The sequence below is a fragment of the Astatotilapia calliptera genome, chromosome 2 (assembly GCF_964374335.1).
Source record: "Astatotilapia calliptera chromosome 2, fAstCal68.1, whole genome shotgun sequence".
NCBI classification, from domain to species: Eukaryota; Metazoa; Chordata; class Actinopteri; order Cichliformes; family Cichlidae; genus Astatotilapia; species Astatotilapia calliptera.
In genome coordinates, this window is record NC_137423.1 from 24,970,302 (window position 1) to 25,113,264 (window position 142,963).

The 142,963-nt window shown below is 40.2% G+C and overlaps 10 protein-coding genes across 19 annotated transcripts in view; 6 read left to right on the plus strand and 4 right to left on the minus strand.

The window, feature by feature from the left end:
- The first annotated feature begins 30,510 nt into the window (after positions 1–30,510).
- Positions 30,511–34,870, plus strand: stc2a (stanniocalcin 2a). Its single transcript, XM_026189303.2, has 4 exons — positions 30,511–30,818; positions 32,823–32,965; positions 33,575–33,786; positions 33,997–34,870. Exons 1-4 carry the CDS (start codon positions 30,677–30,679, stop codon positions 34,358–34,360), a joined length of 861 nt encoding a protein of 286 aa, XP_026045088.1. The 5' UTR covers positions 30,511–30,676; the 3' UTR covers positions 34,361–34,870.
- A 6,221-nt stretch (positions 34,871–41,091) lies between these two features.
- LOC113034606 (cytoplasmic polyadenylation element-binding protein 4-like) lies at positions 41,092–49,354 on the plus strand. 3 transcript variants are annotated; one of them, XM_026189315.2, is made up of 11 exons: positions 41,092–41,252; positions 42,132–43,251; positions 43,360–43,458; positions 44,322–44,415; positions 46,531–46,554; positions 46,946–47,122; positions 47,409–47,498; positions 47,595–47,713; positions 48,229–48,343; positions 48,429–48,610; positions 48,744–49,354. In XM_026189315.2, exons 2-11 carry the CDS (start codon positions 42,187–42,189, stop codon positions 48,969–48,971), a joined length of 2,193 nt encoding a protein of 730 aa, XP_026045100.2. In that variant the 5' UTR covers positions 41,092–41,252; positions 42,132–42,186; the 3' UTR covers positions 48,972–49,354. The 3 variants fall into 3 exon arrangements, with proteins under 3 accessions (XP_026045100.2, XP_026045117.2, XP_026045108.2); XM_026189332.2 differs by having other exon boundaries at positions 44,325–44,415; XM_026189323.2 differs by lacking the exon at positions 41,092–41,252 and adding an exon at positions 41,334–41,700.
- A 5,347-nt stretch (positions 49,355–54,701) lies between these two features.
- Positions 54,702–58,518, plus strand: LOC113034619 (uncharacterized). Its single transcript, XM_026189356.2, has 3 exons — positions 54,702–55,097; positions 57,393–57,469; positions 58,174–58,518. The coding sequence occupies exons 1-3, from the start codon at positions 54,785–54,787 to the stop codon at positions 58,264–58,266; spliced, it is 483 nt and encodes a 160-aa protein (XP_026045141.2). The 5' UTR covers positions 54,702–54,784; the 3' UTR covers positions 58,267–58,518.
- An 8,142-nt stretch (positions 58,519–66,660) lies between these two features.
- On the plus strand, positions 66,661–69,057 carry LOC145419218 (homeobox protein MSX-2-like). The gene is made up of 2 exons (XM_080287857.1): positions 66,661–67,621; positions 68,173–69,057. The coding sequence occupies exons 1-2, from the start codon at positions 67,318–67,320 to the stop codon at positions 68,607–68,609; spliced, it is 741 nt and encodes a 246-aa protein (XP_080143983.1). The 5' UTR covers positions 66,661–67,317; the 3' UTR covers positions 68,610–69,057.
- Positions 69,058–91,738: 22,681 nt separating this feature from the next.
- On the minus strand, positions 91,739–93,128 carry drd1a (dopamine receptor D1a). Its single transcript, XM_080287861.1, has one exon. It carries the CDS (start codon positions 92,987–92,989, stop codon positions 91,877–91,879), a length of 1,113 nt encoding a protein of 370 aa, XP_080143987.1. The 5' UTR covers positions 92,990–93,128; the 3' UTR covers positions 91,739–91,876.
- Positions 93,129–98,598: 5,470 nt separating this feature from the next.
- On the minus strand, positions 98,599–99,905 carry LOC145419639 (uncharacterized). Its single transcript, XM_080287865.1, has 4 exons — positions 99,725–99,905; positions 99,527–99,577; positions 99,298–99,435; positions 98,599–99,187 (listed from the first exon to the last, which is right to left on the minus strand). Exons 1-4 carry the CDS (start codon positions 99,845–99,847, stop codon positions 99,053–99,055), a joined length of 447 nt encoding a protein of 148 aa, XP_080143991.1. The 5' UTR covers positions 99,848–99,905; the 3' UTR covers positions 98,599–99,052.
- Positions 99,906–114,194: 14,289 nt separating this feature from the next.
- nek12 (NIMA-related kinase 12) lies at positions 114,195–119,801 on the minus strand. The gene is made up of 2 exons (XM_026180004.2): positions 118,407–119,801; positions 114,195–114,861 (listed from the first exon to the last, which is right to left on the minus strand). Exons 1-2 carry the CDS (start codon positions 119,503–119,505, stop codon positions 114,665–114,667), a joined length of 1,296 nt encoding a protein of 431 aa, XP_026035789.1. The 5' UTR covers positions 119,506–119,801; the 3' UTR covers positions 114,195–114,664.
- A 191-nt stretch (positions 119,802–119,992) lies between these two features.
- Positions 119,993–122,468, plus strand: pin4 (protein (peptidylprolyl cis/trans isomerase) NIMA-interacting, 4 (parvulin)). The gene is made up of 4 exons (XM_026189394.2): positions 119,993–120,181; positions 120,355–120,422; positions 121,456–121,575; positions 121,930–122,468. Exons 1-4 carry the CDS (start codon positions 120,145–120,147, stop codon positions 122,086–122,088), a joined length of 384 nt encoding a protein of 127 aa, XP_026045179.1. The 5' UTR covers positions 119,993–120,144; the 3' UTR covers positions 122,089–122,468.
- Positions 122,469–123,580: 1,112 nt separating this feature from the next.
- faf2 (Fas associated factor family member 2) lies at positions 123,581–130,260 on the plus strand. The gene is made up of 11 exons (XM_026189410.2): positions 123,581–123,715; positions 124,556–124,624; positions 124,722–124,856; positions 125,133–125,209; positions 125,302–125,440; positions 125,544–125,629; positions 125,860–125,951; positions 126,431–126,608; positions 128,370–128,541; positions 128,629–128,772; positions 129,020–130,260. The coding sequence occupies exons 1-11, from the start codon at positions 123,653–123,655 to the stop codon at positions 129,200–129,202; spliced, it is 1,338 nt and encodes a 445-aa protein (XP_026045195.1). The 5' UTR covers positions 123,581–123,652; the 3' UTR covers positions 129,203–130,260.
- A 3,958-nt stretch (positions 130,261–134,218) lies between these two features.
- The window catches only part of rnf44 (ring finger protein 44), a 9,743-nt gene continuing 998 nt past the window's right edge, over positions 134,219–142,963 (minus strand). Inside the window, exons 1-12 of one of the 8 annotated variants that reach the window (XM_026189431.2) lie at positions 142,487–142,614; positions 142,112–142,218; positions 139,608–139,800; positions 139,199–139,421; positions 138,834–139,001; positions 138,245–138,418; positions 137,963–138,124; positions 135,904–136,019; positions 135,096–135,183; positions 134,725–134,846; positions 134,541–134,640; positions 134,219–134,446 (exon numbers count right to left, since the gene is read on the minus strand). In XM_026189431.2, the coding sequence (XP_026045216.1) occupies positions 134,384–134,446; positions 134,541–134,640; positions 134,725–134,846; positions 135,096–135,183; positions 135,904–136,019; positions 137,963–138,124; positions 138,245–138,418; positions 138,834–139,001; positions 139,199–139,421; positions 139,608–139,714 (1,323 nt within the window). In that variant the 5' untranslated portion in view covers positions 139,715–139,800; positions 142,112–142,218; positions 142,487–142,614 and the 3' untranslated portion in view covers positions 134,219–134,383. Of the gene's footprint in view, positions 134,447–134,540; positions 134,641–134,724; positions 134,847–135,095; positions 135,184–135,903; positions 136,020–137,962; positions 138,125–138,244; positions 138,419–138,833; positions 139,002–139,198; positions 139,422–139,607; positions 139,801–139,950; positions 140,050–141,813; positions 141,895–142,111; positions 142,619–142,963 lie in introns of those variants that run through there. The other 7 variants (XM_080287883.1, XM_026189467.2, XM_026189475.2 and 4 more) reach the window with 7 other exon arrangements.

Here is a 142,963-nt window from a genome sequence, read left to right on the forward strand (position 1 = left end):
CAAAACCTTCGCTAAAGGCCCATGGGCTCAAAGCCCTATCCAGGTGTTAGAAGGTTTAAATGGTACAAATTCCATGCTCAGTTTCCAGGAGCTGGTTACTCGTTATAGAGTCCCAAAGCAGTCGCTATTTCATTATTTTAGATTACACTCGGCCCTCAAATCGCATAATATTCAGTGGGGAGACAATTTAAAACTCTCAGTTGTAGAGCTAGTACAAAACTCACCTAAGAGAATAGTTTCATTTATCTACGTGAATCTATTAAAGCGGTTAAAATCCCAAGATTTTTCTATTAAAGAATGGCAAAAAGACCTGGTCGACCAACAGGAGAAGATAGCCAGGACCACAATCTGGGCCAATGTCACCAGTTCATCAAAGAATCCCGGCCACCAATTTATCCATTATAAGATATGTCCTCGAACGTACTTAACTCCTCAGAAGAGATTCCAGTTGAAAATAACCTCTCATCCTTACTGCACATTCTGGTCGACTGCTACTGTTGGAACCTTAATGCATTCTCTATGGGACTGTCCTGATATGTTCTTATTCTGGGGCAAGGTAATAAAGTTACTGTCATCACTGAGAAATATCAGTCTTCCTGTTGACCCATTACTACACCTTCTGCTTGATGACTCTAGGCTTCCAATGACAATGAAAGCTGGCAGGCATAACTGCGGTCAAAAAGCGAGTGGTTCAGAGGTGGGTACCACCACATGATCTCTCGGTGAAACACTGGTTACATGCCTTCTTAGATATCTTGTACTTAGAACTATCCTCAGCTAGGGTTAATCATGCAAACCCCTCAACAGTCCAAAACTGGCTAAAGGGAATTAGAGAGACCAAAAGGTTACTCAGGAATGTGCAATAGGGAGTTAATACATGTAATTCTCTTTTTGTCTTAAATCACTGACCTACTGTACATTTCTCCTTGTTCATTATGTTAACCTGTAGTGTCATTGGAATGTTATGGTTATACTGCAAAGGTGATATGTGTTGGTAGGAAGGGCGGGGGTGGGGAGGGGGAGGAAAGGGACTTGTAGGGTTTGGGTTTGGGGTTATGTTCTCAGGAAACCCAATAAGTTGTATGTTTGTTGTGGGCTGTATAAGACAGTTTCCCTTTGTTCTAAAAGCAAATAAATATTGCATTATATAAAAAAATAAGGCAATATTCTCTCAGCCACAAACTTCAGGCTCTTTCTCTATCACTGCAATTGCCATAAATTGCAAGTGCACACTCATAATATGGACATAAATGCATGTGAACTTGCTTATCTACAGGTAATGTTAGACAAGTCGTCTGGTGAAGCTGATTAAAGAAAAAGAATGCTGGAGGAAAGGGAGAGAGAAGGCATGCAACGATGGTGAAAATAAGTGCCAGTCAGGAATCTGGTCTTTCTAAAACACTGCCTGTTTTATATTGTTGATGATCAGTTTCAGTCAACGTGGGTGAAATGTTTTTCGTACTCTTGCTTGATGCTTGAATGCAAAGTTGTTTTAAAGCGCTCTCTGACTGGCTTATACACTGGCCTTCTACATTACATGCTGTGACTGGTGTACTCCTAGATAATTTCAGACCTTGCACCCACCGACATGACAGACCTTGAAACCTTCTTCTTTCTAACATGCATGTGTCTATTAATCCCGATGTTTTGCATTTGTAATGTGGTTCACGTTCCCCTTACCACAATAATAGTGGACAAATTTGAATGTTTGATGTGTCTCTATACCAGAATTGATAATAGCCATATCTCTTCTTATCAAAACACACAACATCCTAATAGCAATTGTACCTTTTCTATAGTTCTTGTACAACTATGGTTACAGACTGCCTCCTCCTCCTCCCCCCCCCCCCCCTTTTTAATCTGTAATTCACTTTCTAATAAAAATAAATTTGACTAATAACACCTTTACTTACCACAAATTCTCTATAGATATCGCAATAACATCATTAAAGACCATTGTTTTGGTTATGACAATTGTGCAGCAAAAACCTGGTATTGTGACAGCCCTAAACAGCAAAATTATCCCAGCTGCCAGGGATAATGTCAGATTCCCAGCTTGAATGACTGTCTTAGTCCTTCTCTGGATAGTAACCAAACAATGTGAGCAACCCAAACAAATAACAATTAATTTAAGTACTTTGACAAGTATTGAAACTAATAAAAATCTATATAATCACAGTAAGTAAGTTAGCAGCAGAAGCTTTGTTGATTGCACCAGAATTCTCCATTTGCTGTGCTAAACTCTGTATTACAGCTGCATTGGTTCTATAAAATGGTTTGGAAGTTGGTTTTTTTGGGGGGGTTTTGTGTCCCGTTTGGATCTTTAACCATCAGAATTGTTGTCTTAAGGCCAAGAAAGATGCCAAGCGGATTTATTTTACCAAGTGGATCATCATGGCCTTGCCATATTGGTCCATTTGATTGACCTTTATTATAATTATGAATTTATTTTATTTTCGGTTGCTACAAATGGGACAGACATGACTGGGGGATAGGACAGGGAGAAAGAATGAAAGAAAGAGAGGGAGAGAAAGAAAACCAAAGGGGAGAAGAGACGGTGAGAAAGGGGGGAAGAAAGAAAAACAAACAAACAAACAAACAAACAAACAAACAAACAAAACACCTGGATCACCTGTATGGAGAAAAAAAAAACAGAAGAGAAAGCAAACAACAAAGAGCAACATAATAAAAAAAACAGCACCATCACATTAAACTAGCTAGCAGTAGATAACAGTAGATACTAAATAATAAACGATATTGTGCAGCACGCAAGATAGACAGCGCACAATGTGCTTTGAGGCAGCAGCCAAGAAAGATGTAGTCCGCGTCTGTGAATACCCGTGTGTACACCTGTGTGCATACCTGTGTGGATCAGCATGCTTGTATTCCAAAGGTTTCTCCATGTAACGATCTGCTAGGGAGTGTGGGGAGCCATAGCCCCGTCCACCAGGGTATGAAGCAGGTATGGAGGAGATCCAGGCCCCAGATATCCAGAGGCCCCAGAGTACAAGGACCCGAGGAGGACCACCAAAGGGGGGGAACCGTGCCACCCTCCTGGGAAGAGCTGAGTAGAGCCCCAAACGAGAGGTCACCCCGCAGCTACGGAGCAGAGGCCAGAGGGGGTTGCAGTGGCGTGCCTGCGGGCTCTGCCGGCAGCCAGCTGTGCCAGAGAGGACCGAGCTTCAGGCCCAGAGGCCAGAGGCCTGAGGGGAGGTGAGGGGAGATAGGCCTCCGTACTTTAGAGGGCCTGAGATGTACCCAGAGAGGTTGAGTCTAAGACCCAACCTGACATATAGACACAGACGAACAGGCACACGCGGACACAAACGTGCATTCCCACCCCATATGCACAACCAAATACTCAGCACTCACCCAACGTGTAGACAGACACAAATAGACACTGCACAGACAGTCACACTCCCCAAACATACTCTATATCCCAGGTCCATGTACCCCCGCCCTCAGAGGGGCAAGCCGCACCTAGACCCAGGAGATGTAACCCTTCTCTCTGGGGTGGAGGCAAGTGGACCACTTCCTTATCTGCAGTAGCAGGGAGGCCCCGCATCCCAGACCCCAGTCTGACGCCCAGCACCTCCTCCCAGCCCCCCAGCCCTGACGGCTAACAGAACCGGGGTTAGTGAAGACCTCAAACCTCCCTACGCCCGCTCATATGTAGTGTTGCTGTGTGCTGTTCTAAAGTGCATTTAAAACTCAGGAGAGCATGGTTTCTGCTTCCTCTCAGAGAGCAGCACGGCTCCTCCCAAAAACCCTTAGTGTCTAAATGCATTTAAAATTGAGGGTAGGGCACCAGCGCCAGAGGTGGGTTGGAGTACACCGACCATCCTCTGGATTGGATGCTGTAAAACGTGCCCACCCCCAAGGCCCTATATGTATGTGTTATGTGAGAGTGTGAGTAATGTGGATGTCTAGGTTGCAGAATAAAATTGAGGCACAGGCGGCCAGAAGGGGACAGAGGGGGAGTGCCTCCCCTGCACCCTGGTGACATACCTGCACCCCAAGCCCTGCGTGTGTGGGTGGGTGTGGTAGAGCGGAAATAGGGAGGCAGCTGAGAATGGGGAGGGAAGAAAGGGAGGGGCAAGCGGCCCCTCCCTGGGGCCAGCTCCCCCGCTGACCCCAGTAGGCACCCCCACACTCTGGAACCCACCAGGGCAAGGGGGCCCAGGCCCATCCGGACCGGGGCCCGCAGCAGCAGCACCGCCCAGCCCCACAACGTCCGGGGCAGCCCACCCGACTCCACCACAGAGAAAACTGCACCCACCCCATCATCCAATCATCTCCCAAACTACACAAGACAATAGACACCCAGGTTGAGTTCATTCTCCACCTCTCCTATATCTCTCCCCCCACCTGCAGAGTGAGCTCCTGTAGTGAGGAGACCACCTGCAAAGATATAACAACCTCCCCACCAGTTAGAGAGCCCCCTAGTTGGGCCGATGCACCAGAGGTCCCCAGCACTGCATGGGGCTGAGCCCCCCTGCACCCACCCGCCCACTGCTCTGGCGACACAATAGCCAGGACCCAAGGCCCCAAGGCCCGGCCAGCACCCCAGACCGGTGGGCGGAGCACCCCCAGACCCCCTAGCCTCCACGCCCGTCCCGGACCCTCCCAGGGGCAGCCAGGCTACCAGGCCAGTAACCAACGTCCGCCAGCACAGACCCTCCCCCATCTCCGCTGTACGCAGCCACAAGGAAAACACCATCTAAGAGCCCCCAGAGCTCCTAACCAGGTCATGGCCACATCCGCCAGGTTAGGCCCTCTAGGGAAACGTCCCTAGGGACTCCCCAGATGCCCCAAGGCCGTCCCTACCCCCATATCAACCACAATAGCGAAGGCAGGATCAAACCATGACCCCCCACCCCCACTAGGTGATGAAGCCGATCAAAGGGGCCCAAAGGGATTGATCAAATGGCAGAGGTTGTATCAAGACTAATGTGATCTATTAGATGGTCTTTATATTGGTTAGAATTAAGATTATTTTTATTTTTCCAGTTAATGAGGACCATTTTCTTGGCAATGCATAGGGCTGTAAAAACAATGTGGGCTGTGTTTATTTCTGCAGTGACCTCATCCAAGTTGCCCAGCAAGCACACTAAAGGGGAGGCTGGAATGTTACATTTCAGACACTTTGATAAGTCTTCACATATCTCACGCCAAAATTTCTGAACTGGTGGACAGAACCAAAGAGCGTGGATGTAATTGTCCGGTGTATTTGCTGTGCAGTGTGAGCAGTTGTTGGAAGGCGTATAGCCCATCTTGAACATCCTATGACCAGTATAGTGCACTCTGTGTAATATTTTGTATTGTATTAATTGCAAACTGGGATTTCTGATCCATTGAAAGGTTTTTAAGCATATCTGAGACCAAAGGTTTGGGTCTAAGTTGATTGATAAATCTGCTTCCCATTTTGCAATAGGAAGGGATATTGATTCATCTATTTTAGAAAGTGTTCTGTATATTTTAGACAATAATTTGGGGGGTTTTAGACTAAAAATTTTACCACACTTGGTGGTGTTTGTAATTCAGCTTCACTGGGATTAAATTTCTGTTTTACTATGGATTTAATTTGTTGATATTCCAAAAATCGTTTCTTGTTGATCCCATATTGTGTAACTAGTCTGTCAAACGAAATAAAGTCTGTTCCTTCCAACATATGTTCCATTTAATTCCTTTGCAACTCCAATCTGGAAAGTTTATCATATTATTGTTTTGTAATATGTCTGGATTGTTCCAGATAGGTGTACGTTTGCATGGGATTAATGAAGACTCTGTCATTTTTAGAAACTCCCACCATGCTGTCAGAGAAGAGCTAATATTGATGCTTTTAAAGCATTCATGTCATTTGATGTTTGAGCTGATAAATGGTAGGTCTGAAATTTCTAGGTTATTACATAGTGCCTGTTCTACATCTATCCAAGGTTCATCTAAGAGGGTGTGTTTAAACCATCTAGAGATGAACTGAAGCCTGTTGGCTAAAAAATAGTGATTAAAGTTAGGCAGATCTAATCCTCCTTTATCCTTGGTCCTTTGTAGTGTTTTTAAGCTGATACGTGGGGGTTTATCTTTCCAAAGGAATTTAGAAATATACGAGTCTAGAGATCTGAACCAATCTTGTGATGGCTTATTTGGGATCATCGAAAATAAATAGTTTATTTTTGGCAAGACCATCATTTTTATAGCAGCGACCCTTCCCATGAGTGATATGGGTAAAGATTTCCATCTAGCCAGGTCGCCTTCTACTGTCTTTAAAAGTGGGATGTGGTTTAATTTAGTTAATTCTGAAAGTTTAGGAGAGACATTAATACCTAAATATTTTATATTTCCACATTGCAGTGGGGAAGGAGAAGAACTATGGAAGGAGCAATTAATCGGAAGAACTGTTGATTTCGACCAGTTAATTGAATAATCTGAGACACTTGAGAAAGAATTTATCAATGCAATTACCCCAGAGATATTGGTTTGTGAGTTTTGGAGAAAGTTTAAAGAAGCTAAGAAGGAGTCTAACAACTCAGAATTACAAGACAAAGCTAACAACAGGCTTCTCTTCAGTCCCAGTATAATTTTAACAGGCAAAATGAAAACTGTGGCTTTGTGTTCATGGCCTTTATAATTATTTTGCCATCTCTTTATGTCAAAGTAGTTTTGAGGCTGGGAAGTCTTCATTATGCTCTGGTTGCCCTTGAGGAAAAAACACATACATGAGCGAAAGCACACACATTAAGAGAAGAAGACTGAAAATGAAGGAATTTTGCAAGTAGACAAACACACACAAATACCCTCACATACCCATAACACAGAACCATCTGCAAAGTCATCCTTGTAAACTGGGAAAGAGTTGGCACTTTCAAAAAGTGCTTGGCTGTTGATTGCACGAGCCATCTATCTATCAGCACCTACCGCGGCCTAATTTCAACCAATCAGATAAACAAACCGCAAGACACACAGAAAAACAAGCTGCTTAAGGAGCTTTAAAGGCTGTCAGTGATTACAGCCATCATTGTAAGGAAAATTTATCTCTAAAAGGCATTCACAGGCTCTCACAAAATACTTGGCAAGCGTTTGGATTAATCATTGGCCTGTTGTCACACCAAAAAACGCTCCTGTTCCAGCCAGAGTACAGGTTGGTCTGAACTCACTGTGGTTTGCCTCCATACATATATCTTGCAGGCTAGTAGGCTGGATTCAGTCATGATCTTGCCATCTAACGAGGATCCAGATGAAAAAGCAAAGAAAAAAATAAAGTACCAGGACATGTGATGGGCATGTTAACATGATGATATTTCTGTCAAGTCAGAATTTAAAACACGTGCCCTCTTTATCCAAGAACATCTACTTTGAAATCGGCTGCATTTTTCCGTGCTCTTGGATTGTGAAACTCCACCGTTTGTAATGACAAGACACCTGGAACTATATGTGGACAATTACTAGTTCATTTTTATGCCAAGCTAATTATCTCTGGCCTGCAAGCCTCATATTTGGCATGAAGACCAAAAGAGGTGCATTAAATTTATCACCTAACTCTTGGCACAAGAAATATAGCCGTTTCTCAAACTATCGAGCTGATTTTTTAGTATCTTTGGAAAAACGTAACCTGCATCCACTTCAGGAATTGATGGTAGCTATCCATCTGGCTCCGCTGTCCAGCTGAATAATGAAAAGGTAATAGAGAGAGACAAAAGCTGCTGTCATTGCTGAGACCTCAGATTCAGGTATGAGGCAGTGAATGGAGTGAGGTCATCTTGGACCTCAATGGGTAACAAACAGAAAAGGAGTGAGAGCATTCAAGAACTGTCCCCTGGCTGAACTTTAGTTGATCAATTAACTCCATTATGTTAATCTGGGATGCACTCCATGTTCCCTGTGGCTCTTAGTCTACACAGGAACCTACAGACGAGCCAAGACACAGAGGAGTTTATTTCCCCGCTTATCGGTGAATGAGGTCGTGAAACGAGGAGCCTGGGGGCATCTGTGCTTGTGTGAGGTCACTCAAGGTCCAAAAATACAATGCACGTCCTATGAGTGACCGCTTAGATGCTTTGTCATGCTCAAATGAATATTTAGCAGACTGTCTATTTTTATTGTGTTGTCATTTGCCAAAACTATAATGAGCTTCAGATTTTTCAGTGCATGATACCATTTAAACCTGATGGAGTGAGGGGCGAAATCAAACACGCACGCCTTCTTGTAAATGCACACCCAAACATGAGCCGTCACACGGAAGAGCTAAAAGACAGACACATTCTTGTTTCCCAACAGATCCAGGTGAGTGGTCACATCTGCGGCTTTTAAAAGCAAAATAGAGCTCCTTTTTGTGTTGGTCGGAAAGGTTGTGACTGTGGGGAAGAATGCATCCCTAAAGGTGATTCATGACAGTTTAGGATCTGTCGTTTTGAACTAACACACCACATCAAGGCCATTTAAATGACCCAGAGAAGCAGCCCTGACTAAAAATAAAGAGGCAGCAAGGCCAAGAATAGCCTTGGCATGAAAGGAAGGAGTGAATTACTGCCGCGATAAGCCATGATTCCTACACATGCAGTTGGATCACGATGTGGCGGGGGAATGCAAATTGGTACCAGCTGTGTGGCCTTGGAGTATGCCGCTGCAGACAGGAGACAGGGTCCAACTATGCGGATTAATCATTTACTCATATAACACAGCCACGCTGGAAACCTCAGGCACTCACTGCATTTATCTCCATTCATGTGTGGTGGCACTCAGGCTTGGCTCTGGGCAATCGCCGTGCGTGTGTGTGCATGTGTGCATGCGTGTGACTTCGAAAACAATGCAGGCCTCAGTGCCCACCAACTGGTCCATCAAGGTTACCAAAGAAGAATGCTCACTCAGTTGATCAGTCATCTCAGTGCTCCATATCACAAGTAATAAGACCCAACCACAACCCCATATCATCTCATTTGCAACTATAAAGTTCTCTATTGAGATTGCCCAAAATATCTTTGTGTTAGTCCGATCCCAAGTTTGACTTTCGTAGAAACCATTTTGGTTTTTGAGGCATTCCAGAGATTTTGCACCCAGTTTTCTAGGAGCAAGGAATTCTGGGAACACTTCACCATGCAGTATTTCTGAGAACTATACTTCACTGGAATTTTTGATTCAGGGACCTGTGATTTTGAAAGTCAAGCCAGTGGGAGAGCCAGCCAACACATAAAGTTTATTACCATGAGAAACCCAGGCATTCAAGGAAAAGCTGAGATGTCAATAAGGAGTTTGCTGACACAGTGCTAAAAAGACTACAGATATGCAGCATCTCTTGTCAGGTCCTATTAACTGCTGTGATCCTGTATACACAATCACACACCTGATTTTATAGATTAGGGTTAAACTCTCTGTGTTACAACCGAATTTTAAAGGCAGCACACACACATACAAGCAGATATAGTAAAACCATTGCCTTGATGAGTTGTTGGTTTACAGGACGAGACCCCCATGTGTTACTCAGTGAAGCCTCTGTTTATGGTGCTGTTTTTATAGGTCTATAAAATATTAGTCTGAACCACTCTGCTCATGTGTGTGCAAAAAAGCCACATCTGAAGCCAGCTGGTTTGTCATGAGTGGCTGTGGGGAATAGGAGCTAATGCCGTGGCTTGGGACCCTTCCTGTAACAACACATTCTTCAAGGGTCCCACTGTGACAGCCATGACCACTGCTTGGACCTTGAACATCAAACACTCTACAGGGGACCTGTGCTGTGTTTACCAACCAACCTGTCTGGTCATTTGCCAGGAGCAGGCTCTCAGACATTACTGCACGTTGCAGCCTGGGAAGGATGGATGGTAGTGCTGTGTGAAGCAATAAGAAACTATGATCAGATGCATGCAAACCTCTGGTTTCTGGAGAAGAAGAGGAGGCTTGGTATGTCCCTGTAAAACCTTCAGCCTGTCTCCATCAGCATTCTGTCCTATGTACAGTTTTGTTACTGTAAATTACACTCTTTTGGATCTTAGAAGCCTCAAAACCTTCCTTAACTCTTAGTAAAGGAATATCATTGTTAGCTGACTGGATTATAATAATCGCTGAGAGATAAAGCAGCTGCAAAGTCTTTATTTGCTGGTCTCTATTACTTATTCATCATGCAATAATGATAATAATGTATACTTTATTGATCCCCGTGGGGAAATTACTTGTTTTTCTCTGCATGTGAACCATTCACTCAGTGAACCAGTGGGCAGCCCCTAAGCAGGCACCCGGGGAGCAGTGTGTAGGGACGGTACCTTGCTGAGGGGTACCTCAGGGTAACCGTTCAGTGGATTCGAACCCCCGACCTTCCGATCATGGGGCCATGTGCATGGGTGCACAAGTTCTCCTTGGATTTTTCACTTGCATAGCCAAGATCTCTGCTCATTTACAGTCCTGTGAAAAGCTAACATGATTCAGTAGTTTGTAGAATCACCATTATTATGAAATAATCATTTTCTATGTGACTTTATCAGTTTCTCACATCATTTTAGAGGATTTTGGATTTGTGTATTCACAGCTTTTTTTCTTTTTGGGTATTGCCAAATATTGCATTGTGCATTATAGACAAACATTCAGATTTGTCCATAAACATGACTTCTTGACTTTTTAAACATGTCCAAAGGACATTGTTTAAGAAGTCTTGCTGTTTGTTCAAATGCAATTTTGCAAACCTTATGCAAAATTGGTTTGCATTAGGTTTGCAAACTTAATGCAACATACATATGCAACAGCTTTAAGGTTTAACATACTAACTGAGATCTGTAGAGTGTGAGACATAGCTCTGGCTTTTTACAGTTTCTCTGAGCATCACACAGTATGAATATCAGGTGAATTTGCCAGGACATCCACTCCTGAGAAGATCGTGGCATTATATTAACACACTCGAATGCTCCAGGCTTCAGAGGTGCTCTCATTTGCTGATGACCAATTAACCAAGTGCATTTGATCATCAGTATCTGCTTGCTACTTGCCCTCTCGATTCCTATGAAAGCATTATGGGTGTACTTACCTTTTCATTCACAGAGTCTTGTGAAAACCGTCTTTTTCACATGACTGATATTTGGAAGGTATTTATGGAGGGTGTTGCTAGCTCATTTCATAACAGGTACACTTCAAACCCATACCAGCAATGTCAGCCAAGCAGATGTTGCTATCTTTGCTTATCTGGAAAGTGTGCAAACAAGAGATGCGAAAAAGCACTTTTTTCCTAATGAAAAGAATTCATCCTCTCTGGAGACAGGCACAACTAATGCACCTAAGGCTTTGCACATCATTACAAGGAGAATGTTTGGAATCTAACATACACACAACATATAAACAGACTGAGCTATATTTGTATATTCAGCAAATAACTCAGTCGCTGAAAAATGTAAATAACTCAAAAAGATAAACTGAATCTGTACAGCGGATATAAACCATGAGAAAATAAAGAAGTGAGAGAGAAAGGGAGAGCACTTGGACAATTAGGCATTACAATGGAAGATGGCCCAAGGCTTTGAATGTGGTGGTACACACCATATGCAACACTTTGAGTACTGAATGCATGCATTTACCACACACACGCATGTGTGCGAGCACACACACACACATAAAGTGCATCATAGCCATCAACCAAGCAGGAGGAATGAAGGTCCAGTAAATATCTAGAAGGAGAGTTGACAGATTGCAGTGCTGAACACAATAATTACCACATACTTCCCACCACTGTGCATGTCTGCTACATCCTCAGCTCCTCAGGCCAACTCCCTCTAACCCAAACCAACAGCGCACATTCAACCAGCAAGTAGCCCACACAGCAAAGTCATCCAGCTTAGATCTCATAAACAAAGCCTGGCTTCCAATTATCAGCTCAGCTTTACCCACTGCGCATATAGACTGGCTAGCTATTAACTAAAGGCACTAGCCCAAAGACATATAGGTTTAACCTAACATGAATCATGTGGTACTGCAGCTGAGATCAGCTCTCACTAACCACAGAAGCACCAGAGGAGCCATTGTCTGTTTCTCTCACCAAACCTACCATGACAGACTCCACTAAAACCACGCTTAAACCCAGGGCTGCTTCTCACACCATAAACGCTCAAATTCAATTCACTAGCTGTCTGCATCTCCCACCCAACCCACAGGTATGACTGTACAATCCTGAATGGCCGAGACAGTGATCATTAGATTTGGGGGGGGGTTGAAACCATGAGGATGAGTGGCGCCCACCATTACACTGTCATGAAAACTAAGCTGCACCTCCCTGAGGCTCCCTGGATTTTAAAAATGTCTTGCTCTGCTATGTGGTCTCCCAGAGGCAAAAAAGAGGTCCGCACTGGAGGAGGAGGACATTAGCGTTGCAACAAGTACTCGTTGGTCCAGTTTATTTCAATTTGTTGCACAAGAGCAACAGAGCTTTAAATGTTTACACCAGAGTTCTGAGCCGTGGGGTCAAGATGCTATTTCTGGTTGTTTAATTTGCAAACACGGTTGCAAGAGATTTGTCAAATTGATACATAAACATCTGATATATTTAGATGAAAAACAAGAAGTTCTGAATAAATCCAAACACCCAAGGGATCTTTTTAGGAGATTCCACTTTACTCTTAAAAACCAAAAAAAACAAAAAAATCAAAAAACAGAATTCCGACATACAGGATTTCAGGACCTGAAAACTGGGTCAAAAAGTTTCAAAAACCTTTATCCAAATGTAAGAAATAACAGCCTTTTATTTCCAACCACACACAAAACAGATTTATTTCATGACTCAGTAAAAGTTGCTCACAGGCAATGGAAAAGAATGGGTTTAAGGGATAGATAAAGGATTGTGAGCAGGATAAAAGTGTGCTCTGTGTGTGCACAAACAACTAAAAGCAGCCTAATCCCTCTGTCTTACTGTGATCTTTCAGCATAAAGTAATGATGAAGGATGAACTGGCCTTCCAGGGTTCACTGAGTTGGTCTACAAGTCCTCCACTGGCCCCTCCTCTCGGTGCACTCAGCTCCGATGCGTGCCCATGCCAGGAATGTTCACACATACAGATATAAACACAAACACTCAACAGGCGTGGCTTTAAAACTGGTAGAAGGTTATCAAACATTCCTGACCTGAACGGCATTGGCTAAATTTGGAGATTTGACCTCACCAGAAAAAAACTAGAGCACCGGTTGTTTGTTCGAATGCCTTAAGTGACTTATGTTTATGATTTTTCTGAGAAGGATCTCGTGTGGCTGTGCGAATTATGACTGTTGTCTGTCAGAAGCGAAGGTGGAAGCTGTGTGATGTTGTTAATGGACCACAAAAAAAAAAAAAACTTCTTATGGAAGAAATCTGGGAGACACCAGGGCTGTTGTTTACGTTCTATTCACTACCAGCTCTCAGCACCGTGACGTTGATCCTTTAATATCCTTTAATTATTATTTTTATCAAACCATACCCTTTTTCTAACTTTAACAAAAACACCATGCCATGCTGGCTCTAGTCATTCATATATTTCAACAAACTTCCAAACTATTTTGTACAAGCAAGTTTAACCCAGTCTATATGCAAGGAATGTGTTTTGGCATTGTCCTGCTGAAGTTTGTAACACCTTCCTTAAAAAAGATATATATAGCCACATATGCTGCCTTAAAAACTGTATATATTGATCTGTGCTAATGGTGCATTCCTAGATTATTCCTAGACTTACCCATGCCACAGGCACTAATGCACCCTTATTTTTGCCAGAGCGTTTGTGCTCTGTGCTGATAAATGATAGTTCCCTTCCTCTTTATCACTGAAGCTGTGGTGCTCATGATTTGCAGAAAGAATTTAGAAGTTTGATATATCAGGTAGATTCATCATCTGAATTTGCCTCAGGCTAGAGAGAGCGCGAGAGAGAAAGTGACAGCATTAATACATCTTATTTATATGTGGGTTTTCTTTCTCTGCATTTTAGAGTTTTAAGTTGCATTTCTGGATGAAAAGATACCATAAATTGTCTATTGAGAAACCACAAACTGGTGACCTGTCCGGGGTGTACCCCGCCTCTTGCCCTATGACAGCTGGGATAGGCTCCAGCGCCCCCCGCGATCCTGAAAAGGATAAGCGGAAGCGAATGGATGGATGGATGGATGGAAACCACAAATTCTTTGCAATTTTACTTTGAAAAACACGATGTTTAACTTTAGGTGAACTACATTATGTAATTTAAAAAACACAAACAAACATTTTTTCTTGGTCCTGGGGTACTATGTGTGATTCCTTATGCTTCCAAATGAGAATAACACATATACTCAGCTGCCACTTTAGTAGGCACACTTTGCTAATATGGTTTTCCCTTAACTCTTCATGGTACAGATTCAACAAGGTGCTGGAAACGTTCTTCAGCGATATTGGCCCATATTGACATGATAGCATCAGACAGTTGCTGCAAATTTCATGGCTGCGCATTTGTGAAGAAAATCTCATCATTTCACCACATCAAACAGTATCTATTGGACTGAGATCGGGTGACTCAGAAGCCTAATTGAGTACAGCGAACTCATTGTCCCGTTCAAGAAACCAGTTTGAGATGATTTGTATTTTGTGACATGGCACTTTATCCTATTGGAAGCAGGCATTAGAAGATGGGTAGTGTGGTCATAAAGGGATGGACATGGTCAGCCACAAGCAGGGCTCTAGAGTGCGACCAATTTGGTCACAAATGCGACCAAATTTTTCAGTGGTGTGACTAAAAAAAAAAATTTGGTTGCACCTGTGCGACCAACTGTTCGGGTAGCAAAAAAAAATAAAAAATCTGCAACCTTCCCTGTGGTCAACAACAGACACACATTATGCCCCTATCGTGGACTAAACCAATCAGAGATAGTAAGGGGTGGGACCTCTCTGATTGGCCGTGGTCCAGTTGAAAGTGCAGGTGGAAGTGGGAGGTGAGTAGCTTGAATAAAGCGATATCAATTCATTAAATCCTGAATCGACTTTTAAATATAACTGTGTTTTGCCAGAAACGCCAGATTCTCAGATTAAAGCTCACAAAACCATTTCAACAACAACCAAACAGCAAATGAGAGCAGGTACACGGATTCCACACAAAGACGTAAACACAGAACGGACCCGACGCATCAGAATCAGCTTTGTCTTTCTCGGCTTTCTCACCCGACGGCCCGTAGACGGACACGCTGTCGGAGCTTAGCGATCCTGATGCGTCCGGTCCGCGCTGTGATTACGTCTTTTTGCGCTGATTCTGAGCTGCAAGTTTTGTCTCTCTCCAACCCAAATTCACCGAGCCAGCAGCAAAAGAAGCAGCTTCTTTAAACTGCGCTTCACATTTGATCAATGTCGTCATGAATTTTGCTGTTTTGCTTCCACGACTATTAAAATCACATTCATGCACAGCTAGCTCTCTCTCTCTCTCTGTACTTCAAGAACAGTTTCCCGTCTCCAATCTCTGTTTTCTGTATTATTCATTCGCTTATTACCCACTTTTTCTTTTTCTTTTCTTTTTTTCACTTAAATGACCTCGGACAAGAAAGCCTATTTTTTCTGTTGTTCAATACTGAAGAAATGTAAACTTTATATGCAGAACATTGTAGAATATTTTTAAGGTTATCTGCTATAAAAAGCCAGACCAGGAAAATCTCCTTCATGTTTTTCTGTGTTTTATTCTCAGTTACTTTCACACAAAGGCATCTGCTGTGATGTTCACAATTCTGATGAAGTCAGTACTGATAAATGATCAGAATTATAATATTTCTGACTGTCTGAGGCTAAGTTGAATCGAATCGGGACTTTGAAAACTTTGAAAACCAGAATCGAATGGATTATAGAAATTATAGAAATCAGTGATGATACCCAGCCCTAGTGAGCAGCTTTTTTAAGTTAGGCGTACCGGTACGCCCATGGCAAAAAGTTAGTCTAGAGCCCTGCACAAGACTCAGATAGGCCACGGCATCTAAAAAAAAGCTCGGATGGTACTAATGCAAAATTCTGACCCTATCAAATTTGCAGCAGAAATCAAGATTTGGCAGACCTACCCTCGGTTTCCTGTCCTTAGCTGACAGGAATGGCACACAGTGTGATCTTATGCTGCTGCAGTTCATCTGCTTCAAGGTTCAACATGTTGTACATTTAGAGATGCTTTTTTTTTGTTTCTGTTGTTGTGTTTTGTTTTGTTGTTGTTTGTTGTTGTGTTTGTTTTTTAAACTATTTATTTATGTAGTTATTCTTAAGTTCTGTTATTGAAGTTTAAAATGAAATAAATAAAAATTGTTGATGACAGAGATGCTTTTTTGTATACCTTGGTACACCCATTCAACTCCTTGTTAGCATAAATATCTAGTCAGCCAATCATATGGCAGCAACTCTGTACATTTAGGGATGCAGACATGGTGAAGATGACCTGTTGAAGTTCAAAGCAAGCATCAGAATAGAGAAAAAAAGGTGATTCGAGTGACTTTGAATGTGGCTTGAATTGTTTGAATTGTTGGCGCTAAATGTGCTCATATGAGTATACTACCAAAAAGGGCATGGAATCAGTAAACACCATTATCAGTAATTTTAGAGTTGGATTGAATAACAAGCAATAAATCACCCAAAACTTCTGATGTAGGCTAATATAGCACTGGCTTAGAATAATTAGTAGCTTGATTTTTTTCATCCAAAAGCGGTGCTCAGAACTTTTATAAGAAGTTTAAGATATTTATCCAACTACTTCTGTATGATCTTGGTCCAGTATATCTAGAATTTGCCTTCCCTTTCTTTCTCTGTCCTTTAGTTCTGGGTTTATTCTGTCTCTTTCCTTCTCTGGTAGCAAGTCTGCCTTCCAACCACGTAAGACTGGACTCTATCAGCCATGAACCATCAGTGATGGAACCACAAGCACTGGTAATCACACTACCAAATGCTTATGTCAGATGTTATAAAGTGCCCATGTGGGCCTCATGAAGGACTCCTCTGTGCCATCTCTAATAAAGGGCCCTTTTATTCCCACAGCGACTCACTGAGTGGTCTGGCCAAGGCCTCAATCCTAAAAATAAAGAAACATACATATGCATTTTAGGCACTGGTATATTTTGGTCATGGAGAATTCATGCATACTCATTGGTTGTTATATTCATTTTGAAGAATTTTATTTCAAAAGTGGAACCTCATTTCTCAATTTAAGTGATTCATTAAAACTTTATAGTCTGACAAAAGCACTAAAAAAGGCAGTCTTCTGACCCTTTTTTCAGACAGCATTGGAATGAGGTTGGAAACATGTTGGTCAGTAATGCTGTTTACAGAACTGCCAAGCACATAAATTCATCTTCGCTCCCTGTGAGTTGACATATTGTCAAAATAGTAGCACTTAATCAGCGAGATTTCCCCAAGGAACAAAATGTACAGAGCAAACAGAAACACCCATGCTCAGTTCATACCTCCCACGATTCACACCAGAGAATTTGAGTCCAAAAGCATTTCTGGCACATGAAATGAAGAGGCTGTACGTGGAGCCAAGCCTACAACACAGTTAATAAGCCATACACTAGTTGAAGTGAATGAGAAATGTTGGAGCTAGAAAATATTTTTTTGGAGTGACTACATTACTTTGCCTCCTTAGGGTGGTCGATTAACATTTCTTTAGTAACAACAGATCACATGACTAGAAAACTTGGGATCTTCCCTTAGTGAAACCACTGAAAGCCATTAGCAAAATCTGCAATTTATCATCTGTGTTTTGGCAACTTTTGGGTTATTGTTTTTAGCATTTCAACTGTCTGATTGACTGTTACTGCTCCCATTAAAAGGCTTCACATTTGCTCCTATCCAGGTGCAGGTGCATTTTTCTGATAGGGTTGGACTTTTCAAGAAGAGACAGCACCCCAGTTATGAGCAGAAGCTCCATCCCGGCTATTTCTTTTGCTGTCCTGTTGAACCTAATTACATGCATTTCTTTTTCTAAAGACACCCTATAATTCAGTAGCTTGTAGAACCATCATTAGCAGCATTAACTTGAATTGTTTTCTGTATAACTTTATACATCCATCATGTCATTGTAGAGAAATTATGGTCCTTACTTCTTTTCAGTGTTGCCTTGGTTCATTGAGGTTCGCAGGTATTCATCTGTACACAGTTCTCTTAAGGTACCAGCACAGTCAGGGTTGTCATCTGGACTCTGACTGGGCCATTGCAACATTTTGATTAATTTCTTTTTCAATTTTTCTTTCTCAGCCATTCTGTTGTAGAGTTGCTGCTGTACTTGGGATTATTGTTCTATTGCACAATCCACATATTACCAAGCTCTAGTTGTCAGACAGATGACCTCACCTTTGACTTCACAACACTTTGGAATACAAAGGAATTCATGGCTGACCCAATGTCAATGAAAACAAGGTCATGTGGTTGCAAAACAAGCCCAAATGATCACCCCACCGCCACCATGCTTGACAGTTACTACAATTTGTTTGTCCTGATATGCTGTGTTTGGTTGATGTTGAGCATTATGGCCAAACATCTCCACATTGGTATTTTCTGTCCAAATGACATTGATCCAGAAGTCTTGTGGTCTTCTGAGTTTCAAATCTACAAGCCTAAGTTGTGCTGCTATGTTATTTTTAGAGATAGGAGGATTTTTTCTGGCAACCATACTTGTTAAGCATTTTCCTGATAGTACTGTCATGCAGTTTAACAGTTAACATGTTAAATAATAGAGGTGGGAATCACCATACATCCCACGATACGATATTATCACAATACTTAACGCACGATACGATATTATTGCAATTTTTTAAAATATTTTGCGATATTCAGATTCTGTATATAAAGGTAAACTTTATCAATATTCATTTTATCTAATAACAAAGTCTCGCACTCAGTCTTTCTCTCAGTCAGTCAGTTTTATTGTTGACAAACAGAACGGTTTGTATTACAATCTAGTCCAACTTAACTGAATGCAACCATCTGGTACAATTATAGCTGTTCTGAACTATGCAATTTATGAAAACTATGCAGCCCATTCAGCAACTGAAGAATTTGAAAGTAAATTAAAACAAAATATAATTTTACATTAAATAAAAAAGTTTTAAACTTAATTAAAATAATACATGTCTTAAAGTAAAATAAGTAAACTGTCATGTTTATTGCTGCCAAAAAAAAGTTAAACACATTTGGACAGCGAAGGAATGTCAGGATTCTTGCTCAGAAAAAGGATCAACATGCTCTGAAGTCAGAGCACAAAAACCTTTTTTGTAACAAAATATCGATTTCTGCTGTCCCTGTATCGATACATTATTAGCAAACAAAATATCACGATACTACACAGTATCGATTTTTTCCCCCACCCCCATTAAATAAGTCTGTAGAGTTTGAGTTATAGCTCTTAGGCTTTTTGTAGTTGATCTGTGCATTGCATGTGGTGAATTTGCTGAGGCATCCACTCCTGGAAAGATTGTAGCATTGTGTTAAAACACACTTCAATGCTGCAGATCAGCAAACTGCTCAAACTTCTGCTTTTATGGAGCTGGACACAGATGCTGATGATCAATTAATCAAATGCATTTGCTTTGCAGCCCCTGGCGGATACTTACCCTCTTAATTCCAATGGAAGCAGTAAGTGTGTACTTGTATCCATTAAAAACAAACAAACTAAGAAATAAAGCCAGTATTTTTTTAAAAGCTTTGCCACGTTCCTCTGTCCATCATGCACACTTGCAGTTTTAAGCTTTGAAGTAAAACTTCAAACGACTTCAAACAACTGTAAACAACCTCATTTTGCTTTTTAGCACATCTAATTGAAAAGCCTGGGCTTTTTTCCTCCAAAAAGCTGAGCGAAAGGATAGTGTCATGGTCCGTGGGTTGGTGACCCAAAGTTTTGAGTTTTATGGCTTCAAGATTTATTCTTTGGGATTTGTGATAGTTATTATATTCATGCTCCCTGTGTATGATAGTAGTGCTTCTGAGTTTGTCATCTTGGACTCTAGTTCTAGATTTCTCTTTAGATGATAATTCTTTTCTGTGTCCCGTCCATCCTGGCCTCATCTCTGTTTTCCTTCTGTCTGCATCTTTGTCTCAAGCATCTTTGTCTGGGTCTACGTGTTAGTCATGTCTCCATGTTTATCTTCTGTTATCTCCATGTCTTAGTCTCTGTATTTGTTCACCTTCAGAGTCAAGTCTGGGTTTCTGCTCCCATGTTCTGTTACTTCCTGTTTTATTTTGTTACCCTGTGTTCCACGTGTATTATGTTCAGTTTTGCTTCCACTGTCTCCTCAGTCTGATTAGTGTTAGCAGTCTTCGCATCTGTGGCCTGTTCCATGTTGTTCACTGCATTTATATATTGTCTGAGTCTCTTGCTGTTCCTCGTCGCAATCTCCCATTTGCTGTGTGATCCATTTGAGTCTAGTTCATGAATCCCGGCTTCTTCCTTCTCAGAATTATTTTGTATTTTGTTTTCTTTATTTTAGCAATAAAGCCGCCTGGAGTTGAAATTTGTCTCGCCAGTCCTGCATTGGGGTCTTTTTCCTGCCTGTCACGCAGCGATTCCTGACACATAATAGATACTGGACTTTGGTTTGTATGATTTATGTGAATAATTGCTCAAATGAAAACTGAACATTTCAGATGGTTTTTTTACAGTTATCTAAAAAGTGCACCATGTCAAGGTAAAAAGTGATCATTTGCTTTTTGTTTAAAGTTTATTGCCATCATGTGGCCAAAATAGTCAGACATTACAGGCTTAATTCAAGTAAAAGAAAGAAAAGTAAAAATGTAGTTGTTATTTAAATTCTATGTAGCAAGGATTGACAGCTAATGTTAGCTTAGCTCAGTAGTTCAGTGAGCAGCTCTGCTTTATTAGAGAACATAGTTTATATTTCTAAATGATGAATGACTAAAACAAAGTATATTTTAATTCTAAGTAATTTATATGAAATGTTTTTAAAAAAAATAATAGGTGCTAATAATATAAATATAAATAATAATATAAATAACACAAATGGTTTGTATACACATTAAACTGTGAGATATAATAAGTATATCGTTATATAAACAAATACCCATGTTAAGGTTTTTCTCAAACATACCTCCAGAACTGTTAAAAATCATGGAGTGATAGAAAAGCAGAAATAGAATTAGCATGTAATTAGCTTTTCATGGGTACACTACGCAGATGTAAAAAGTGTCATAATTCTCTCAGTTGCAATAACTAACAATAATTAGCTAACTTATAACAGTCCAGTCTGATGAGTTGGTGAAATTAAGCTAGATGGCATGTAATGATCTGCCACCATGTCGCTAGCTACAGGGGGACTGTTTAGGTTAAAAATACCTATGTATCACCACAGGTAATGCCTTTTTAGGGTGAGGCTTAAATAGTTCTAAATAACAGTACACTACACACTGAGGTCCAGTCAGCACAGCATTTTGAAAGTTCTGACAGACAAGTACCAAGATGGCACCAATGCCACATGGTTGGACATATATTCTACAAAAAGACACGGGTAAGCTTAACATTCATTATGAATTCTTAGTTGGCCATTGGGTTAAAATATTAGTGTCCTAGACCCTGACCCCAGATGCTCTTTTGAACAAAATGCTTCCTGTTTTTGTGAAGTTTTACAAATTGAGCTTAAGCACACATAGTGCTAATAAAAAGCTGTGAAGGGTTGAATGAAAAAAAGATTTTTTTTAGGTATTATATCTTTTAAACAACAAGATGAGGGAACTGTGGCATGTTGGGACAAGAGTCCAGCTAAACAGAGGAGGCTTGGACCTGGAAGTATTATTATCTGAGAGTTCATAAGTCAACCCTTAACAAGGAGACCCTTGAAGACCAGTTGCTCTTCCTTTGCCTTCCTTTGCATCCTTTCCTTTCTTGTACAATGCCACTTTCAATCTCTCCTCTGTGATGATGCTAGAAGGGTGGTAATTAGTATAAGTGCACTTTTGCATGTGTGCGCATGTATTTGCACAAATCTTTGTGTGTAATCTGTGTTGTAGTCCTGCTGCTGGTGGTGGGGTTATTGGACTTCTGCTCTACGGATGTCATAATTAGGAACTGGAATTCTGTGAATTCCTGGGAAGGCTACACGGTCCTAGAAGGCTTTTCATCTGCTGCATCAGCCCTGCCCCCTCTCAGCCTCTGGCCTTATGGAAAAATACAACATGTTCCAACACACACCATCACGGCAATCAATTACCCCTAACTGTAGAAAACACATCGTAAACAACAAATATCCCAAAACATCCTACAATTGTAACCTCATGGCACTGAGGTTCACAAACATCTGTGACATGCTGGTTTGATCTGGACCCAACCACTAATTCATGAGCTGGCTAATTAACCTCAACTATTCTAAATATATCGTGTGCTTTATTTGTACCACTATAAGAAAATAGTTCCTTACTTGGTGTTTTTGTTTTCCAAACAAGAAGAAAAGTGGTAAATGCATCCTCAGCAATACAATAAAATGCTTTCCTTAAAGACAGGTACTCATATATAAGCTGGTTATATGAACACAATAACAGTCAAATGCTTTCTGCATATGCAGGCGCCAGAATAGAAACAATGCTTTCCAATCAAGCCATGTCAAACAACACTTTTCTAATGAGCTGCCTACCAGGGTTATTATTGCTCGCGGATGTTGCGTCCAAGATGTATCTGAGAAGCATAAGCTAATCAACGACCCAAATAAAAGTGTGGCTACTCCTCCTACAGAAAGTAACTGCTTATATACCAGCGATTCTTCAAACCCACATAAAGCTAAGCTGAGAATTTGGCAAAATTCACAATTTTTCACTTTGAGGTTTGGCACTACACACCAAGAGTGAAGTAGCTTTTCTAGACATTTTTGGCTGCTGATTTTCAACTTAAATGGGGGCTTTGGTGAAAAGCCTAAAATTATCCTGCTGGTTATCGTGAGGTTAACTAAATTCTTTTGCTTCATTCTGCCATGAAGTACTCGTATTGTGATTTTTGGACTCTGGTTAGAAATGGAACAACAGAGGGTTCGTTTGATATCACCAGAATTACTGATACTAATACACCTGGTGCTACTATAAAAAAGACAAAAAACCCCCAATAATAATAAGAGTAATACGTATTTAAGCAATTTTAGTTTTATTTGTTTTTGGATTCTGGTTTTAGCGTTATTGTAAATTATAGCAGCAAATATTGCTTTACACCTAACATGACAAGTGGTAACTCTAAATTGCCCATAGGTGTGTATGTGGGTGTGAATGGTTGTCTGTCTCTATGTGTTAGCCCTGCGATAGACTGGCGACCTGTCCAGGGTGTACCCTGCCTCTCGCTATAAGACAGCTGATATAGGCTCCAGCCCCGCCGCGACCCTGAGAAGGATAAGCGGAAGAGAATGGATGGACGGATGGATGACTAATAGGTTTGTTTTTAAGGTGTACTGACATTTCTGACATGTCAGTTTGTCCAAAGGTCATGTAACGCGAGAGTATTTGCACTGGGAGAAATGCATGTTGCCAATTATTTAACTGCCGCTGATCAGCAGTTGATCAAGTGCCATTTCTTGGAATATCTTGTTTGAGCCTTGTGTTTAGGGCTCTGTTGAGTTGTTTCCTTTGTGTTTTGAGTAAAGAAATGGATTTAAATGTCCCTTCACATTTGGATACCTTTTAATAGCCCTGGATTGACACCCAGTGCCCAAGACCTCACAGTGCCCTTATGTGTAAAAAATCCGAACACACGCCAAAATTCAATTTAGTTTGCCAGCCTTAGTGATGTTGGAGACATCCAACCTATTAGTTTTTCACAGGTTGGCCTAACATCAGGTTTCACTGGCCTCCATGTAGGCTGGTGTTACTATGTGATGATAATTACACAATAAACATACTGAAAAGTGTAAAACGTATTTCAGCATTAATACAAAACCCTATTTATAAATCCATCAAGGTGAGGTTTCAGCCACTGAACACAGGCCTCTGTAATTCAATTACATTCAGTTCTATTTTATTTATATAGTGCCAAATAACAACAACAGTCACCTCAAGATAAAGACTCTACAATAATGATGTAATGACAGCAAAAATCTAATTGTACCGAAGCAAGATATGCCACAGGATCACGGACTGCAAGAAGTTTATGTTTGTGTGTCTGTATTTTTTGTGTGCACATTTTTATTAAAGGGCAGTGATCTGTCATGGTAGGCGTGCTGCCAGGAGATGTGGTGACAGATGAAATGAATGACATGGAAGAAGCTGTGTGGTTGAAAAATCCTTCAGAAACTAAATTAAGTCAATATGACTTCACCTCAAATATATATGCATACGTCACACAGTCAGCTCATTCACGTATCTTCCATATTACTAGCAAGTGAATAAATTGATAAATGAGGTTGCCATATGCCCTCTCAAACACATTTATATGCCAGGACCAGCATTTTAGTCTTACAGTGTTCCAATGCAAGAATACTGTGAGCCAGCTTGTCTTCTAACACAGTCTAATGAGGCAGCACCAAATGACTATCCACTCTAACACTCTTTCTCTACGTGCACTTCTCTGAATATCCCCCATGTCTTGGCTGACCTGACTCTGAATATGGGTCACAGGCTACACAATCACCTTGTAATTACCAGAGAGTAAACAAGCCAAGCCAGAGGAGAAGTTTTAATGATTGTCAGGCTGCCACAAAGGACCCTTCATTTCTAATGAGGGGTAAGTGTGTCATATTATGTTGCACAATTGTTGGACCTGACCACCACGATAAATATAGCATCCCTCCAATATTATGGGATCAAGAACATTTTGGGTGATCAGTGCAATCAAACAGAAGTGTAACCCAGAAAGACTTCCTCTGCTTCGACGATGATGTCAAAGCTGACCTTACATAATAAACACTTTGCCCAATTCTTGAATCAGATGATTAATTGCTCACCAGTCTTTTCAGCAGCTATGACACTATGTGCCACCCACGTAGTCCACTCCGGCCTCATGTCTCACTCTCATTAAACAGGGCCTTTGTGTCCCAGCTGCTCTCGTTTTGTCCCAGCATGCCCACCTGTGTCTCTAGCCATGATGACATCACCTCTGACCTAATCGAGGTTAGCGCATCCAAGGTGAGGGCTCTCACAGGCAGCTACAGTCCATCTCTTTCCCCTTATCACTCAATAACTCCTTTGTGCTGGCGAGGCCTGTGGGCTTATATGGACAGTAATGAGACGGGGCACTTTGTAATCTGCCAGCACTGTAGCAATATAACCCATACAGAGCAAACTCTATAATAGCACATTGTTTGAGGCAAGTTAAGTGATGGTCTGCGATGTGGTGCTTTCACACCACTTGGAGTCACAGCCCAGAGCTGGCCTGCTGAGCTGGGCCAGTAAAACCTCTCTTTTCACGAGTCAGGTGAGTTAACACACCAAGAGACCGGGAAAAGCTTTGCAGCTTGCTGCTGAAATACTGCGAATTTGTATGCACACTCACAAAAAAAGTTTAATCTAAACACACCTAAATTCGGAATGGTCTTATAAAATAAGTTTTGAATGTGGTCAGGGTTTGGGAGATGCAAGGAGAGGAGGCAACATCTCATGCACGCACACACACACACACACACACACACACACACACACACACACACACACACACACACACAAATGCACACAGCCATAAACTGAGCCAGATTTAGAAACTAAGATATCATATTCAGGTTCCTCGAAGACTTTGGTATGTGATATTTCACAGCTTCTTCTTCTCCCAGCCCAGCACTCCTGCTTTCTCGTGCGCTTTCTATTCTGAGAGAGTTACTGAGTTATGTTTACACAGCAAAGTTTAAAATTCTGCTTTGATTTACTGCTTAGATTTTTTTTTTACAGCATCGTTTTTATTAAGGTTTTTTTGTGGCTTTATTTAACAGCCCTCAGACAACGTAGCAAGTAAAGACGTGGTATGCTTGAGTAGAATTATGTCAGTGATATAGAGGTCATATGTCATCACACAGTTCCAGTGGCTCACTGGTTGGGTTGGTTTGCACAAGCGACTAACTCAGTATTAAAAACTGTTATATAGCAGTTTTATTAGCATATATTTTGGTTTTAAAGGTATAGTTTACATTTTATCTCTCTTGCTGGGAGTTATTTGAGAAGACTGGCACCACTTGTGCACATGTCTGTACTTAGCACAAAGAAAGAAAAACAGCGAGATAGTCTTGTATTACGCCCTCGGGGGAACCTCGTTTTGTCAGCATAAAACTGCACTTTACGTGTAGATTAAAAAGAAAAAAAACAGACACAAGTTGCACGTTCAGAAATAATATCACCTGAGGTGGCTTTTTTTTCTTAAGTTACTGTTTTGACAGCACGGGATACCGTAAGGTTTCGAATCAATCCTCGGTGGGGTCACTCAGGAGTTATTGTCCGGCAGTTTTCCACAACAAAGCCTGAACTTGTAACCAAATTACACACACATGCTTCCCGTAAAGCACCGTAAAGAGTCTGTAAACTAGTAACATTAATTGCTGTCACAGAAGCCTCTCTCGCAGTGAAGCGTCCCCCTAATTCACACACAAATACGCACACACTTGCACACACACCCCAGCTTGGCCTCTCTGTTGTGGTTTCATTGGTCGGTCACTTGCCAGGGCCCCAGGGGTCCCAACTCAGAACACATGTCCGCTTTCTGTATGTTTACAGTACAGCAGTCAAAGTGAATGAACGTTACGGCTGTCAAAGCACACTTGTCTCTTTTCTGGACGCTGTCACCGCAAGAAGACAATGCCTTCGTGCAATGTAAACATGAAAAATATTCTTAATACACCAAAAACAAAACACAGTTAAAAAGTAAAAATAACAGCTTTAGCTGCCACGTGAACCAGACCACAATGATGCTCACACTTTAGATGTCTCTCATCCACAAACCGTCACTGCTCTGCATGCATGCATGTAGATATACAAGTGTGCAGTCAAGATGTAAATGACAAGTGCTTGGAGGCTGATGCGCAGCATCACTGTCACATCCCCAAAATGTGAAAATAGCTCAAATCAGCACTGTAGACTTTATAGATGGCAAGACATTACTTAAAACATAGTATGTTAACCTCTGTAGTGGGTACCAAGTAGTAAACCTAACCTGCTACTGACAAAGCGATTGGACTAAAGGTGCAGATTAGTCACTAAATGGACGTTTATGTGAGATTTTTCAGTCGAATTTACAGCTGTGTTTTGAAACTATACTGCAGCTGGACAATGTCTGATCACAGCATAAGATTATCTTTAACCTTGTGCACAACATTTTAAGTCATGTCATTCATTTGGTTTGTCAAACCACTGAATGTTCTGGCTCTCTGTGCCAATGCTTGGTGTTTTGTGTTGCATTCAAGTAAAACATTAAATATGCATTGCGCGATAGAGGTCCTCGTCTCTCCACCATTCACCAAGTAACTTTTTTTTTCATTGGTTGTACTTATCTGTATTTTTGTATTTCCTTCAGATATCTGTACCTGAGCTGAGGTAATGCAAAAATGTCCCTGTCGTGGGATCAATAAAGTCTTATGTTATCTTATCTGTAAATACTGGGATGCACAATTATATGAAAAGGATGAAAATGCCACAAAACCTGTGAACCATCTCTCGAGTTGCGATATTAGCATCAACTGCATTTATCTTGTAGGTAAAAGAAATAAATGAAAAAAATTTACATGTCTAGGTGTCCATCAGCTGGTGATTTCTCTGTTGTCTGTGTTTCTGAAACTGTATGACAGGCCCAACTAGGCTCCACATAGAGCCACTGCAAATGGGGTGTACACAGTGAAACCAAGTGAAACAAATGTTGATGCTATTGTATTTGCCTAAATATTTCACTTTATTCAACTTTGATCCTTTTTTTTATTCTTAACGACTGATTTTTTTAATGTGGTGGATGGTGAACGAAGTGAAGTTGTTTCTGCTTCCAACGCGAGGCATGCCAGAAGAAGTTTGCAAACTGCTGATGTGCACTGACTCGCTGAGGACTCAGGTATTCCTGTGAAAAAGCTGCAGAAAGAAGCAAGTGCACGTGCCAAGAGTGACACTTTTGCTGAAAGTTACTGTGGCTGTTAAAATGCCAATGATCACAGCAGAAAGGTCATTAGGTTTTTGTGCCTAAACTCTCCAGAGGTTGTTTTTCCCATACGGCCTGAATGCAGCGTCAGTAGGCAGCGGTGATGCACACGCTATTACGAGCCTGTGGTCCACTTCAGTGCCCTGATTGGGCCAAATCGAGGGTGTGTGGACAGCGTGGGCAGTTTTTAACAGACGTGAATTGAGCAGGAGACTTCACTTTGTGGTACAGACACAACTGGAAACGGATCAAGCTCTTCTCCAGACACGTGCCACTGCGCGCTATACACCCTCCTGCGTGGACGTGATGGAAGTCGGCTGGACTTTTAAAATACTGGAGCGTTGCAATTTCCATTCCGTGCACATCAAGCTTAAGCCAATTTCTGATACTATGTATCACTGTACATTCTATATAGCTGTGTGTTTGAATTGAATATTAATAGCATATTCAAAAAAAATCGAGTATTAGGACAAGTAGAGAAGACAGAGTGGGGCAAGATTGTCATAAATTCATGGCAGAAAAAAAAAGTCTACCACATCCACAAGAGGAATATAATGGGAATATTGAAATGCTGAGGTTTTCTGTGCTGCATCATCTCCTAGCCAAAATACCTCCCATTTCTCAGCTGTGGTGACTTCTCCAAAACTCATTCCACTGACTAAAAACCTCAATTAAAACGATAGATACTGCAGTCTCGAGACAATAATTATCTATATTTAGAGCTATAAGTGATCATCATTTTGGTTTAGGTTAAAGCGGGAGTCCAGTTCCCACTCTAGGCTAATTTCATTGATGGTCTAAATATAGGCTAGGTTCTTTTTTTCTTTTAGTTTCCTTTTTTTCCTTTTAGTTTTTTCCAACAGTCAGAGCCAGAGCTTCCCAGGAAAATGATTTTTTCTTTCCCTGAAAATAAATTAAATGTTATGATAAACAGATTTCAAAGTCACAGATCTATGAAATTTGGGCTGCCACAATCAGATGCATGCTTGTCTGTCTCTTCCTCTGTCTGTCCTTCACTCTCCCACACACATGCACACACATGCACACAACTTCCAATAGTTTATGGGGCATCTGAGCAGTGGCGTAATGTATTTACCGTGGGTTCTGGTCGTAGATGGGCCGTTACCACCCACCCTTCCACCCCCAACGTAGTTTGTTACACACCTCTGGGTTTTAATAGTCAACCGATGCCTGTGGTTTGAGGAGGTCTCCTTTCCTTGCACGTTAGGCAAAGAGGAGAGTTGCTCAGGTTGTGGACGTGAGTGCGTTCATCCTCCTGTGTGTGAGTGTAGACAGCTGGGTTCATTACAGAATGGTCGCCCTAGTGCTGTGCTGTAATTAAAAATGAAAAGGAACAGACAATTAGTATCAGTGGGCCCCCTGGAGGCTTCAGATATAAATGCATTTCCCACATGCTGCACCTTGACGGTCATTTCCTGCTGTCCTTGCCATTTCTTTTTTCCACATGTAGCAGCCCTCTGGCATCCCAAGCCATGCACCCATGCTTGCATCACTCTACCGACTCCTATAGAGGGCTTTACCTGAAAAGCAGCAATGCCATTAGGTCACTGGAAAAATTCAGAATATGGAGACTTAATGTTCCTTCTGCAGTGAGCTTGCAGTCATTCCACATGGCATCCTCAAGTGTTGCTCTTGAAAAAGATTCCTCAAGCGTCTCCAAATGTGCAACCTTGCCAGTGTTTGTCCTCTATTCTTAGATCACTCCCTGTAGTAGTGAGTAGGAACTCATTGTCACAGACTAAACTGGGAATTGTGTAACAGAGCTCTCTGTATGTAGTTCCCCATAAAAAAAAGTTAAGGAATTCTATTTATAGCAGTCAGCAGTCAGTCATAAAAGTTATTATAATCTAACCTTAAAATCAGTGTATATTATTAATAGGCTGGTGTGCAATTGCCAGGCAGTTAAATTTCATTAAGCGTTTCTGTCACAGCAAACTTTGCAACCACCTTCTGTGGAAGTAGTGTTCTCACACATGTTGTCGACACTGCGCTTAATTTAAAAGCTGCCTTAGAATAATGAGTAGTAAGCTGCAGATCCACTGACATCAGATTGCTTTTTTATTGCAGAGTGTTTGGACATTACACATGTTACATTTTCCAGCATATTGGTAAGCGTAATGCGTCTTGAATCTCCCACTGCTCTGTGTATCCTATGTAAGTGTTTCCATGGCATAAGCAGACTTTCTGTTTACTTTTCATTGCTGCAATAAAAAGCAGGAACTGCAGCTTATCTTAGATCAAATCAACTAGATAAAGACTATTAAACGTCTGGTTGGGATATTGGATGTCTGAGGGTTATGCTGATTGTAGAATTCAAGTCAGCTTACTCATGAATATTGCCTTAGAGGGCCAGTTTTTATGGCAAAAAGGGGACTTTTCGCTGGACACTCCCCTAAAACCTTGGACGTGGATTTCTGCGTCTCTGATTGGTTGTAAAGCCCCGACCGACAACACCTGCTTAACTCCTTCATCCAAATTGACACCCGGGGCTCTTAGAAATATAGGCAGCATCACTTCCAGCTCGTGCATTCAGTCCAACAGCTGCCCCATAAGCCACCGAGCAGCAGCTCCGTCGATCCAAGGTGCACCCTCACCCACGCAGAGACACTCGCACTCGCCGAATCTTTGCAGTGGGGATAGAAGCTCATTGTCGGAGAAGCAATGTTTGTCAATCTGGCCGTGCTGCTGCTGCTGGTTTTGTCAGTACTGGAGCAAGTAGTGGGAACGGATAATATTGACATTTATGACACCCCCCCGGAGAAACCTGCGAGCCAGAAAGGACGCCTCTCGCTGCAGAACACAGGTAAGAAATGAGTGGCAATAGAGGTAAGAGTCGTGGGGTTTGACCGGACACGTGTTTCTCGTGGCTGCACAATTAAACCATGCAGGAGGCACGTTTAGTCGGTTTTGGCAAATCCGTTTAAAAAATAAATAAATAAATAAAATGTTTTATTTTTATTTATTTATTTTAACTTAAATCCCGACGTTTCACTCGAGAGACGTTTTTCGATACCTGCGAAAGACGATATTTTGTAAATACTCAGATAGAAATTCAGTATGTTAGTAAACTATTAATAGAACGGCGCAAGGTAATAGGCAACGTATACGGCAGCGCATCTAGGTGTGCGTGCGCGCTTGTTAATGTGTGCGCGCGTGCCACAGCTGATTATTTCAGTGGTTAGCTGCTTAAAAAAAATACATGTAAATATGTATGTCTGCGCTGTGTAGGCTGTCTCCTGATATCAGTGCTGGGTGAGGTGTGCAGGTTAGTAGAGCGGTAATGAGTGCACTAGTGCGGTACTTGGTCTGCGCTGAAGGCAAGCTGGAGTTAATTTACTGAACCAATCCTTTGAGGCAGTAGTGCTTATTAAATACCATTTAAAAAAGGGGGGGAAGTATGCTTCACCCAATTAACACAAAGCCCCAATACCACCACCACCATCACCTTCTCGGACTGCTGCTCTTTCCCTGGAACTTGCACTTTATATTGAGTGATTTTTTACCCTCACAGACCCCAAGTCTTGGTCGAGACCGACCATGTGAACCTGTGTCAAAATATTAGAGCCTAGTTGTTATCTTTCCTCCACGCTGAAAAAAAAAATGGGGACAAACTCCAATGCAGGTCTCTCTCTCTCTCTCTGCAGAGACCCTGGTAACACCACTGTGTAATTCAATGCAAGCTGCGGCCAAGCTCGTACGATCCAAGCACATTCCCGTGATGCCAAAACAAGCACTGCTGACAGCGGCTCACTTTTCCTGCGCACTAAAGTTCAACTCAGTGCCTACAAAACCCCCGTAGCAGCCCCCGCCCCTCTCTCCTCCAAACACACACACACAGCCTCACCACCACTACCACGAAAAAAAGAGGCTCTTTGTTGACAAGCGGGATTTCTAATAAGTCACACTTAATCCTTTATTTGCTGTGGTCGAGACAGAGTCTCCTTTTCTTGCAAACAGGGCGCAACTCTGACTGTGAGACAAAAACTGTTCTCACGCCCATCAGTTACCAGCTCCAAAACTTATCACCTGTGTAATGATGTATTACTTAAGTTAACAGTTAACGGTTGTCAGAGCCAGACTGAACTGTAAATGCTCTGTTGCCTCACGAGGTAACTTGCCATCTGCCAAATTAATCTAAAATTGATACGGGGTCCCACTGTGATTTGTGATGTGATTCTGCCCTTTTTTTTTTTGTTTTTTTGATACTTGTATCTGATGCCTGCAGTTAAAACAAAAGAAAGGGGGAAAGAGACAAGCCTTTGATGTAAATGTGAAAAGTTCTCTTTTTTGTGCTTGCATCACTGCTGTTGCATTTTCAGTATGCACTTGATTGGCTCTGCAAATATAAGAGTGCAAGACTTGTTGATGCACATTTAGGGGGGACACTGAAATGGCTGCTTGTGTTTCCTCCACAAGTAGTTAAGGCTGTATCTGCAATGCACCATCCTATCTCAATGCTAGGCAGTGCAGATGGATTGTGGTGCAGAATGACACAGTAATATCTGTCACCAAGTGTTCCTCTGCAGGAACCCCTCAGCTTGGGGAAATTAAGACTTCCTCTCATCCCTGCACACACCCTCCCCTGCATTCTTTCTCTCTCTATTAGAGAGAACGCACACGAACAGCATCTGTGGAAATAGTTATACGCCACATCAGCTTTATGATTTGTGCAGCAATCGGTACTGAAGTGGAGTTGTGCCTCCAAGCTGTATGGTCTTCGTTGCCAGCACGCTTGTAACGGTCTGTGTGCTTTCTATGCTGAGAGCAGATGATAAGGTCCCTCCTCTAACCTGTTCTCTGTTTCCAGCTGAGATTCAGCACTGCCTGGTGAGTGCAGGGGATGTCGGCTGCGGTGTGTTTGAGTGCTTTGAGAACAACTCCTGCGAGATACGAGGGCTACAGGAAATCTGCATGACGTTCCTGCACAACGCTGGCAAATTTGACTCTCAGGTACTAAACTAATCCGTCTGTTAGCAAAAAAGAAAATGGTAAAACAAGAGGCAGCTTTCCTTTTTATTAGTCCATTGCTTCTGAATCATCAATTTTCTTTTTAGAAGTGCGATCATACATGCCCTGAACTAATCATCTATTTCTTTTTCCCTTTCTTGACAAGTTCACATGCCTTTCAGCGGAGTGATGTGTGTACAGTTAGGACTAAGCGTCATGAGCCAGCTGGCTAGAAGCCCAGTGAGCTCCCTTTTCATACATAGCAGAGGTTGAAACCCTGCCAACCCAGGCTTGACTGGGGTGTTAATATGCCTATAGGGTCACATACTAGGAACTTACATTTCAGAAGATTTCAGTAGAAGAACAGCGGTATTTGACTACTGATTACAGAATTACATGTCCATTTTCCTTGTGAATAAAGTGTAGTTACCATTTATAGAACACAACCAAAAATACACTCCAAAACTACTAAAATAGATGTACGGTACCCACAAAATGCCAAAGCTATCTGTGTAAGTACTATACATGCAAGAGAGAAGGAACACCACATGAGCTTGCTCTATAGCTGATTTTCTAGGAACTTAAAGGGAACCCGTCTTTATGTGTACATAGGGGAAGTCCTTCATCAAGGATGCTTTGAAATGTATGGCGCATGGTCTGCGACACAAGTTCGGCTGCATCAGCAGAAAGTGTGTGTCCATTAAGGAGATGGTGTTCCAGCTCCAGAGAGAGTGCTACATCAAACACAACCTGTGCTCTGCCGCTAAGGAGAACGTGGCCGTCATGGTGGAGATGATCCATTTCCAAGATCTATTCCCCAAAGGGTAAGGGACTGATCTGGACCAGGTTTAGAGCGGTATTTTCTCTAAGCCGTCCCTTCTCTTTAATCCCAGATCTTTTTTGAAAAAAAATTACGATTTTGTGGATATTTTTATTTGTTCTTCTGTTGATTGTAAAGATGCATCTCAGTGAAGTCTATCCATTTGCTAGACGCTTATTGTACTTCCAAACCTAATGTGCCTCTCTCTGCTCAGTCCATATGTAGAGCTGGTGAATATTCTCCTGAGTTGTGGAGAGGAAGTGAAGGAGGCGCTGTCACGCAGCGTCCGACTACAGTGTGAGCAGAACTGGGGGGCCCTCTGCGACAGCTTGAGCCTCTGCACCTCAATGGCCCCGTCTCCTGCCAGCACCCCAGTCGAAAACCGCCGCCACCTCATGCCTTCACAGCCTGAACCGGAGCACCCTCGCCTGCCGCGGCAAGGTGAAAAGGAGAAAGCTGGTAAGGCAGGCTTCAGCTCTCACCCACGTAACCGCAGCCAGGGACCCCGCCGTCATAGTCCGGAAGCTGGAGTGGTGGCTGAGGAGGAAGACCCCAAGGCCACCGACATCCGGAGGTGAAAGCTCAGGAAATGGACTTTTGACCTCCTACACCATTTAAAAGCCACACTTGCAGACTTGTGTACACCTTCACACAACTACAAACACACACATATTCGCACACCTTTCAACACACACACACAAATTCCCATAGACTGAGCTGAAGGAAACAAGCCCCGAATTTTCCTATCCTTATTCCGCCCTTTCTAGTCATTCCAGCAGTCCCACATGGTAAATGTGCAGGGTAATCATGGTGTAGCTCATGCCAGACTGTAGGCCACATTATCATTATTATTATTATCATTATTATTTTAAAAATGAATAACAATTGTTGACTATTTCAGCTGTTAGGACTATTTTGGCTCTAATATAGCATTTTCTCAAATCATACTCACTGTAAGATTTGATTATATTTGTATTATTTATTTTATTCTTTATGCAAAGTTGAAATATCAATATGTACATAGAATATCTATATTTATATGAACATGTATAAATATAGTTACAATATGCAATACTGATGACATAGTATATGGTGTGCTGTCTGTCATTCTCTTCACAGTATTGCACCCATCACACAAAGGTCTGTAGATATGTAACATACACTATTTGCTGTTTTCAAAGTGGAGATATGTATTATAACTATAGATACTTGATGATTAATACAAATTGTACAGGATTTAAGTCCAGTTCTGGCACATATGAATTGTAGTGCATGACGGCCATTAAATATGTGCATTCTTCAAAGTGTAAGTCCACTCAGAAGAGAATGAAAATGTAATGCTACGAATATGAGCAGTTAGTTCACACTTGTATGTATCGATAAGTCTCTCGCAAAGCTAGAAATAAGAGCGCAGAGACGCTTCGTCGATGTCACCCTGGCACCGCTCTCTGGGCAACAGTCAATGGGAATCTGTATGCTTCACGAGTATTAGATATATTCTATTCACGTGTCTTACTTTAAATGCAAGTATCACACCACTCTCATTCATTGTTAATAGAGCTCTGGAAACTGTGTGTCAGAGACATTGCAGATCGGTGTCAGTGTGTTTGGTTTCAGGAGCCGTCACTCATGTTCACAAACAGCAGCTGAAATGTCAAATGTGTGACTGTCAGCTATCAGCGGCAAAGAGGATGTTCGATTTCAAATGCCCCCCCCAAAAAAAAATCATAAACATCAGCGTGCCTAAAGTCATTAATGTCCACCGTGACCGCTTCTCTGTGATTTTAATTGAATCGATTATACTGTGTCATGAGGGAGGTTTTAATGTTAAAGCTATTTTGCGAAGGTGTTGAGCCACCAAGTCTTGGATTTTGCATTGTCGGTTTGTGTTTGACCAGTGCAGCTTGAGAAATAAGACCACATTAGCTCAGTAGTCACCCTCTAGCCAGAGACCGTTTCCTTTAAGCAGCCTGGATTTCCTTTCGACGACGGCACCAAAAAGGCCTGCATCCTCACTGAATCAGGTCGAGCCATGCTGCCCTTCCTCGGTGTCCCAGTGGGTAGGAAAGAGGCTTGACAGAAACCCTCCAGATCTCCTGGCCCATATAAATTAGTCCTTATTCATCTCTGGTCCCATACCTAGGTCAGACATGAAGGCCTGTTATTCTACCCGTTAGAAACACAGCGAGGACCCAGGAACTGGGTTAAGTCCACACACGGGGGCTCTGGCGCTGTTATTCTAAATGTTATATTTACAGAGGCCACCAGAGAATTCCTCTGGGTCACAGCCAAGAGCCAGCAAAACAGAGAGGCAGAGACGAGTGGAGCAAGGAGTGAGACGAGCCCAATTTCTTTCTTTCTTTCTTTCTTTCTTTCTTTCTTTCTTTCTTTCTTTCTTTCTTAAATGTGATGATTCACTCTGTCTTTCCTTCTCTGAGGACTCTTCTTTTCCTCCTTTAGGGCACAGACATGCAGATTTTTGACCATTTCAGGCCAGTCACATGCTTCAGTTGTGGAAGTGCAGTTTATGAACACATTTCACCACATGCTGAGGAGTGCTTTGTGCAAAAATAAAAATAAGACATGTTCAGATTTTGTGGCTCAGTTAAAGCTTTTTCACAGTTTTTTCTCCTTTTACTACATACTAAAGATAAAGATTTATTCTCCCACTCATTTAGACACGATCTTAAGTGCAACTTTGAGGCTTTTTTTAATCATTAGTATTATTATTACTATTATCATTATTATTATTTTTTTGTGGAAGTTGGGATTCCTGTGACATCCCAGCATAAGACATAAGCTAATCCTATGAGAATGTACTGTATGTTTGTAACGTGACAATCTGTTAAGCGCTCTGTCATTAGGTTTGATATGGCTTTTTGTAATACTATAGTGGCTTGAATGGCTTTTTTTGCCCTGTATGTGTTCAGAGGAAAATAAAACTAACCAGGTTTCCTGTATTCTTAGTGCTCCATAACTACATCACAGGTTTTCCTCTGTTAAGCACAAAGTCTCTGCTTTCACTGCTTCAAACTACAGGACATCATCTAGAGACTTGTAACTTACTTGGGTGATGTTGAGTTTATAACCCTTGAAGTATCTTTGGACTCTTTAAGTCAGATGAACATTGTTCATTAAAATATTTTTGTCTGCATTTTGTGTTCTTCAAGGCAATTTTCTTTCTTTTTTATCAATGTTAAAGTTGCATAAAACTGCAAACAGACACCAGAGGCAAACCATTTACTCAGCTCTAAGTAAGTTAGCAGAGAAGGCCTTGACGTCTCAGGTGTACCCACAGGTTAAAAGACACCCTATTCTCATTTGACTTGCTGCCTCCTTTCTGACAGTGAAATACGGACTGTGTTTAAAGTTTCAAGGACTGGAAATATCCTCTCTTTTGAAAGGGCCCAAACATTTACGTCAGCAGCTCTGGATTGTATGCAATGCCGGGGCTGGGTTTAGGGTGTCAGTTTTTATGAGAAGGCCCAACAGTGTACATTGCCTCACCAAACATTTAGACGGTGCTCTGATTTGAAAGGTAGACTTTCACCTTTTATTCAGGTGCTCAAAATCATTCTAAAGTCACTTGTAGGTCATACACAAAGGTGGTAGTCACACAAATCCTGTATTCTATTTTTCCATTTGTCTTACTGTGTGGCAGGGGAGAAAGGCAGCAGCATGTCTGTGATACTATATAATTTGGCTTAATTCAGATATGGACACTCTGCAGTTCTGTGTGATTCGGCTTTGCACACTGTGCACTGCTGCATTTCTCAGTTGGTAGTGATAGGGATTAACCACTGGGTGGCGACATCTCTGCTTATTGACACAAAACTAACTGGAGGAAGCAGGTGATTGATTATTAAAAGTTGAGATTCTGAAAGGAAACTACAAATTGTTTTATAGATGAAAGAAATAAAGACAAAATATTTCCAGGTTTACATTTTACTTTGACATCGGCAGCATACAGAGAAGTCGTCATAAGGCCAGGATTAGAGTCTAAATGTCAAAAATGTGAATACAGCTTTAACCTCTTCATTAGCTTTAAGTTCATTTCTGACTTAAAACATGGATTTAAACCATCGTGAGTTTGTGTATGTCTGATACCAACCTCATTGATGTATCTTGTTTTTGCACTTTATTTATTTTTTATTCAAATAGGTATGTGTCTTTCGTTTTTTAACATAGGTTTCATTGCAAATCATAAAATGTCCCTTCTTTAGAAAGAAGAGTCACCTTCAGATCATTGCATGTTATATGTTAAACTTCTCCATATGTTCATATGTAGTTCATACCACACCCAAGAGGTAAGATGCTGGGCCACAGTGTGTTTCAAGAACAGGTCTAATGCACTGTGGTATTAATTCTGCCAGACTTCTATTTTTCCAGTTTTTTATTTTTCCATTTTCTTAACTGCTTATCCAAGATGTGGACAGTTTCCACACTTTGTTTTTTGCCAGTGATAATATTGATGGTAGAGCATGCTGACTAATGTGTCAGTCCATAATTGTGACTCCAAAGGCCATTGCGCCATTTTCTTCATACTTATCAAACTATATGTTGAAACCTCTTATCATTCAGATTAAAAGAAAATGATTCCAGAAGCGATAACTCCCGTAATGACAGAAATGTTTCATCATAGTATAAAGACTGTCATTCAAAAGATTTCTTTTAACTGATTTGCAGTGAGGATTTCTTCAAAGGCAGGGGAGGGAAATTCCTTTTCCCAAGGAGCCACATGGAAAACTTGGACTGTTGTGGAGGGTCACACCACTAAGCTTATAAATAATTTATATTGAGCATTTCAGCTTATTGGTGCGGCCCTCCAAAACAGATCCAGTTTCTCATGTGACCCCTTGGGAAGAGTAATTGCCCATCCCTGTTCTAAGGGGACAAGTGGACCCAAATCAAGTTAGTAGGGATCAAGGGGGTTTGTGTTTTTTCTTTCATTTGTCACATATCACAGTGAACATATTCCCTACTTTTGATTTTATATTTATGTGGCGTATAAAACATTTCTGCTAGCATTAACTGTACGGTGTGGCGTCAAACAGGATTAGAGAGCATGAGAGAGATTATGCGGTGCCACGCTAAGCTTTTTACAACCATGCTTTGAGTCAGAGATGGATGACCTCCTGGACAAACAATGGGCTGCTGACTGGACCAGAAATCTCCCAGCTTTCATGGTTGGTATGGCAACTGAGCTCTGTCAATATTGAAGCGACAGTCATATCTCAGACAAGACTGAACAGAAGCAAGAGAGGATGTGCCTCCGAGCTGCGAAACCTGAGAAAGCTGGTTCCAGGCGCTTTGTGAACGTCTGCCCCGTGTGCTCCAATGTGAACTAATGAATAAATGACTGGGTGCCCAAGTTTCATGGATGAATCATTTAAGAACCATCTGGGGTTAAAGTGTGCACACCACCTCCTTCTACTGTTGGGTTTAAAAAGACAGATGTCCTGTATGTGTGTGCTACAGCTGTCAAACACACCAATCTATTTTCTGAGCTGCATGAAACACATGAAACCTCTGCAGCAAGGCCTACTCTCATTTGGAAATATTCAATACACTTTCAATTCGATGCAATTCACTTTACCTAAATTTAATTCAGGTCAGTTTTTTTATATAACAGTAATTCAGAACAACAGTTATCTTGAGGCAGTTAGAAATTGTGGTCGCTGGCCTTAACTTTGAAGAAAATACATGCTTTACTAATAAACATTCGGCAGGCTGGTCGGGCCAGGACAGAAATGAGCCAGAAATACCTGAAAAAGTCCCATGGAAAGAAAGGATAGAGAGGACAAAGACCAACAAGAGAGGACACAAAGATAACTGCATGTAATAGTAATGTGGAAATAGCATATGAGGCCTGAGTTATACCAGCATACCTAAGGGATCATCCAGGGTCATCTGAGCCGACCTAAACTATAATGTTTACCAAATAACACAGCTCTAAGCCTAATCGGAGGTGCCTCATAGCTGAAGGCTCCACCTCTTCTTATACTGTCAATACAGAGCATGTTGCTCTCCAGACAGAAAAAATGATACCATTTATATTGCTTGAACTCTTGATGGGCACAATGGCGTAGCAGATGGTTGCACAAAATGTGCAGCATACATTAAAACACACAAATAATATAACATTAATATAATACTGAACTAGTAACACTCGGATCAGCTGCCTGTTATTTTTCACAAGACTCCAAAAGCTCAACACACAATGCAGTGTTGTTAAACCAACCCAACAGGCCCTGCAGGACATGGTTGGGAAGAAGTGATGTGTGTCACTACTGTTAGCACTTACAAATGAAGGGTGGGTCTGCCTTAAGAGTTTAGGAACACTGTAAAGGCAAACATTGACTTGTAATCTGGTTGGAAAGGAAGTGAAATGGAGTAGTTATGTCTGCTTGTTTGGATACTATTATAAAAACCATTAAGGTTATGAATGTAAGCACACGTGTTCTTAAAAAAACAAGCCCTGTTTTTCTTAAGTAGGTTTAGCCTAAACAAAAGTAATTTTACTACCACAAGTGTAATGTATACGCTGTGCAAACAAGTGCACTCCTTTTGAACAAGACAACCTTTCATCTCTTGTTGAATGGCCATTTACATTGTTAATGAATCAGCTTCTCCAGAGGGAAATTAAACACCTATGTAAACTTTTGGTTTGCAGGAGGATAATGGGTGTAGAAGATGACATTCTTGTGTAAAAATGTGATCTAGTAAGTGAAGGTATGATATGATGGCATGATCAGAAGACAACTGGCCAAAGTGAAATGAATGAACCTCTCAAGCTCGATTACATTCTGAAAATAGCAGCAGCTTATTTTAACGAGATTGCTATGCGGGACTATGCTGTGGATAGGGATTGTAGCAGATCAATAAAATCTCCCTACTATCTATCTATTGCTACCAAAGTACGCTGCTTTTCAGGGCCAATATAATACTACAAACATTTGCTTAGCCAAATAATCTCATCTGCATTTGAAAAAGGTGGTTGCAAATACTGGCTTTTTACTCTAAAAGCCTAAAAGTGACTGAAATTATTAATATGTTTTTTTAACTCTTCCATTGTGGTTTAGACAGAAAAAAATATACAGATAATTTTCCTTATATAAAATACTTTTCCCTACAATTTCAAGACATCCTTATTTGGGACTAGAGCGTCTTGGGTGTATCTGCCATTCATCGAGAAGGCGTATGATGGGTGGTTCATCTTAGCAATTAGCCAATCAGCTAATAGAGCTAGGGTTGTTTAGGCGGGGCTACGGGGGGAAATCCTGACACACACTGGCTAGCTGTTGGAGCTGGGGGCAGGGCTTGTAGACGGAAGTGTCTCCCGACTGGTCCAGCTGTCATCTAGAAGAGAGTGGAGACCATTTACACCGGCTGCATAGGAAATGCAGAAAAAGGAAAAAACGCTAAAATATGGCAACATCTAAACGATAAGGTCATGACGCCGAACTGAAGGTAGCTATGCCCGACATGTCGACGCTTACACACGTCTGTCGTTACGTTGGAGTAGGTGTCGAAATTGCGTCACGGTATTTCGGGATGTAGAAATGATGACAAGGATTGGTAGGCTGTGTGACATTGAACATACAGGACACGAAACAGACGAGGTCGTTTAAAGAGCCACACACCGGTTCCAACATGTCACGTCGCGAAAAACTCTGAGGTTTTTGACGCTAACGGAAATTCGAGGAGACGTTGCAGCGACTGAACTGGTTTATTGCTTTCTGGCTGCTGTGCCAGTATGCTACAACGTCTCTGCGGTTATCAGCTATTATCCTAGCCTAGCGGCTCGGTGAAGGGAACTACCCTAGATTCAGAACAGACTGGAGACGTCATCAACATTTTCCTGTATTTAAGTGGTTGCTTATCGGGAGGTCATTGCTTGGAAAAGGGAGATCATTCGGTAGGTGTTCGTGGTGTTGGTCGCCGTGACTCTTGAGCGTTCGTGGTTAGCCTGCAATGCATAAACGTACTTTAAAAGTGACTGCATGATTAATGGGGCACATGGAAGGTGGCGGAGCAGCTGTTAGCTTGCTGCTAGCTGCGTAACGACCTTTTGGAGACGTCAGCTTCACAAGCTTAGACTGTTAGCTGCCTGCGCTTGTTTTTCCGTGGTTGCCTTCCTGCTTTAGTGTTATATTTCATCTGAGGCCTCCCATAGCCAAGCGAGTCAATGATTTAATCTCATTGATTGCATCACAAGACCAGGCAGGGTGCAGCCCAAGCACATCTACTGCGTTTGCAAGGCTGTGTGTGTGTGTTTTTTCTTATTTTCTAGGTGCCAACTCTAACAATCTTTTGAAATTTTGTCATACATTTTCTACCACATTTTAGGATAAAGAAGACTGAGTAAGTCAAAAGTGAACTTAAGATTTACTGGGTGTCCTAAATGGGGGACTACGGGTTTGGAGTTCTGGTGAAGAACGGCAGTGGCAACAAATCTACTTTCCCTGTAAGGATCCCTCCTCACCTGCAACCCCAGCACTCTCACCACCCTTCCAACCCCCCCAGCCCCCCTTCCTTTGTAAACAACACCTGCTCCACCAATGGGGGAAGTGCTTGGCTGTTCCCTGCAGTAACCCCGCACACTAACATGCAAGATGAGATTCTGGAGTCAGAAAAGTCCAAGGCCTTGGACCTCCAGGATATGCAGGAGAAATCTCAGGTCCAGGCCCAGCCTCAGGCCCTGTCTCCAGGCCAGCAGGAGGCCGGTGGAGGCTTAGGAGAGCTTGAGGGAGCTCTACCTGACGACGGCTCCCTGGAGAAGGGTACTTTGGAGAGCAGTGCTGGCAAGGAGAAGCTGAGGATGGAGTCTCCGGTGCTAAGTGGCTTTGACTACCAGGACACCCTGGGAATGGGTACAAGCTGTGCACAATCCACTTCTTCCTCATCTTCTCTGACCAGCTTCAACAACTGGTCTCCTGCTGTCCCATCTACCCAGTCTCCTGTGGTTGGGGAAGACGTTGGAGGTTTCTTTGGTCCCGCTGGCTCCAATGCTAATGGACCACATTTGCTGTTCCACAATTTCTCCCACCATGCTGGCCCTGGCTTTGGAGCAGGAGGTAGTTTCTCCCCACAGATTGGGCCAGTCTCCCAGCATCACCCTCCCACACCTCACCCTCAGCACTACCATCCCCAGGGACAAGGGGTTCCACAGCAGCACAGGCGCTCCCCAGCTAGCCCTCATCAACCCCAGCCTTCCTTCCCTCCACATCCCCATCGCACTGGACCATTTACACAGATGCCCCACCTTGCTCCTACCCAGAACAAACCTCCCTCCCCTTGGGGAAGCTACCAGAGCCCCTCCACTCCCACATCCACCTCGTGGAGCCCAGGTGGGTATGGTGGCTGGGGAGGTACACAGGGGATTCGGGATTACCGACGGGGTGTCGGCGGCGGGATGTCAGGCCTGAACTCTATTTCGCCACTGAAGAAGTCCTTCCCTAACAATCAGGTAGACAGGGCTGTCATGGTTAATCTCATACTATGTATATTCATAGTAGATATTTGCATTTGCTGATATAAAAGAGACTTGTCATACAATTATTAACATTTTCTCCAGGTTCCTTTGCAAAAGTTCCCCAGAAATAGCTCTGGCATCAACCACAAGGGCTGGGTGGAGGACAGCATGAGCCGCAATGACAGTGTTTATCCTTTCCAGGTAGGCATACAGCTAAAATAAAACACAGGCTGTTGTTAAGGGAATTACTCAATATCTAAATTAAGTAAGTTCAGTAGGTATTGTGAGAAATGATGAACAGATATGGACTGTGATTGTATATGTGCTTTGTGTATTTTTAACAGACTAAGTATGTAATCCTGTCATACTTGCTTAACTGTATCAAATGTAACAAATGAACCATTGAGCAAAACGGGAGATGTGACAGGCAAGCCAGCTAAACGGATGACTTCAAACTTATTGTGTACTGAGATCTTATCTAGATCATTTGGTTAAAAGAGCTGTCTCATCATCTGGTTGATCACATGGGTTTCCTACTGTCCTGATTCGAGTTGTCTCGCGCTCTGCTGCAGCTTTAAACACACTTGATATGCTTTTATATAAAGTGACACACTTTTACTTATGTAGTCTTTATCACCAGTTGTGTGTTGCTCACAGATTTTCTTTGTTTTTAGAATTTTTAAAAATCCAACTCTCCTCAGTTTTGGTTAGAATTTGTATTGATTGCAATGTGGTAAAACCGAAAGTAGCTTTTTTTTTTTTTCTTTTTTTTCTCTCTTCTCTCTCTCACCGGCTCATTTTATGCAGTGTGTCTTCCTATCAGATGCTATCAGATTCAGTGGAAAGATGTCACATTACAAGCGAATGCAGATGACTTTGTAACATACTTTGTTTGTCTCCATTTTCTGTTTAGTGCTCTGTGCTGGATGTCACCACAGGGAAAAATGAATTTTTATTTCTCCTTTTAATACTTATTAGCATCATGGGTATCTCACAGCTTATACTGCTTTAGATGGTGATTTTGGGAAGTGAGGAAGCTAATTGTTGTTTTCCCCTCCTTTCAGCAGGAGAGAACACGGTCCTTTGATGGTTTCAGTATGCAATCTCTGGAGAACTCTCTGATTGACATTATGAGGGCTGAGCAGGATTCCTTAAAAGGTTGGTTCCCACACTAACAACAGTGAGACCTAGCTAGATTTTCTCATTGCTGGCTGTAAATAAATGTATTCAGAAATCTGTGTTTATTCGACACGTAGGAATTTTTTCCATATCCCCTGCAGGACTTGAGTAGCAAAATGCATATGTAATTGCATATGTTATGTTTGAATGTTTCTCTTGCAGCATTGTGCTTTGATGTTAATGGCACTACCCACAAATATTATTCAGCTTTATTAAATCCGTGCTTACTGCAGGCAAACCGTTGCATTAGTGGGTTTGGATATTATTGACCTTTCCAATATGGATGCCTATATCATTTTCAATTCTTGGGTTGCAGTCAGACAGTCAAAACCCCCCAAAAAGTTAATGTAGCTTTCCCTGAACACTTTCCAACAACCTTAATGGAAAACATCAGGTCAAGGCAGGATGTGAAGGAAAATTCTTAAGGACAACCACGGTGCCAAGATAATCAGAGTGCACTTTAGACTAGCTGTGCAATTATGCAACCTTAATGTTGTCAATGTGGTTTTTCTATCGTGAAGCTAAAATCTTCCTAAAAAAGGTGGCCTACAAAAACCCATATCTGAAGATGCTTCACCTTATGTGACACAGTGTCATTTCGTGCAGGTTGTCCACCCTACGTATAAAAACCCAGTTTAAATAATTTGGGGTCAAAGGTGGAACCACTGCTTGCTGTGGGTGGAGCTGCTGCAAGAAATTTAACACTGATTTACAGGTGTTGCTCATTATTTTTCTATCAACTAAAACTACCCCAGCTTTACTCGTTGGTCATACCGATCGGGTGTTTTCATGAACCCTCGGTGCATTATCTCTTTCTTTTGTTAAAGATTGTTTCATGATTTAGATTCATTCATTTGTTTGTTTATATATTTTTTTTGGGGGGGAAGGGGGGGGTGTGTTAAACTCTAGGAGCAGCACCTTTCCTTAAAGTTGTGAAAATTCCAACCAGTAAAAGACTATTTAACTGCAACCTTTCAACACCAAAACAATTCCATGGCTCCCCGGCAGCCATTTTGGTAATTCCTTTGCGCAGTTATTGTGGGCTACGAAGACCGGCTTAGACTAAGTGAATTAGATAACCATAAATGAACACTAGGGCACAAAGTCAAATCTGATTTTTACAAAGCCACATAAATGCCTTGGTGGTTTCCCCCAAACATGCATTAAAATCTAACCACGTACACTGAATGAGGCCAACGCAGTCTTGAGTCTCTCAGTGCAGAACATTACCTATCTTCTATTAAGTTATGAAAACAATCATATGCAGCATTTTTCCACTGGCATTTGTTTGATCTCGACGCAGACTCCCTTATTAATAAAACATCTACCTTTTGTCACCATCAGTCAGAAGGGAGCCATTTTGCATCACAGCCAGTTCTGTTAATGCTAATTCGAGAGCGTGGATGTGCGTACTTTTTTTTTTTTTTTTTTTTTTTTAAACCTGGTCTTTGATCTTTTATACAGTCATACATGCCATTTTAAATTGGGATGTTTTCCATCTCTTTTTTTCCATCTCTCTTGGCTTCTCAGTAATCAAAATCATATTCCTGTGGTCATATTCACAGAGGTGAAACGAAGTGGTTTAACACACATTTTTGGCCTCATTTTAATGTATATTGCCCTAAGATGCACATTTAGTTTACTTGTACTGACAATGTGAGTTGCATTTGTGGCCTTTTCTAAAAATTTTTTACTAAATGCTGTCCTTTTCCTGTACATGAAGAACACCCCCCCCCCCCCCCTCATTTCAGCTATTTAGACATGAGAGAAGGGAATTAATAGAATTCCTACTCCATTTGGGAATCATTTCATCTCTGTTTTGTGAAGCTGCTCCTGTTTGTTTTTTTGTCATTCAGTAAACTTCAGCTTCTTTCACTAGGGCGGACATTCACCTCTACCATTGAATGATATGCAATACTTCAGCTGAAGTCAGCATAGCAGACAACAGTGTCCTAAGATTAAAAAAAAAAAAAAAGTTTCTTAAAATTGGAGTCCAGACCTTCACAACTAATTGTAAATGGTTGATAGAAATTTCCTATATGTCTTTATCTTGTGATGTTTTTCTAAAAACAATTTGTTTTGTTTTACATGCAGCAAGAAGTTATGGGAGAAGACGAGGTAAAGCTTGTTAATGTCATGTCTGTCATTTTGATTTCTTCGATGTGATTTAAACAGCATCAGTTGCCTCTGACATGATTGCTTTGTTTTTGCCTCTGTTTGTCTGCTTGATTTTTGTCTGCATCACTGATTATTCTGTCTTCACTGCTTGAGATCCTTTTTTCCTCTTCAGAGAGTTTACACCTTTGCAGGCTGTCCATCAAGAACTAGTATTAATAGTAATCCTAATTTTATTGCGGGATAAGAAGTGGCAATTGTCCTTTGTGTTTTTTTTTTGTTTGTTTTTTTGTTTTTTTTTAATTTATTTTTTATTATTTCTTGTGATTGAACTTATTTGGATTAATTCTGATTGGAAGTTAAAATGTGTTAATTAGATCCTTCTCTCGATTAGGTCATTCGTCTTTGTTCCCCATGGAGGATGAGCGCTCTTTTGGAGATGATGAGTCAGGTGACCAGGGGCTTGCTGGCCTCGGTCCAGGCCACTGCTTTGCATCCCTTAATGGTGAACGTGTGGAGCGATATTCGCGCAAGGTGTTTGTTGGAGGGCTGCCCCCAGACATAGATGAAGGTGAGTCATGTTAAACCTGAAGGGGGTCCTTGACTAACTGCAGTTTTTACAATAATGAAATATAAACAACTTTTTTGTGTTTTCACGTGTTTTATGGCATTTCTAGATTTAAGTTATATATTTACAAGTTATATTTCAGCTACTGTATCAATGGTGTCCTGTGGCATGGTAGTGATATGCAGTGCCATTTTAAATAGGTTTGCTGATGTGCTTGTTGACTAACTGTTCTTTTTTTTTTTTTTTTTTTTTTTTTTTTTTTTTTTTGGGGGGGGGGTTTGTTTTCTAGATGAAATCACTGCCAGTTTCCGTCGGTTTGGTCATCTTTTCGTGGACTGGCCTCATAAGGCAGAAAGCAAGTCCTATTTTCCACCCAAAGGTGCATCAGAAAAGTTTAATTTGATATTTTGTGCCGTTCAGATTAAAATTTATTTTCTGGTGAGCACTCATTGTTCTGAATGCCCAATATTTCCAGGATATGCATTCCTGCTGTTTCAAGATGAGAGCTCTGTTCAGGCCCTGATTGATGCCTGCATTCAGGAGGATGGCAAGCTTTACCTGTGTGTCTCCAGCCCCACCATCAAAGACAAACCGGTGAGTTTTAGCATTAAAGCTGCATCCACACCAGAAGTGACTTGCAATCATGTGAATCGCACATGTGTCGTTGCCAAACGTGCAGGACCTAACAATCCTTCCTCAACTTCCAGACTGAAGAATATTACTGACTGGAATATTAACAGTAGTAAATACATTAGAGGGGTTAACTAAGGTTAAATAGTTAAATAAGAGCCTGCAAATGACCAGCCAGCAACTTCGAAGTTGTGAAACAAGCGAATCACTTCCAGCGTAGATGCAGTGGGCTTTTTTTTTTTTTTTTTTTTTTTTTGGTGTCCATCCTCATTACAAATGTTTTGCATTCTGCTGTATGCTAAATGCAGCACACAAGAGGCTTCTTGTAAAAAGCCCCTGCCGCAACCGACAAGACTATTCAGACTGTTATAATCTATATTACATGAGCACCAAGGCCTTAAAATTATCAGTTCTAAATGTATCTTGGTCAGAAACAAGTAGGACACTGGGGAAATTATTATGCATTTTAAATTTTGTAGGTCCAGATCCGGCCCTGGAATTTAAATGATAGTGACTTTGTAATGGATGGTTCTCAGCCATTGGACCCAAGGAAGACTATCTTTGTAGGAGGTGTCCCTCGTCCCCTGCGTGCAGGTATACATTTGAAGTGACTAATAAATGTATCAAGCTTCTGAGATTCAAACTGTTAAAATCACTCTAAGTTTCATTGCTATTCCAGTTGAGCTTGCCATGATCATGGACCGTCTGTATGGGGGAGTGTGTTATGCTGGGATCGACACAGATCCTGAACTGAAGTATCCAAAAGGGGCAGGGCGAGTGGCCTTCTCCAATCAGCAAAGCTACATTGCAGCCATTAGTGCCCGATTTGTTCAACTGCAGCATGGGGAGATTGATAAACGGGTGAGTTGATCCGATTCTAGTTCCATATTCGTATCCTGAAAATGTAGATGGTATGTTTCAAAATATAAATTTCCCACTTACCAGACCCCCCTCTCTGTCTCTCTCTCTCCCCCCCCCCCCCCCCCCGTCCCAGGTGGAAGTGAAGCCATACGTCCTGGATGACCAGCTGTGCGATGAGTGCCAGGGGACTCGCTGCGGAGGGAAGTTTGCTCCTTTCTTCTGCGCCAATGTGACCTGTCTGCAGTACTACTGTGAGTACTGCTGGGCAGCAATCCACTCCCGCGCCGGCCGCGAGTTCCACAAGCCGCTGGTGAAGGAAGGAGGGGACCGACCACGACACATCTCCTTCCGCTGGAACTGAGACAAGAGACCTGGGAGGGACTGAGAGAAAGGGGTAGTTAAGGGCGGGGTATGGGCTATGATGAAAAATAAATGCACTTTTCTTTTAAGTTGAGAAAAAAAATGGTAATATTGATAATTTATTTTTATTTTTTTATTTTTTTAAACTTGGGCCCACAAAAAGTAAATGCTAAGAAGAGTGAAATCCCATTTATGTTTTGACTTTCAGTGTGCATGAGCATATGGATGCATTATATTTGGATTTGTGTTTCTTGTTGACTTGACTATATTTTCTTTCCTTTTTTTTTTTTTTTTTTTTTTCATATTAGCTGGCAAAGCTGCTTACATTTGTTGATGAGAGTAACATAAAATTTAAGTGAGGTTCATCACACCTAAATCAGTATACTAACTATGGGAGTTTAGGAAGGGTGCATTTTCTTACTTTTTGCTTGCAGGATTAGGGAACAACTGTACAATTTACCAAAGGTTTAATGTAAATGGTTGAGGTGAACAGTGGTGGAACTCTGTTTCAGATGGATGGATGGATGATTGAGTTTTCCAAGCAGCTCAGCGTATAGCATCTGGCCACGTCACAAAAGACAAAAAAAAATCTCCCCCTCAGTTCAGTACACATGTTTAAGATTGTCAGCATGAGTTTTCAGGTCTTGGTTTAAAAGTCAACACTTTGTAACCAGAAAGGGCAAACCAAAGATTGGCCTAAACGCATCACCTAAAACAGTCATTGATCTGAGGGTAATCAGGATAATGTTCTCGTACAGTTAAGGAATGGCTGGAGTTTTGGTTTGTGAGTTTCAGCTAACAAAGACACAGCCCTCAGGGCTCAGGTATTGGCAGTAGTATTTACTCACTTTATATTGTCAGGGATATTAGCACTGGAAGCTAACATGCTAATGTAATACAAACTAATGGGAATGCACAGTCCAGTCTCCCTGAGTTGTCCTCATGGTGTACCACTGCACGCTCTACCGTGACTGGAGCTTCTCTCACAAGTGTTGTGGTTGGATATGGTAGTAGCTAGAATTTGCTGTCACAGAGATAAAGATATTATTTTATACATGGCCTGCTGATTTTTGTACAGTGTTTTATAGCTGATTATTTTGTCATGAACATATATACATTTATTATGCACTACTTTTCTAAATATTTTTTTCAATAGTCATTTTAGGCACATTTTTCACAGATGGGAGAACTCCTTTTGCAATACCTCATTTTTTTCACTTGGTGAAAAATAATTTTGTACCTTTGTTACTAAGAGATCTGCATTTATGGTAAACTTAATTTAACAAAAAAGAATGATATTAATATAATTTTCAATTAGCTTTTATATATTTAAGTGCTGGTAAATCTGAAAATTGTCTGGTGCATTAGTGTGATTCTGTAGATTTAAAAAAACAAAACAACAAAAAATATATAAAGCTATCATTAGCCAGTCATATATGGATTCTCCTCTGTCCTAATAAACATCATTACAGGATCCTAAGGCATGGCAAGACCTTTCTAAACTGATTTTGATAGTCTTGAAAATGCATATAATCTGATATTTTGCTCCTAGGTGTAGTCACTAAGATTATCATTAGGGTAAATGTTTTGGCTTTGATCAATGTGAAATCTTCCCTTCTATCACCGGAGTGGATATCAGCTGTTTGAATATTTAGATCCTCTTTCTGGGACTGCCTGTGAGTTCTACTTATTCTTGGCATGCATAAGAAATAAAATGACTAGTGATAATGCAGGACCTAATATAATGCACTAGATCTCCTTTTTTTTTCTTCTCTCTCTTTGACTTTCTTTATTTCTCTTTGAGATTGCCTCTCTTGTAGCCTCTCTTTACATGATTGAGTCTGCCTTCCTTTACACAGACGTGATGTTTATGCAATCTACACGGTGACAACACTTTAGGTCTGTTTTTTTTTTTGTAACATAGAGGACACTCAGTAGGACATAGGTGAGGAGACTTGATCACTTTGACCCCCTTTGTGATGTGGCATGCTTTGGGACATAACCTGAATGTGATTTAATGTTGCAAGTTAACTTTGAGCCATTATGTGCAATACTTATTCTTTCCAGAAACAGTTCTCCGCAGTGTAAGTCATTCAATCCATATAAACCATGCAGTCATTTACACACCTTTGTTTCCTATTGTTCATGCTGATGTCTGCAAAAGGAAAAAAATAATTTATACCTGAATTTATTTTTAAACATTAGTTTTGTGCTTATTAACATATTTTGCTACAACCATGCTACTGTGATTGAAAACATTGTGTATATAATAGGTCGATAATGTATTTACCGTTTGCTATATTTTCAGTTGAAATGAATTACTGTCATTTTGATCAGTTTTTTTTTTCTTTTTTTTTTTTTTGTCATTTTTTTGGGGTGATGTGTTCAACTCGTTGACGTGTCTAGTTTTTCTAATTGCTGTATCTGTGCTCCACATTTTCACATGGGAAAAAAATGATTATGTCTGTTAGTATTACTTGATTGCAAAATTTCAATAGTTTTTAATTAAATGATGGGAAGGTTATATTTATTAACTTTTTTTTTTTTTACCTGATATCATTTTGATTTTTTTTTTAAAGTCATTTCACATTTATATGTAAGTTCCAATTTTTATATTTTCTCGATTAATTTGCGCTACAATACAGACGTCAGTTTTTATAGTTGGTTTGTAGTACTGAAGTAAAACAAAGATCTAATGTCATATATTCATTTGCTGCCAACTGTTTGTAACTGTATGCATACATTTGAAGTATTTGTAATGTGAGATGTTGAACGAATAATAAAAAAAAAAAAAAAACCGCTGTGAGGAAGAATCTGTCCTGTGTGTTAACGGGAAATTCTCTAAACTGGAACCGCGCATCTATTGCCATTGTTGTGAAAGGGGTTTTTTTTTGTGGCACAGCCATGGGTTAAATCTGCTCAGATTAAGCAGTATTTAAAGACTGTTGCTTGTTTAGTCTTCTGTCCTGAAAATCTTTGCCTGTGTAGCTGCATTTGTTTTCTTTTTAAATTTATTCAAGTGAAAAATTTGCAAACAGTATGGGAGCATAGAAGATTGTTAGTGCAAACTTACTATGGTCAGCTATGTCAACAGGAAAGGAATGGGTGTTGTACTCCTGAGCACATTGTATCAAAATTAAATTGTGAATAAAAATACCAGAAAGGGGAGGGGGGGGAACACAATTGATCATATTCTATAAGACCAAAGGAGGTGTAGATACTATGGACCAGATGGCACATATATCTGCCAGTGTAGAACCTAGAGGTGGCCCATGGTGCTGTTGTACAACTTGACGCTGCCGCCCTGAATGCCTACACCTTTTCCACGGCTTAGCGCCCCAAATTCAAGAATGGTATTTTAAATCCATGACGGGTCTTTTTCACTGAGCTCTCAAAGGAGCTTGCCACACCACATATGAGAAGTCAACTGGATGGTTGTTCCCAACTGCAAACATCGATCACTGAAGCAATGGGAAGCTGTGGCATGAGAAAAACCACAACTTGGCCACAGGAGAAGAAGCAGATAGGGCAAGCCAAGAGAACAAAATTTCAAGTAATGAAGATTGTAAAGTCAGACAGGGCCGTGCAGAGACGTTTAAAGGGGCGGATGCTCAAAGTTAAAAAGGGGCACATTGAACCAGGCTGAATAACAACAACACACATTCATCAAGAATCTAATATGGGCAACAAGGCAAAGCAAACGTAGCTGATGTTTTACCTGATGGGTACAATGTTGCTGTTGAGGGGTTTCTGCTGCTGCTGCAGCTGATAGTGCTGGAGGGCAGGGCTGTGTTGATCTGAGACTGTAGACATTAAAAAGTCCATAGAGATGGTAGCTGATTAAACAAGTGTCATGAGATAATAACAAAATGCAAAGATTGGTGACAGCGCTTGGAACCATAAGGCAACAAAAAACTGTGAGAAATAAACTCGGCTCTGCCTGTGAATCACTCTTTGCTTCTCTTCTTCGTTCCATCCCATCTTTTCATATATCACTTTCCACTTGCTGTCCATCTGAGAACAAGGCACAACTTGCTATTGCAATAAACTATAATTTAATTATCCACACCTAACAACTCTTGCACTTAATCTATAATAAAATGATGACAGAAAAATGTTATAGCACTGCCTTTAGTAGCCTCACACAGCTCCTACTGTTCCCTCCTCATGTCCTTACCAGGCATGTCTGGACAATGTTATATCATGATTAATAATTTTAAAAAATCCATATACATAAAACAAACACATGCACACACACACAGTGACATTTTAGACCTTCTTCAGAATACTGTATATACTATGGGCATCTCGGTGCTGATCCAGAATCCTTACATTATTATTTATTACTAGAGCTACAATAATAAAGCAATGAGGAGGGGGAAGTAATAAATATGAAATAATGTATTTATGATGATTCCATTTGTTTCACTATCCACTCTGTGCAGGGGCAAAGCTTATTACATTTTTAAACTGTAGAGATACAATAATTTTACTGCTGTAAAATCCAAATTTTGTCTTATTTAAAATATAAATCGAATATAATCTGCTTCTTAATGTATGTTCTTTAAAATACAGTGTGTGTTTTTTAATATATTATAATTATAATAATGCATAATTGTGAACATGCATATTAGATCATTTTTTAGTGAAATATAATCCTTCCAGAAAGGCAGGAAAAGCGCTGTAACTTACTTACTAAATATGTTCTCTAAAACGGTGACAGAGCAACAGACCCATGACAGCCTTACACAGATAGCCAGCAGCTATGACCAGCACTACTTGTGCAGTTAATAAAAAGACAGGTAATGTTTGTCACGCTGTTGCACACACAGCACGCTCGTTTGTTTCAGTTCGTCAGTTGCTACAAGACAACTTACCAACGTGTACGTAATAAGCTGATACTCTTGGGTGCTATAGGCTACAGTGTACGCTGCACACCTACTTACTGGTTTTGTCGCATCAGTCTGTATGGAAGAAATATAGTAAGTCTGTGTCTCTGAGTTAACTTGTGTTTCTCCTACAGCTCCAGACCGCATAAAATGCGCGTGCTCTTTGTGAGCTCGTTCCCGGCTCGTAACCAGCGCGTTCTGCCGTCAAGGGTGATCATTGGTTAAATGTGATCATGTGACTGATGCAAGTCAGATCCTTTTATTTAGCAAAACTGTGATTAATAGTTAAATATTATTGTTGAGGGGCACAGACAGGACTCCGCACGCAAACACACATAAAAAAATAAATTAATAAAATTAAAAAAATTTAAAAGTTGCCTCAACAAAAGGGCACTTTGGGCACTCATCAGGAAAGGGGCGGGTGCTCAAGCCCCTCTAGCCCCCCCCCCCCCCCCCTTTGCACGTGCCTGATAGTCAGATGTCGGTGTGGGAAATGCAACGTACCTGTGTGTAGGGATTACAGCCTGAAACAGGTGGTTGTCACAACTACATTCAGTGACGGAAAAGGCTAGAAAAGAGAGAGGAATTGTCTGGACAGTTACACACACATGTATATACTGTCTCACACAAACACACAAGACGGATTTTGACATCGTTCTGTTGCTGTTGTGTATTTTTTTTTTCCTTTTCTCATTTTAAAAATGTTTTTAAAAAAGTTAAAAATACAAAATACTTCAAACATTAGAATCATTCTTGTGTGGATACATCTAAAGGTTAATTCAAGAGATAGTATTCTGGCTATTTTCGGCATCCACATTTTTCGAATAACACTGCCACCTGCTGGTCGTTACAAGCACAATACAGAAAAAGGCAGAGTAAGCACAAAGTGTCATCCGTCAAGTGTGAGAAGGTGTGAAAAAGAGAGATGCGGCGAGTCAAGACTGTGTATGTCCCCCAGTTTGGGTCACAGCAGAGCTCGAGTCAAAGAACTGAATCGGATAAGACAGAGTCCCTTTCTCAGACCCCGAGGGAGAAGACTGGGAACAAGCGCCGCAAAGACAAACGCGCAAAGCCTCGGTCCATCTTGAAAGTAAAAATACCCAGACTCACCAGCCACAGTTTGCTCGGAAAAGTAACAAAGGACAACAAAACGCCGGCAAGGTCGATGTTGGAGCCTGCAGTAAATGATACCAAGGCAGCAATGAACCAAGGAGGAGAAAGGCAGTGTAGTATTTTGGGTAACTTTAGCTAATAAGCTAACTATGTAGCATTATTAAGGCTGAACAGTTAAGTGAGCTGTTGCTAGCTTAAAAAAGAGCACAGGTCTTGTGATTTCCGGTATATGCTCCCCAAAATTAGTATAAAAATAAAAATAAGGTATAAATGACTTGTTGGCCTATAATCTATGAAAAATGTCTTTCATGAATAATAATGATGGTAAATAATTTGGAGCCAGAAAGAATATTCCTGTCACAATACACAGTACAAGTACAATAATGCAGTCATAAAGATACGTACAAAACACGTAATGTACGTCTGTGTGTTTATGTATATATAGACAGATATACAGTACCAATGTGTAAATAATGTTGACTACAGCCTATTTACCAATACAAGTAAATAGGTTACATATAAAACACATATATTTACAACCATGCATGCATAGTTAACTCATAGAGAAAATTTGCTTTGGATGCAGAAGTAGATCAGTGAGCTCACCGCACACTAGGACAATTGAGTGTAAGTGTGCCGTGTGTAACATTTGTTTTGCAATTTTCAAGTAGGGCCATGCTTTAAAACTAGCTGCGCAAGCTGATGAATGATCTTCCCAAAGTCCGGCCTGCCCATCCATTTCAGTGTCCTCTTCACTCAGTTGCTGTAGAAACACTTAACTACTGTAAACCAAATACCTAATTTGAGTTTGCACTGCAAAAGCCTGTCGGTGATGTGGTTTGTATTTTTCAGTGCCAAATTGTATGAATTAGTGTAACTTACAGTTGAAAGTTTCAGTACAATTTAGCTAAGGGCCACAGTGACTTGACTGCGTGGGCCTGGACCTCCAAGACCTGTGCATAATACTGACACTGCTCCGGACTGAACAGAAATAAGAGCGCTCACTCTCACATTCACCCCTCTTTTCTTTAGCGGCTGTGTTTATGTCTTGTGCTCTCTAAATGTCCTAATTCATGCGATGTCCTATTATTCAAAATATAGTTTAAAAATATGTAAAAGACAGCACTGAGGGATGAGTGAATGGCAAAAGAAATATATGTGCAGTATATTTATAGTTGTTTTTGGCTTTCACCAGTATTAATCAGTGTTCCTTAACACAAGTGTTAAAAAAAAACTTAAAACTGTATTTTTTACAGAATGATTTCAGTAATTTTTAGTATTGTTCTGTTAGCCGCTTCCATTACTAAGTGTTTTGTATGAAGTTTGTCTTTGACTGTGTTTGAGTGTTAGTGTTGTTTACATAACTGTATTAAGCTTTTTGCTGTTATGTCCACCCCCAGGGCCAGCTCATTTCACATTGGCCTCCTTAATATCAAGCTGGTGAAACTATAAACCTAGACTGAAACTAAAAGTCTAACACAAAGCCAGTGTTCTTTTAGTGTCAGGCCCTAGCCTGGATAAATGGGGATTGTTGCATCAGGAGGGGCATCTGACGTCAAATCATGGCCAAGTCGAACATGATGATCATATGTGGAAGTGATGGTGGATGAGTTTAAATGGGATCAACCATCTAAAGTAAGGGACAGTTCACAAGTAGGGTGAGGAAGCGAGTGCAGGCAGGGTAGAGCAATTGGAGATAGGTGTCAGTGATTTGTGACAGAAGGATAGCAGAAAGAGTGAAAGGGAAGGTGTGCAAGATGGTAGTGAGACGGTTTGTAGACGGTGGAAATGAGTACATAGGAAGGACACCTCAGGTTGAGCAGTTTGGAGACAAAGAGAGAGGCGAGGCTGAGATGACTTGGACATATGCAGAGGAGGGATAGTGGATATACTGGACAAAGGAGGTTGAATATGGAGCTGCCTGGCAGGAGGAAAAGAGAACTCAGACCAGGTTCATGGATGTAGTGAAGAAGGATATGCAGAGAGTTAATTTCACAGAGGAGGATGTGTGAGATAGGGTGAGATGCATGCAGATGATCTGTAGTGGTGATTTCTAAAGAGAGTAGCTGTAAGAAGAAGTAGAAAGTGGGCAATCATGGCTCAAGAGTTGGCAGTTTGTCTTGTAATCAGAAGGTTGCCGGTTCAAGCCCCGGCTCAGGCAGTCTCGGTCGTTGTGTCCTTGGGCACCTACTGGGCATGGCCAGAGGGGCCGATGGTGCGATATGGCAGCCTCACTTCTGTCAATCTGTTCCAGGGCAGCTGTGGCTACAACTGTAGCTGCCTCCACCAGTGTGTGAGAGTGAATGAATAATGGAATTGTAAAGTGCTTTGAGGGTCTCGAAATGCGCTATATAAATGCAATCCCTTATTATTATAAAAAAAAGCCTAATATTCATCCTGTTTGTCATTGTTGCGGTCAGGTGCTGACACTGCAGATGGAGATGTTTTCTTTTTCTCCCAAAGATCCACTGGCAAAGCAACAAACGAGAAAGAAAAGGTAGGTGGTGTGCAAAGTGTGCAGCAGAAAAATGGTAACAATGTGTACCAAACAAGTTTATATAGTTAAAATTAGTGTAATTTTAAATAGCTTGGGGTTTAATGGCAAACAAAAAATTGTCTTCTATCAGGCTCACTGTATATTGAAAACCTCTTTATGTTTTACTTTGTAATTTAACTTTAGCGTGACTGATCTTTCCTTAAACTCTAACTTTCAAAAGTTAAATAAAGGCTCAAACTGTGCATCAGGACTTCTAAACAGGCATGCAGTTACAGTAAAAAGTTTGTGAACCCTTTGAATTTTTCTCTCTTGTTGCAAAAATATGACTGAAAACATTACAGCATGTAAAAACCAACCAAAAAAAATTTATTCTTTTCGTCAAATGTGAGTTGTGGAGATCACTTAATGTCTATGTTATTCAAATAAAATTATTTACACACGGTTGTGGTCCTGTTGATAGGACACCTGCCTTTAATGTACTTCCAAATTTACAGTCAGTATTTGAGGGTCATGTTAATTTCTGCTTGTCACAGAAATTAATTCAGAAATCTGATGTTTTGGGTCATATTTATGTAGAAATATAAATATGGCTCACCAAAAGTTATATGTGTATTTTGTGTCCTCTAGACCCACGAATAAGGCAAGATCTATTTACACCATTTCTCTTTTCCCTTTCCTCTGATTTTTTCCCCTTCACTGGATAGGCGAAGCAATTTGTTCTTAGGACCATCTCCAAGATGTTGGAGGAGAATCAGCTTATCAGACAGAGACTGGATGCTCTCACTAAGGCCAAATGAGTCTGCGAGGATCATAGTGGCCCACAAACATAGTAGGCAACTTGCTAGTACTCAGCACAAGTGTTTCTTTAAATCTTTGTTCTCATCGGTTGCCACATTTACTTTGTTAAGCATTGGGTGTGTGTTAGAAGTGTTGTTAAAGGTCAGGTTGCTGGATCTTGAAGCAGTTTGCATAGAAATGCATTTCTCAGAGAGAACCACCGTTTACTGTGTTTAGCTGAAACTGTTATCTTATTAAATCGGTCAGTGAAATAATTGTGCAGAAGTCTTCTTCAAATTATACATATTTTACTGACTAAATGTTAACTGAGTCTACATAACATGACAGCGCCTTTAACAGGGCTCTAGACTAACCTTTTTCCACGGTTGCACTGATTTTCTTAGGTGCAACCAAATTTTTCAGCCGCATCGCTTAACCCCACAGTTTTACATGTTCGCTTTTTTTTCTTTAAAAAAGATATCAAAGTTGATGATCCCGACTTCATCCATGGTCCAGGATGTTGCAGGAATTACCTTTATCCACCAGAGGGCACCACCGCCTCTCATATTATTTTTTGTTGGTCTTTTGGTTTTCAGTTATTCAGCAGCAACAATTTTATAACCAAAACAGGAAACCTTATAAATGTTTAAGTTGCTTGTATTGGAAACACTCAAAAAAGAGAAATTGGGTGGTTATTAAATTTATAAGAGTCTAACTTGTAATTTGAACAAAATCAGAATATATAAACATGGTGAATGCAATTAAATCATGTATGATGTGCATGCAATTCAACAACGTAACACTTGTTAAATATATTCTTGTTGAAATGACATGATACAATCTAGCAAGAGTGGTTAGTTGCCTGGTTTCGTGATATCACACGATCTTACAAGATTTCAAACTGCAGGAAAATCACTGAGGCAGAAAAGCGTACACACACCACATGTATGCTATTGCTATTTATTGTGGTTTAACCTGTTTAAGGACAAGTGCCCTGTCCAGGGTGTACCCTGCCTGTCGTCCTACAACACCCCGGAGTTAATGAGAGAAAATGACAAGTGGGAGAGATCAGTGGAGTGACAACTTTGTGAAATTTGTTATAAATCTATTCAACTGGAGGAAAAAAAAGATGCATATGACAAGTTTCATGTTAAGTAGAATCTAGACTTTGTCAAACACTCCAAAAAATAACTCTTTTTAATTCTAATGTGTGAACTTAAAATAATCATAGAAAGGATTTCCACGTTAATAAATGGCTTTCTGTTACCATTTTGTTGGGCTAACGGGGCTTGTGCTTTGCTTGAGAGAGTTGTTTTGCTCAGACTAAGAATTTGCTTGTAATGTGTAATAAAAGCTTCAAATTTTAGGGCACATTCGGCGCCTGTTATTTTACATTTTGAGAAAGAAGATAGTTTGTGATTGTTTTAGCAAAAAAACCCAAAAAAGTCAAAAGTAAAAATTTTAAATTGTTTTCACTGTATTCATTGATTGATTCACTAGTTTAAAGTAACATTTTTTCATTAGTAGAAATAGGAAAAAATAAGAATTTTATTAATTGTATTGACCTCTTCTGGTTCCCCACAGGTTTCAATGTTGAACTTAGAACCAAACGTTTCAAGTTGATTCTCTTTGACAGGATTGATATTAGTATATCAACTTGAGAGGCATGTGGCAGTGATTATTTTAAGTGTAATATAATTGCTGTTAAACCATGGAGTCGCACAATTTAATTTAAATTGTTCCGCAGTTTCTTAATGTTTTGATTGATGAGCCTCATTGCCTCTGTGTTCAGAGGTCACTTGTTTTACCCTTTTTCCCTCCACACATATCAGGGCAGCCGTGTCAGCAATCTCAGCAAGAGTTCAGCAAAGTTGTGTCTCTGCGACCATAGTGTGCGCTAAAAAATACAGCTCTTAATGTCTTAACATGATGTTGCGTGTGACACAAATTTTTACACAGTAGATTGTTAGCTATGTTGCTGTATAACCTTGAAATTAAATGGTGAAGGTCTGAATGCAAAGTGCTCATCGGTGGGTTAAACTGGTATACATTCAATCACCTCTCAGCCGCCAAACTATAGAACACATGCATTCAAACATGTGTCTCTCAGACCAGCAGCCTGTCATTTTAAACAAGTCTGATGACAAGGTAGCCCTTTAAAAGTAAACACTTTTTTTCTGAAGACCCCACAACAAAAATTGCACAAGTTTTTGTACATTAGAGTCCCAATTGACAGAATCATAACTGTGTCAGGTTTAAAAGAATGTAGCTTGAAAAAACGATTTAGGCACAATGTCAATACAAGTCTACAAAAAGAGGCCTAACTTTGTTCACATATCTCAGTTACGCTCAGTTTGAGGGGAGTTCTTCTTTCTCCTTGTCCTTCCCGATGTTGTGCATTTTTCCATTGTTCGGTTCCGGGTCGCTGCTTGTGCAGCTGACCGGCCAGCTACCTAGCCTGACCTGTCTCCCCCATGTGATGTTTGTGTATTGTATGTACGATCGGCAAAGTTACTCTCTTAATTGCCCCTTGGGGATAAATAAAGTCTTCTGAATCTGAATCTGAATAACCTCTGTTCATAATTTGATGTGCTCTGTAGCAAATAGGGCGCGTGGTTTTGAACATAGTAAACAGGCAGTTTATTGAGGGTGTTCTTAAAGCATGGAGGATAAATGTGCGTTGGGGTGGTATAGAGGCCTTCAAACAATCAGAGCTGCGGTCTGCGAGGAGACTGGCAGACTGGCAGCTGTACCTTCAGACGGTGTTGCCAAGCCTGTTGATCACTGGTTAGCCGCATTGTTTACATGGTCAGAGGCGTTGGAATGTCAGTCCACTTTAAAACCAGCGCTTTTCTTTTATTTCAGGAAATAATGTAGTTGAGTACAGCTAAAAACATTACAGGGAAATCATTCACAAGTGGATACAAGTACCCAAAGTGGCATATTTACTATGATGACTATCCTTTAGTCTCCTGAAAACTCAAGATAGTGGGCATTTTCAACATGGCTTTATTTATTTATTTATTCTTCAGATAATGTAAACTAGAGTTGCCATTTTTAATGATTTTAGCCAATTCATATACTTTACCATGTGGAAGTTGAGTTTGGAAGTCTGATATTATTCAGAAGTTTGCCTTTTTTCATAATAGTTTGCTAGCAGTGGAGTGGGCTGTAGTAGTACTAGTTATACTTTTTGCTTCACTCGCATCTACTTGGTGGGCCTGTTACACTCCTCAATAGTTACCCCTGTCTTACCCGTGGCCCCCCAATAGCTTGCTGTGTATGGTGACATAGGATTTAAACTGCATCCACACAGGAAGCTGGTCACGTGTTGCTTTGTTTGGTAACTGGTCGCTAGTGGACATTTCAGGCTCTGCTTAACTGGGTATTTTCTGATATATTCACTACTGATCATATGTCAGTCAATGGCATTGTGCTTCTCACTGATAGTTACATCAGCCTCTCTCCTCAGTGTTGAGAAAAGTGAATTTTGGGATTACCCCCTGGGGTTTTTAATGTGGTCGATTTAAGACACAAATGTCATTAATCTTTTATAGGCTGAGGTCGCCACACTGCTGCAAATCACCTGTAGTGTGGATGCAGCTTTAGAGGGATTTCAGAAGGTTTTTCGTTTGATCTCTGACTCCTGCAGTGCATGTCTTGGGCAAGATACTGAACCCAAAAGCTTGTGTTTGCATAAGTGCATTTACCATAGATTAAAATAGTAGACTGAAGAATAAAGCAAACACTAAAGTTCTAAAAGTTTAGCAGACACTTGCATGAAAATCTGATGGTGTAGTTAGATTAGTTGAATAGTAACCTCACAAGAAGAAGCTTTGAACCCCACTTCATACCTAATGTCTGGGATAACCTCTCATGAAGTGAGAGTGAACATAAGAAAGCTGAGCAGCCAACCTTTATGCATTGAATACATGAAATTCATTGAAATAGATGGAAGAATTTGGCGCTGGGTGAATGTCTGAACCTAGCTGTATGCATCATAGTGCTACAAAAGTGGGGGAAGGGAAAATCTTTTCATTTCAATCATTTTGTTTTACCTGAAACTAAGACACTCAGATACATGCAGAGAGATTTTATAGTTATAGATTATGGTTACTTTTGATCAGAAGCATATAAATCAAGAGTACAAACTTCTATAAGTCAAACAATTGTTTTCTAAGATAGAGATGACGACTGAATTGGGAAGTTTTGACATTTTGAAAATTCAAGGGGCTAAAGTGATTTTCTTTTTTAAAATTATTGGCTAAAGGGGGAAAAATATGCAAATGTTGGTGCTTGTAGATTGTTTCAGTTATCCGCTGCACTATTAGCAGGAACTGGCGATATGTACTCTTTGGCCTTTAAATTCATGCTTATCTTAAAATAAACCTGTGTTAGTTTCTATAAAATGCAAAGTCTTATTACCCTTGATGGCATTGCAGTGGTGTTTCTACTTTTTCGTGATGTTGGATGATTCATTACTTTTTAACACCTTCTATGCCACATCCTGACTGAGACAGCTTAATGTGAGAAAAAGCGCCTGACACTGTCAGCAAATTTGAGCACTGACTGTGTGGCAAGAAAGATAAAACCAAAGTGGGTTAAAGTTGTTGTTTTTTCCTTTTTACATTTTTGAAGATTAGATTGATATTTTGCTGCTGGATTTCTTTGCTGTTGGCCAATGATTCTCAAATATGTAGGGGTACGTGGGTGGAAAATTTAACAGATGAAGGTATTTGGGACCAAATAGCTCTGGGGACTTTCTGGTGGGCGCCTGACCATTAGATCACTTAACTACATATCTTCTAGGTTTCTCCTGCTTTTATTTGCACTGACAGTAGAAAAATTATGCAATGGCTAGCTTGTAATTGGGATAGCAGAAGTTACAACCGCACTGACAAGATGGTAAATTGCAGCTGTGTGCTTTTGGCATTTGGGGTACTGTGACTGCTTGCTCTTAACTTGGCCATCAGACAGAACCATGCTTAAATGTCACCGTCACTTTAAAGTATTGCGCGTTAGTTTGCTATCAGCTTAAAACACAGACCCAGGGTAGCCATTTAAGTCCTTTTGTAATGCAACAGAAAGTCAGTGATCATCATCTACAGCTTTATTACAGTGCTGCAGTCCACTCTTATCTCTGTCGTTTCCCTTAAAAGTCCTTAGTATAATCCACGATCCTAATGTTACCCCATACTGCAGCAAAGATGTGCTTTTTTCATTATATCTATATATTGTTGACAATATACAGTGTGATTATGGTCAATTATAAATAAAAATGATCTCACAAATTGTGCTGCCTGGAGTTGCTAGCAATGCCATGCCATAGGTACCATAAAGCCCATACAGTTGTACACTAAAGTGATAAACCATTTTGTTCCATATCAAATACATTTTGTAGTAACTTTTTTTCATTTGTTCTTAAAGTTTAGTAAAAAGTAAATAAATAAAAGGTAAATGAGTCAATAATCATACCAAGTTGAAGCAGCCCCAAATAAAACAATGGGAAACGTAAATCAGGTTTATGAAATATATTTGTAGTTGGTGGGTATTGTGGGAATTGCTACATACACGATGAACATGAAAGTTGACTTCATTGCTGTTTGTAATATGCAGTGCTAAGTTTAACACATCGGCACACTCGCTTCTACTATTTCTTTCACGTAATATTTCTGCCACTTGCGATTGTGATCACACTAAAAGCTGATGTTTCCCATCTGCTACCGTGTTCAGAAGAATCATAAATGTGACCTTTTAAGACTATGGTGCATCATGAATTTGTGGTGAAATTTGTGAGATACTTTTACTGAATGCTTGTTGTGGTTTGATTTAGCAGCACATGTGGGTTAAAGGCTGACTTCCTGTAAGACTTAGAGTGTCACATGCACATTAGCATATAGGGAAGCTGTAACTTGTGGTGAGATGGGGATTTTTTTAATTACTCGGGGGATTTTATTTATTGATGTTTTCCATGGCTACAAATTAACTACAGAAAAATGTATGGAATCATTATTGTGGCAATGAGTTCACTGTCATGTTTGGTGTGTTTTAAACTTTGTGACATGGTATATTATCCTGTTGGAAACAGCCTTCAGGAAATGGGTACGCTGTGGCCATAAAGGCTGTTCTTAGTTGGTACAATGATTACCAGACTGTGCCCCCAGAAACACTACCATCTTGATATAGTTAGTATGGCTGTAGTTAGTGTGTTTAACTATAAAGCCGTTAAACATCATGCTACAAGTCCTGGAAATTGTGTTACTGCTAAAAAAAAAGCATGTAGCTTTACAGTTTTTCTATTTTGACTGAAGTAAAGGTGAGCTGTCGTCTGTCTTATTTCGTCACTGTGAGATGCTGGCGTGTGGTACAGCTTACATGTGTCGGTGTTGCTGTGGTGACTTCAGAAAGCTATTACTCATTACTATAGAGCTGCGGTTGTTCGTAAGACGAGGAAAGGGCAAATATCTGAGTCTGAGTGCATCTATACCCGAAACTTGCAGCAAAACGAATGCAGCTCAAGTAAATTACAAACCAAAAAGAGAAAATGGTTAAGTTACTTCAGTTGCTGTTAAAGTGTAAGCAGTTATTTTGCTGGTGGTGATGGTGAGAATGAAACACTCAGTTTGAGGCTTTTAAAATGGGTTTTCCCTAACAGACTCTCTTATATACTGTCTGTGGCACCGTCAGTAACATGGGCTTCATCACTTGAAGAAACACATACAGAATTACATTTCTGTATGTGTTTTGGTGACATGTTGTATAGGGCATTTATCTGTGTTTTAAGAATTTTTCTTTTTTAGACAAAAAAAACAAAACAAAAAACGACTAAAGCAAATGAAGGTTAACTATCAAATGTTTCTTTGTAAGATGGAGCTGTGATATTTCTTTTCCTCTAGTTAAGCTCTCAACTCTTTGATACTCAGGATAAAAGTATTCTTTTTATGGTATACCTGGGTTATGTCCTAATTTATTTAGGCATTATGTATGTTGGAAAAATAAAGTACTGAGGGAAATGATATAATTTTGAGATTGACCTCAAGATAAGCTCTTTTCACGAAAATCTGGGTTTTACATGTGTTTGCATGCATTGTCCTTGAACCTGGTTTAGTTATTTCGTTGCCTCTAAGTCAATACGGTGGTACCTTTTTTAAAACATTTCCCACTGTGTGTTGAATGCATTAAACTTCTGTGGGTTACAGCTGATGCTGTTATTACTATTTCTGTAATTTTAACTAAAATACTCTAGATGATTTTTGTGTATGGTTTAATTGAAGTTGCGAAGTGTTCACATAGGATATGCCAGCAGTTGGCTATCAAATGCTCCTTCAATTACATATATTAGCCTAACAGGGCTGTTGTCCCGCCTTAAAGTGCATGGCCCTCTGTCCTCCTGTTTTATTATTTATTAGAAACATGCGTGCAAATGCATGGTTTTTTAATCATTTAGAATTTTAAACACTATTGTAGTTTTATCAGTTTTATGTGTCCCGCTTTTAATATAAAATATGATGGTATGTGATGATGTTTCTCACCATTATTCACCTATACCCTTCTTGATTACCAAAAGTCTAACAGTTCTGTTTGATTTTCAAATATAAGCTCACACCCAGTTACCCGTGCACATTATAAACCTGTAGGTAGGGAATCGGTAGAAAAGCACTGTAATGACAGAGAGGCTCCTTTGTTAAGATGCACGTGCGTATTACAGGAGACTAAGCTCGTGCTGTGTGAGCACTTTGCTTCACATGGAGAGTAACTGTGTTGTGGAGCTGGGGAGCTGAGACCCTGATGCCACTGTAATCCTGATGATTACAGAGAGCACACATTCTCTGTGAGGGCTGATCACAGAGCACTGGACACAGCAGCACACACCAGTCACTTCACAGGAGGTCTTTGCGATGTGCGGACATGTGTCTGTGAGGGAGAGACAGACAGAGAGAGCTAGAGTATGCAGCAAGCACATTCATCTTGCATGAAGTTAGGTGTGTGTCACTTTTTTGTGTCACTTGTAAAACCCATGCACTGCGCTGGTATTCTTCACTGAGTGGCTAGAGGCTGCATTTAGGAACGCCGTTACTTCTCGTGATGTTTCCTAATACTTTGGAGCCCTACAGGTATGAGCTTCAAACAGGCACGAGACACCTCTGTCTCCATCCACACAGCAGAGACTGGGACTAATCGCAGCGGGCGCCACACACCTCAGGAAGGTAGCAATTTTCCATCATTACCGTTAAATCCTGCTTAAAAGAACCGGATTCCACAGGCCTAATTACAAGGTGTTAATAATAACAATGTAATGACAGTCATTTTAAAGCCTGCCCAAAACCATAATCCATCGCCCAACTGACTCTCACATTTAAGTGTGTAACTGCTGTGTGATGTCTGAATTTTGAAAGCACCATGATTGTTATTGATTGCCATTGTGATTACTCCAACAGTCGGTGTGGCAGGGTCTGCGCGTTGGGGCTTGAATTAGGAGCGTCGTCAGCTTTTGTCAAATGGAAATGCAGCTCTACAGACAGACGCTGATGCTTGAAGACACGGCAAGCCAATCTACCAGCCTAATTGCTGTACGGGACAGAGCTTAGCAGCCAGGGAATCGATTTACATATATTAGTAAGGTTTTGTATTCGGCCTCTGTCTCATTTAAAATGATTCTGCATTAATTCAAGACATCAAGCATGACTATGTGCAAGCTTTTTCAATGTTAACTAAGGGTATGCAGTTTGCAGAGTGAAAGAAATACAGCCAGGAAACAATCTTCCACCATGGTAATTACTGCTAAATGAGGCTGATGCGAAGCTGACCTGCTGTCTGGTTAGGGGTGTGGCAGAGTGCCCTAAACACAACGTCCAATCACAAGTCTTCCCCCAAACCCTGGGATCAAGACTCATCATTGGCTGAAAGTCCCAAATGCACGCCAGACTTTTTCCAGCACTAACTCTGTCAGCTTTGTGACAGCTTAAGAGAAGCTACTCCAGATTCCTCTCTGACCGGTCTCATTCTGGGACCAGAAAAGTGTCTTATGGATTGTACTTAAATTCTAATACTGAAAAGAAAGAGAAGAAAAAATGTCTGCGTCTGGGGACTCAAGAAATGAGTTTTCCACAGAAGAGGATGCAGGATCAACGCAGCTGAAGCTCGGGCGCATGGCACAAACATCCTGTCTTCCCTTCAGCGTTGAAGCTCTCATGTCGGAGACGAGGCCGCTGGCTGTGACCAGCAAAGAAAAGGGAAATTATGATTTGAAGGAGGATGAGGCGCAGCGGACAGATGAGTGCACACAAAACTTAATATCTATTAAATCAGAACCACTGGAACAACAGGAATTTCCCTCTTGGATATCCAGCTCCATTAAGATGTCTACTCCCCCACGTAAGTCATTTTCCAATCCAGTTTTATTACTAGTTAGTGGTTCAGTTTTGAATCAGGGTTTTTTTTTTTAAATCAGGGTCTTCGAGTACTGTAAGTCATCCAGTTTAAACTTTTGTAATGCAAATGTGTAAAGTTGGAGGAAAAGTCCCACAGCTGGCTTCAAGTTCATAATTTTAAGAAAGAGTTTTTATGCATAATTAATACTGAATCAATAGACAAATCAAACATTTTTGACAGAACAAGGAGTAATAAAAAGAGAAATATATTGATTTGTTTTTAAGAATTTTGCATAATGATTTTTCTACTCACCAGTTTCACATTGTTTAAAGATAATCATCTTGCATTATTTAAAATTTTAGATAGTGGTAAATACTCTAAGAAGCAGGATACAGGAGAAGCGTGGCTTTTCCATCAGTATTGCTGTCCATTAATTTTCTGATCATTACTTTTCCTGTTTAGTCATTTGGTGTTAAACCACTGAAAAGGAAAGAATTAAAGGTCTGTTTGCTTTGACAGCTGATTTAGTTTCATGTTTTCCATATATCCTGTAGGGCAGCTTAGTCCGACAGTCTGCTCATTGAGGAAGCACAAAACCAACCGTAAGCCTCGTACTCCCTTTACCACAATGCAGCTTCTGGCCCTGGAGAGGAAATTTCGTCAGAAGCAGTACCTGTCCATCGCCGAGCGGGCCGAGTTCTCCTCCTCACTGTCCCTGTCCGAGACCCAAGTCAAGATCTGGTTTCAGAATCGACGGGCCAAAGCCAAGAGGCTTCAGGAGGCTGAAGTAGAGAAACTCAAACTAGCAGCTGGTGTAGGCTCCAAAGCTGTCTTCTACCCAGGATACTCATCCTTGGGTTTTCCCCTGCACGCTGGTTCGGCAGGGCTCTATGGACTGGGCTACTCATACGGCCGCACCCCTGTTCTCCCTGCTGCACATCTGGCTATGTACGCCTCACAGGTCGGCTACAGCCTTTTCCACCTCTCCTGAGACGAAAAAGAAATATACAGACAGATTGTGCTAAAAGGGATGACAAGAGTGTATCATTAAATCATGCACCTTATGCAAAACTTGTTTGCATGTGACCTGAAGTGGACTTTAAGCTTCATTGTTTGTCTTAAGAAGGATTTACAAGTGTTCTGCTATTTGCAAAAGACTATGGAAGGATACAGCATCCCGAAGGTCCCTCTTTGCCATTTGCAAACATAATACCAGAATACATATTGTTCAGATTGTCTTTTCTGCCCTTTTTCTAAAGTGTTTCTCACTTGTTACCCTTCAACATGCAGGGATATTTCACTGCACCTTTAAATCATTGAATACTCAAGTCACACATATTTATTTGTAATAGTTTTAGAGTCACATACTTGATGTTACATATCTTCATTTTCATTAGTTAATATTTTATGTATATGATATTAAATTGAGATCCTTAGCACGCCCCCTCGTTTGCTGTATTTATTTGTAGCCTGCATACAACACAAGGTAGAATTGGTAACCTGGTGCGGTTACTTTAATGCAGTTGTCTGCTTCTTTTGATGTGGTCTTCTGTTCATACCCAAATTGTGTTTAGTTCTTTGTTTGGTGGCCCATCTGCTTCTGAAATTCAGTGGCCTCCTTTTGTTTACCACACATGCAGGAAGAGGCTCTTTTCTTCTCATCTCGTTTAACACGCCTCATATGCTTTCTTCTACAGAAATGTTAAGGTCAGTGCAAAATATAACGTATTTCAACTGCAATTACACAAAAATAACATTTCCCTCGATGATTTCCTTCCCCTATTCTGAATGCATTGTGAGCTCTACCGTCTAACTAATACTGTCTTTGTTTCCCAGAAAGTCGTCATTATATCATTATTTCTTTTTCTCACTTATGCTGTTTTGGGTGTAAATTATCTTGTAAAAAGATCAATGCGTTACGAGAGATTTTAACTTTTGATCATAAATGGTTCAGTTCCATTCTGGATGAAAGTGATCCTAGCTGCTTTATTGCTATAGAGAGGCATCATAAACTTCAACTTTTGGCAAGAATTTGGAGCATTTAGCGTCTTTATTTGGGCCTAAAAGCAGTGCTGTAATCTTAAATCCCTAAAATGTGTTATGTCTTGTGCTCTTTTGCTGTTTGGGCTCCAAACTATTATGCAAGGAAAAATATGCTTTTTATTTTTTTTAACAATATCTTGAATTTCTGCATTTATTTTTCAGGGACTCTTTGATATAAGAAACTTGTGTGTGTGACCAATCAAACAAACTACTCAAGCTATTCACTTTACCAATGTGCTTCAGGGATTTGCACTTCAAAAATGAAAGCACGGCATAAAAACTACAGCTGCCAGCTAATCTCTAACATTAAGAATAATGAAGTAGCAATTTCTATACATGGGTGGATATACAGCGGGGTGGTCCAAGGGAAGAGGTGTTGCACTCTTTAATGAATATTTATTCAGCCAAATTTCCCCCTAAAGATGAGAAATTATATAAACAAAAATGAATGCTTTCAGCAAATAGCACGTCTCACATTGTCTTAATTGTAAACATGTGTTTTCATATTGCTCTTGGATCTCACAGAGGTAGAGATTTATTTGCTTGATGTGAGCCTTATTTTTAAACTGTATACTTTAAACGAACTCTCTCTGTGAACTTTCTAACACAGCATTATAGCAGGCTGTCCCTTTGCAGTCTGTAGTTTAATTGTGCTTGTCTCAGAGTTCTGACTCCAAAACTCTGTGAAATTATATGTGCAGACTCAGTGATAACAGAACGGGGCATTACATGGTCTCTCTGTCTCTGTGCCTCTTTCCTTCACCAAACTTGGAGAAGTCTTGTTACCATTAGCACATATTTCACAGTCCATTTGCTTCCCTCCATTTTGAAATTAAACCCGGCATTAAGCTGATAGGAAGGCCCTTAATAGCGTTGACTGGCCACAGTCTCCAGTTTCAAATGTTTTCAGCGTGAAACTTAGGCAGAAGAAATTATCACAGCCCATTTGAGATCAGATAAAGAAACAGAGACGTTATGTTTTATAATGAATAGATACATTAACAGTAATCATTATAAACACCAAATGTAAATGAAAATCGCCACAAGATAGATGTGCAAATTTGACAAAGCATGATGTTATTTTCATGGAAATGTGCCTTGAGGGTTATTTACATTCTTACAAAGCTAATTTGAGTTTCTTGGGTAATTAGCGAGGGCTCGGGTCATACAGTCTTTCTAATATCCTCAGCCAAGAGAGCAAAGGGTCAAACACTTCACATGTTAAAACAATACTCACATATTTATATATGCATTGAACTTTTCACCGAAATACTCTTTTTTTTTTGTATTAGAAATTTAAAGGAACCTACATTTACAATTGCTTTAACCCACCGCTGTCAGTTTTACCCTTCATAGTTTACATTTAAGTGTGTTTGGAAGACTTTTTTTTAGAGTCGGTATGAATAAGAGAATATGAATACAAGGGACACATTTGACAACCAAACAACCAATAACTCTGATGATGCACTGGTAGACAAACAAGACCATAACCTCTAAAGGTCTGCATATTGCTTTTAATTACTTAATATTTTTGTGAAGTAAAATCTATTGGCCAGCATCCCCCTGAGACCCAGTATATTCACTATGTTTAACACTATGTTCTTTCAGTTTAACAAAACAAGTTAAATTGAAAGAACCTCTTTTAATTTGTCTTCCAATTTCAATTCTTTTACATATCAGGACATATAAAATTAAGCCAAAACGCAGAAGCGGTTTGGGAAACAGTTAATACAGCTTCCATAGAAATTAAGATGGTGAGTAGCACTTGATTAAATGATCATCAACAAGTGTGAGTGCCTATTTATACAATGCCAAAGAGAAAAGACCTCAGCAATGATCTTTAAGAAGTATGGCTCGTTTGGAAGGATTGCCAGAAGAAAGCCTTTCGTGGTGGGGGGAAAAACAAATGGCAAGACTTCTGAAAAATATGTTCAAGCAATGTTTGGACAGATTAGACTAAAGTGTACAAGTTTGGCCATAATGCACAGCGCCATGTGTGGCAAAACCCAAACAAAGCATATCAGCACAAACATCTCGTATCAACTGTCAGGCACGATCTTGTCTTACTGCCACAGGATCTCCGTACCTTACAGTTATTGAGTCAACCATGAGCTCCTTTGTATACCAAAGTGTTCTAGAGTCAAATGTGAGGCCATCTGTCTGATAGCTGATGAAGCGCGAGCTGATTTGATGAGCTCAAGCACAGGAAGAATTCTACTGCATGGCTGAAATGGCTGAACCAGAGAAGAATCAGGGTGTTGCAATGGCCCAGTGAAAGTCCAGACCTCAGCCTGACTGATATTGTGTGGCACTACTCTAAGAGAGCTTTGCATAAACCTGCCCACAAACATCAATGAACTGAAACAGCGATTTATGGAGTAATGGACCCAAATATCTCCACGGTGATGTGAGAGACTGATAAAGTCAGACAGAAAACACTTACTCCAAGGTAATGCTGCCAAAGGTGGTTCTACATGTTATTAAATCGTGCTGCTTCTGAACTTTGGCTTAATCTTTCATAAGAAGTAATGACATGGTGTGGTGTGCCATCTGTTATTTCTCATCTGAGGTTGTATTTAAGAAGTTTAGATCCTGGTAAGATCTAAATGATTGATCACGATTAAGTAAAACCTTAGGACTATCAACAAACAACACCTTGACTGTGTCAGCAAGTCACTGCATACAATAGGTGTTGTTACTTGAACCTAATATTCTTGCAGCTCTGCCAGAAATCCACTAGGTGTAGCAGCTTTCCATCTATTGCTGCTCATTGAAACCAACAACACCAAACAGTCCTTCTGATTCTAATAACAATATCAGTAAATTCATTCTCGGCATTTAGGATAATTTTTAATAGTTTTGGTTGATGACAAATCTTCTTGGATAGAAAATGGCATGTTATGTAACTGCTGTTAGATAATTTAATTCATCATGAGTAACCTGGTAAATAAAAGATGAAACTCTTCTGTGTTGTTCCACTGTGTCTTTAGTAAAATGCACAAGTTTGGGCTTTGGGGATTTCTAGAGTTCAGTGTGGCAATCCTTTTAACTGCATCACTGTTGAATTGGATCTGCTCACACAGAGTGAGATTTAATTTGATTGAGAATAAGTGGCCTTCCCCTCCACACTTTTATTTTGACAGATATAAGCAGTAATAGGCATTTGTCTAATTATACCTATTAAGCAGGCCCAGTACTGTGCAAAAAGTCTTTAGCCATCCGTCACTTCTTTAACTTTTGTTACTAAGGAGGTATTTTAAAAAATAATAATAATAATAATTCAAAGGTCTTTATCAGCAGTTCTTTAGGATTTCTGAAGGTCTTTAAAACTGTTTGGACTTTCGGCTGATTTTTCTTTGTAACTGACCATTTTCAGAGGAATGTATTTGTTTTTTTGTTTAAGTCACTTAGCACTACCCTATGAATGATTCATGCATAAAAAGGCACCTAACTGTTGTGTCTGCACATAGGAGATGACTTAGCAAAGACGACTTAGCAAAGAACCAATCTGATTTTGTAAAATCGTTTTTTTACCAGCAATCTGTCAAAAAAAGAAAAACACATAATGTGTTCCCATTTATTTAGCTGAATCTAAGAAAAATGCCAACAATAACAGTTTGACAGGCACAAAATATCATTCTTATACCAAAAAGATGATCCTCAAAAAGCTATTAGCTGAAACCTTGCCATATCTTGGCAGTGTCTGCAGTGTGTGCTCAAAAGATTTTGAAAACTGGAAAGGGGAGGACAGAAACAGAAGTGGCAGGCCTAAAGAGCTATATATAGCAAAAGAACAGTATCTGTTACTTATATCCTTAAGAAATAGGAAAAATCCAGCAAAGACTTGACACAGAACCCAAGAGATGCATGTAGACCTTCAGTTGATCCATCCATTGTTTGCAGAAGGCTCATCAGAAAAGGTCTTGGTGGCTGTCAAGAAGCCATTCTAAAGGAAGGGAAACAGGGAGAAAAGGCTGAGGTAGTAGTATAAGTAATATAAAAGGAAGGTATATTACAACAATCTCATGACAGAGAATGGAACAAAAGGTAGCAGACATCCAAAGAAGAGCTTTCAAGAAGCCCAGAGAACTATTCCTAAAGATGTCTGTGAAGGTTCTCAGTCATCCAGGTCATCGTAGTCAAAGGAGCTTGCAAAGAAAAGCGTCTGGACTTCTTTAAGTTGCTTGAAGACGTTTCACCTCTCATCCGAGAAGCTTCTTCAGTTCTAAGGTCAAATGGTGGAGAGTCCCAGATATAAACCTAGTGGGAGTAACCCCCCACAGAGGGACAAAAGGACCCCCTGATGATCCTCTAATCGCCTGAGCCAAGGTGTGAAACTGGGCGTGGGTCCCAATCAGCCAGAGTTTCGGGTGAGCCCAGTTTCACACCTTGGCTCAGGCGATTAGAGGATCATCAGGGGGTCCTTTTGTCCCTCTGTGGGGGGTTACTCCCACTAGGTTTATATCTGGGACTCTCCACCATTTGACCTTAGAACTGAAGAAGCTTCTCGGATGAGAGGTGAAACGTCTTCAAGCAACTTAAAGAAGTCCAGACGCTTTTCTTTGCAAGCTCCTTTGACTATTCCTAAAGACTAACTAAAGAAATTAGATGGAAGTGGCCTAAGAGACTTCAGGATGTGTTAAAGAATAAAGGTGGTCACACCAAATATTGTTAGAATTGTATAATGTATGCATGTTTTTGCCTTATTATATATCAATTTATGTTTGCACGTTTCAGTAAATTGCTGCACCTATTTCCCATTTTTTCTAGAAAAATATAAAGAAATGAGGGGTAGCTAAAGACTTTGGCACAGTACTGTATTAAACATGGCTGCAAATTTGGTAAAAATCTGTTTTAGGCTAAATGAAGCAGTAAGATCCATTCCTTAAAAAAAAAAGAAACCTTAATTTGGCATTTCTCCCTGCATCTCTCCTCTGCTGTCTTTGCCTGTATGACAAACTGAAATCCAAGATCAACATTTTAAGATTCAGCTGCGCACTCAATCCTGGTATACAGTGCTTGCTTCACTGCACATGAGAAAAACACACAAATGTAAGGATCACTTCTCAGGAAGGAAGCAGAAATGTGAGCTATGACAAACATAAGAGGGGTGGGATGGAGGGGAGAGAGTGTGGTGATAATTTTTGATTTTGGTACAAACCTTGCAGGTCAAGGGAGTTAAAAGCATAGCTTGGTGTCCCTAAGTCTTAGGGACACCAAGCTCTTAGGGTCTTCATGTGAAGTATGAGCTCTTAGGGCCTAAGAGCTCAGTACGCTTCATGTGAAAAAAACACAAGCAAACCAAGAAAACATTTCACCAATTTGACAACACGTGGAGCATTTAAAAAGAAAATAGAGATAGCACAGTGTAGCACAGACTGACACTAAACAGAGACGGACACGGTTAAGGTATGACTGTCGGTGACTCATGCAGCTACTGACACTGATCACATGATGTCTTTCTGTATTTTCAGTGCATTCCTATATCTGGTTGTGTTGTTTCACTTGAATACTTTGCGGGTGTTGTCAAATCCCTGAATATTTTTGATCCTGTTTTGTGTATTTTTATCAGTTTTCTTTAAAAGTTGGGGTGCATGCACTCAGAGTCACCGCACACTGGCACTTGTATTGTTCAAAGTGCAGTGAAAGACATGACATGCTTTTATCTTGTCTTCAAAGCTTGCAGGCAGGTGTTTCCCTGAACAACCCCGCTCTATCCTCCATCTTTGCCGTTCACTCTTAGGTTCTCATCTGCGTCTCTGAACACTTTTTTGTCCTCTGCTTTACTGCCTCCTTTTCTTTTTCAGTCCTGGTGTACGATGATGCAGTCATTGTGTAATTAGACTCCCATTCACTTGCACAAACTGTGGCTTAGATAAACTAACAAGTTCAGAAGTTCTTTATCAGTGGAACTTGATCTTAACTAAAACACACAAACACACACAGAGGCAGACCTTGTCCTATCCTTCCAGTAATTCCACCTCTAGCACTTTGTGTCTTTTGTTTCGTTCTTTCAGCTGGTTTTCAAGAGATATCGCCCCCAAGCAGGTTTGGCCAAACAGGATGACCTATTTAAACATAAAGGAACACCTAAAAGCTTTGGCTTTAAGGTTATAAGACAGAAAGCTTCTCATGGGTTATGACTGTTTTTGTGACGATCTGGGGCATACAACAAGACAACCTAAAAAGTAATTAAAAATGAGACAAAAAAAACCTCTAGGATATTCTTTTTATATATATTCAACTTAACCTTAAACATATTCCTTTTTTCACCTTGGAGCTTTTTTTCTCTGCTGCTGTGCATTTTTTTCCCAGGTTATCGTTGCTCTTTCCCTCCTTATAAAGCAGCAGCCTGATGTTTTGTGTCCTGACACTGTTTCGTGTAGGTCTTCTGCTTTCAAGCCCGAGCTCTCTTTTGAAGCACTGAGGTGAACAAAGCTGGAATCAGCACTACAGTTGTTGACCTTTGTAAAGAAAGAACAGCACAACCTTTCGTATTTGTTACAGTTTCGTATGGTATTCGCACATAGATTACAAAGTGTTTTTCTCCTAATTTATTTCACTGTAAGCCTACGACATGCTGTGCGTCTAAGATTAGATTATTTTGTTTCCTCTGAAGTAACTCTTGCAGATAGGACACACTAATGTCAACTGAATTAGCATCTCCCAGTGACATCCATACATTGCCCCGTGGGAGGTTTGTACCCCGTGTCTGAGCCTTTTTAGAGCAGTGACATCTTTAGCCTTCACCATTGTCTGTGTTTCCTCACAGATCTGTCTCTCCTTGCTGTCTCCTGAGATCCTGTGACTCATAAATCTTCCCCACGGGCTCTATTGTACTAAAGGAGGCCTAGTTGCCCATCTCTTTGTGATAACTTAGTAACGCACTAGGTGTCATGACATACACAGAAACACAAAGGCTGGTTTACATATATTTAATGGTAATTATGGATAAGGGCGAGCTAGGTAGTAACTTTTTACTCTGTTTTGACTTTTGATTAAAGCAGGGATGCACATATGGCCAACCGTGACCTCTTTGACTCCTCTTTCTGTGAGTCATCAGATATCTACACAGAAGAAAAATATTTTAGCAATTACAACAGCAGTTTTTTACATGATGGAGAAATGCAGCTGTAGTAAATAAATGGAATCTATTAGTGTGGCTCTTTGAGCTTAAACTGTATGTGTAAAAATGTTCTGGTAGCAAAGTTTTTATTCAGTTTCTGTGGACCAACAGTAAAAAATAGACATTTCTATATTAGATCATCATTTAAATACTAATCTGTTAATAAGTTACTTTTGTGCAATATGAATGGGAATTGGGGAGTCTTTATCAGTAGGAAAAGCTCTTTAAAGCTTATGAAAATATGTCCAAAATCTATGTCCTCCTTCATATTTTCCAGTGGGCTGGGTTGGAGTCTTTGGCGTGCCAATTCTGGCTTATGGGCCAGAAAGAATAAGCCCTTATGGTTAAAACATATTTCTCAGCTAGATAACAATGAAATTAAATCAAGCTTTTAAATGTACATAATGTTCACTAATGTAAGGGTTCACATGAACAAATCTGACTTTGACTTTTGGTAATATATATATATATATATATATATATATATATATATATATATATATATATATATATATATATATATATATATATAAATTTAAAAAAACATGTAACATATAATGTAATTGCAATGAGGTATTTCTGTAGTCTATTGATTACTAGATAGTGGAAAGGGGATGGGATTAAATAAGCTTACGCTTCTTCTTGCTCCTTTTATGAACATAAAAGTTATTTGTAGTTGTGTTTGCTCGTTTTCCTTTTGTTTTGCTTTGTTTGTTTGTCTCTTTTAATTCTATGTTGTTGTACTTTTTCAACATGTTCAAAATAAAGATTCAATCAATTAATCAATCAATCAAAGAGTTGATAATTTGGGTTTCCATTGTCACCATTTTTTTCTCAACAAATTACACAGCGTACCTGGTAAAGATTTTCAACTGAGACGCAATATGTAATTTAGGCGTTAAGAGTAAAAGGTTTAAAAGGATAGAGAAAAAAGTGAAAAATGTAGAATTCAATTTGAGTGCGTGGCCTAAAATAATTAACTAAAATGTTTTGTAGACTTACATTAAAAAAATAAATACAGATTCAAAAGTCATTCATGAGTCATTCTGTAAGCCTTAGATGGCAGGAGAAGTAAACATAAGGAGATAAGGCTGCCACAGCCATGTCTCTGATGTAATGGTTTTATGGAAACTTGGCAGACTTCAAAATCCAACTTAGAGTAATTTGGACCATGTGGGCAGTAGTAAAACATCACGAAAGGACTATGAGTAGTGTGTCCTTGTTTTTTTCATCTACAATTATTATTAAAAGTGTACACATATGCTAGCTGTAGTCAGGTCACTGGTCAGTCTGGTAGTTCATATAATGAGGCAAGCATGGTTGGGGATTCACATATTGAATTATTGATGGACAGTAGGTGGTCTAAACAGGAGGGGAGACTTCAATCTGGGACAATTAAAGACGATTGATGCAGTCCACAGAAAAACCATTCATCTCCACTTCCTCTCCCCGGTGTTCATACAAACCATTTAAATACAGATGCTTTGTTTATTCTATTCTTTCCGTATAGGAGTCTTATTACATTCTTATTTACACAGTAAGCCCTGACGTGGCTTACAGCATGTATATGGGTTAAAGTCCCATTTGGTGAGCTGGTGAATTGTTTGGGATTTTCTACTTTATTCTCTGTCATGTTGCTGCTGAATCACAGAACAGATGGCTGAGGTAGTCTCTCCTATGGGAACTTCATTTCACTTCTTAGTAATAATAAAATCATGCTCTTTGGTAGATGCCATCGATATCCTGTTAGCCGTCCTCTCCTGTCTAAATTTATCTTGTAATAAGGTAAATGAAGGTGAGAGAATATCCTGAGTTTTCAGGGGGCTGGAGTGCAATGTGCCATTAAATATTTACGTGAAAGGGTTAAAGCATTTTATGGTACTCGGATAGGACCAAAAGAAAGCTCTGCAATCGTTGTTCCCACAATCCCCCAGCTGTGCCGCTCTCTTTATATGTGTGCGCACATTTGTTTATGCTCGTGTGGTCCCATCTGAACTTTCCAGAGGGTAAAAGAGCCTCCTGCTGCGCTTGACAAGTCCTTTCTTAAAATAGACAAAATTGTGTCCGCTGTCTGCTTCCCTCCTATGGAATTAAAAAAAAAAACAGCACAGTTGCACAGCCATCGTACCATCACACTGCAAAAATAAATGTTTGACATGCTTCTATTTCTGGCCCATCTGAGCGAGACTGTGTTTTCCTGACTCTTCTCTTTGGTCATATCTTGTACTCAGTTCATTATTAATCCTGGTGTCTTGATTCAGTCACTGCATAAAATATTGTGTGTTTTAAAAATACTACAACAGAAACATTGTAACATATACACACACACACACACACACACACATATATATATATATATATATATATAGATATAGATATAGATATTAGGGGTGCAACGATACACAAAATTCACGGTTCGGTTCGGTTCAATACTTTGGTGTCACGGTTCGATATTTTTTCGATACAAAAAATGTTCACGCTTTTTTAATTTGTCATTTATTAAAATTATAAATATATATTTTAACTCAAACGTACAGTTTTTAAATTTAATGTTGCTGAAACAACAAGGGGATAAAATAATAAATCTATCGGATCGAGAAATCACTCATCTTTGGAAAAGAGAGTTTATTACGGAGAAATGTCTCTTTCCAAAATAAAAGCTATACTATACACTTCTTCTGGGGTATATTCTCATAAGGAGAATCATGTGCTAACGGCTGTCTAAATGACTCGGGTAAAGTTTGTAGCATGCGTGCTTGTTGTTTTTGTCTGCTTCCACTTGTCTTTGCACTAGGATGATGTCGGCGTAAATGTGCAGTCATATTCGTTGTGTTCCCACTAGTGCTGTTAACGCCACAACACGGCAAATCTCCTTTAACAAGCTACCGTGGATCGCCCCGTGCGTGGGGCTGGACGGCGTCAACACGTTAACGAGCTAACTGCGCTAACGCAGTAGTTCCCACCCATGTAATTGAGGATTGCGTGGCACATTCGACATACTGTATTACTTTTGTCCATGACGCACTTACCTTCAGGGTCATACTTCACATGAAGACCAAAATAGTTCCAAATGCCAGATATGAATGAGGGTGGGGGAGGTTCAATTTGCCATGTTGCAACAAGCTTAGCTTCTGTCTCGCTAGCTTGCGCTGCACTCAGTGGATCTGCGCTGGACAGTGCAGCCTAGGCGGAGTAGTCAAACGCAGATCCACTGAGCTCTCAACACAGACAGCATCGTCAGAGGAAAAGTTGATAAAATAAATGTAACATTTTGTATTGTTCGATACATATGCATACCGAACCGAAAGCACTGTATCGAACGGTTCGATATCGATACGAGTATCGTTGCACCCCTAATATATATATATATATATATATATATATATATATATATATATATATATATATATATATATATATAGCCAAGTAGCGATGAGTAAAACCTGCATTTTCAAACTCCAATTAAATGATTGAAAAAAAGAACCCTGTGATCAAATAGAACACATTTGCTCCAGTTATGGAGGTTAAAGCAGAAAATGTTTGCACAAGTTCAATATGATCTCACCCCTCTGTCTATACACCACTGTATTAGTGAAGACGATAACATTTTATGGTGGCGGTATTGTACTAAAGCGTAAACGACTCCTCGTTTACCCTGACCAGCATATGGATCCGGATCAACTAAGTTAACACAGATACAATAAAAGCCACTTATTTTCTTTCTACGATTAACTCTTTACTTCTTTAGCCCTGTAATTTTCTCTCTTATTATAGACCTTGCCTCAATCTGCTCCCAGTTTCTTCTTTAATTCTCAAACCGTCTTTTCATCTCGTTGTCCTTATCTCCCTCCCCCCGTACTCCTCCTTCCTGTTCTTTCTGTCTCTCTCTTGGGGATGTTTGTTCAGCTTGTCACAGTGCCATCGCTCGAGTGGGATGTCTGTTGCTGAGTGGTCGCCTGTACTGTCCTCCCGCTCTGTTAATCTCCTTTTCACATGCATAGAGCAGGACTTAAAATTTATGCCTGGCATTACATTCATTCGGGTTGTTGTTTTTCATCCCCTTACCTCGCTATTCGTTTTTTGTGTCACATGCATGACAATATATATAATATATATACAACACTCATATTTATATAATTATCATAATAACTTTTTTTGCTCAGCCATTAATTCAGTCATTCCTTTAAAAAATTGTCATTCATATTTCACATTTTATCAGGTAATACATTGACTCTTGAAAACAGTTTAAATAAGCTTTTCCCTTTGCTTTGTGCAGTTCATTATAGAGCTTCATTATAGGCTTTCTTTCCTTTATACATACTTAATTATGATGAATAATAAGGTTATTATTAAGGTTAAGGTTAATAAGGTTTAATACAAAAATTTTAAAATCAAAGCTGACTGCCCCTCCACTTCTCCTTAAGGTTACTATTACAGCTGCTGTAACAGTGACCTTAGTAATGACTAAACTGAACTAAATGTGTGAAATAGTGGAGAACCCCTTTAATTGCCAGCGAAAATCTAAAAACTATAAATAAGAATGGTATGGGTCTAGAGAAATGAAAAAGTTCACAAGAAACTGGTACAATTGATGAAAATGTCAAACTATGCTGTCACTGGTTTTTCGTGTTGCCAGATTAGAGAAACTGTGAATGAAAGCAGAAACTAGTTGCTTTCAAATGAGAGTGCATTTCTCACCACCTCATACGGGGGTTTCACTTATGTGCAAGAGTAACACATTACCCATCTGTGAAACATCTTTTCCTTTTGCAAAAGCAAAACACGTGGTTTCTTTGTCATGTAGACATAGCAAATGACTCAGTGGTTGCTAGCAAAAAACAGCTCATTTTACAAGCAAAATCAGAAGTGATTGTTATCTAGTTGACTTTAGAAACTAAATTTTGAGCTACATCTTATGTAACATTAACTTGCACAGCATTGTCTGTGCATTTGTATCCATCAGGTTGCTTAATGCTTTCATTTAGTTTTGGGTTGGTTTTTTTTTGTTTTTTTTTACTTTTAACTGAAAACGTTAAGATGAGTAAAGCGCTTGAAGTGTGCTTAATGTTCACCACTTGGCATGCACTGTAGTTGGTGCATTACAATGTAACTTCTTTGTGGTCAGTCAAGTCCACGCGTTCAGAAAAAAACAACAAAAACAAAGAAAAATTAGCAGCACACCCATATCCATACAGACCCTCACATACTCATCCGATGACAAAATTTCCATCGTTCGGACACAAGTGGACCCTAGCGTACTTACAGATGCAGAAAGTCTATCCAGCTTACTGGAGCCTAACTACTATAGGGTAAGAGGCAGGGTAAACCCTGGACAGATTACAAGGATCACATGGCTAACATAGAGAGGGACAGACAACCATTCACACCTGTGTGCAATTTAGAATCACCAATTAACCTAACCCCAATAAATAATAATAATGGATTGCAGTTATATAGCGCATTTCGAGACCCTCAAAGCACTTTACAATTCCACTATTCATTCACTCTCACATTCACACACTGGTGGAGGCAAACTACAGTTGTAGCCACAGCTGCCCTGGGGCAGACTGAGAGAAGCGAGGCTGCCATATTGCGCCATCGGCCCCTCTGGCCATCACCAGTAGGCGGTAGGTGAAGTGTGTTGCCCAAGGACACAACGACCGAGACTGTCCGAGCCGGGGCTTCAGGTTACAAGACGAACTGCCAACTCTTTGAGCCACGATCGCCCCAAATGTAGTCAAAGTCTAATCAAGGCTTAAGCATTTATTCAGTCACATACAGAGGTACTGTGGATGGTATTATTATTCAGCGTCATATCTGACTCAGGCAGCAACCTCCGGGGCTGGTGCCAAAAATGGCATTTCCAGGTGAGGCGGTCCTGAGGCGGACTCCAAAAGCTAGTTAATCTCCATGGTTAATCAAGCTTGCTATCATTAGCTGAGGATTTAGCACTCCACTTTTTCTTCCAAATACAATCGCTTCTGGTGTTAGCAAGGCAGCGCAAAAGCAGCCATGTTGCTAACATTGAGGTTCCAGATCGGAACTTCACAAACCAGTGGTTGGTCATTTTGTCTCATGGAGTGACCTCCAGGGGACATGAGCTAAAAAAATAAACTGACCTGATTTGTCCTGACCCAATCCACTATAGAAAGCAGATTTAATGTTGGCTAAAAAACGGCTTATATTGCCTTGCTAGCATATCACAAACTGTCATTGAGGTGGAGAAGGAAACATTGCTGAAGCATATTAAATGAGTAACAAGCCAAAGCAGTGGAAGCTAATCAAATTATACACTGAATAATAAGCTGGGTGCAAATGAGTTTGGAGGGTGAACAGTGTTCTCAGCAGGGATGTTGTCCACTCCAGCCACGCTCTGCAGCTTAGTTGGGGAGAGAAGAGGTGCTGTCTGGCAGAGACAGCTCTAAGTGGAGAAAATGCTATTAATGATTCTAATGTTGATGTTCTTGCTGGTAGGATGCCCCAGAGGTGAATTGTGGTGATGCTAATGCTAATCAGCTAGCTTGTGCAGGAGAAGATGTCTTTTTAAAAAACATCATCAGCTGAATGAGCTGTCAGACACAGAGCAACTGAGTGATTACTGCCAAATCTACTGGGAACTGGGAGATAGTTGCCCTGCTTCATGGGCTTAATGATGGCTGCTGTTTGTCTGGCCTAAATGAGGTAAACAGTGAGCAGTGCTGAATGTGAGAGCTTTGGAGCTGATGACTGCATGTGCTGAGTCATGCTTGTGCTGCTCTCATGCACTTTTGAAAAATATGAAAATTAAATGGTAAGAGTGTTTGTACTCCTTTTATTTACTAAGGCCTGAAGAGAGATTGCTAGAAAGAAGCCAAATAGAGAAAGACATGAGTATGACTATTTTCTTCTGTTATCTGACAGTTTAATATCTTAAAACTTGCTTTGACATCACAGATTTATATGTGATTGATGCGACTACAAAGCCGTGGTGATGGCATTTTGCGGAAAGCATTTTACTAGAATCTGGATTACCTAAAGTATACACCTCTTCACCATCAGCAGCATCAACTAATCTCTGGCTAGGTTTTAGAATAAGCTCAGATGGGATACAGAAACTGAGAATTCCACACTTTTACATACTTAACATTGTTCTGCACATCACTACTCAGACATACATGAGCAGCAGAAAATCAGCAGGACTTCTAAGTACTCATGTTCAGTTTCTTTGTGATACTTGACAGCATATTTGTGCACACCAATATTTTGTTTGTTTGCTTGAAATATATTTCAAGCAAACAAACAAAAACAACCAAACTTGCTTTTGCAAGTTTTTAGGCTTTTTTTGTGTGTGTGAATTCATCGACCAGGGTAAGAAAGTCACGCAGTGTCCTAGTGTAACATTCTACGGTGCAAACAGCATAAGATAAGATAAGATAAGATAGAACTTTATTAATCCCTCGGGTGGGTTCCTCTGGGAAATTCGACTTCCAAAAAAAGCACAGCAACGACCGAAGTTACAGTTACAGAACTGTTATATATATATATACACACACACACACACACACACACATATATATAAATACAGAGACAAATATAAATAAAATATACAAAGGGGATAAATAGAATAAATAGGAATAAAAAATAAAAATACAAGTGAATTGCACATTTCAAGTATTGAGTCTATTGCACTGTTGACTATTTACAAAAAGTATTGCACAAGGTATTGTACAGTGAGGTGCAGAGGCACTACAGCTTAGTTGTTCCCCCCTCCTTTGTCCTCCTGTTTCCCCTCCCTCTCCCCTCCAGAGAGGAGTTAAACAGTCTGATGGCGTGTGGGACAAAGGAGTTTTTAAGTCTGTTAGTTCTTGTCTTGGGGAGAAGCAACCTGTCACTGAACAGACTCTTCTGATTGTTTATGACCGTGTGCAGAGGATGCCCAGCATTGTCCATAATGTCCATCCGTTTCTTTAATGTCCTTTTCTCTGCCACTGTCACCAGAGTGTCCAGCTTCATGCCGACCACAGAGCTAGCCCTCCTGATCAGTTTCTCCAGCCTGGATGAGTCCCTCTTTGCTGTGCTGCTCCCCCAGCACACCACAGCATAGAAAAGTACTCCAGCAACCACTGACTGGTAAAACATCCTCAGGAGCTTCCTGCAGATGTTAATAGACCTCAGCCTCCTGAGGAAGTACAGTCGGCTTTGGGCTTTTTTATACAGGTGCTCTGTGTTGCATGACCAGTCCAGTTTATTGTCCACCCACAGCCCGAGGTACTTGTACTTGTTGACCATGAACATGGTCCTGAGCCACATAAACACAACCTTTATTTGCCATCTGCCAGATTTTACTCACTTTGTCTTCCACTGTGGTCTGTTTAAAATTTTCTGCCATTCGTGACGCAACACATTTCTTTGCCTTGGATAATTGTAAATTTTCACTCATTTTCAGACCTGTCTTTGTACCTTAGGATATTTTTTTTGTTGATCTACTTCATAGGTGTCAAACTCTGGCCCGCAGCCTAATTACATTTGGCCCGTGAAGCCATACCAAATTACTATTAGAGCTGGCCTACTGGTATTATACAGCTAATATATATATTGTTTAGTATTAAGCTTTGTTTGTTCCATATTCAGTTTTTCAGCAAAACGTGTTTGAGTCCATAAGAAAAGATTCATTCTCATATCTGGAGGAATAAATATATTTCAATAAATATTAACTTTAGCCCGCGACTTTGTTCCAGTTTTGAATTTTGGCCCACTGTGTATTTGAGTTTGACACCCCTGATCTACTTAATACTGACATGATAACCACTCACACATAAAAATGCACATAACTCAAGGCATGAACCAGTGTTGTGTCTACATGTTTGGTGTGGAAAGGGCTTAAGAAATAGGAAAAACTCCACCAAAGACCCGACACAGGACCAGAGAGATGCAACTGGCCCTTCAGCGGATCCATCTACTGTTCATTGAAGTCTCAGCAGAAATGGTCTCAGTGGAAAGGAGTCTGTCAAGAAGCCATTCTTAAGAAAGGGAGAAAGGGCTCATGTAGTGTAGCTTGAAGTGAAGTCATATTACAACAATATCTTGACAGAGAACAGAACAAAAGGCAGCAGATATCCAAAGAAGAGGTCTGAATGTCTTTCAAGAAGGCTAGAGAACTATTCCTGAATTTTACTTAAAAAGAGATTAGAAGAAAGCTTCCCAAAGAGAATTAAGGCTGTACTGAAGAATTAAACATGGTCATATCAAATATTGTTGGAATTTGCAAAAAGCGTGTTTTGGCCTTATATACTGTTTGATTTATGTTTACATGTTTTTTTTATAAATCGCAAAATATAATTATAAAAATATAAAGAATACACAGCTTGAGGCTTTTGTACAGTATTGTGCAAAAGTATACTGTACTATGTTTAACCAAACTAGTAGACCAAACTCTTGGTAAGCTGGTTGTTTGCTAAAATTAAACCAGTCTTTTATTGTGCATCCCTCCCTCGCATAAATATTTTTTCTCTTATCTCTTTGAAGTTCTCTGTGTGAGCATTCCTTTCTCTTCGTTCCCTTGGTCCTTTCCCAGTGGTGGGGTCAGAGGGCATGTCCTTTCCACTGGAGCCAGTTAGAGTGACGAATGGTAACGCAGTAATGCCAGCGGGTTTGTAGCACGAACAGTAAACAGTGCGAGGGTGGAGGAAGAGAGCGGAGGAGTGTGATAAGAAAGAGAAATGGTGAGCAAGAGCAAAATCAGAAAGATGAATGAAAGGCTTGCCGCAAAGAACGGGCACTAAAGGTCAAAAGATTTGCAGGGCAACCTTTGGCTTAAGCTTATGTATCTATTTTTGAAGAGCAGCCTTTTGCCAAAATCAGACAAGCTTTTTGAATCTGCTGTGCCATTTGCAAAGAGAGCCTCCATCGACCCCGACACAAAGAGAATTTGAGTGGCTGGGTGTGTGTTGTGATTGTGCTGATGCTCTTTCACCTCAAAATAATCGAAAATCATCATAGAACATTGGTGATTTCACCAGCGAGACCAGACGCAGACAAAAAAAAGTTAAAAGGTGTTTTTTAACATTCAAAGTGTATTCATGACTTTCAGCATGTAACTGTGTTGATGCACTTTGGCTGCAGCCACCAACACATTTGCTCTCAATCCTGGTGTTGTGCGAGGTATTAAAAATGCATTAGGCTCTAGTGCAATTATAAGAGCTCTGACAGTTTTGAATAATACATATTTAATGGAGAGTGATACAGATTATGGCAAACTGTTTAATAGCATTTTAATTCTCCATCACCTCCCCTGAGGAGGGGAGGTGACAGAGGAATCATTAATGGCATTAAAAATCCACCAGGTGTATCTTTCTTGAAGCAAACAGTATGTGACTACAGGATCCTTCATTATATATGTGACGGCAGTCAGACTGATGACACTTTCTGGTGGGTTATGTGATATTTACACAGCATCCGCTGTGTCTCTTTTTTTTAAGTTGCCATTGCTTGATTCTTACATAAGACTGTCTGTCTCCTTGTCCCTTTTTTCTCTCGCTCTCTGTCTCAGTAAATCATTTCCCTAAGGCCAGTCATTAGCATCATCTAAAGTTACCACATCTAACATCCATTTTCTGAAGTGCCAATCCAAAAAGGCAGGATTGCTCTGAGAATATCACAAGTTCCACAGGAGGGAAAGAAAGGGCAGCAAACAGAAATTTTCTGTGTTCGCCGAGTGCACATGACATTGCAAGGACTCTGGGTTGGGCACTGGAGCTAGCAGTTGTAGCACTGCATCACAGACACACATTCCCTCGCGCACACACACACACACACACACAAACACACTGTCTTGTTGCCACCTCAGCCATCACTCTGAATGATGTCACTCAAATTAATTGCTGTTCCCTTCTCGTGGCACGCTTGAGGAGGTTTCTTAGAGGCAAGGACAGTCCAGAGCCAAGAGAAAGCGGCCTTTAAAGGACAGCTCTGCGTGCGTGTGTGTCTGTGTGTTAGCCCATGAGAGGAAGAGTTTCTCTCACAGTATATAGTTTTTTACATATTTATAATGAGCATTAACTTAATTCAACTGAACGATGTCACTTCTTACACTTGCTGCTTATTGAGAGGGATTTATTGCCCCGTAATTATTTTAATATGGTTGACCAGCAAGACGAAGCAACAGTTCTACAGAAAAATTAATCAAGTTCTGATTTTTACGACGCATCTACAGAGATATTCATTAACATTACCGAACATGAACTTCATGTCAAACCATCTTTGAGTGTGATTTATCTTTTAAGACGACGCAGCAGGCTAATGTGGAACAGAGTGTGTAACTGGGTCTTGCCAAATATAATTTATTTCGTCCTTGTCGTTGCTCTGCTGTCTTTTCACACTTCAACTACTTCAATTTCCCTCGTACTCCCCATTGAAGCATCTGAGTGGATTAGGTTCTTGTCACAGGTAAATCCATAACAGACAGTGGAACCACCGCAAACTAAAATCTACAATCCTCCTTATCCTCTTCTTTTAACAAGGAACTGAAACACGGAGGCGACAAAGGTGCATCGGAATCAAAGTTCTTGTTTAGCCGTTTGGTATTGTTTAAAAATTGATAGAGTGGGAAATGTTGTAATGCAATCAAAGAAAGAAACAAAGCCAACAGTGGGGATAAAGAGGTGCCACAATGGTTGCACTCCTTTATTATGCCAGGCTATTCACAACTTCTGATTAGGCGCTTCACTTTACAAATGATGGCAATACATCACCGGACTGAACAAACACATGAACACCAGGGTTATGTGAGAGTGAAATGTTAGATGTGAAGCACAGCTGATCCCATTAGGTTTTGCTCTTTGGATGCTGGTGTGAAATTGGCTTTAGGTAATTTGATGTGTGGAGGTCAAGGCTGTGCAGCCACTCTGTCTCTTTATCTCACGCACACACACACACACACACACACACACACACACACACACACACACACACACACACACACACACACACACACACACACACACACACACACACACACACACCCTGTGGATTTCATGAAAATGGACAAATATACATTTATAAACATGTGCACTGATGCTTCCACATGCACAAGCAGACATTGCACAGCTGTTTCTTCTGATGGCTTTATACACTTCTGAATGTAACATAACATGTATACAGTAGTAAAACCAATATAACACCTGCATATTCACTCACAACACACTTATAGCTTTTGCTTGTCATGAATTCTCACTCTGGCTAACAGATTAGCGGTAGATCTTAATGATGATGTTCTTTATCTTGTTATGTCTCTGATATTTGCTGGGTCTTATTTTCACAGTTTTGGCCACAACATCTATCAGTCATGATTGATTCTGCCAAGATTTAGATTTGATGGTCAACACCACTCATGTCTGTCAGATGAATTTGTGCCTGTCACCCAAGCGACAACCCCTGGGCCTGAAAAATTAAGGTAATGTTGAATGCAATGGTGGCTAAAGCCTACAGAAACAGAATTATTAGCACAGTGATTGGAAGCAGTAAAAATGCTAACTGGCTTTGTTTAAAGTTTTTTTTTTTCAAAGCTAAAATCAAAGTTTACTAATACTTCTACAGGTAATTTTCAAAAAAAAAAAAGAAGAAGAAGAAGAAGCTAAAGCTCATTAGCAAACTAAGTCAGCTTTAGCCTACACAAAGAGAAAAATTCACTTAGCAAAAGATTGGAAGCAGTGGCAAATGCTAACTTTCTCCAAAGCTAAAAAGAATATTTACCAGCACCTCTAAAATTAATTCTGATTTGCGGTATAAAAAGGGTTTATATTACATTGCAATACGTGCAGGACTATTTCATTACTTCCTGGGGTTCTGCTACTGATGAAAGATTTCCAGACAGGAAACCAGAACAGACAGATAATTTTCCAAAACATGAGCCATTTTTTCTTCATTATATGGGAACATAGTGGCCTCACTAAAATAATAAAGATAATAATAATTAAGATTTGTCTTGTTTATTCATCTTTGATGAGCAAAATTCTTCTGACGATTACTGATTTTTTATTTTGGGGGGCTTTAGTGAAAATGAAAAGATGCATTTGATATAGAAAACATATTATTAAATTTGCAGTTTAAGTACAGCAGTAAATAAATGTAAAAATCAGTCTAAAGCATAATTTAAACTGTGGTCTAATGCATTTCATGTCAAACTAGCAACTTGAATGATGTGATGTAATAAGTTTTTTAAAAAACATCTTTATTACACCAAAATTCATTTATGTTTCAAGTGAAGTAAAACAGCTGATAAGTGGACTTTTATTTCCCAATAGAGTTGTGTGGTTTTTAATTAATTCTTACAAATTATGGTGTTCCTCTGTTTCCTTCTAACTTGTATTTTGTACGAGAGTCCCGTTGCCTGCCATGCGGTTTTCTTGTGCTACAAGTTGCTTTTTTGCATTGTCCGTCTTGTTAGGTTTAACTCAGAAAAGCAGTAGTTTTAATGCTCTAAACTGTAGGCTGGCTGATTGTCTGGCATCTTGTGTTCATTGCCTTGTTGGAGTTCACAGAGAAATTCAGTAATGCATCCAAACCAATAAGAACTGTGACAAAATCAGTGAGAACAAGACCCATGGTAAATAACGGTCACAAAAAATGACACAATTGTCATTTAGATGTGCTTTCACTATGCAATTTATTGCACAAAGGAAGTGTGTCACCAGTTGACACTGTATTTCTGTTCAATTTCACAGGAACATAAAACAACATTACACCAACCCATTTCAGTTTTCACATAAAGAACCCATAATCCCATAATAATCCCATCCATAGCAGGTACAATACTGTCTTCTGCCAATAAAACACTTTCAAGCACTGGAAAAATCAGGCAATTTGATACAACATTAAAACCACAAACAGGTAAAATGAATAACATTCTTTATCTGGTAAAAATGGAATGCTCTGCAGGGAAACTTTGGGCTCAAACACTTATCTAGATGTTACTTTGACATATTCCACCCACATGAACATAGCGGCAGAACAAACACAACCCAGTGGCAACTTATTCCCTGAATACAGCAGGTCAAGGCACCCCTCCACCCTGCAAAAACTGCTCATGGATGACTCGACACAAGAAGAGCCCGAGGCACTGACCTGGCCTCCGAACTTAGCAGATCTTCAGTTGAGCATCTCCAGGATGCAATCCACCGTTGCCCCACCTCACAACCCACAGGGCCCAAAGTGTTACACAATATTAGGCAAATGGTTTTAATGTTGCTGCTGACTGGTGTCATTTCGGAGGTCACAAGTTTGTAAATTTGGTTTAAAGTTATAATGATTCGAAATGTCGATGATTTATAAATAACATTTCAACCAGTAACGAGGCAGTCGGTTTGTTTTTCCCCATCTCTGCATCCTATACGGATTCAGATCACATTTTTACGTCTCCACTTCTTAGGGATTTCCTTTTACACTTGAATTTATTCACTTTTCATTCTAGCTGTAATATTAAGTCACTTGTGGATGTACTTTACCTGTACATATGTTCAACATAATTTGGCTTGATGCTTTACTGCTGGAGTCTTTGCAGGTCCTGAAATGTCAGTGTAAAGACTAACAGTGTTTCTGTGTGCTGTCATGGAATTTGTTGTTGTAGTGTGCATGCTGGGTGCTACATGATATTTCGGGGAGCATGTTTTGACAGTGTTTGTTTGTGTGTGTGTGTTTGATGATATAGAAGAGAGCAGTGTCTGACATCATTAGGGTGTGTGCTGCCCAGTCATGGGATTATCTATCCCAAGAGCTTGTCAGCACCGCTGCTCTCCCAGATCCCTGGTGCAACAGCGGCGGATTTTAATCTCAATCCCAAATCCTCTCTCCTCTATCAGGAGCTTCTCCCATCTGAAGACAGTGTAGAGACAATGGCGAGCACAGCAAGCCCGCTATGGTAGACATCGCAAAGGCAGACCATTCACCTAATGCAAACATGGATGCATGTGGGGTCGTCGTACCCTTCAGTCAAAATAAGAGTTAGCGCACGAAAGCAGTCTTTGCATTTCAAGTCAATCAGACTGGCTGCAACAGGAACTCTTGGACTGTTTTAAGAATTAAGGGATGAGTCAGTGCTGTGAGAGAGTTGTGAGTCATTTCTTGTTTAGACTGGCCGTCTCTATGTCGTGGCCTCCTGGATACAGTCTGTGGCATCCCAGCAGGATGGAGAAGGCCTTCCGGAAATCCGCATTGAAGGCATAGATGATGGGGTTTAGGGAGGAATTAGCCCAGCCGAACCACACGAACACATCAAACGTGGTGGGGCTGATGCAGGGGAAAGCCTCCCCTCCGCTCGACTGCTCGCAGAAGGGCACCATGCAGTTGAGGATGAAAAATGGGAGCCAGCAACACACAAACACCCCCATTATCACTGACAGCGTCTTCAGCACCTTTGTCTCCCTCTTGAATGTCAACCTGAAGGAGCTCTCCGAGTCTGCGATGCTGGAGCCTCTGCCCATGCTGTCGTGTCTGTTTTTGGCACTTTCGGCTGCCCGCTCTAGAGCAGAGATCCTCCTGATTTGTCTGTGGGCAATGCGGTAAATCTGTGTGTAGGTGGCCACCATGATGACCACAGGGATGTAAAAGCTTATAAGAGAGGTGGAGATGGCGTAGGTCCTATTCAGGCTTGAGTCACAGTTCTCTGGGTAAGATGTAGCGTTTGATGCCAGTGAAACAGAGGACCCAGTAAGAGCAGTGTAAGATTTGGTTTGGGCTTTATGCCAGTTGAGCTGCACTGGAATGAAGGAAATGAGGACAGACAGCGTCCAGGCCACACTGATCATAATATAGGCCACTGTGGGTGTCATCTTCCTCTCATAGCGGAAAGGACTGGAGATGGCCCAATAGCGGTCCAGGCTTATGACGCAAAGGTTCAAAATTGAGGCCGTGGAGCACATAATGTCAAAAGCTACCCAGGTATCGCAGAAAGAGCCAAACGGCCAGAATCCGGCGATCTCCGTCACTGCTTTCCAGGGCATCACCAAGATGGCAACCAATAGGTCGGACACGGCCAGCGAGATCACAAAAAAGTTGGTCACTTTAGAACGCAGATGGCGAAACTTGGTGACGGCCGCGCAAACCAGAGTGTTTCCCAGCAAGGTGGTGAGGATGAGCAGCGAGAGAAAACAGCCAGTTAGGACACGACTTGATGGCGCCTCATCCAAAAACCCATTGTCGATGACAGTTGTAAAGTTCATGGGATCCATCCCTGAAAGTGAGTGTGTGCTTGGGGAGGAGGGGGTTCTTTGCTTATGTCATACTGAAGAGTCTTGCTACATTTTATCCACTAGTTTCTATGAGGCTCCTGTTCTCCATTACTGCGAAAAGTCTCCATCAGTTTATCGTCTGATAAATCACGAAAGATGAGACATTTCAGGCAAATGCTCTCTGGGACAGTCATTTGCCCTCTGACCCTGTAAAATAGATTTGACATCATCTGAGCTGCACTGATGGAGAGGTAGTTGTACCTTAATTCCTCAGTGCAGTGGTGTAGTCACTGATTCTCTTCTGCTTGTTCTGTTTTAGCCCCAAACCCAATGTAATCGCAGGAATCCTCTGTCTGCTTACAGAACACATCAGTAGCCCTGGGGATTAAAAGAAATGAATTAGTCTAGAAAAATTCAATATTGTGTAAGATAAAAGTAATCATAAATATGCATGATTTTCTAAATGTTATATATCTTTTTTGTGGTTTGTTGTGTTGTGGTTTATATAATAGCTCTGATTGTTAATATAGCTGATTACGCAAAAGAATATTAGGGCTATTTTAAGTAAAAGGTAAAAAGATTTGGGGGGGAAGGGGCTCATTCAGCCTCATCACACCCCAAGCACCATTAAATGGCCCATGATAGAGCACAGTTTGGACAATAATAATCAATCATACCTTTGCATATCTCTTTGTAGCTCCTGATGCCCCAAATTTCACCTCATCAAAATCAGTCTCCTTTTGAATAGTTTCCAGTTATAGTTATGTATTTGTAGAATTCGGATACCTCTCATAATGTGGTAAATCCGGGCTGAATCAAGGAAAGACCTATTTGCATAAATATAATTGTAAAGTATTATATTTAATCAGTGTTCTAATTACTATTCCAATCTTCCTCCACTAAATTTATTACTTTATCATTATTATTATTATTATTATTGCAATGGCCCCAATAAACCCTCGTACAGCTGTAATTTGTATTGCCAATGATCCGATTTAGAATAACACACTGTCTGGCTGGAGCTGTGAGAGCAGGATTTTCCCGTGAGCGGGCTGTAATTATTAAGACGTGACTCAAAACAAGAGTCACATCCTCCTACATATATACAAACTGTGTTTGCGGTTTCTCTATTTTACTGTTTTAGCACCAAATTCACTTCTTACTTACAGATAAAGTGTGCGGTCAGCTGCAGCTTGATACCACATCTAAAAACAAACGTCCCGCCGCTTCCATCCGAACTTCCCAGTGTAAAGTCCCTCCAAAGAGCATCCAGACCCCATTTCCTGCAAACACAAATAAATGCACAGTCCTGTGTCCTCCCTGGAAGCCAGCTCGCTGACTGTTGCTGTGATTTAATAGTACACACCACCGGATTCAAATGTCACTCAGCGCTCTCGCTGCGTCCTCCTGCAGCCACAGTGCGCATCTGCGGCCAGATCCCGAAGACCTCTGGCTCGCTTCCACACCGGCGCTCTGACGTTGTCCCATTCAGGAGAAAGTGCGATGGGAAAGAAAGCGCGTGACTGTGGCCCTTTGGCGACCGATCTCTGTCACTGCTTTATGACACAACAGGTTTCACGAGAAAATCATCACGCATCCCGTTCCCCGTTAAGCCTTGCTGTAGTTATTTTCCAGAGTCTTATTTAAATCTGGTGAAGTTTATTCAAATGAAGAGGTAGATTATAAAATCATTGCAAGGTCCGTTCAAGTACATTGGGTCGCTGAGGCCACCTGTTGGAGAAAGAAAAGAAATGCGGGCGCAGCATCCTGATAAAGATTTTTTTCTGCATTCTTTCGTCACATTAAGATAAAGAAGTATGTTAGTTGTATATTTGCTTTTAAAGTATATCCATTTTTGTTTAAACTGACCCCAAATCGATGTAGATAAATCAAATTCTGAGGTCCTTTCTTTTCTCTATTATCTATGATTATCCATATATTAGTATTAGTTCACGGGTGGCTAATTTAAAAACAAATCATTTCGATTAGGATATTTTAAGTGTATTCCTTTGGTCCTTTCTCATCTCTTTTGAGGCTCAGGCTCTCTGCCTGGCTGCCAGGAAATTAAAGACACAACAGGCAGGGGTAAGAGTTGAAAGGGTCAGAGAATAAATAGACAAGTTGAGGTGCACTGTTGCCTACATTTCTCTCTCACTGCATCCTCCTCTGTTGGTTTTCTGTGTTCAAAGGTGCACCTGCTACTCATCTAACTCATGTATACTTCAAAGACACCACTCCAAGGTTGCTGCTGTCTGTACTGTGTGATTTCCCACACGTGACAAGTGCCACGATAACCTCTTTATCTTACTTGTCTTTTCTAGCAATATAATGAGTCACTAAGTTACTCTTCAGAAAACCTGATGTGACTAAAAATGTGTGAGACTAGATTAGCAGAAGTCATCTGTAGATCTCCTTTTCGCAATCTTGATGTGCTCTTGTGGGAACCTAAGGAAATGTAGTTTTCAATCATGAGATCTTGGGTTAAAGTCTTTTTAAAGTTGTGAGCTTTTTTTTTTTTGAAGTCGTGAGAAGGCTCCAGAGTGTTTTGTTCCTTTTTTTTTTTTTTTTTTGGCTTGGTGATGACCCACAAAATATGCAAAAGCGATAAGTAAGATGGCTAAGAGCAAAAAACAAAACAAAAAAACTGCCATTTTAGGAAGCCAAAAAACCCCCAGCCCTCTTATCACACTCCTGTGTGTTAGTGTGAGTGCAGTGTTTATCAGACATGCCTGTCTGTGCAACTTCATGCCTGTGCGTGCGTGTTTTGTGCCCTGCCATGCAAGCTTGTTAACTTTTACTTCTCTAAGGGAAGTTAAAAAAAGAGGCACTTCTGTCATGCTTTTCCCACTATGCCTTTCACCGAGTTAAATGGGGGTGGGGAACTTTCTGCATCTTCTATCCTCCAACACATCCCTTCCCACTCTTCTTAATTAGTCTTTTATCATCTATACTTGCAATATTTTTTTTTCTTACACTTATTTTACAAGAGGGATTATGAGACTGATTATAAGATGAGGATAGATAAAATTTTATTAATAAATGTGGCAACTCTTTGCAGCAAAGTAGCCTAAAGTAGCTTTACTGATTGCTTAACAACTGGCTTAACATTGACAGGGTTAAACCAGGTTTATATGGTAAAAATGTACTCTGTGATGCATCTATAATCATTATTTCAGTTGTTATAAAAAGGTTGAATCAGTGGATTCACTTTGTTAGTGGTTGAGTTACACCAAAATAACTGGGTTAGGTTTTGGAAATGATTGTGCTTAAATTATAATATGATAAGCGAGACTACACATTTGAACCTATGCATGCGTCATAGGATCAATGGTATGGGCTGTGGGTTTCTGTGACAAACCAGTAGCCTTTGACAGAGTGGTATTATCTAAGGACCTGGCCATGAGAACTGACTCACTGATCAGCAATAAACCTTTATTACGACTTTGTAATATGAAATGCTAAGTAAATAGCATTAAGAGTTTTTACAAAATAAATTACACCAGAATTCTTTTAATCATTAATTAATTTTTAAAAAGTGTAAAATTGTGTCTTAAATGTTATACATGCAGATGCCATCAGAACGTAACTGCTATAGTGTACAATACATAAAACATAGCGATCATAAAACTGTACTGTGTGTATAGTTTGACTCATACCTAAAGATGTAGTACTACTAATGATCCCAATGGGTCACCACAGCAGAAGGCATTTTAATTTTGACTGGATGCCCTTCCTTGTTGTTTGGTCAGAATCCACTTGTTTCAGTTCCTCTCACCACTGCCGTTGCTGCTTCTACACCATTGACCTCTGCTGTTTCCTGAGAAGGGCCCCTCATTCTCTCTGCCCACTTCACCAACCTCTCCGTTGACACCTCACAGCCCCCTGAGCCTCCGGAATGAGCATTATCCCCACCAGAGCCTTTCACGAATGAGTTAGTAAAGGCCTAGGGCTTTCTAACACTATGCTGGTATATAAACAGTTCATTAGAATGTATGCCTCTGATTAGATTGCGCTTGTAACTAATCTGAAGCAAGGCAGAGCTTTATTATGGGCACAGGCCAGAGAAGAGTTAACTTACTGAATTACTGAATAAATTGAAATGTATTTTTGTTAAGGGAACCAGCGCTGATGCAGCTCAATCTGTAAACTTAGTGTGGCTGATTATTCAGTGAATTTCTGGATACTGGCTGAGGAGAGATGCTGGGAGGAAAGGCACTCAGAGAAGCTTTTTTTTTAGTTAGTAACTTGATCTGCTCTCAGTCTGAAAAACTTAAATGCAAATGTTTTATGCAAAGACCTTGCTCTTTCTTTGCCTCCCCCCCAGATCATACAACTGTGCCATAGATGCCTTACCTGGTGTTCCTCCCCCCACTGGTTGTCTTTACAACAATGGAGAAATACTTCCACGAAAGCAGGTATCATTTGGCCATCTTCTTCTCCTTTGGCCACTACTCTTTGTAAAGAAAAAAGATGGAACACTCCATGCCTGCATAGATTGCCGCAGTTTAAATCAGATCATAGTAACAAACAAGACTCCGGCACTTTGCTCCTCTTGATGCCCCTGTGGAAGATGAAGTGATCTTACTTTCCTCATGTGTCATTGGGTCTCTTACCTGGGAGATCGAGACCCTCATCCAATCTGCACAGAAAAAACAAACCTGATCCCAGAGGAGGTCCACATAATTGTCTGGGGTCCAGCAGACCATTCGTTTTTTTGCAGTGGCACTTATGGCCTAATCTAGAGACTTCTGGGAGTACATCGGTGAGTGCACCATGTGCGCCCAGAATAAGACTGCCCACAATCCATCTGCAGCACTCCTAAAACCTTTACCTTTATTCCCAGCAGGTCCCTGGGGTCATGTGACCAGGGCTTGCTTGCTGTCCAACACACGAGGCTGAAAACAAAAGGCGACAAAGCTTTTGGAACTGTGGCCCCCAGATTGTGGAACTCTCTCCCTTTGAGCCTGAGATCTGTGGACTCAGTGGTCGCTTTTAAAAAACAGCTAAAAACCCATTTTTTTAAACTTGCTTTTAGTTGATTTTTATTTTTAGGTTTTAGCTTCTGTGAAGCACTTTGTGATTTTTATCTTGAAAGGTGCTATATAAATAAAGTTTTACTTACTTACTTACTTACCTGTCCCCATGGTCCCACATCTCTTTGGATTTCGTTACCAGACTTCTTGACAGGTAACACTGTCATTCGAACAATGACCTTACACTTCAATGACTAATATCATGGCAATGAGTATGCTGTGTGATATGCACTCCAAACTGGACTTTCATTGTGATGCATTAACAACCAGGTTTTAGGTAGTCTATGGGCGATCTTTAGTTTAAGTGTTATCATTAAAAAGTACAATGTCAAGTTAAAACCAAACCAAACCAGTTAGAACTACCTCTATATCGTTGTGACTGTTTAAGGCTTATAACAGCTCTGGCATCATGATGTCAAGCTAGACACTGCAGCATACATGTCAGTGTTCACCCACAGTATTATTTCTCTCAATAATTCCTTTTATAAAAGAAGAGACGGCCACTGCAAAGTTTTCAGAAATGTTCTATTCGTAAACTCTCTCAGCTGGAGGCGGTAAATCTCAGAAAGACAACTCTTTGTTTCTAAACTCTTTATTCCACAAAATTTTCACTATTAGTTCAAGGAAAACCACAGACCTCAGTGCTTAAAAAAAAAAGACAAGAAAAGGCAAAACAGCAAACAGTGTTACATAGTCAACTGTTACCATGTTTTAAATAAAGGCTTTTAAACAAACTAATTAGTTGAATAAATAAATAAATAAATAAATAGACAATAAAGTATAGACAAGTTAATTTACTGAAGACAGCAGTGCAGTCCTTTCTCTATACTATTTTCACATGGTGAATATTACAACAGTATCACTGGGAGGTAAGGTCGTCAGTTGCATACAAAACAGTAAATTTTAAATAAATAGATATAAATATGATGAAATAAATACATAAATATATGGAAGCGCTTTTTTTAAATATTCAGAATTTGAAATTTGGAAAGTTAATACGTCAAGGGTTAGGAAGGAAAACTTCCTGGACTCAAGCTACCTTCACTTGAGGTGCTGTTGTTGTGCTTTTTCTAATTTTTCTGGTGTTCAGTTTCTTGAAGAAGCTTTTGTAGAAACGAAAGGTTTGATTGGACATGTGTTCAGCTTTCATACAGCAACTGGGATTCTGGAAAAGGAAAAAAGAAGCTATTACATTGCATGTCATCTGGATGGAGATGTTGACATAAACAAGCTGATCTAAACAGATCTTGTTAAGAGTTGTTCTGGTTGTCTTACGTTGGCATCATTGTGACGATGTGGCAGAATATTCAAGTTTTTCAGAAGCTCTTGTATATAGTGTTCGTCCTCTTCTTGCACAGTCACGTTGCTGAGAAGTTTCTCCAGTTCTTTAATGACCACACCTGAACAATTGTGCTGCAATGGTAAAATGATAAGGCATAGTTCATTTATCATAACAAACGTAATGCATCTATCATCTGAGGAGATGATAATGGGCCTAACTTACGGGCATTTTTGATGAACATCTTGCAGGGACTTTAATGGTCGCACTACCATTCTGAAGAAACAGAAAAATAAATCAGTTAATTGCATTATGAACTGAATATTATAACATTGTAATAAACATCAGTGAAGCCACGGTACACTTTGTAACATAGTGCTGCGAGTGAAATAACGAGTTGCGATAAACATTTCGAGTACTTACATATGTGAAGTTGACTTTGCTGAGACTTTCGAGTCCATGTATGATCTCAGTAATCAAGTTAGTGTCTGACTTAACACTGACACAGAAATGCAACAAGGCGAGAACAAGGACGCACTTCATCATACTGCAGCAGCTTCTCTCTCTCTTCCTCAGTAGCGTCGTTCAGCTGTAACACTGATGTGATCAGCACCTCTGCCCATGCGTTTTATAGGAGGAAAGCGGAAGAAACCCCATACACACCTACGTAAAATTACCTTTCCTTTTTTTCATAGAGATGCGACCGTTTAAAAAAAGATTACTGTATGCCAAAAGTTTTTTTGTTTTTTTTTTTTCAAAATAGCGCCCCAAAGTTTCACTTCTGTCTCAGTATTGCAGACAGATTGTTATCTTTCAACTTTTGTAAACAATAAATTCATGAAGTAAATACATTTACTTTATGAATTTATTTGCATTTGGTTTAGCGAGTAAAAAGCTACAACTTGTGTAATGCAAAATGAGCATAGCTGTCTTCACAGGCTTGGTGCAGTGTATTGCATGTGGTCTGGAGGTGATGCAATTTATCTATAAATAACCAGTATAAAGAACCAGCTTTATTATCATTTCTTTCACAGCCCTCATATGTAGAAAGCTGACATCATAGTGAGAAATCAAATGCATGCGTTGTTTCTCTGTGTCAGAGGGTTACTACATTTTAAATTCCACTGGTTGGTGCAGGTGGTCTTTTGACAAAAACAAATGTAACCAATAAGATGACTGCAAATGACACCAAAATATATAAGTGGTAGGATGGAACTGTGATGTGGTGTCCCACTTGGCAGAGACAGGAAATAATGTGTCTATCTATCTATGTATCTATATATATATATATATATATATATATATATATATATATATATATATATGTGTGTGTGTGTGTGTGTGTGTGTGTGTAGAGAGAGAGAGAGAGAGAGAGAAAGAGAGAGAGAAGAGAGAGAGACTGAGAGAGTTATATACAGATATAGCAGGTTTCATCAAGTAAAAGGAAGTACATGCTTGAAGAGTCAAGGAAACTGATATGGGCACCCCTCCTTTTTTTTTCTCTCTTTAGCTCCTGTCATCATCAACACACACACACACACACACACACACACACACACACACACACACACACACACACACACACACACACACACACACACACACACACACACAAATAATACATATGTATATATTTATGTCAGACTATTCCTCAGCATTTTTCGGTGACCTCACAGTTTCTGTGTCGCTTAGATGTGTCACTAGAAGATGTGTGACTAGGAATTTCTTAAACGGGAACTTTCTTAAAATGTTGATGTTAAAGAGGGGCCGTGATGTGTGGGGGTGTTGCCTCTTACCACTGACGTGGTTGTCGATAAGGTTCACGCTTTTCACAGGGAAACTCCTCTGAATTATTTAGGGTTTCGCTGGTTTTTGCACATTACACACAGTATTTGAAGATTCGAAGGTTTGAGAAGGTGCAGGAGCTGAATACTACAAAAATAACAATAAAAAACAATATAAAGGTCATGTATTATGGTTTACCTGGTTACTCTGGTTTGACTATTTTACAGCTTGAAATTAGTTAATTGCTAGGATCAAGATTTCAACCAACTAATAACAACATTTAAACAACTTTGTGACCATGGTGACTGAATTAAATAAGTTAAATTCAATTTTATTCATATAGAGACAAATCACAACATAAATTGCCACTAGGTGCTTTGTATTTTAAGGCAAAGACTCTACAATAATAAAAAGAAAACAGAGAAAACCCCCAAAATCAAATGACTCCCTATGAGCAAGTTCGTTGGTGACAGTGGGAAGGAAAAGCTCAGTTTTAACAGGAAGAACGACGTTTAGGGAGAGGCGGGCAACTCAGTTGCCTGAGGGGAGGACGACGGGACAAAGACATGCTGCAAAAGAGAGTCAGAGGTTAATAAGACCTAGTGATTAAATGTAGAGTGGTCTATGAACACATATGAGTGAAAAAAAAGTTGAGTGAATAAGAAAGACTCAGTGCATCATGGAAAGCCCCCAGTAGCCTGGTCGACTGTGTTATAACTAAGGGTCAGCTTATCCAGCCCCAACTATATGCCTTGTCAGAAAGGAAAGTTCTGTCATGTCACTAATGAGTCACTAATCACTCACACTATTAGTGAGGTATTAGCAAGTGCTTAATTCATCATGCATGTGTCATTGTTTCTCCTTAGTATGTCATTTACAAACACAGATATGTTTATCCATCTGTTACTGTTACAACATGTACAGCTATCACTGCCAGTAATAGTCATAATCATAGTCATATTCATATATATGTATTTATAAAATGACATACAAAGGAGGAATAATGCTTTATGATGAATTAACCCTTTCATGCATGAATTATGACAACCTCAATCTTGATTTTTTTCTTAAGTATTTTTATTAATCTTTAGGCATGAAAAAAGATTTTTTTTAACTTAATTTTTTTAAAAAGCATGTACTTTTTAAAGAGTTTTTTACATGTCCACTTAGGTGGACAACTGATGCGTATGAAGTGATACATCAGTGTCCAATGTAGTGGTTTATGTGCAAGTATACCATCAACCCTGACACAAATACAAGGAAACAGCCTTTGAATAGCTGTCCACTGTAGTGACCACTGTGCGTGAAAGGGTTAAGCACCTGCCAGTACCTTGCTAATAAGTTCACAGAGACACTGGAATCAGTGCTCGCCAGCAACTCTACTTTCTGAGGAGGCTGAGGAACTTTGGCATGAATGCCAACATCACCTCAAATTTCTACAGGCGTGTGATCAAGAGTTTGCTGATGAGCTGTATTACAGTTTTTATGGAAGCTGCTCTGCTAGCAGCCATAAATCACTACAGAGGGTGGTGAAAGCAGCAGAGCACATCACTGGCATGAGGCTTTCAGGACATCTATCTTCAACAGTGCCTCCGTAAAGGACACAGCATCATCAAGGACCACAGCCACCCAGCACATCGGTTGTTCTCCTTGTTAACATCTGGGAGACTTTATAGGAGTCTGTCTGCTTGGACTAAAAGACTTAAAAGCAGTTTTTACCACCAAGCCATTGGCCACCTCAACCACAACCCTTAAACACACACCACAGGATGCACACAGAAGCTGTCCTACAGTTTCACAGGTATATACTACACTCTGCATTGGTCACCCCATTTTTATTAGTATTTAAATAAAAATAAAAACCCTTACTGTGTGCAATACTGTATTAACTGCCACTCTAAAATCGTGGACTCCAAACCATCAACGTGTCTTTTAGACCCCATTCCTACAAAACTGCTCAAAGAAGTCCTGTCATTAATTAATGCTTCAATCTTAAATACGATCAACCTTTCTCTAATAATCGGCTATGTACAACAGGCCTTCAAGCTGGCAGTAGTCAAACCTTTACTTAAAAAGCCATCTCTAGACCCAGCTGTCTTTGCTAATTATAGGCCAATCTCCAACCTTCCTTTCATATCAAAAATCCTTGAAAGAGTAGTTGTCAAACAGCTAACAGATCATCTGCAGAGGAATGGCTTATTTGAAGAGTTTCAGTCAGGTTTCAGAGCTCATCACAGCACAGAAACAGCTTTAGTGAAGGTTACAAATGATCTTCTTATGGCCTCTGACAGTGGACTCATCTCTGTGCTTGTCCTGCTAGACCTCAGTGCAGCGTTCGATACTGTTGACCATAATATCCTATTAGAGCGATTAGAACATGCTGTAGGTATTACAGGTACTGCACTGCAGTGGTTTGTATCATATCTATCTAATAGACTCCAATTTGTGCATGTAAATGGAGAGTCTTCTTCACACACTGAGGTTAATTATGGAGTTCCACAGGGTTCAGTGCTAGGACCAATTCTGTTTACACTATACATGCTACCCTTAGGCAGCATCATTAGAAGACATAGCATACATTTTCACTGCTATGCTGATGACACCCAGCTCTATCTGTCCATGAAGCCAAATAACACACACCAATTAGTTAAACTGCAGGAATGTCTTAAAGACATAAAGAGCTGGATGACTGCTAACTTTCTGCTTCTTAATTCAGATCAAACTGAGGTTATTGTACTCGGCCCTGAAAATCTTAGAAATATGGTATCTAACCAGATTCTTACTCTGGATGGCATTACCTTGGCCTCCAGTAACGCTGTCAGGAACCTTGGAGTCATTTTTGACCAAGACATGTCCTTCAATGCACATATTAAACAAATATGTAAGACTGCTTTCTTACATTTGCACAACATCTCTAAAATTAGAAATATCCTGTCTCAGAATGACGCTGAAAAATTAGTTCATGCATTTATTACTTCCAGGCTGGACAACTGCAATTCATTATTATCAGGATGTCCTAAAAACTCCCTGAAAGGCCTTCAGCTAATCCAAAATGCTGCAGAGTCCTGACAGGGACTAGAAAGAGAGAGCAGATTTCTCCTGTTTTGGCTTCCCTTCATTGGCTTCCTGTTAAATCCAGAATTTAATTCAAAATCCTGCTCCTCACATACAAGGTCTTAAATAATCAGGCCCCATCTTATCTTAATAACCTTGTAGTACCATATCACCCTATTAGAGCACTTCGCTCTCGCTCTGCAGGCCTACTTGTTGTTCCTAGAGTATTTAAAAAGTAGAATGGGAGGCAGAGCCTCCTTTTTGCTAAAGCATATAGTTAGGGTTGGACCAGGTGACCCTGAATCCTCCCTTAGTTATGCTGCAATAGACATAGGCTGCCGGGGATTCCCATGATGCATTGAGTTTTTCCTTTGTAGTCACCTTTCTCACTCACTATGTGGTAATAGACATCTCTGCATTGAATCATACCTGTTATTAATATTTTTCTCTCTTTTCCACAGCATGTCTTTTATCCTGTCATGGCAGATGGCCCCGCCCCTCAATGAGCCTAGTTCTGCCAGAGGTTTCTTCCTGTTAAAAGGGAGTTTTTCCTTCCCACTGTCACCAAAGTGTTGTTGTATTAAAAGAATATTATGCTAGATTAACTTGAATACTCATATAGAAATGGAGGTCTCAACATACTGCAGTCCCTCTGGCTGAACCAATACAAAACAGTTATCTGAAACACACAACACATAGTACGGTATGAGTTATGATAAATCACAAAGTAAAGAGGTTTTAGTATGCAGGTTAACTTGAATACTCACCTTACTCAATGTTGGGGGATAAGTATTTGTTCAACAGGTCGCTTTTTTCTGCAACTCTGTCTATGACCAAGTCATTGTCAAGGGACATGAGGATGTCTTTCTCTGTAGTCATAAGCATGAAGGCCTACAGGTGTTCTTGCAACTGTGTGCTTCTTATTCTACTTTTTATGTGTTTGAGAACAGAGAAACTTCTCTCACATGCTACCTGTGTCACAGGCAGAGTAAGGAGGTACCTGTATCCCCAGCCAAGAATATGTTAAGTATGTGTGAAGAGGTTGTATCATTTCAGAATCTGATAACAACAGACTGGGCAATCCTTGCAGGATTTGCACTGTTTGTTTAGTACATCTGTGTTCTCTTCTTCGTCACCATCACAGCCAACCTCTACCATCCTGACCTTGTACTCTTCACAGCCGCGTTTTGCATCGTTTCTTTCCACCATCTTCGCTTCCTACTCCACTTCTTCTTCTCCTTGCCTGGGGGCCACAGCCAATGCAGCTGGCATCCAACTTAGAGGTGCAGTGCTGCACCCTAGAGCAGCGGTCCCCAACCTTTTTTGCGCCACGGACCAGTTTGTGCCCGACGATATTTTCACGGACCGGCCTTTAAGGTGTTGTGGATAAATACAACAAAAATAAAACTAGTACCGGTACCGAAAAAAATAAGATATATTCATAACACACGTGAAAAGACTCAGGAAAACCGAGTTAACAAAAAAAAGATAACAAAATAACGCTAAAAACCGATAAAAACCCTGAAAACCATACATTTCACACCCGAGTGTCACTCTCGCAGCCCGGTAAGCATGCGTGGAGAGTGTTGTTGTGCGCATGCGCCGAGTCTGCGCAGAAACAATGGGTAGGATGTTTTTTCAGGTAGGGTGGATTCCCAGATTACCCCCCGGCCGTTCTGTGATTCTCCAGAATCCACAGATGCCCAGTCCGCGGCAGCTGCTGAGTGACTTGTGTTCTGCTCGTCAAATACATGTCATTGCAATGTTGACACTGTGCTAACTTGCATATGACAAATAAAACTGAACTGAACTGACCTTAATATTGCGTTATAGTGTAACATTATTATAAAGCGCTACCTAATTTTAAACCTAATCTTAAAATTAAAGAGGGTGTCTTATGCCTGAATTTCAAATGGGGAGCAGAGAAGGGACCTGAAAGCTGAAAGCTCTGCCTCCCATTCTACTTTTAAATATACTAGGAACCAAAAGTAAACTAGCAGTCGGAGAGTGAAGCGCTCTGTTGCGGTGATGCAGTAAAATAGTAAAATAAGATATGACCTGAGATTAGAAGTGTTTGGCCCCTTTTATGTTTATATCCGCTACCAGTCAAAAGAATTTGTACACACTCTGCATTCAGACAGCTATTAGATACAGCTGCTTGTATCAGTAAATTCAAAGCAGCTACACCGCCAATTTTAAGCCCTAAAAAAAGCCCAATAGGAGAGTTATTTAAAAAACAAAAAACAAAAAAAGGAAATCAACTCATCAAATCCTGGCATTATGAGGGGTTAAAATAGCAAGAAACCAGGTTGTAACATTGTTCATTTCACTGCTGAAACTTGACATTTTAATGGGGGAGTTACTTAGTTTTGGAGACACCTCAAGTCTACATTGTAGGAACTGAGTTCTGGCCTTTCATTCCCTTTTTCAGCTTTTCAGCTTTTTCAGCTTTAACATTAAATATTTTGTTTAACTCATAGACTAGGATCTTTTGTTTCTTTGTTAACAATGGTAATATTAATAGTTGCACGTGGAAATGTCAAATAAACTGTCCTCTCTTTGGATACTTTTTAAATAAAGTGAGTGTTTCCCTTGATAATTTTAGGTTTTGTTCAGCAAACCGTGCTTTAAAATGACACTTTTGTTAAGAATTTGCTCCTGTTTTTATTGCTTCCACATATCACATGGATACTAAGACAGATGTGGTCAGACTGTGATATACTATTAAAGTTGTAACTCAAAGCTATTTAATCATTTACATCATTACATTGTATGTTTTCAGGTCAACTGAAAATTGACTGACATTTTTCAAGTTTCACTTCCTTCGGTAATTTAGTCTATATACTGTGACAGAGGCCACAAAGACCAGTTAAAATCTCATGCAAATGGTGTACTCACATGCATGTTGTGAAACACATTAATAGCTTATGAAACATGCATGAATGATTGCATGATATGATACTGGACAGCACAAGTCCTGGCAAATTCATCTGAGAGCAGTTGTGGTTGAAAAGAAAGATAACAAAAGATATAATCAAAGAAGAAATCACGGTTTGAAGAATTCACATCGTCTAATTTCCAAAAAACATTTATCTACAAAATAAGCATCTTTCAAAAGTTACATGTCATATCTTTTTAGATCTTTGTACTGCCGCAGCCTGATATGACTCATTGCATCTAAGATGTGTGATGATGCTGCTGCAGCATTTTGCACCTTTCATCATGGAAGTTAATGAGGCGCCTTTGTCTTAACACCATCAGTGAATTAACATTGAGATGACTGTGCAGGTGTCAGTGTGAGGAGCACTGAGGGGAACATAAGAGCTCTTTCTTTGCACAGGAGGGGAATCTTTATGCAGGGCAAATTAAAATCGGCACTCTTGGTTTACAATCAAAATTCCCAATTCCGCAGAATGTTGTTAACGGAAGCGGATATAAGCATTGATAGTTAGGCACTCATAGATCTGATGAAACTCATGGCTGTCCTCTCAGAAGTGTTCTAATGTCGTTAATCCTAACAGTCGATCCTGAGATGATATTCACTGTATCATTCACCAGGCAGTTTCTTCTTTAACCTCCTAGGACCTGGCGTCCACATATGTGCACATCACATTTTGGGTTATTTAGACCAAAATAGTAAATTTTGCTCTACAAGGGCCTACTATCCACTTATGAGGACATTATACTGCTACTGTCCTATCGAAGTTTTAAACGAATATCCTTATATGTGGCTCTCATTTTTCTTAGAAACAAAAATCAGGTAAAAAAAAAAAAAAAAAAAGAAATCAGTTAATTCTTTGCTTTTACATTCATCAGGTCCCAATCAGCCCAAATATCAAAGAGAAATTAAAAATGCAAGCCATGAAAGAGTCCAGGTCTTAGGAGGTTAAAGCAGTATATTTAGAGTGAGGATGCGTTTCGAGATGTCTTTCAAAACCATGAAATGAAATACATAAATTGTTGGCTTTCGAGACTCATTGTTCCAATTCATAAACAAATTGTGTGTCAGTAGTGTGAGGAAAATAAAAGGTTTGTAGCAGGTTTTTTAACACTGACCCATGACTTCATTCATGATCTGTCTACCTGGTTCTCCCCTTTTTTGTGGTGTGGAGTTTCAGAAAGGAAAATATTGCCAACGCTGCATTTGTGTGTACAGTATTTACTAATGGAACAATTCACTTGTGTCTGTCATCTCAGAGCGGGACCTTTATGTTGCGATGGCGAAGTTACTGTGGGTGAACTTGAGACTGCTGACTGCGAGCTCGGAAAACCTTGGTTAGCTCATGAAAAGATCGTGTGCTGATAAAAGGTGAATCTTTCCGTTGAGACAACATTCCACCTTGAATTTGGCACATTCAAAGCTCATTACACTTTCAGAAAGATGGCGGGGAAAACTCACTCTCTACCATCTTCTTGAAAATGTAACGAGATAGTGGTTAGTGAAATGAGTTAGTGGCAGTTAGCTTTACATTACGTGTCTGCTCTGTTACAGCAGGCCCAGCACCATCGATGACAGTGTGATCCGTATGATCTGAGCGCCTGGGCGTCTTCGTGATATCAAAAAAGGATTAGCTGTTGACGTGTTTATATAATAGGTCACCAAAGGGTCATTTTAAGATTGTGTTTGATATTCCTGAATTTTAAAACTTGCTTTGATGACTGTTGCTTTGAGGAAAAACACAGAGGTGACAAATGCAATGTAAAAACGTACATGTTGAATGCTAATGCTATAATTGATTAATTATTGTGGCATGACAGTTGATTTGTCCCCTTATGATAAAATAACATCATAATAAGGCAGTTTTTTGTCCCTCATTTGTACTTGCAACAAAACTGAACCTGTCTGAAATAATCACAAATTGCAGGTTGCTATGACAATTCAGCTAATTCTTCTGTTCAATATATGGTTTGATCCACGAAAGATTGCAATAGTCATTCAAGGTTTCATGAGCTCTATCCATATCTATTTTCTGCTGCTTATCTGGGTCTGACTCATGAAGGCAGCTGACTGTGTATTTAGGCGTGTATCTGTACTTTTAACCCTGGCATGAGCGAAATCCAAAATAAATTCAAAGTTGTTCACACAGTGCTTTTTTAAAGGTCACTAAATATATACACTGTGTAATCATTCCAACCCGAAAAAAGAACAGTTCAAAGAAATTACTAAAATAAAATCCCTAAATTCCCATTACATTCACGCCTATGACAAGACAATCTAAACTTCTGACCCCAACTGTAATATTTCCAGCTTGTGCTGGGTTTGTCCTGATGCCTCCTCCTCCTGGTAGGAAATGTCAAGAATTCGTCACTTAGCTTAGGGCTCAAATTAACTTAATCAGAAGTTAATAGTTTATTTCTTAGACAATGACCGACTCTAAAGTATGAAACCCATTTGGACATCCTGCTTTGTAGTGTTTTACCAGACCTATACTGCAGTTGTCGTCAGCTGTCTTTCTGTCTTCAGTTTTGTCCTCAACAAATAAAAAGGTAATTTGCTCAGCTTGAATCAGATAATTGACTTGGCTACTGCAGAATAGTACATTTCTTTTCCTTCAGCAACAAAAGGAGGTTGACCTCATTATCTGTCTAAAGATTTTTCTGGCTGTGACAAATCTGCCTGTCCTGTTTTTTAAGCTGATTGTGCTTTTTTTTGTGTTGAATCTTTCCATATTAATTTCTTAAATGATGATTCTTTTGGAGATTGTGATTCACTTCACTGGATGGTGAGAAGTGTTTTTTTCTTTCTTTACCATGGAAATGTGATCATCAGTCCCTGCTGTCTTCTTCAGACTTCCTTAGAAAGTACCGAATGATTGACTTGGCCACTCCTATTATTTTGGAGCTCACGTACAGTCTGTTTCACTTGCGTCGATACCGCAACTGCTTCCATATGCAAATACCAAACCAGCTTAATTGTTGAAGAAATCGTTTTAAAAAAACACACTATAATAATCCGACTGTGGAGAAATCAATTGTCTAAAAATTTGAATTATTCCACTCTTTCAGCCTACAGAAGAGGGGACTATGTATAAACATGGTGGTAACTCCTTAACAATTAAGGAGTTACAGACTACTTTGAGCCGATATGAAACACCCAGTCGTTACAGCACAGTTATGCCGAGATTTTCCTCTGCACAACTCTGTAGTGACAACTTAGTTGCATGCCTTCTGTTGTAGCCCATCTGCTTCCCACCTTGATGGGCACTACATAAACAGAAGACTGGGTGCCACTGCTTCTAGCTAAGAAAAGAAAACCGAGGTTACAGTTCACCCACAATCACCAGTGGTGAAAAGTAGACCATTGGAAAAATCCAACTTTCAGATGGTAGGATCCAAATTACGCGTAAACAACATGAAAGCATGGATCCATCCTGTCTTGTATCAATGGTTGAGGCTGGTGGTGGTAGTGTAATGGTGTGGGAGATGTTTTCTTGGCCCACTTTGAGCCCCTTACGGCTAATAATAATAATAATAATGGATTGGATTTATACAGCGCTTTTCAAGGCACCCAAAGCGCTTTACAATGCCACTATTCATTCACTCTCGCATTCACACACTGGTGGCTAACTGAGCATCATTTAAACAAACTTCACAGCTTGAAGATTTGAGTTCAAATACCTGGGTTCAACTATTCAAAGGAACAAGAGAGGTAAAGAAGAGAATGCAGGTGGGATTAAATGGGTGGAAACGAGTCTTTGGGGTGATTTGTCATATACAGTGGGGCAAAAAAGTATTTAGTCAGCCACCGATTGTGCAAGTTCCCCCACTTAAAATGATGACAGAGGTCAGTAATTTGCACCAGAGGTACACTTCAACTGTGAGAGACAGAATGTGAAAAAAAAAATCCATGAATCCACATGGTAGGATTTGTAAAGAATCCTACCATGTGTATTTTTTTGTAAATTTTTGGGTGGAAAATAAGTATTTGGTCACCTCAAACAAGGAAAATCTCTGGCTCTCACAGACCTGTAACGTCTTCTGTAAGAAGCTTTACTGTCCCCCACTCGTTACCTGTATGAATGGCACCTGTTTGAACTCATCATCTGTATAAAAGACACCTGTCCACAGCCTCAAACAGTCAGACTCCACACTCCGCCATGGCCAAGACCAAAGAGCTTTCGAAGGACACCAGGAAAAGTATTGTAGACCTGCACCAGACTGGGAAGAGTGAATCAACAATAGGCAAGCAGCTTGGTGTGAAAAAATCAACTGTGGGAGCAATCATCAGAAAATGGAAGACATACAAGACCACTGATAATCTCCCTCGATCTGGGGCTCCACGCAAGATCTCATCCCGTGGGGTCAAAATGATCATGAGAACGGTGAGCAAAGATCCCAGAACCACACGGGGGGACCTGGTGAATGACCTGCAGAGAGCTGGGACCAAAGTAACAAAGGTCACCATCAGTAACACACTACAACGGCAGGGAATCAAATCCCGCAGTGCCAGACGTGTTCCGCTGCTGAAGCCAGTGCATGTCCAGGCCCGTCTGAAGTTTGCCAGAGAGCACATGGATGATACAGCAGAGGATTGGGAGAATGTCATGTGGTCAGATGAAACCAAAGTAGAACTTTTTGGTATAAACTCAACTCGTCGTGTTTGGAGGAAGAAGAATACTGAGTTGCATCCCAAGAACACCATACCTACTGTGAAGCATGGGGGTGGAAACATCATGCTATGGGGCTGTTTTTCTGCCAAGGGGACAGGACGACTGATCCGTGTTAAGGACAGAATGAATGGGGCCATGTATCGTGAGATTTTGAGCCAAAACCTCCTTCCATCAGTGAGAACTTTGAAGATGAAACGAGGCTGGGTCTTCCAACATGACAATGATCCAAAACACACCGCCCGGGCAACAAAGGAGTGACTCCGTAAGAAGCATTTGAAAGTCCTGGAGTGGCCTAGCCAGTCTCCAGACCTCAACCCCATAGAAAATCTGTGGCGGGAGTTGAAAGTCCGTGTTGCTCGGCGACAGCCCCAAAACATCACTGCTCTCGAGAAGATCTGCATGGAGGAATGGGCCAAAATACCAGCTACTGTGTGTGCAAACCTGGTAAAGACCTATAGTAGACGTTTGACCTCTGTTATTGCCAACAAAGGTTATGTTACAAAGTATTGAGTTGTATTTTTGTTATTGACCAAATACTTATTTTCCACCCTGATTTACGAATAAATTCTTTACAAATCCTACCATGTGGATTCATGGATTTTTTTTTCACATTCTGTCTCTCACAGTTGAAGTGTACCTCTGGTGCAAATTACTGACCTCTGTCATCATTTTAGGTGGGGGAACTTGCACAATCGGTGGCTGACTAAATACTTTTTTGCCCCACTGTAGGGGACAGCAAGTATGAAAGGGAAGGTTTACAAGATGGTAGTGACACCTGCTATTATGTATGGTCTGGAGACTGTTGCACAAACAAAAAAATGGAATTTGGTTGCGGAGTAGAAGGTATTTAGATTTTAATGATGAGTACACCAGTGGTACAGGTCCGGTTGAGCAGACTAGAGACAAAGTTAGAGATTTGAGACTGAGATGATTTGGCCATGTGCAAAGGAGGGATAGTGGATATTTTTGACAAAGGTTGTTGAATACGGAGCTGCCAGGCAGGAGCAAAAAAACACTGAGAAAATCCATGTATCTAGTGAAGGAGGGCATGCAGAGGGTTGGTGTGACAGAAGAGAATGCTAAGGCTAGGATGAGATGGAGGCAGATAATCGACTGCGGCAACCTCTAAAGGGAGCAGCTGAAAGAAGAAGAAGCATACTTGAGTATTGTTACTGCTACTGTATGACCACAGTGTACCCATCGCCTGAAAGCTGCGTCCAGCAGATAATTTGCCATGTCACAAAGCTTAAATCGTCACAAACTGGTTTGTTAAATGTGACAATGAGTCCAGTGTACTCAAGTGGCCTTAACGGGCAACAGATGTCAATCCAGTTGAGTACCTTTGGGATGTGATGGACTTTGAAAGCGTCAAATAAAGTGTGAGCATTATGAAGCTCCTTATTATGATTTTTTTTATATATCGAATCTTAGATATGCGGTTTCACTTTATTTTTTTTCTTTCTTAACAGACACGATCACAGGAAACACAGCGTTCAGTAGTGCCTGCTCGGTATAATGCTGAGACAATGAAGGAGGGTGTTGCTATGTGTGCGCTCTGCCAGTCAGCACTGGGCTTTCTGTTACTTTTTAATTTGAACGTTTGATTAAAACGTTCAAATTAAAAAGTAACAGAAAGCTGAATCAGTGCCGTCCCAGATTACAGCTTTTACCCACAGCGAGCAAATGCTTTAGGTAGATCCTAGCTTTTCAGCAAATATAAACACCACACTTGCGTTGCCCTTTTTGCCACCAATTTTTCATGCTGCCATATTTGGCTCACACTTTGTTTTTCTTTTCGCTGCCAGTATGACTAAGCTACGAATGACATGTAAGATGAGTGAAGAGCATTTGCATGTAAACATCATTGCTTAAGCATTGTGACTGACAGGAAAAAGACGCCTTAAAATCTTCAAATAACGTAAATGGCGTGCGTCACAGGAGTTTGCGTGGATTCGGAGATGGAAAAAAAAAATACCATAATATTTTTAATGTCAGTTACTGGTTTGCTGCATAGTCAGTTTTAGCAAAAACAATGAGCTCATTGAGTTGAACACAGAAAGATAAGGAGCTCTAACATTCACTGTGGGGCCTTTTGAATCCTGAATGCAATCAAGTTTAAAGTCGCGCACCGAGTGATGATAATAATGTTTCCTGGCAGGTCTTGCGTTATTTGCAGACCTTTGACTTCTAAGCAGTTTACCCATTATGTCTCTTTGCAATTCCTGCAATATTTTCTGCGCTCATATGTTATCATGGTTAACTTTATGACCAGCATCGTGCACCACATACTTCCTCTGAACAAATGCGTGCCATATAATGAAGCAGAGGTTAAGAAATAGCTGGTAGAAAGGCCGTGTCATTTCACATATATTATGTAATAACACAAAAGACAAAGCATTGAAAGTAATAGGATAAAGACACAAATACACAAACAGATAGAAGCCTGATATTGAAAGTTGTGTATTAACGTTTAACATCCACTTCCAAATGTCCACTGCTGCTTTTGGAAAGCATTCAAAAGTCATTGCTGGTGTTTCATCCTCCATAAGAAAACAATATCAAACTGCATCTACAAAATGTATAAAATTGTAAAACTTCACCTTCACTTCTGTGGCCATAATGCATCACATTCATTCAGCATTTATCACACAGCTGAGCAGCCACAACACAACTATTTGTTCTCTTTAGCCCCACCAAGTGTTTTGAACATCATCCAGCAGTAAAAGGAACTTATTTATCCCAAAAGGGTCTCTTATGGAGGGGAAATGTGCTATAAGACCGCTGACAGGAGGCCTCGCGTCCTTTTCAAACTGAGGCGTATAAAGCTTTTATCAAGCCAGGCACTTTTAAAATAGGTTCAGCGTCAAAGGTCCCGTTATTTAACACTGTTTTATTTTAACAATGCATTGTCTCTTTACCCCTTCTCCTTCAGCACTTTCAGTGTAATGGTCAAACCTCCAGCATCGCAGAGCTGAAACTCTTCCACCAGAGCTTCATCGTGTGGCTGCTGAGCAGCGTCAGCGTGCACACAGTCTCCTTCATCATCGTCCTTGTCCTCAATTTCCTCAAAGTCATCTGGATAGTCAACTTGTTCTGAAGTGTCAGGGATCGCTGGAAAAAAAAAAACAAGATTCAAAGGATGACACACGTTTGGTTTTAATAATGGCGTTGTAAGTCGGTTTATTCTCAACAGACCTGATATAGGAGAGCTGTTAACATCTTTCACACATTGTTTTGATCACCAGTAGTGGATTGTTTCATTTTCACACATCACAGACAAGGCTGGACTGGGACAAAAAATCGGCCCGGGCATTTTGACTGGAGACCGGCCCACCAGGATAAAGATTGAAAATGTGACGTCATTCAGGGGTAAAACCGCAAAGGGTTCTGGGAACTTGTGGCAAGAGGTACTAGCGGACGCAGGCTTTCAATTGAACTCAGTTACACAGCGATAAAAAGAAACCCAAAAAATGGCAAGAAGCTGTTGTATTATTAACTGCAATAGCCGGTCGCATGACAGCCACGGGAAGCCGACGGGTAAAGAGATCGTTTTGTTTTATCGGATTATGTCGTTGAAGAGAAATTTTTTAAGCCATGTTTCCGAAGTAAGAGCCACGGATGGTCTGGATATACCAAATATAACGTCTCAGAACACTCCAGCTCACATGTTAGTCTGCTCCAAGCATTCCCACAAAGGTCAGAGTTTTGTAGTAGTTAATACGTCATTTTTCTTAACATAATTGGTGATATAGGTTACAAGCAAGTCTGGCGCTGAACAGAAATTGTCGCGCTATGCTCCTTTGTTTATTGTGCATAAATAGTGAATTGTCCTGACACAATATTGTGTTTCGCTTCTGTTATTATGGTACATTGACAAAAACACTTTTATTCACAGGATAAAACAGTTGTTTTGTATCACTAATTGTCCAGTGTGATTACAGCATACAATATTATTGTCACTGCTACATTTCTGTAATGAACCAGAAATTATTTCCACTACTAATTAATTACCGTTGAGCTCAAAGGTCCTATTAATAAACGGTTAACGAATGTGTATTTATGAAGACGATTTGTGAGACTGGTAAACTTACCTTTGTTCGTACGATGGTCTTTCGTTCTACACGGTGCATTTCAAGATCCTGTACTCATCCGTCGGTAAACTGTACCTGGGCTTGTTGCAGTGACCTGAAGTTACTAAACTTCATGAGTGTATGCACTCACTCCAAGAACCGTATAATTATAAATCTGAGCGTGGTGAAAGTTGGGCAACACGCTAACGTCTTTTGTCCACTCTGTGTGCTCGTAAGGGTCTGACCCTTTCACTCCTTTGATTTTTTCCTCGTATCTTTTCTTTGTCTTTTCGTCGAGTCTGTCTTTGTACGGACCGGCATTTTCTCCTTTTGTTTTGTACATTCCTTTTTTGTGCGTCAAAGAAAAAACAAGAAGGCATTGGAACCGGAGAATGAACGTTTTGCGGTGCTGCAAATGCTTGCATTTGATGCGGTACTTGGATTGTTTTGCCACGAGTTCCCGGCATGCAATGCGCAAAAATCACGTGATTGCTAAACAAGGGGGAGGGTCCATCCGGCCTCCTCGGCTGTAATTGGTCCAGCCCAGAGTCGATCATGACCAATTGGCCAATCCAACACCTTTCATTATATATACCCTTCCTAAAAAATAAAAAAAAAATCCATCGGCCCATAACAACAAAAAATCGCCAGCGGCCCACCGGGCAAATGCCCGGTATGCCCGATGGCCAGTCCAGCTATGATCACAGATGAACAGAAGGTCCCACTGGAAAAGCAGGTTTTCCCTCAGTTTATCAGTTGATCATTCTGTTCATCTATCCCTTTTAGCAGAGGAATCAGCTATTTAACACAATGTTGGTAAGTAGCTGAAAAAAGTCTAGCATCTTTCTCAGAACACATTGTAGTGTTTTCATTTCCCCCCAAACTGTCTACATTATTAATCCATCCATCCATCCATATTTTTCTTATCCCAGCTGTCACAAAGACCTTTTTGGTGCATGGCCACACTGCTAACCACTGTACCACCTCTGACATTATTAAGTTGGAACAGATAACGGTAGACATGTTGCACTTTGATGCTGCTGCTGTAAAAGATCTGTAATAATAACTAAATAACTAAAAATGGAATTTCACATTTTTCTGGCCTTAAACAATAATCACTGTATTGTTTGGTAATTTCTGGGTTATTCCACTTTTACTATGCTGCTGTCATGAAACTACACACTGACTATTGATCCCTAAAGTGCCACCAGAAATTCTCAGATTTAAGAAGCTGAAACAGTTGAAGAAATAATATTTTGCTTGATAACACACACACTTCTACATAAATGTTACAAATGTGTTTTGACAGTGTTCAGACAATAACCATAGCCCCAGATAGTTCTTACGTTAGGCTAATCAGTTCACTATAAGAGCTAACAAAAAAAAGTTTAGGATTTGATAGAAGTTGCTCAATGAACAATTAACAATATGTGACTGAAGTGATTCAGCTTTAAATCAAGAAATTTAGCCACAATATTACCATTTCCAAAGGCCCAAACTAACTTTAAATATAAGGTTTACTTTTAATACAGCCAATGAGTACATGAAGTCCATAACCTGTGAATATCATCATTGAGGTGATAAGTGGGTTTATCTGCATTCAGCTTTGTCTTCATTAACTGAAAAGCTGCTCTACTGAGTTGAAATCAGGTGACTGAACTCTTGGGTTGCTTTTGCACTTTGCTTTGGTTTGATTTGAACACCTGCAGTTCATCCTGCTACTTCCATTAGCAGTCACAGCATCAATAAACCCCTGAGACCCGATTCCACCGGCGGCCACATGTGTCAATGCCATAACGCTGCCTCCGCCATGCTTGACAGATGATGCGGTATGCTTTGGATCATGAGCTTTTTCTCTCCTTCTCCGTAATTGATCCACAGATTCCTTTTACAGAATTGTGCAGACTCGTTTAGATGGGGTTTTTTTTGACAGACTCTAATCTGGCATTCCTGTCCTTTAGCGTAAAAGGTTTTCAGCTTGTTTTACACCTGCAGTGTTTCCATTTACAAAGCCATTTCTTAATTGTAGATTTTGGCAGTGACACACCTGCCCTCTCAAGAGTATTCTTAACGTCATTCAATGTTGTGAAGTAGTTTTTCTCAACCTCAGAAAGACCTGTGTGATCATCCACTTTAGTTTTCTTTGTGGTCTCTCAGGCTTTTTCTCATGCTGAGCTGGCCAGTACATTAATTCTTGTTAGGACAGTACTACATAACTGATCTGGCAATTCCCAATTTTTTGTTTATAGACATATTTTGGGTTTTTTCAACCTAATGACAGCCTATGAATCTTTTACGTCATTTATTTGTCATAGAATAACACAAAGCCTCACTGGGCTATTAAATTACTCATCGGTGAATTTTCCAGTTACTTTCAAGCCTTTGAAAATGGAAGACTGTTTATAAAAATGTTTCTAATTCCTAAAGAGTTAATGTTTTTTGTTAAACTCTGATTTAAACCTAAAGTTGGCCTGTCAGTCACATCATGATTGCCGGATATAAAATCCACTGTGGTGTTTTAATGTTTTTTTTAAATGTCATATGCCCAATGTCTGAATACTTATGGACATTGGAGGGACGCATTACCAATGGACTCAGCAGAATTGCTCCTCATTGCCAACCCAGATTGTTTACTTTGTCCCTCCAGAGAAGACAAACTTCCATCATCATCAAAATCCTCAGGATAGTGGGATTGGTTCTGTTCATCTTCCTCCTCTACATCTGCAGAGGAGAAACTGACATCCATACTTTGTTCTTTCTCTTCCCAAGAGTAGGACTGACTGGCGAAACAGGGTTGAAGTGTTGTGTTGATGTCTTCTTTTCTAAATTCCACATTAATGTGAGCCACAGGCGTGGAGCAATCTGTCTGTGTGTCTTTGATAGATTGCAGGTGATCTCGCACATAGGCACTGCTAAGTATACAAGCAGCACTGGGCCTGTTGTCCGGATTGAGGTTGAGCATGCTCTGGATTAATGAGGAAATACTATCTGAGAACAAGTCAGGCACCGGGTGGTATTCTCCTTTGGTGATCTTATTGAACAGACTCAGGAGATTTGTGGCTGCAAAAGCAGGCCTGAGAGCACAGAGCTCATACAGGAGACAACCAAGAGCCCAGATGTCAGACTTGCAGCTGTACGGGATGTCCTGGCAAAGCTCAGGACTTAGGTAGCTGGGTGTCCCAACACATGTGGAAGCCATATCGGCTGTGTTAGTCATTATTCTGGATATGCCGAAATCCCCTAACTTTACCACACCTTGCTTTGTCAGCAGCACATTAGAGGGTTTGATGTCCCTGTGAAGTATTTTGGCTGTGTGTATGTAATTTACAGCCATAGCGACCTGGACAAACCAGCCCATCACAGTGTGCTCTGTGAAGAACTCCCCTGGCTTCCTCTCCTTTACTCTGTCATCCAAAGTCCCTCCATCGCAGTAGCTCATCACAATGTAAACGAACCCATCGTCGGAGTTCACAAAGGCCTCGCTGCATTTCACAACGTGAGGATGCACCAGCCTTTTGATAATTTCAGCTTCGTGGAGAATGGCCCTCTGCGTTTTTGCCCTCCTCGTGGTCTCCGCCTTTATCCTCTTCACCGCGTACAGGCACTTCCGCTCTACGTGCCTCATGAGAAACACGTCTGCCGCTCCTCCGCTGCCCAACCGCAAGACCCTCTCGTACTTCTCCATATTTGTGTCATAGAAACAAAAACACAGAGGAAACACCCAGACTGCAGCCCGCACGTCACGAGCCGTTTGTGTTCATTACGTTTCCATAGTGACCCATGACGCTGTGAGAATGGGTATGGGGCCAGTCAGCGGCGTCGGGGTGTGAGAGTTACACATGCGAGTCCAAGCATTAGTGTGGTTTCTAAATGGACACACTGTTTTCTTTATTTAGCACCTGTTTCATTAAAAAAAAACCTTTAATGTTAAAACTATTTAAACTGTGGTTCGACAATATGAATTTATTAATAAATCAAAATATTAAAGCTCGCTGTGCATGCGTGAGCCTTTATGTTGGCAAAGGGGATAACATTGAGTGCCGTCGAATGACTGTAAAAAAACAGTCATTGGTACTGTCTCATAAGAAAAGGAAGAAAGATCTCATTAGCTTGTACATGAATGAACCGCGTTTATGGTTCTATACAGTAGATGGCGGTATATTGTGTCAAGAATCTTTGATCTACCAACGAGTGGCGAAAGAAGAAGAGTTTGGGTTCTCTGCGCAGGTTTATGCGCATGCTAATCACAACATAGCAAGTGTTTGATCTGTAACTGTTATTTCTCATTGATTATTGTTGAGTTATAAGTGCACGTTAGCCTGAAATGCCACCAAAGGGAAAAGGGGGAAAGGGTGGTAAAGGTTAGTGTCCTATAACTTACTAACTGTATATGTATTCTATAATTAAAGTCAGCTAATAACTTTTCCATGTGATCCCAGAAGCGCCTTTATCACAACGGTTACTACTACAGTGCAGTTTTAATGGGTTTAACGGGTGCTGTGGTGTGTTCATCTGCCACCTTGTCACTATGTAGGAGCTGCTTCAGGGAGTGCAGACACCGACAAGAAAGAAAAAGGCCCAAAAGGAGGGACCGCTGTCAAGGTAACGTTACATTGAAGACAAAGCTTAACTGCAACATTAATGACAGATTTCATTCCCTTCCCAACAAAAATGTGACTTTTGGGGGAGTTGAAAGGAGAGCACAGATGAACGAGTCCATGTCGCGTGCAGTGTCCCGTACGATGCTATTTTAATAATCCAAACCTTCCTGCTTTAACAGAAATGTCTGAACAATTGTTGCCTTTTCTTGTCTTTTTAATAATTATCCTTTGCACAGTATATAATTCCCGCCTTATTTAGGTACATTCAGAGAGACTGTTGTTAAACGTTTTTGTTAAAAAAAAAAAAAGGTTTTCTGTTAAGAAATATTCTGTGAAAAAGCACTTCATAAACTTAACTAAACATCAAAATTTAGTACCAATAATATCAAAATCTGAATCTTTTGATGTGGAGAAATCTCTGTGCACAAGGGCTGCGATCTTCGAGCCCTCAGGAGGCATAACGTTGAAAAAAAGGCTTGATTCTGTCATGGAAATCACTGGCTCTGTCATGCAAAGAAGAAGTCATGTGAACATGATCCAGAACTTCCCTCGCTCGCTTAAAATGGACCGAGGGAAAGTGGAAAACCGTTCTGGGTTGAGACGAATAGAAACATGAATATTTTTTTTATTTTTGGAAAACATGGATGCTGAACTAAAGACAAAGAGCGACCATCCAGCTTGTTATATCATCACTCGTCTCTAACACTAGCTTCTCTGATGGCTTGGGGGTACAACAGTGCACTCCTTGGGAGCTCGCACATCTGGAAAGGCACCATCAATGCTGAAAGGTATATACAGGTTTTTAGACCAAAGTGTGCTTCCATCTAGACAATGTGTTTTCGAGGGAAAGGCTTGTGAGAGAATGCTAAACTGCATACTACTGCAAACTGCAAAACATTTAACACATTGTGAAATGAAAAATAAAAAAGACTCAGGGCTATCGGGCAGCTAGAATCATATATCAGACAAGAGTGGGACAACATTTCTCTCCCACAAGTCAAGCAGAATCATCTGTTTTTGTTTTTTTTCCGCAGGTCCGGCATATCCTGTGTGAAAAACATGGAAAATGCATGGAAGCAATGGAGAAACTGAAGGCTGGAGTTCGTTTCAGTGAAGTAGCTACACAGTATAGTGAAGACAAAGCCAGACAAGGAGTAAGCGCTTGCACTCATAATCAGATGTGCGGTGTTAGTTTCCCTTTATTGACAGTCTCAGTTTGTTTATAATGTTTAACTGAAATCATCCCAGTCAGAAGTAACGTAGCCATGGAAAATTTGTCATATGATTCCTTAGTTATCATATTACACAGTACGTGGCTTAGATGAGGTCATTGTTGAGAGTTTTCTATCCATTTTAGTCCTTTCTCTTAACCATTTGATAATTGACATTTGGATTATATTAGAGCAAACGAAATCCAAACTAATAGAAATGTTTACAGATTGCTTTTTGCATTTCCCCAGATGCATATCATGTGATCTCTTCATGACTTTTATGTTTGTTTGTCACAGGGTGATCTAGGGTGGATGACGCGAGGATCGATGGTCGGACCTTTCCAGGATGCAGCATTCGCCCTCCCTGTCAGCTCCATGGATAAACCAGTCTACACAGACCCTCCTGTCAAGACAAAATTTGGGTACCACATCATTATGATAGAGGGGAAAAAGTAACTCGGGCCAGTTCAACACTTGAAATCAAGACATGTAAATTCCCCAATGTGCTATATTCCTAAACTTCTGATGATTTTCTTATATTTTTCAAAACACATGAGAATAAAAAAACATTGATGTAGAATTCTGTCAGATTTGTCTGTGATAAATGTGCTTGCCATACTGAAAATTTAACTTGAGGGAGAAGATATGCATTTATGTAATAAAGAAGTTTACTGGTATGACTGAGAGGGTATAACAAGACTGCTAGAAGTTAGACTCATTATTGAAAAAGATCTAATGCCTTATTATCTTTTAGAAAAGGGGATTTATTTTTCTTTAACGTGATGTCTTTTAATTCTTCGCTTCCATAAATAAAATTACCATAGTAAAAAAGGAAATTCTTCAGTGGGTGTGAATATTGGATGATTGAGTGTTAATGTAGGAGTTTCTATTATTGTGTATCCCGAAGAAGAGTTTCATTATAGAGAACATTTTAATTATAGAGAACGTCACATGAATTATAAATCATCAGAATTGTGTAAAAATGTATAAAAGATGCATGCTAAAACACGAACCCTTGAAGCAGAGTTATTACTGTACTGCACATCAGTAGTGTATATGGATGGACAGTCTGGTAGACTCCCACCTTATCATCAAGAATTGGACTGCATGCTAAATCTCAAGTGAACAGACTGTAAATATATGATATACAGTCCAGGGCGTTTCTTGGCTCAAAACAGGCTGTAAATTTTCTTGGGTTTTTCAGAAGGATAGGGGGCAGATGTTCACCAATCTTCAAAAGACTTGAAAAGAAAAATTGTAAAGACTTTGAATATTTTATCATCTGCCGTGCATAATAAGGTCTTAAAAATCAAAGAATCTGGAAAATCTTTGTGCAAAGAACAAGGTTGAAAATCAGTATGGGATAGCCATTATCTTTAAGCTCTGCATCGACACTACATTATAAACAAGCATGATCATTAGATGGAAATCACTGCATGACCTCAAGAACACTTTCAGAAATCACTGTCTCTGAACACAGTTCCCTGTGCCATGCACAAATGAAGGTTAAAGCTCAATCATTCAAAGAAGAAGCATATGTGAACATGATCCAGAGACAGCACATTCTTCATTGTGCCAAATTACATTTTAAATGGCAAAGCAGAAAGGTGTTGTGTGATTAATTGAAATTTCAAGTTTCTTTTGGAAAACATGGATCCGGCGTCCTCCAGACTAAGGAGAAGAGCGACCATCTGACTTGTTATTGTGCATTAGTGCATATGGAATTGGCTAAGTTATTACTGTACTGCACATCAGTGGTGTATGTTGATGAAGAAGTCAGTGAATTTTAGTATTTTATAAACAAATAAATGGAATAAAGCTTGAGTAAATGAACATTTTTGTACTTTTGCTTTTCCTTTCAATGGAAAACAAAAACTTCTTTCATGGGTGCCATAATGAGGTGCTCAAATACATCCAAACCGCTAGGCGGCAGCAGCCCGCGCAGCTCGCGCCTGCACGGCTGGAATCAGGAAAAGACAGTTGACGTTGTTAGGCCTTGCTAGATGATTGGCGAGGTAAGATGGCGGCGCCAGAGGAGCCAGAATTATCCCAGGCGCAGACTGAAAAACTCCTCCAATTTCAGGTAGACAGCTGATATTCCGCCTCAACTCGTGCCCGTTTGAGACCTCGTGTGGCGATGCTCTGTCGTCGATAGTAACAGGGTGTGAACGTAGTGTGGCCCGCATGTTTCAACGCTTTTTTGCACAGTCAACTTCGATAACGTTACCCCCAGCCCTCACCCGTCAACTTGAGTCAGAGCTAACGTTAGCGAAGCTAGCGAACACTAGCTAGGCTGGCTAACAAGTTAGCAGACTTTAAACGTTTATATATTTGTCGCGCGGCTCTCACGCGGGTATAAACACTCCAGCTAGGTCAGTCCGTTCCACCATTACCTGGTGTTTAATGTCATTTTTGACTCAACGTCAACTTGGGCTGAGGCTAGCTTTTCATTGACGCTCCCTACATAACACTTGCTGAGTTAACATTAGCACAGCTGCCACTGAAGTTTCTGAGCCACACAATAGTTGTAGCTACGCGAAGTCACTCTGTCATTATATGATAATAAACCAAATACATGCGATATTGCTCCATCTCCATTTGTAGCCTGCTCTAGCTTTCTTTGGCCGTTGGTAAGCTAACTGTTGGAACCACTTGAATTAACATTACATACCATCGTGCTTTGTTCTCTAGATGATTTATCTTGTTTTCGAGGTCAAATTCCTCCCCAAACCCCGTTAAAGGACACTAAATAAGATAGGCGATTCAGACTATTATTGTGTCATTGTTTCTCATTCTTAATGAAGAATTTGTGAGAGACAATCCAAGCTTAGAGACGACAATTTTCTTCTTTTATAGTCCACCTATGGTCTTTTTAATCTTTCGGGGTTTTTTTTCTGTTTGTTTGTTGTTGTTTTTTTAATAGGATTTAACCGGTTTGGAATCAATGGACCAATGTCGTCGAACATTAGAGCAACACAATTGGAACATAGAGGTACAGGAGACATGCTTTTTTTATGATTTTCTATTGACTTAATATACATATGACTGCTGAAATAAGAACAACTGGCTTAAACATTTGTTTATTTCAGGCTGCAGTACAAGACAGGCTTAACGAGCAGGAAGGAGTTCCCAGTGTGTTTAACCCTCCACCATCCAGACCACTTCAGGTCAATACAGCAGATCATAGAGTATATAGTTACATCGTGTCAAGGCCACAACCCAGGGTAGGTCTGGAGACTGGTATCTATTGTTTCACTATACAAAAATGGCATACTAGATTCTTTTCAACTCTGGCACATACTTCACCTGTTTCTCTTGGAAATAGTGCTACTTATATGCTGTGTGTAATATTACGTGTGTAACCTTTAAGTGTCTTTGAACAAATGTTCAGTCTAAGTGATTTTGTAGTTTTTAGTTGTGTTTTATAGTTAAAAAGATAGAGAATCTCTCATTTTGGCAATGTTTAAGGTGTGATGGATTGCACTGGTGTTTCTTTTCAGGGGTTACTAGGATGGAGTTACTATTTGATAATGCTACCATTCAGATTTACATATTACACACTTCTGGACATATTCAGGTAATTAGAGCCTTTAGGTTTTTAACTCACAGTTGCTGCATAAAGCAAAATTCCTGATTGCAACTATTATATAAAATGTTTTTTGTTCCAAGGCTCGCCCTGCGGTTCATCAGGCCTGATCCTCGTGGTCGTGTGACAGACCCCGTTGGAGACGTTGTGTCTTTCATTCATAGTTTTGAGGAGAAGTATGGGCAGGCACACCCTGTCTTTTACCAGGGAACATACAGCCAGGTGAGAACATGGATATGGATGATAAAAGTATATTTTCGTTTCTGAAGTGATGTTAAGACAGCTTAAAAGATAAAACCGCCTTTGCTTATTGTGATACTTGTAGGCACTGAACGATGCCAAAAGGGAGCTCCGCTACCTATTAGTGTACCTTCACGGAGACGATCATCAAGACACTGACGAGTTTTGCCGGTATAGTTTTTTTTTTTTTTTATGCCCACATCACCTGTAGCCACTATAGGTCCCATACTGTCTGATGCATGTGTTGTACAGTTGCTGGTGTACAGGTACATCTGCTTGCTTTTTGCTGCATGATGTAAAGACACATCCTTTCTTTATTAACAATTAATTAACAATTTATTTGTTCTAAGCATATACACATAAAAAACATGTTTTTATGGTCCTGATTTGTCACATTCCAGCTCCACATTATGTACTGAAGAGGTCATTACCTTCCTCAACACACGAATGCTCTTTTGGGCATGTTCAACAAGCAAGCCTGAGGGCTACAGAGGTATGCATGTTTGTTGCTTATTACTGAGTTGCTGTGATAAATGGGAAATAAAGTATAAAACAGGTTGAAGTGAGGAAGTGCCCTCCTTGTTTTTGACTTAAAGAATGATAAGAAAAGAGAGCACCATCTTTGTTGTGTGGAGGCGGTCTAGTTGTAATAAAAAAACGCTCAGTTTGAACATCCATGTGCAGTTTTATTAATCATCATTAATGGAGATGTTGTTTCTAGAAACGGTCACATGCTGAGTCTGTAATGTCATTTTTGATGCTTGGAGAAGCAACAAAATCCCTTTTATTGCTTTGAGCTGGCAGTGAAGGGTTTAAAGCCTAATTTGAATAGAAATGATTTGCCTGTGAGCTGCCACATGTTCGATGAGGTAGGATTCGTTTGTCCATTTGTGCTTGGTGTGAACTGACTTTTAATTAAAATGTAGTGTCACTGTTATTACAGGAGATTTGACAGTGTAATTTCTTTTTAAGTGTCCCAAGCGTTGCGAGAGAACACCTACCCATTCCTGGCCATGATAATGCTGAAGGATCGCAAGATGACAGTGGTCGGCAGGCTCGAGGGTCTCATTCAGCCAGAGGACCTTATCAACCAGCTGACGTTCATCATGGATGCTAACCAAACATATCTAATGTCAGAGCGCCTTGAACGGTACAGAAAATTGATTAACTAACACTGACTTGCATGACTTTAAAAGATCTTCTCGACACTTAAAAAACCCCATTATGTTTTGGGGTCTTTGCCTTCATTCGACAGTGTAGTAGTGGAGAGTAGACAGGAAATGAGAGAGAGAGTAAAGGGCTCTGGGTTGAACTCAAACCTAAGCCGCTGTATTCAGCCTTGTGACATATGGTCGTCCATTAACCCCGTGAGCAAAACTGCTCTCTGTTTATGTTTAACTTTAATTGTGTGATAGTTTTGATTGAAGTGTGACCATCACAAATTATTTCATCACTTTCTTTCCCCTGATTACTGAAGGCAAAACTGACCATTGTGATGTTTGTGAAAAAAGATAATAGGCAACTAGTTAAGCTCATCGTAAAAGCTAATCGAAGCCCTGTGGGCTCGCCTTTTGAGTGCTGATTGGTTGTTTGCCAACTGTCAGTCACTTGTGTGTGAAATGTCTGTGAAGGTTCTCAGTCATCCAGGTCATCGTAGTCAAAGGAGCTTGCAAAGAAAAGCGTCTGGACTTCTTTAAGTTGCTTGAAGACGTTTCACCTATCATCCGAGAAGCTTCTTCAGTTCTAAGGTCAAATGGTGGGGAGTCCCAGATTTAAACCTAGTGGGAGCATCCCCCCGCAGAGGGACAAAAGGACTAGAGGATCATCAGGGGGTCCTGATGATCCTCTAGTCGCCTTAGCCAAGGTGTGAAACTGGGTGTGGGTCCCAATCAGCCAGGGTTTCGGGTGAGCTCATTGTGAAACCTGGCCCCACCTTATCCCCACCGAATTCCTGAGGTCAGATGGCCCAGGATGTGAGTGGGCGTTCAGGCGTCTGGGGAGGGAACTCAAAACTGGATTATAGATGGCAGACAGTTGGAGTCGTAAACCCCCGCCTCTGTTCAAAGATGGTTGCTCACAGTGGACATAGATGACTTCTTTCACTCCTCTTTCAAACCATCTGTCCTCTCTGTCCAAAATGTGAACATTGGCATCCTCGATGCTGATGGCTGATTGGGACCCACACCCAATTTCACACCTTGGCTCAGGCGATTAGAGGATCATCAGGGGGTCCTTTTGTCCCTCTTTGGGGGGATGCTCCCACTAGGTTTATATCTGGGACTCTCCACCATTTGACCTTAGAACTGAAGAAGCTTCTCGGATGAGAGGTGAAACGTCTTCAAGCAACTTAAAGAAGTCCAGACGCTTTTCTTTGCAAGCTCCTTTGACCACTGGTGTGTGAAGTACTTCTGCCTTAGACCTAGTCCACACATACACTAATATTTTTTTTAAAACAGTTTCCCCTTTCTCAAATAAGTGTGCACATGAGAATCCAAAAACACAACTTAGATGTTGTTCAGAGCATGCCCAACCAGTAGGAGGTGATATAACCCCAAAATATAATATTAATACAGAGAAGTGTACACATATTTTTGCCTTAGAAGGATTTCCAAAGGTCAGTTTTGTTAGTAGATGAATGAAAATGGAAAAGTCCAATTTCTGAAAAACACCCATATTTGTTTTGGTAGGAGGCCCATATTGTTTAATTTAATTGAAGTGCAAGGACAAGGACACAAGGCTAATTTAATGACCACAGCTTATTATGGCATGGACAATGATGTGTAGATGTAGATGTGGTAGTCAGAGATATCGACATGGCCGGCATTTGCGGATATACACAAAACAATAGTATATCATTCACTGCTTAATGCCTCACTTTGTGTCGGATAAAGACGTCACCTTTTTGTTTCAGCGAGGAGAGGAACCAGACCCAAGTGCTAAGGCAGCAGCAGGATGAGGCCTATCTGGCTTCGCTCCGTGCCGACCAGGAGAAGGAACGAAAGAAAAGGGAGGAGCAGGAGCAGAAGAGGCAAGAGGAGGAGAAGGTCCGACAGAGTGCTCTTGCTGAAGAGCGGAGACGACGAGTGAGTCCTGTTTTGCATTGATGGAAATAAGAGATTTTTTTTCATGTTTGCATTCTGAGTTTCTGATTAATGTTGTCACTTTTCCAGACACTTGAAGAGGAGAAGGAGAGGAAGTCGGAATGTCTTCCTCCAGAGCCTCCTGCAGATGATCCTGAAAGTGTCAAAATAGTGTTCAAGCTGCCCAACGATACACGAGTAGAGAGGCGATTCCTGTTTGGCCAGTCTCTGACGGTGAGCATCACTCCCATTTGCCCTTGCTTAATTTATCTACTTTTAATAATTGTTTTGGCAAAGTGTCAGGTTTCTAGTAAATGATGTTGTGTAGCCACATGGTTTAGCTTCCTTATTTGGTTTTCTCATCTAATTGCAGTAATTCAGTAGTCAACAAATTAATTTTTACATAATTTCATGTTATTAGAAAAAAGTTTCTTCTCTTGTTTCATTATGAAAGCGTCATTTTGTTATTTTTCTTTCACAGGTAATACACGATTTCCTATTCTCTTTGAAAGAAACTCCAGAGAAGTTTCAGATAGTTACAAACTTCCCTCGCCGAGTCTTGCCCTGCCTTCCCACTGAAGAGCAGCCCAACCCACCCACGCTGAAAGAGGCAGGACTCAGCCGCTCCGAGGTGCTTTTTGTTCAGGACCTTACGGACGATTAATAGATAACATACCTCTTCTACAGCGAGGAAACATTTTCCTCTGACACCAACCCATCCTTTTTTTCTTTTTTCATATTTTGTTCAATGGCCATTATGCATAAGGGATCATTGAGATAAAACCCTAACCTGGAAAAAAAAAATTAAACCACCCTACATCTCTAGTCCTTGTTTGGTTGTGTTTACAGGGTTCCCAATAGCCTGGAAAGTCTTGAATTTTATCAAATAAATATTTCTTGAAGTCCTTCCTTGAACTCATCTATGTGTGGACAGAGTTTGATTTCCATCACTTGTACTTGCCCCGGTTAATTCGTGTTCTTTCACACCAGTATTTGTTGCAGCACCAGATTAATCATCTAATGAAATGTTCTGAAACAGCACAATAGCTTTGTGCAACACCAGAATCATAACCCAGTCGTTCTTTTGTGGGCATTTGACCCACCAGAATGTGTTAATAGTTACATTGAGGATGCAGAATGGAGATTTCTATGATGGTGTGTTTCCTTAGCTAACTTTTTTTTTTGGTCAAAGTTTTGATGTTTGATCCTTGTCCCCATCCAACATCCTTTCGCCTTGAGTTTGTTTCCCCTCACACTGACTAATGAGCACAACAAAATCAGTCTGAGTTGGGTTTGTTACCGCTGTGATTGTTAATCCATGTGGTTTGAAGAACAAATGTACCTACTTCAGGGAGCAGGTTAGTGGTTTTGGACTTTGAGGATAAATGGGAACCCTGTTATAAATGAGCCATGACCTGTACATAAGTTAGCTATTTAAAATCCCTAAATTTACCATATGTTTTGTTTGACTCCTTTGTGTCATGAAATGACCAAATGCAGATTGGTTACTATGTAAAGCAGACTGCCGCAAGCTCATGAAGTTCAAAGATACATTATTTAACAAGAAGCCACAGCTTTTACATGTGGCTTTATCTAGTATAGTGCGAGTCTGCTCATAGTGTGCCTGTGGTTACTCATAGATGCCTGTTCGCCTGTAACATCTAAATGGGCTCATGTAAAGATGTAATTTTCCAACTATAAATTAAAAACATTTTAAAAATGTGGGTTTATTGAGAATGAACAACACTTGCATGCAGTGATGAGATCTTATTTCTCTCTTCTTTTTTTTTTAGAATGACCTGATGTTATTTAAAGTACAGTGAGCCATATATCCCCCCAACCTTGAATAGCGAGTCAGATGACAGTTGTGATATTGGTATACATCATACATTTATTAGTGAACAACCCTCTCAAATCAGCCACAACAATTAAAAAAAAATATGATTGCACTACTTGGTAAAGCATAACTAGCAACTTTTCATTTAAAAAAAGTACAAATCTTAAAAATTTCAAACAGTATACAGATGTATATATATAATACACTAACTAGTTATGTTAAATGCTACAAACAATATGATTCCAATGGAATGAAAAATTATAACATTAATAAGAACCATTTCCTATATATAATATATATTAGTTGTTTTCTCCCCCTCCCACCCGCCCCAATACAAACATGGAAAAAATGAGGTAACTGTAAATGTGCAAGTACCAAAGCAAAATATCTGCCTAACACAGAACACATGCCCCTGGCTCTGTTGGTGGGTGGGTAGTCTGGTGTTCAGGCGAGGGCCCCTAGAGGCCAAGGAGAGTAAGAACAGTAAACCACTATCCCACCACAGCAAAAAAAGAAAAATCATTGGTAAACAATAAATGGCGTCTACGGAGCAATCGATCACAAATCCTAAATAAATTTTAGCTGCTTATTGGAACACAGTTTTCCACCACACAAGCTGTGAGATTATTCAATAACTCTTAACAGAAAGACTACAAGACTCTATTCTCAATTGTCGTTAAAAATTACTTCATTACCTAGGCCTTAATGGGAGGTTCTTTTTAATTAATAGGGTAACTGGATATTGTCAATTAAATATTTACTCCAAAAAGAACAGTGCTAACATTAACATGAATTAAGGTAATCTATATGTGAACAATATATTTTTAAGATATTGATACACTGAGAGCAAGAGCCTGATAGGCAGGTAAAGTACTACACTGAAATAAGTATGACAACACTTTCTTTTTTTCCTTTTTTCTTTTTTTTTAAATCCCTTAAACTATATTGGTTTTCACTTACATTGTTTAGGGGTATTGGTATAACATGCTTTAAGAATACATGGGATCCATGACAAACTATTGCATTCACGCAAGTGAGTTTTCATACCTAAAAGCAGAACATCTAGCACCTTTTCACTATGGCTTTTGATAAACTACAGTAGTTTCAGAGCATGTAATTTTCAGTCGTCAGGGCAAGAACAGTAACACAATGTATGTAAGAATTTCTGGATTCAAGACCAGTCTTTTTTTTTCTCTTCTTCTTTTCTATAAAATGAAATTAGCGCAATAAAATCTTGTAGTCATTCAGTTCTATTACAAATGTGTGCAGTACAATGCATGGCAGTTATCAGCTGAGCGTTAAGATCCAAACCCCCAGAACCCGAAGCCAACTAGAGCTAAAAATCAGTTGGGATCTGGTTGACAAGCATGCATATTGTGCACCATTAAATAGGTCCCGACCAGATTTTGAGAGATCCTCCACTATAACACTTGTTTTTACTTTTTTTCCTTCTTCTTCTTGTTTTTTTTTTTTAAGTCATGCAAAACACCTCTGAAATAGATCTGGGAGTGAATTAGGTAGGATAGTGTGCACTGTGGCACGTTTAGAAATGGGATCACAACCGCTATGTCTGAACATATGGTTTGAGTACAAGAACAAAAGTCAAACAGGTTTGAATAATACACTTGTAAATGAGTTGCAGTGTACATTGCCTCTTTTCAGTGAATATTATTAACATATTTACTGATCTTTTTTTCTTGCATGCCTGTCTTTAAATGATGTAATATCTACTATTTCAGACAAAACTGAATATTATAATTGATTACATTAAATTATTTATGGTCTGAGGAAAATGACCAAACTAAATTCAGATATACCCTTTTCATGGCATCCTTTCCATCTGAAATGGACTGTTCTCCTTTATTTTTATATACCGAGAGGCCCTGAGTGATTTTTTTTTTTTAAACTTACAATATATGCCAGCGAATAGATATGTACACATAGGTTAATTCTCAAAGCTGTGGGTTTAACTCATTAAATGGCTTTTTTTCTCTTGAAGGTGGCACACATCAACGACTCACATTCACGTAAGAAACAAAATTAAAAGGAAAAAAAAAAAGGCAAGATCCCTTTACACATAAAAGCAAAGGTTACAACCGCCTGTTAGTGCTTAGTGGGGCAGTTAGGAGGCAAGAGAGAATTAAAAGCAAAAGTTCATATGTTGCTCTTTTCCCTCCCACCCCTAATAGATCCTGTTTTCTTTTTTTAGCATCAACGCAAGCAGGGAACTAGAAGTCAAACAGTGTTTCTACACTACTGAACACTCCAGCTCCGTGTCATTTGAAGCCCGCTCTGATCACTGTAGAGCTGGTGGAGTGTCATCAGTGACTTCTACAAGGTTTTGTCAACATTCTTCTGTCTTCAAACGTTTATCTAAAAGCATTCACACTGAAGCTATACATACAGTTGGCTCTTTTACAAACACCATTACCATGGCCTAAGACAATGACCTGACCGAGTTACCAGATTATAACACTTACACAAACATTGTTAGTGCTCTAACTGTTTTCTTCAATGCATTTTCTCTAGAACGTAAAACCAATAAATAAACCTTAAAAAAAAGGAAATAAAACGGCATACTTTCAAAACAAGTGGAAATGACATAGTATTTTCAGGATTAGTAACAGGTTTGTGCTTGTCAAGGTCATAAAAAGGCAGATCTGAAATCTTCAACAGTAGGCTATATATGTATATAGGATTTGGCTCACAAACAATGAAATAAAAAGCCCAGTCTTCCTAAAAGGGGAAGAAAAATGTTCATTTAAAACTCGCCACTCACTGCACATATTGCTTTCTGCACAGGTCTCCAGAGCACTATGGCATCAGCATACCCCTCAGAAGAGTACTCCCATACTTTAAATACACAGCCATGGTGTATTCACATGCTAAGTCTTCTCTCATGGCGCTTTCTGAACAAGCAAGCAATTCATTTAGTATGCTTCTTTGTCTTTTCTATTTCTTTAAAATTTGATAATTTTGGTGGCAATGCTTGATTAAAATATTGCTAGTCTGAATCAACAGTTCATGCAAATCCTAGCATGCTGCCCTGTATCCAGTGGTTACACAATGCATTGGCTCTGTGAACAGGACAAACATACACGCACAATATGCACACACGCGTACACACTTTGCCAGAGGAACAATGCTGACGTGGAGGGTGGATGAAGCACTTGTGCAGTTATGCCGGATGACCTCGAAAAGACGCAGTCCATTAATCTACGACTGCTTTTTGTACAGATCCGTGTTCCAGAGTGGATTATCTGGGGTAGAGGATACCCCATGGTTGCAGTCCATAAACCTCAGGCTTAACAGAATCTGCACTGAACCACAGCAAGTCACACTTTCACAATAGCATCGGCAAAAAAACTAAAATAAAAACAAACAAACAAAAAAACAACCCTAAAAACAAATAATGGATAAAACCGTTAAAAGGATCAATACATTATTGCAGAACATACATTATTAACAAGTCACTTTGCCCAACACCTACACAAACATGCATCTATGATGGTTAGGTGTCGCCTCCAAACACAGATACCCATGTTGAAGTACTCCTATTATTTTTCTGCTAATTGCACACGGTGTCCAGCCATCATTATCCAGGCTTCCGACTCACCTCTTCCAAAGCAGGACCCCCACTTTTCACAAACGCCCCAACCAAATCCACCAAATTTAAAAGAAACCCTGTAAACAAAAGCAGCAAATAATGCATTGCAGGGAAAAATCTTTGGAATCTGCAACGAGGGGGCAGAGAAAGAACTGGCTGGCGATCCCAGATCTCTGGCTATAGGCTGCGATAGGCAGTGGGTTTCATGTGACTCGGGTGATGAAGCACAGCAGAGGTACAACAGGCTCCAGAAACAATCCTGGATTGCTTTTTATTTAGGAAGGGGCAGGAGTAGTGGGTTGGTAAGCAATAATTACTGGAGGACGCAGGGGCAGGTGTCCCCAGCTTTGGGGCAGACTCTGGTGTGTGCAGCTTTCCAGTTCAGCACTCAGAGACAGTTCTCACTCCACCTCCCGGTGTACGTCCGAGGCATCGGCTCGGCAAATAGGACAAGTGCGATTGGTCTGAAAGCCAAACAACACTCAGTGTAAAGACAAAGTCTTCTAAACAAAGTGCTAAAAATATACTTTTTAAAGGTTTAAGCAGACATCCGCTTACCTTTAACCACTTGTCCACACACTTGGCGTGGAATTCGTGGTTACACGGTAATACACGAAGTAGCTGCCTACACTCAAAGTCACTAAAGCACACAACACACCTGAAGGGATGGAGGGGACTGGTTAGTATCATTAAGCCAATCTACACTTACTGAATCCTACTGAAAAGTGAGAGATGATCTTACAGCGTTTGTTCAGATAGATGATTCTCTGAGTTGAATCTATAGGACGGAAGTTGCTCTATATCTGCTTTTGTGAGTCCTCGTGGTTTTGCTTCACCCAACCTCTCTGCCAGATTCAGTAATGCCTAAGAAGAGAGAGAGAGAGAGGGAAATTATGTTGATGTTTTTGGTGTTCCTTCTAGGTTTTTGATCCACATATAGAAATGAGAATTGTATTTTATAGGTGTTTTTCAGCACTTGTACATGAAGTCAGAATTCAAGAACAATGAGCGCTATGATGCATTTGTATTACTGCAACCCTTTGCTATGTACCGTCAATTCAGCGTGGAAACAAGTTTACATGTGACAAATGAGCGATTAACAAATTCACTAACTTCATAGTTCTCCATCTCCACATCATCCACATCCAGGTCTAAACTGATGGCTGGGCCCACTGCTGTTGGAGGCACAGGAAGCATTGACCTGAGCATGCAAACACACAGAGACAACAGGTGTAAGAAAGAACTGAACCCAAACACATAATTTCTCCTTGTCAAAAGGCAGCACATGCCGTGCAAATACTAGCACTGAGTGGCAGCTACATTGAACCTCCATTTATTTTTAGACAGCAGAGATTCAAAAGTCATTATCATCATCAATATCTGCATAAATTTAAAAAGGATATGAAACACTAAACATATTCCTGTTTGAGTGCAGCTAGCCAAACAATGTAGAGCCACTTACAGCTAAAGAGTAAGTGGGTGAACATGGACAGTATATCCTAAAACACATTGTTGCAGCCAGAGCCAGCTGACTTTTACTAATAGTGTCGCTAGTTTCCTCTGAGTTATCAAATCTGTCACTAGTTCGCTAATATAAACGAATGTAAGTCTATTAATCCACAACCAACCACATGACTTCACACTCCAAACTGACAGAAGATGGCGCTAAACATGTTTTTATAACTTTAAGTACTTGTTTCTGAAATCCAGCTTCACAGAGTTGCATCTATGTTAGTTTTTGAGAGCAGGGCTCCTTTATATGTGTAGCATTTCATGTCCCCTTTAACCCTGATGTAGCTGCAGTCAATCATCAAGCCCATGCACTAAAATCAGTGTAATCAGGCAGTTTTTATTGAAAAAAAGTATATGATTAAAACTGCTATATTTCATCAAGAGGTGTGCTTTTCCTGCAGATACTCACAGGAAGTAAGGGAGGAAGCCTGGGTAGTAAGATGGGGGAGGGGGAGGTGGGGGGAGAGGCTGCTGCAACCGGTATCTCTGTCCACTCATTCGCCGGGGCAGCATGTGTGGATATGGCTGCAGAAAGACACACAGTGTCAAACAATTCAGTGTTTAAAGTTGTACCTTTTCTTCCATTTTACCTTCAAATGACAGTAAATTCAGTATTAATATTTTACAGAAATTAATTTTCATGCTTTGAAGTTGATGTAAAGCAACATTTGAAACAGCTGGAACAGAATGTGACCAGCTACTTTTAAGCACAGTAATAATATTACATTTTCTATGTTAAATAAATAGGGAGCCAATTATTACAATTTGCAAGTAATGTGCCTAAAACTGCTGATTATTCAGAGAAATTGTTCTCATACCAGTCACAAACGTGAATCACATGAATTACTATACAGTGCAAAATGCTTGAGCTACACCCCATTTCTTTATATTTCACTAGGAAAATGGGAAATAGATGCAGTGATTTATTAAAATGCGCAAACATATGCTGAAAAAAAAAGTTTGTACAATTCTAACAGGCTTGAAAGTCAATATTTGTTTGTAGTTACAGTGCATATGGTGAGTTAATATCTGACAGTACTTTTCTCTGTTCATAATTCCATCAGTTAACAAGATTACCAACATCACAGGCTCAAATGCTGCTCCAAATGACAACAGGGCTTCCACTGTGTTCTACAGATTGATGTAGACACTGTACTGCTACTCTTCTGACCTCCGTGTACGTATTATACCAAATCTTTCAAATTTGGGTTCACTCCATAAGACCTGTTGCCACTGATTTTCAGTCCAGTTCTTGTGTAATTTGGCATACCTCTGTTTTTTCTCCCCATTTCGCTTCCTTAAGAATGGCTTCTTGACAGCCATCCTTCCACTGACACCATTTCTGATGACGCTTATGTAGATGGATCAACTGAAGGGCCAGATGCGTCTCTCAAGTGTCTGTTCTTTGCTTTTCCCTATTTCTTAAGGACACAACTTATCCTGTTCATCTGCTGCAGATAGTTTTTTTAGGCATGACACTTTTTTTGTCCTCCAATTGCCCTTAATTTTTAAGGACACACTGGACAACATGTCAAGAAATGCCAAATGTTCAACTAATAGCTCTTTGCATCTTGTTGGCACAAGTGCTATTTTATGCCTGTCAAACTGTGTTTTCATTCTGCGACAAGCTGCTAGTAACAAAATAGCTAAAGATAAAATTTAAAATTGGTTCTTTGCCAAGTTTTCTATTATGTGTATTGAGTTAGGTATTTTCCTTATGCTTTAATGTTTCATAGGTCAAAAAAAACAAACTCATCTGAAAATGGTCAGGTACAAGGAATGGACTGAAAACGAGTGAAAAAGGAGCAGCTTTGAAAGACCTACAGAAAATACAATTTACAAATTTGTGCAAAAATGTGTTCAGTATTTCAAAAACTCAAAAAGGATTGTTTCAGTTCAGACTCTTACTTTGTAAATATGAACACAATGTGTCTGTTATTTCATATTTACATGAACACATTGTAACCAATATAAGTATTACTACTTTAGATTTCTAACTTCAATTTCACACCTCAAAAATCTTAATCTTCTGTAAAGCTTCTGGCATACTTAAATGCATCAGTGTGTATGCGCCTACTCAGATTAGAGCACACTGGCGTGTGAATTTGAGACGCTTTCCATGCTCTCTGCTCAACCCAAAACCACCAGGGCATGTCAAAAACTAGGAGATCATTCAGTGGATTCATATTTTCAAAGTGGGAAAAAAGTTTTTCTAAACAGACAAGTTAGTTCTAACTCAATTGGAATACACGCATTTACCAACTACTGACTTTACCTTGACTTATAAATATAAATATAGCTGGTAAAGGCAAAAAGTACATAACGTTCAATCAAGACAATGTAACTGTAACATTGGAAGGACTCATCCAACTTTTTGCAGCAGTAAAGCTAACATTAATGTTAGTTCCCTGAAAAATAGAGCTCCAGTTGTTAATCTGTTTAACTGTGCGAGTCACAGGCTGCCTTACCACTCCAAAGGGAAGCTCCTGATGCAGAGGCTCTTGAGGAAGATACTGAAGGGGCAAAGAAGGAGGCAGCGCTGGTGGGTGATGAGAGGGAGGGTAGGAGAAGGTGCCTAATGGGTGCTGGTCCCCTCTTAGGTCAACTTCATTGTCTACCCTCTGTAGAGGCTGCCAGGAGACAGAAAAGGTCAGCATCGGGTTAAGCATGCAGACTGACCAACAAGCGACAATATTCTCTCTTTTTCTAGATTTTTATTATAGAACAAAAATATACAGTGCAGTACTCACCATGCGTGGGTGCTGAGGCTGTAAAGGGACAAACTGGCTCAAAGGAGTAAGGTGCGGTGGCTGGTGGGGTGGTACAGATGGGGTTGGGTGCAATACAAAATGTTCGCTGGAGATCAGGGGTGGGAAGGCTTGATAAGACACCGGTATATGCTGCATGGTACATGCCTGTATGAGCTGAGGAGAGAAAACACCACAAGAACAAACATTTAAGTCAATTTAGAATCAAACCCAGTATTTTGAATAAGCCTCCACTTAACCAAAGCAAATTTGCTCCTTATATTCACAATAATGCAGCTATAATGAAAGCGTGTAGTGAATAGAAGCAATGTGCTGCATAAAGCCACACCACTGACATTACTAACACAACACCAGTCTGCTTAATAACAGTTAAAAAAAAACAACAAAAAAAAAATTAAATATGCCAAAAATCTTATTTCACACTGCCTGACTCATTTTTATGCTAACATGAACACTAATTTACAAATCCAAGAAGCTTGTTTGCTAATCATGAACAGTGACAGATTGCATGGCTGTTATGGCGTGCTACATGGATGCCACTGACATTTGGGCTCTTCCTTTTCAAACTCACAGGAGGAGGAAGGCAGCAGAGCAGAGAGAGCTGTCCGCTGAACATTACCGAGCATGCTGGGAGCTGCTGAGTGTTGCACCCTGGAAGGGGCTGCCCGGTGTGCATGGGAAATCCGTGGGTCGTCACCGTCGTAACAGTGTATGATATAGGAACCGATCCCTGGTGCATCTTTTAAGGGAACAAAGTAAGGGGGCAAGATGAGGCAAAACAAAAAAAAAAAAACAGATGTCTGTCTGTTAAAAAACATTTATTACATATTAACCCACAAGAGACTTAAAATAATATATTACTGTGAATACATCCAGTTAGATAGCACAGCTTAACACATTTAACAAATGGTAGAAACAAGTTACTCTCACTGTTACCTGGTCATGTAGATCCACCATGATGGGGCTCTGCTGGGGCAGGTGAGCAGCAGGGTGAAGCATGCGTGGTGCTGTGCTGGTGTGGCTGTACTGTCTGGACTCATCTAAAGGAACCTGTTGGTGGTGTTGGGAGAAAAGCAGATGATGGAAGTTCTCATCCTGGACCGGCGAAGTGTGCAGTACAGGTCTGTCTCGTCTCCCCCACTGGCGTCTTATTGGTGGGCTATATGTCCATATAGGGAAAAAACAAAACAACAACAAGTGATTGCTACAAACACTGAGTACATTGTATGAAGGTATATGGTCTGAAATTGTTCTAGAAACCATTTGACATGCTTGATGCAAAACTATACTTCAAAAATAACTCAAAACAACAATCCTGGAAGGAAAGACAGGGCTGAGAGTTTACCTTCTCCTGAGGTGCACTGGGGCGTTGCAGGGCTCTCCAAGGAACCTCCTCGGGTTTAAGGGGGCTGTTGGTGGCAGCCTATTTACTGCTATTTCCCATGGTCGCATTGGTGACGTCGTGCAGACGAGTCACGCTCTGGGAAAGGAAATCGTACAGTGGAGGCACTTGTATGTTGCCTCTGATTGTCTTAACCCTGCAAAGAAAAAAAAACACCAACAACAAAAATGCCAACTGTCACGTTAATAATCATGATTATGCTGCAGTGCTTATTGCTGTGTCTATTAACTGAGCATGCACCAATGATAAGTGAAGTTTATGGGTAGAAAATAAAATGAATATTAACCTTTTTAAAAGGACCCTCTATGTAAGATTCACAAAGATTTCCAGGATCTTAACCCAAATTGGATCAAAAAAGAAGGCTGATAACAGGATCACTGACACTATCTGCACACTGTTTTGGTTAGATTAAATATGAAACAAGAGCATTTTTATGAACTAACCTGTAAATTTCATAATACAAGCAACATAACAAGATATGTGACTTAAGAAAGTGTCTGTAACTTCATGTTTTACTAAGGCACAAGAGGATTTAATTGCTCCTAGGCCCATATCTCACTGCTTTGTTTTAATGACCTCATTCAGGACTCAGAATTTATGAAAAAGGAGCTAAAGTATATTCACCGCAGCTCCCTTTATTTAAGTGCTAAATTTAAAGGGAAAGCCAACATAGCAGGGTGTTGGGCCACCACGTGCACCTTTGGTGACCATTCTACAAGTCCCTGAAACAAATAGATTAATGGAAAACCATTCCTCCAAAAGATTTTCCCTCATCTGGTGTTTTGATGATTTTAGTGAGAGAGCTGTGTAACACGCATTCACTGTGTCGAGATCTAGTGTTTGCAAAGGCCAAAGCTTATGAGTCATATCATTTTCATACTCAAACCATTCAGTGATCCTTGTGCCTATTGGATGTGGCCATTGTCAGGTTGGCAGCACAATAGAACAGTGCTTTTCCAGACTCAAAATGGGCCTTTGGTAGATAAGAAAGCCCACAACCCACAAAAAAGTATTTTACCCTCTTTTTGTCAAGAAAATTCATCTTTAATTTGCAAGGCCAGATAAACCTACACAACAGATTCCACCAGTTAATAGCAAATGTAACACACACAAACACAGTGTTGTGTGAGGAGGTGCAAAAGTAATCATCAATTTCACTGACAGTCATTCTTGATGCTAAATAAATCAGTATATTGTCCTCACACACACACCAAATTATTTTTCCTCATTAATTTCCAACTTAATGACATCAATGTATGACTTTAAATTTGGATTGTTAGCCACTTTTTAAAAAAATACCTAGAACTGTCCTATGCTTTTGCAGGCACTGCCATCTGACCAACAAGGTTTCATCCCAGGATAAAAGATATTATTCTGAACAACTTTATATTGATTTTCAGCAGCCCTACCTTCCAAGTGAACAAGCAGAGCCAAAGGGGGAAAAAAAAAAATCATATCAGAATGCTCAGATCCCTTTCATTTAAAGTAAGGCTCAAGGTTCCTTTCCTTTTCCCCCTTCCCCTTTAATTTGCTACCGGGCTGTAAACTAAAACGGACAATTTCTATAACTCATTTATACATTATCGAATAAATATCACTTGAGCTAAAAAATAAATAAATAAAATCTGTATAAAATAGTAAATTCTAAACTACACCTCTTCTCTGAGGGGCCTCCTGTCTGTTTCACTTACTGTTGCCTACTCCGAGATATGAAAATGTAACAAACACATCATGTTGCTAGTTACAGGTGCCTAACTGGACTAACAGGAACTGGATAATTACATCCAGCGGTATTGCCACTAATAATGAATTGTTTAAAAAGCCAGGTCGATAATATACACTACTTTATTCCGACTTTACTGCATTGTCTGTATTATACGTGGACATGACTTGAGTTAAACTACAATAATGCAATATCAACAGCTAAGGAATGTGCAAGCGGTGGTGTAACTGATGCGATTACATTGTGGGTGCTGATAAACAGGGGTCGCTGCAGCGTGCATGAACAAAAACATGGAAAGCCATGTGCTCATAAGACAAAGCAACAACAAAAGATGTGGTAGGTAAGCGGGTAAGCTCGCTACTGTGCAGCTTGTGAGGCCACTGCACCACAACATAATTTCACAACGACATTAGGTAAAAGCCTTACACGCATTGCTGCAAGATGAGAAACAATGATATCGGGGCATCCGCCAGTTCCTTATAACCAGGGCAAATCAGATGTCCCCTGCTGAAGGAGAACAGCTAACTTTAGACGAGCTAGGCTAACGCTTTGTCCAATGATGCAGCTGCTGCAAATAACGTTTGTTAGCTAGCATGCTATTACAAGATTTGGATAGATATTATTACAACTGCACATCTAAATCCACATAACAATTCTACACCACAGACAGACACAAGTATTATTCAGCAATGAGTTTGGTCACAACACACTGCCCATATCTTACTTTTTTTTTTTTAGCTAGTCTGCTTGTTCGACGAGAAAGGGAGATGTCAGGTGTTTCAGCCTTCGAAATGTCGTGTCCCATCAAGTTATCCTTGCACGTAACTGCCTCTAAACGACCACCACCATCGGCAAAAAACAAAAAACAAAACCCAAGGTTAACGGACTTTCAATCTTCTCTGTTCGACAGCTTTTTTGACACTGAGCCCGACGAAGCTGCTATTAGCTTGCTAAAGTTAGCCAGCTAGCACACGCTTTTAACAACTGCATAAGGAGTCCGTCTCTCCCCAGAAGCCGCTAAAATGGCCCGTCGGTTAACCGGAGCGTTTACCTGAGCAGGAAATACCGTTAATTGTGTAACAAAGACAACGTTAGCTACCATAAGACAGAAAACATTCCTTGGCGCGTGTATGTTCCTTGAAATGCATTGTTATGGCGAAACCACGCCTCCTTCGCCGAGCGGCCAATCAGCATTCAACAAACACAGACGGCAGACATCCTGACAGTCTTAGCTACAATGTATCAAAACAAGCAGCCGCGCTTCTTACTTGTAGCTTATAAACAAAACGCCGCCGGAGGGGTCGCAGGGAAAGTAGTGCAGATGACCGGAAACATTCAATTAAGTGTTACAATTAAGTGCAATTTTGAGGTTTTACACTATACTTTCAAAGATTTTTACATATAGATTGACTAAAAACTATGATGTATTCATTTCTATTTGTTAAGCTACCCACCAGTAAATACAGAAACCCCATCTCGACCTCCACAAGTTGCTCATTCAATAATGCATTCGCAATAATTCAGCAATATTCGGTACATGCATCGACCTGCTATTATTTGTCAATGCGTATTGCTG

Bases quoted from the DNA above. Each gene is read 5' to 3' on its own strand.
- nek12 (XM_026180004.2), bottom strand. From the start codon at position 119,505: ATGGAGAAGTACGAGAGGGTCTTGCGGTTGGGCAGCGGAGGAGCGGCA. The intron at 114,862-118,406 runs GTAATGCGTCCC...TTTTTTTTCCAG, and splicing joins CAATTCTGCTGAGTCCATTG to CGATCCCTGACACTTCAGAA.
- pin4 (XM_026189394.2), top strand. From the start codon at position 120,145: ATGCCACCAAAGGGAAAAGGGGGAAAGGGTGGTAAAG. The intron at 120,182-120,354 runs GTTAGTGTCCTA...GTCACTATGTAG, and splicing joins AGGGGGAAAGGGTGGTAAAG to GAGCTGCTTCAGGGAGTGCA. The intron at 120,423-121,455 runs GTAACGTTACAT...TTTTTTCCGCAG, and splicing joins AAGGAGGGACCGCTGTCAAG to GTCCGGCATATCCTGTGTGA.
- faf2 (XM_026189410.2), top strand. From the start codon at position 123,653: ATGGCGGCGCCAGAGGAGCCAGAATTATCCCAGGCGCAGACTGAAAAA. The intron at 124,857-125,132 runs GTAGGTCTGGAG...GTTTCTTTTCAG, and splicing joins TGTCAAGGCCACAACCCAGG to GGGTTACTAGGATGGAGTTA. The intron at 125,210-125,301 runs GTAATTAGAGCC...TTTTGTTCCAAG, and splicing joins ACACTTCTGGACATATTCAG to GCTCGCCCTGCGGTTCATCA.
- LOC145419639 (XM_080287865.1), bottom strand. From the start codon at position 99,847: ATGATGAAGTGCGTCCTTGTTCTCGCCTTGTTGCATTTCTGTGTCAGT. The intron at 99,578-99,724 runs GTAAGTACTCGA...CTGTTTCTTCAG, and splicing joins GCAAAGTCAACTTCACATAT to AATGGTAGTGCGACCATTAA. The intron at 99,436-99,526 runs GTAAGTTAGGCC...TTACCATTGCAG, and splicing joins GATGTTCATCAAAAATGCCC to CACAATTGTTCAGGTGTGGT.
- drd1a (XM_080287861.1), bottom strand. From the start codon at position 92,989: ATGGATCCCATGAACTTTACAACTGTCATCGACAATGGGTTTTTGGAT.
- LOC145419218 (XM_080287857.1), top strand. From the start codon at position 67,318: ATGTCTGCGTCTGGGGACTCAAGAAATGAGTTTTCCACAGAAGAGGAT. The intron at 67,622-68,172 runs GTAAGTCATTTT...TATATCCTGTAG, and splicing joins TAAGATGTCTACTCCCCCAC to GGCAGCTTAGTCCGACAGTC.
- LOC113034606 (XM_026189315.2), top strand. From the start codon at position 42,187: ATGGGGGACTACGGGTTTGGAGTTCTGGTGAAGAACGGCAGTGGCAAC. The intron at 43,459-44,321 runs GTAGGCATACAG...CCCTCCTTTCAG, and splicing joins ACAGTGTTTATCCTTTCCAG to CAGGAGAGAACACGGTCCTT. The intron at 47,499-47,594 runs GTGCATCAGAAA...CAATATTTCCAG, and splicing joins GTCCTATTTTCCACCCAAAG to GATATGCATTCCTGCTGTTT.
- LOC113034619 (XM_026189356.2), top strand. From the start codon at position 54,785: ATGCGGCGAGTCAAGACTGTGTATGTCCCCCAGTTTGGGTCACAGCAG. The intron at 55,098-57,392 runs GTAACTTTAGCT...TGTTGCGGTCAG, and splicing joins AAGGCAGTGTAGTATTTTGG to GTGCTGACACTGCAGATGGA. The intron at 57,470-58,173 runs GTAGGTGGTGTG...TTCACTGGATAG, and splicing joins CAACAAACGAGAAAGAAAAG to GCGAAGCAATTTGTTCTTAG.
- stc2a (XM_026189303.2), top strand. From the start codon at position 30,677: ATGTTTGTCAATCTGGCCGTGCTGCTGCTGCTGGTTTTGTCAGTACTG. The intron at 30,819-32,822 runs GTAAGAAATGAG...CTCTGTTTCCAG, and splicing joins CCTCTCGCTGCAGAACACAG to CTGAGATTCAGCACTGCCTG. The intron at 33,787-33,996 runs GTAAGGGACTGA...CTCTCTGCTCAG, and splicing joins CAAGATCTATTCCCCAAAGG to TCCATATGTAGAGCTGGTGA.